The sequence below is a fragment of the Micrasema longulum genome, unplaced genomic scaffold (genome assembly GCF_059751315.1).
Source record: "Micrasema longulum isolate JH-2025_06_02 unplaced genomic scaffold, ASM5975131v1 h1tg002613l, whole genome shotgun sequence".
Lineage (NCBI taxonomy): Eukaryota > Metazoa > Arthropoda > Insecta > Trichoptera > Brachycentridae > Micrasema > Micrasema longulum.
In genome coordinates, this window is record NW_028279748.1 from 26,665 (window position 1) to 166,963 (window position 140,299).

The 140,299-nt window shown below is 33.7% G+C and overlaps 3 protein-coding genes and 1 long non-coding RNA gene across 5 annotated transcripts; 1 reads left to right on the forward strand and 3 right to left on the reverse strand.

The window, feature by feature from the left end:
* Window positions 1-61,140: 61,140 nt before the first annotated feature.
* On the forward strand, window positions 61,141-94,959 carry Traf4 (TNF receptor associated factor 4). Of its 2 annotated transcripts, none has more exons than XM_088240816.1 (5): window positions 61,141-61,581; window positions 88,813-89,079; window positions 90,349-90,666; window positions 91,987-92,247; window positions 92,738-94,959. In XM_088240816.1, exons 1-5 carry the CDS (start codon window positions 61,369-61,371, stop codon window positions 93,089-93,091), a joined length of 1,413 nt encoding a protein of 470 aa, XP_088096942.1. In that variant the 5' UTR covers window positions 61,141-61,368; the 3' UTR covers window positions 93,092-94,959. The 2 variants fall into 2 exon arrangements, with proteins under 2 accessions (XP_088096942.1, XP_088096943.1); XM_088240817.1 differs by lacking the exon at window positions 61,141-61,581 and adding an exon at window positions 87,525-87,962.
* Window positions 66,329-71,361, reverse strand: LOC148271871 (uncharacterized). The gene is made up of 3 exons (XR_015825001.1): window positions 71,095-71,361; window positions 67,426-67,612; window positions 66,329-66,698 (listed from the first exon to the last, which is right to left on the reverse strand). It is a non-coding gene; the product is annotated as an uncharacterized LOC148271871 (long non-coding RNA).
* Window positions 91,209-111,069, reverse strand: Psf2 (DNA replication complex GINS protein PSF2-like protein). The gene is made up of 4 exons (XM_088240818.1): window positions 111,062-111,069; window positions 104,553-104,820; window positions 104,009-104,279; window positions 91,209-101,717 (listed from the first exon to the last, which is right to left on the reverse strand). The coding sequence occupies exons 2-4, from the start codon at window positions 104,801-104,803 to the stop codon at window positions 101,634-101,636; spliced, it is 606 nt and encodes a 201-aa protein (XP_088096944.1). The 5' UTR covers window positions 104,804-104,820; window positions 111,062-111,069; the 3' UTR covers window positions 91,209-101,633.
* Window positions 111,070-114,328: 3,259 nt separating this feature from the next.
* On the reverse strand, window positions 114,329-121,694 carry LOC148271873 (eukaryotic translation initiation factor 4 gamma 3-like). The gene has a single exon (XM_088240819.1). It carries the CDS (start codon window positions 121,190-121,192, stop codon window positions 116,303-116,305), a length of 4,890 nt encoding a protein of 1,629 aa, XP_088096945.1. The 5' UTR covers window positions 121,193-121,694; the 3' UTR covers window positions 114,329-116,302.
* Window positions 121,695-140,299: the final 18,605 nt, after the last annotated feature.

Consider the following 140,299-nt stretch of genomic DNA (forward strand, 5'->3'; position numbering starts at 1 on the left):
TAAGTTGTATGTAAATTAAAATTACACTACTTACTACAGTTTTAGGAATATAGTTATATATCCAGTATTTATTTACAATTCACTTTACCAATCGACAGTTATTTCAAGACTGTAATTTAGTCTTCTTCTCTCAGTGCCCTGTCAGGTATGGTATCCCCATTGTTGGCAATAACTCTGGCGAAGGTCTCTCTGTCCTGTGCTGCCCGGGAAATCTGTTCCACGCTCCTGAAGCCAGTCCAGTTTCGATTATTACGGACCCCGGACGTCTGCCTTCTTCAAGCCTCTCGGTGACTCTCAATCTTGCCCTTCAAAACCAAATAAAGCAAGCGGTACTTTTCTTTACGCATTATATGCCCCAGATACGAAATTTTAGCCACATTTATGGTAATAAAGATATTTCAATTCATTAGTTACATAAACCTTGACAAAGAAGCTTGTTTGCTTTGAAACCAGTCGCTGAAAAATACAAAATTAGTGGTTAAAAACAAAGTTGTTTTATTTATTTTATTTAGTTTTCTATTCGTTCTGCCTCGACTTAATACTTCTGAGTTCGTTATCAGGTCTGCCCAAGATATACATCTCAAAAGTTTCCAGCCTGTCCATAGCGTTCATCTTATATTGTAAATTAATAAAAAATACTATCACCTAATTTATATTTTAATTATTCTTTTGCATTCTTAGTTTAAAATCACTGTAAATTCGAGTTTTTCTAGGACCGTTGTTAATATTTGTATCTTAAATTAATTTTTAAGCTCTGTGCAGAGTAATAATTCTCCTATGATTTATATAGTTCGCAATTGTTAGAACGTATATTTTGACGTAGTATTTCTATTTGATTGTAGTAAATCTACATTCAAAATGATAGTTGTAAAACAATTATTTTGTTCTAATTCAGTTTCTTAATAATTTATTTTTGTTATATTTTCGTATCTACTACTAATTATCTCATATCATACACACGCACCTATTGGGTTTTTTAAATACATTTTTGAAGTTTATTTATTTGTTTTATTTCATGTTTACATATTTATGTTTATTTATTTATTTCGCAGGCTTACGCCTTAGACAAAATATAAAATAATATTAAAAAACAATTACAATGAAACAAAACACCTGTGCACAAGTTAATGTTTTTTAATAATTGTATTTCTGTTGTTTTCTCTAATTGATTCCTGTTAACTCACTTACCTAACCAAAGTAATGTTATACGTTTACCTTCATAAAATAATATTTATTTATTTATTTTAACGCCCTGTAGGCTTTTACATGTTTCACAGACAGAAATGTGTTTTACAAAATACAAAGTGAAAGAAATACAAAAGTAACTAATGTTTTTATTTAATGCAAAAATAAAAACAAATGTAGGCAATAAAAATAATTTATGAAAAAGTATAAATTTAAATAAGTATATGTAAGTTTATATATGTAAAAACTATATTCCTTTTAATTTTTGTATAAAATTGTAAGATTCAATATGTCCATGTATTTATAATTTTCTCAAACTGAACGGTTTGGGTAGGTAGGAAGAAATAGCCTCAGGGCAATATGCCCGCCCTTTTATGTATATATATTGTATATATATATAAAGTGTCAAAATAAATAAATAAATACATTGCCTTACATACAATATATACATATGTATGTTGCTGTGGAGAGAACAAAAGAGATTTTTTTCTGTCCTCCAATATTTAGTCAGAAAAAATAAATACTATGTATCAAATACATTGTTAAATTAATATCTTTAAGTAATTAAATGTAGATAAGACCGTATATGGAAAGACCAAAATAATATATATATATGAAAGTCTTGGTACCTATTTTAATATAATGTAAATTAAATTTAATTGATTTTATGTTCCCTTTTAAATTGATTGTAGCAGAGAGGGAAAAAAATGAGAAGGGAACATAGATGTCTAGGCATTTACAGGGCTTATGACCTGTCATTGGCTGGTTTAAGTGGCCACTTTACACAATGTATAACATTTACCGTTCTGCCCATGTTGAAACATCCTAATTTCCTCAACTCTTCCATCTGTTGACTTTTTTTTTTTTTTTGCGGGTGAGATTCATCCGGCTGAGCCAAATCACCTACTAGGCAACGCCCGAAAACAATTTTATACTTCGTCTTTTACCAGGTAGTTAATTCAACTTATTGAATTTATTGATTTAAATATGAATAACTCCATATGGAGTGAATCCAGCCAGCCTGCAAGCATTTGGACATACTCAAACATTGTTGATGTTCCCTTCGCTAATAATTTCTTCGCCATTGTTGAGATGTTTTATAAATGATAGTAGATTTCTGTTTCCAACGACCGGTTGTGATTTATCTGTATCCCCATTCTTCTTGTGGACCGGTCATCAGAATCCTCAGAAGGGCATTGGATGGGAATATAATGCTCTAGCTTGGTCTAGTTTAGAGCCGTCTCAAACCGAATAACAAAAGGTGCTTTAATTGTACGGGAATTGCTCCATTATTTGACTTAAAATTGGATATCAAAGACTACGAGTTGACGAGGGGTGATCCGGTACAAGCAGTACAGAGTGGGATTAGGGTGGGCAATGAGTAAGTTCAGTGGTTTTTTTATTTGTTAATAGACTATCAAACTAAGCCAAATTTAAAAAGTTGTGTGTCATATTTTCATCGCTATGATTTTTAAATTTTTTGTAATTTTGAAATTACTCTGCCCGTGACGTCACAAGTTGTCATCAGTGATTCGTGCTGACATTTTAAAGAAGAACTCTGCAGCTTTCAAAATACACTAAACGTTAAAAAACATAGTTACCTGGAAACCGGAAATCTACCACAATGCTATATATTTTTTTTCTTATTCAGATAAAATATGTAAGTATGAATATTACAACTAAATACAAATTTTATATAAATTTATTACATGTATTTACATTACGTGTCTCCTTACATAAAAGAAAAAAAATATTGTGTACATAATGAGGAGTGTCATCTTATTATATTTTTTTATTTTATTTTAAATTATTAAATATTTTCATTATAAAATAATATAAATTAAAAAAAATACATAAACGGTGTTTTCAATATAAAAAAAATTTAAGAATGTATCCAAATGAGAATAGTACTAGTTAGTAGTAAGTTCTAACAATTTTTTTTTATATAAATGGCATTTGTAAATAATGGACCAATATCTCAACAGTGACGAAGGAAACAACTATTCGATGGATATCTCGACTGAAAAAGGAATCATTAAGGGTGTGTGCAATTATAAGCATTTTCAGGGCTTGCGACCTGTCATAGGCTGGTTTTTATCACTTTACATACCGTATAACATTCACTATTCTGCATTATGTGATTTCCACACCTGTACATTTTTTAGAAGTTTTTGTATATACGAACAATATTTTGTACATCTAGTCAGAGCAGGCATCACACATTTGATATTTCCCCGTTGGCGTCATCGGTAGACTTTTTCGAAAATATTTTTTTTTGTAGAATCATTCATTTATTAATGCGATAGACCATTCTTTCGAATAATTCTGTCAAGTTTTTATCGCTTTCGTCTCTGCTGAGATATTGATATGTTTGGATGAAATACAAGAGTGTTGATATCTAGTATTAATCTACAAACATATTAACATAGGCACTTGGCATTAGAAATAGTAATTATAGTGTTCGATATTACATGGCAAAATTCAAATACTAAAACTTGCCCACCGCACACCGCACCTGAGGACAAGTGTCCTTAGCGGTGCCCATATTTTACGGAAAAAATAAAAGCTACTCAAAACAGCTCTCTGTAATCTGACAGCTTTAGCATATTTGTGCTAGAAGGTAATCTAGAAGTGCACAATATTCAATTTATTGGATCAAAAAAAATGGTAAGTGAATTCTTCTCTGATAGGATTAAAATTTAAATAATGTGAAACATCACTTATCCATATGTAAATTCATATTTACAAGCATGTTTTTTTTTCGAAAAAAAAAACTTAATACTCAAACAAATTTTCTATTAAGATGATTCGGAAGAGGTAAAGGAGTTCGGCTCTGTTAGAATTCGAGATGGCCTTAACTCACTCAGACTTAACTCAAAGGACAATGGAAAAAATGACGGATAAAAAGGACTCGCTCCAACACGAAAGGACACCAATCCTTCACAGCTGAGTAAATGGGTGTCAGAATGGGACCATTGCTTTGTAAACAGTAAACACGTATTACCAATGTCATGCCGTATAATATTATATTATGAATTATAATCCATACGGTTGGTATACCAACTCAATACAAAATGTTCTAGTTCAACGTCCTTTCTGGGAACAAACCTAAATATTTGAACGCTGAACGATACAAATTAACATACATATTTTGATCTACGATAAGATCTTTCATCTTCCCTTTTTTTACATATATCCGTAGCCTATTGTACAATGTATTGAGCATTGCAAATTTCAGCCTATATTTATATTTAAATACGCAATGACAATATTACCAGTCGTGGGCTTGAGATTCAATCCAGCAACTACTTTTTTTAGCCGGGTTTCTGAAAATTACCATTCATTTAATATTGTGGCAAAAAACACACATGAATAATTTAAATCCCGATTAACCACGTGGCGGAAGTAACGGTTTTTAGTTATTGTTGGAATAATTATAATTAATTTTTAACCGCACCAAGATTCCCTCCCTTGTAAATATTAACTCTTCAATATTTCGTAAATAAAAACAAAAATAATATGTATGTGTCTAATAAATATTCATTCATAAATAATAAAGTAAATTGACTCTATGGCCTATGGCACGGAATGCTCTCCCAGCAGAAGTGCGAAACTGTGAGAGTGAAGTGATGTTTCGGAAAAAAACTCGTTTCCGAAACCCACCTGTTCTCTAAATCCCACCTGTTCCTTAAATCTTTGAATAAATCCGTAGATGTGCTGACAAAATAAATTGTTTTACTAAAAGTTTTACTCGAATTATAAATTTTAGGGCAAATTAAAATAAACATTATAAAATCGCGTTGTAAATTACCCTTGATATCACGAAAATGGCGCTATACAAATTCTTCATATAAAATTTAATAAAAATCTCTTGTTTTAGATATTTTAACAGAATAGATGCTGTAGAGATTATGAATGTCTAGGCGTTTACAGAGCTATGATCTGTCATTGGCGGGGTTTAGTAATAACATGACACACTATCATTCTGCCAATAAGTAGTTTACTTCTATTTTTGTATGCATGCTTTGTTCAATTTCGCAAGAGTGTGGGTATTTCTTAATTTGTAGATTTTGTTATATTTATTTTCTTTGGATCTATGATTAACATAGTCTAATACAATATTTACAACACAGTATTTACATCGATACTTGTACTAATGTAGGATTTAGCTGGTTGTTGAGATTTAGAGCTCCTAGTCCAGTTGGAGATTGACAGAAGACACGAGGCTGGTATTCCAAGGTGTATTTATTGCATTTGCAAGCGCCCTTGAGGTATTACATAACGAAAATGGCGCTACATTAGGTATCCATAATAATAATAATAATAATAATGTCGAATAAAATATAGCACTTGGTTGTGTAGCGCGAGGGTAACGCCGATGAGGTATTGAAGTGACTGCACTGGGATTTCATGCTGAGACTGAGTGACTGCGCTGAATTGACTGGGCTTACTTTTCAGGCTGACTTGCTTGGGCTGACTTGTTTGGCTGACTGACGGTCTCTTTATAGCCCGCGTTTCTTTGTTCTTTATGTCTTCATTGTAGAAACGATGTTAATGTACTGCAGAACGTTACTCTTAAGCTAGGGTTTCCTAGGACAGCGGTGCCCGTATCTTTACGGCCGTAGTGAACGGTGATGCGGTGGACAGCCGTCGCAGAGGTTGCTAGAGAGTGGTTTTATTTTAAAATGGTGTTATCAACACCGTTTTCCTAGGAAACAACTCTCTAGTCACCGTTACGACGGCTGTCCACCGCATCACCGTTCACTACGGCCGTAAAGATACGGGCACCGCTGTCCTAGGAAACCCTAGCTTTAATCTTGCAGAAAATGTTGTATTGTTTTCGTTTTAAAACGATGACTTGTTTCATCAGTCGTTGCTCTATATTGTAGGTGAAATGATTTGGCACGTGTGTGTGTCATCGATCATTGACTATGACCCCACCATAACATTATTTATCACTATTGTACCCTTACATTACTTACGTATATTCACTATTTTTTTATATCTAACCTAGTATTTTTTTTATTTTTTTTTATTTTATTTATTGGGGATATCAACAGTAATACATGTAATACAAATATAACAAATAACATATACAGAGAATAAAACCAATGACAGATATCCACAGAAATACATTAAATACACGTACAATACATACTAGTGTGTTTGTGTGAGTGTAAGTGAGTGAGAGGGTGGGTGTGTGGGTGTTATATTGGAAAGAGGGTGTCAGGTATCGAAAATATAAATATATATATAAAATATTAAGAAATAGAGATAAAATTTAATAAAATAAAATAAAATAAAACTTTATTATTGAAACTATATTGTACATGTATACTCTTTGCATATAATTTTTAATATATTTACACTTTTCTCATTTTGGATTGCTAGTAATTTTCAAACCAACATTAATTCTATGTTTAGAATACCATTATTTATTTAAAATATTATGGGTTTTTTTTGTCAATAGTTTCAAACGCTCAAATACATATTCAAAATATTGTTAAATATCCCGAGACGTAGAAGCCAAATGAACCCAATGCTGTCTGGGTGTCAGTTTACAAATGTAGCCTAATTATGCAAACGAAGAAATTTTGTGCATTTGTACTAATCCTATATTAAAAAAAAAACTTAAAATTTGATTTCACTAAAACTATATATAGCTGAACCAATAAATTAAAGAACAAATAAATCTTTAAGTTAGCAAATGAATAATTTACGTGATAAATAATCGATTCATTAAGAAGGCAAATTACAAAGCTAAATTTAAATACATTTTTGTAGCAACACAATATCACTTCTAATCGGAAATTCCCCAAAAAATTTCTTTTGAACAATGAGTCAAGTATGGTAATACATTATAGTCTCGTGTTAAAATTCCTTCGTATTATGCTTATCGACTCATGTCTCCCATTATGTAATGTAGTAGTTAAGTTAAGTAGGATTATATGTCATAATAAATGTCCCTAATTAATATCGTCGACAGGGTAACTTAAGCTCACCTATGTAAATTTCGTTTAGACATATTTTGGGTATACAGATACAATTGAAGTAAATGCGCTCAGGAAGTATTATAAAAAAGAATATTGAAAACAAACTTACAAAACTGGGTCTTTTCACGTTTTAAATTTATGTATTAAAAAACTGCGATGGTAAAGGTATTATTATTTTTCCTTGCGACGTCGGATAACGCTTAAATTAAGCATATTATTTATTTCTTAAAAACACAACGTATAACGCCCTATTTAAAAAAAAAACGGCACGCATTACGTTACCGCGCCATACTTGTACGCAATGTTTGTTAGAAGCACTCTCGGCGGGCATGACATGTGACGCCAACTGTGAACCGTTTTGTATGTGCTCGTTTTTAAGCTCGAAATTTTAAATTAATCCTTGATTTTTGTACATTGATATCATTAGAATCGTAAAAATCCGCTAAAACTGTTTATTTTCATTTTATATTTTTTTATATATACGTACACATATTTAATGCCAAGGAGTCTATGTGAAGACGCGATACGATATTTATTTATCGTGAATAGTAATTAAGAGTAAGCTGATAGAATTAAGTACAGCGCCCTTGAAGTGATTATTCACGAAAACGGCGCTATAAAAAATGTCAAAATTTATTATTATTATTAGCGCCCTCGAGGTGATTTTTACAAAAATGGCGCTATAAAAATTATCCAACTTTTAACTATTACAATTAGTGTCGCGGATTCTGGATCATAAATTTTCAAGTTCTAACCCCGCTTTACCACAACTTGTTTCCCATTTTTCTAACACAGTTTTTTTTATGATATATACTCGTAAACATATGTATATACATATGTACTAACTACCTATAAACAGAAAATGGCTCAAAATTAAAATATTTAGGTAAATCATGAGAACGCAAATGTTCACAAGTAATCATATTAACAGATAAGAAAGAAACTTTTCAAAAATAAAGCAAAATCTAGTTTAAGCATACGAGAATTCGCATTGAAAAAATAAAAATAAAAACGCGACTGGCATGTGAACATAGAAAAAAAAAGTGCACTGTACAGTCATCCTTAGAACAGGTTATCCTAATGATGAGGAATATTTAGTCAATGTTGAGCTAATATTTTTTCGTTTAGTAAATAGTAAGTTATATAAAAAAAAAATATTGAAAATAATCATAAACAGTTCCAAAATTGAAACATCAATTATTATTTCTACATTTAAAATCTGAATTATTTTACTGAATATATTTCACCCACCAGGAAGCGCCTGGACATAATTAAAAAAATTATAGAATCCCACCTTTATCAAAAAAGGTTTCAGCTCTTTTACGCCACAAAAAATTTACAGATGTAGGAACGATGGGTCTACCTGCAATTGCATTTTTTTAATTAGGAGTTGCTTTATTATTTACCTTGCTTATATTATACAAGGTTTATATTTCAAAAAGTGGATTTTTCTGCAATTAAATATCTTTAAATTTATCTAAACTTTTGGGATCATGAGGAATATACTAATGTGGGCCAATCAGGAACTTCTCAGCATTTGCTCAAGTGGAGAGGAAACCACTTAAAACTCTTCAGGAGAAGCCGGCCTGTTGTCAGTATTTTTGCCAGCATTTTGTTCCCTACTTCGGTTTATTTTACCAATTGCCCGCACCATATTGATCATGTATGATACTACCTCTCGTGTAAGTGTTTTATTACCTATTAAAACTGCAATTGCCTAGATTTTCATTTCCGATTCTTAAAATTGTCTCCAAATCTTATTTACTAAGATTATATTTATTCTGCACATATGTTGCCAAGGCTACCAGATCAATGACAGCTTCATCAAGTAGCTTTTCCTAGTCGAACACGAGCAATTTTTGTTTACATACGTGGACACCACTAAGAATAATTATGTACGTACTTAGACGCAGTGCGCGGTGTGCAGTGCGCAAGCTTTTGGTTGGTCGGTATAAAATCAAATAAAACCATCGGTTGGTTTAAGATGATGGATGATTCATCATCAGAAGTCCAAAGAATGAAAATAATTCATGTACTAAGTAATGCGCATTACGAGCTAAGATTGATTCCACGCATCTAAAGATCTTGGCGGCATATCCATTGGTAAACGATTATGACATTAAACGCATTCCTGCTAACAATCATATTCATAGCTCTATGAAAGACATTCCTAACGCCTTGACAAGGTCGGTTATTGTGTACACCCTATTGAATACGCATTCGATGGTATATTTGGTATTCGGCTTAAAGGTATTATGGAACAATGCACAACGTACTAAATTGACCATCACAGTATTATAAACATAATACTTTGTTAAGGAGATGGATATTTTAACAGAAACGAAGATTTTAGTCAAGTAAATGTGAAGGTAGGCATTTACAGGGCTTATGACGCATTATTGCTACTATTACTACCGTATTTTTCGGCCCGACGCATTTTTTTACTCTGAAAATTCAACCAAAAATTGGGGTGCGTCTTATGGTTCGATACGTCTTATCGTCCGCAAATACGGTAGGTAACCACGCCATTTCTAGGCTAAAAGGATGGACCGCCACACACGCCTATCCTGACTAGAACGAGCCATTTCAGACGAATCATCGTCCAAATCCACGCGACAAGGTAAAATGACAAACAGAGGAGTGATTTTTTAAAATGTTTTTTTTAATTTAATGGCAGACAAACGCACTAACAGTACACCACGAGGCCAACGAATCTCCACTCGATTTCTTTTTGCAATATTGTTGTCTGAGAGTTGCCACTGAAAAAATAAAAATAATTTAATAAAAATCAGTCCACCCTTATTATACCGCGTCGGCGTCGCGTGGTTTTGTACCACCGCGCCCGGTGTGAAATCTACCAATATCTAGATTTAGGGAGTAGGAGCAGTAGGAGACTCTCCAATTACTTCACTGTCAATATCTGACAAGAGACCATTATTGTGTATTTCCCGCGGTTTCGGTTTACTAAACACTCGAATCACAATAATTAATGATCAACACCTCACACTATTTTCCGAAACTGTCATTATATAAATCTCCCTTTTAACTTACTCAGCGTGGGTTCAACGAAGGTCAACAGAAATTACATTCACGACTTTTCAGTAAAAAAATACATTATGTACATTTTTTTTCCTTAAAATTATTTTTTATTTGACCAAAATAACAATACAAATATTTTTTAAAAAATATGGCGTTAAATTAAAACAAAATATTACGCCTGGCAAGCTTTTATGGCGTGTATTTAAATACTGAATACGCGTTATAAAATTGTTTTCTACGGCCGCGAGAGCGTTTGGAATAGCAGCGCAGGAACCCTTGACCAATGACTAAATATTAAAAAGGCAAAATGCTCTCTAACAGCAGGAGTATTTAGGTGTGAAAGATGTCGATCTCCAAAGCGATGATGTTCAGCTGCCTGACCGCTCTTCCGATCGGCATAACCAGAGGCAGGTTAATTCTGGAAACCGGGAGGTAAAACAGTATGTGCTGACTCTGTGGGAGATATCCATCAGGAACATAAAAATTGATACTCTCCAAAATGGCAAAATAAATACTCGAGCATTAAAGGTGGCATGGGTTAACGAAGTTAGTTGTAAACTTTACAACAGTCTACACTCGCTTAAAATTGAATCGGGTTGTGGTCCTGTGGCTAGGATCTCGGACTCACGAAATATAATAGCCTTAAGATGTCCTTCACCTGTTGATGCATTGCCCCTTTTTCAGCTTTCAAAGACAATAGCTAGAGGCGCGATGCAGAAGCCTGGGTGAAGATCTTTGCGCCATCCCATCAGTGATAGGTAATAAAGAACTCACACGAGAGGTATCATACATGATCAATATAGTGCAGACAATTGTTAAAATAGATTAAAGTATGGAAAAAATGCCGAACACTCTTCTAGTGGAACGGAAGGCCTGTTGACAACTGTCAACAGGCCGGCTTCTCCTGAGGAGTTTTAAGTGGTTTGTTCTCCACATGAGCAAATGCTGAGAAGTACCTGATTGGTCCGCATTAGAATATCCTTCCTGATTCCAACAGTTTAGCTAAAATAAAGTAATATAGCAGAAATATCATGTTTTTGAAATAAAAACCTTGTATTTTATAAGCAAGGTTAAATAAATGCAACTCCCATTAAAAAAATATATAAAAAATAGCAACACTGATGATTAAACGTCAAATGATGTATTAAACTGTTTAAAAAACGGAATAAAAACCAATACGATGGTCAATTCAACCTAAGTAACTGTTTTGTGTAATGCTTACGGTCGCAATTATGTTCTAAATTATCTTGTTTGATTTCAAGTGTTCATATTTATTTGACGTTAATTCATCAGTGTATGATATGAGCCAAAATGTAAACGCATGCAAAAAAAATAATCCCAAAATTAATCACTCTAGGCGTAAGAGAAGATTCAAAATACCAGCCCAGGTATACTGCCGTCATAAGAAAGAAGGACGTTTCCACATAAAACAAAAAACGGAGAAAATAAATATTTTGTAACTCGGAGATTGAACAATTCGCCCTGTGATAAATATTACAAAAATTAAGTATATCATTATGCGACAGTATGTATTATGGTTTGCCCTAACGGAATGAATATATTAATTTTAATAAATTTTATGTTACATATTTAAAAATTAACATTTTCATCTTGTTTTTAGTTTAAAAAATACAAGAAAAAATGTTATACTTCAATGAAAAGACGTTTCTAGCTAGAAACGCCATTTTTATTTAGTAATTAGGTAAAAGTCTTTCTTTTTTAGCGTTAATATGTATGGTAAATATGTATAGAATTTTTAAAAAACATGTATCTTTTAAGAAATTTATTAATAAATATTAAAAAAATAAAAATATACCAATTGATTCTACGCAACTAAATAAAATAGACGTTACTGGCCATTTATTGTTTTTTTAAACTAGTAACGCCGACCTAATAATCAATTAACTTCGGAACTACCAGCAGATCTTAAATTTATTTAAAACGAGTAGGTACATTAATTTAAGATGTTTTTAAAAACGGAATAGAAGAAAAAATAAGTATTTTAATCAGTCTTTAATAATTACATAAGTCAGAACAGCCTTTTATATTTAGTAATCTTCAAGAGTTTTTGCAGTTAAGTCTCATTTATTAGTGAAAATAATAGGGTTGTTGTTATTTTAAGAAGATAGATGTATTTTCAGTAGATGCGTATTTTTTCCTTATTCCGAATATGTATTTAACTCATTTTCGAAAAAAATGTTAGATGCGTCCTTTTTTATCATGACGGCAGTATGGTAACAAATAATCAAAATACGCTGGATTTGGTTAACAATGCAGTACCCTTTGCACCACTGTCTGTGGAAAGGGGAATGATAATTATATATATATACATGCGATTCGTTACTGGTTCTATTCCTTAGATCTCGTACTCGAAGAAAAACTACGTAAAAAACGCTCAATTTTTTTTGTACTTCAAATATAAAAGTGTATATAAATCTGGCTTACCTTTTAACGAGTTGTCATTTGGATTTGAGCACTTTTATGATAGGCGGCTGTAGCTTCGAGATTGCCATGTGCAATTTAAACAGATTGAAATAATACCTTATACTGGTACATAATGTTATGGCCAGATAAGGGTGCGACTCGACAGCTGCTCGCTACAAGCTACAACCCCCACCTTGTGCAGCAGGTAGACATATTAATAGAACCATTTGGTCTTACGTTTATTTTTATTATTAATGATGCGTACTCGTATTCATATTAAACTATTTTAATATATTTTCTACTATCAAATGTGTATTAATTTATTTTCAAAATGTTTTTTGTTTAGATGCTTCTTTTTACAAAAATCTTAAGCCCCTTTCTGATACGAGTTTAATCCATTATTTAAGTTGGGAAAAGTCGTTTTTGTTAGTTTGGTAATCGTAAACCTTTCAGAGTATTTTTAAATATTTGTCATGCAAAAATAAAGACAAATATTAACAAATTACAACAGGGATGGAGAATACCTTAAATAAGGGAATATGGAAGTCAAGGCATTTACAGGGCTTATGACCTGTTATTGGCTGGTTTAAATAGCCACTTTACACACTGTGTAACATTCACCATTTTGCCTATGTTTAAACATCCATATTTCTTCAATTCTTACATTTGTTGATTTTAGTGAAGTTTAAGAGGTAAATGCCTTGACTTCCATATTCCCTTATTTAAGGTATTCTCCATCCCTGTTGTAATTTGTTAATCTTAATGAAATCCTGTCTTTTGTCTACGAACGTTTGGACAAACTCAAATATTGTAAAGACAAATATGTTTTAGCGCCTTTAAAAAACCTCTTTCTGAACTGTTTATTATCTAACTTATCAGTATTTAGATCGTAGGCTGCGCCGGTCAAGTTTTTTACGTTATAATTTTGTGTTATTTTATTTATTTATTTGACGGACTTATGCAGTCCATTCTAACAAATTTAATATTATTGTTTCGATATTTTGTAAATATTCTGTAATTTCTATCAATACTTCTCATTAATCTTTTTCTTCTTCCTCCTCCTGAGTGTATGTCCCCGTTTACTTGGGGTCAGCCCTCCAATTCCTCAGTCTACTCGTCGGACTAGGAGATTTGTTTTTTGGTTTGGTTTTTACGGCCGGTTGCCACCTGACGCAAAGACAGTACTAACTCTAAGACTCTTGCTAACTGGGGCTTATAATGCCATTATTGACTACTATTCCTCCGACTCCGCTGTCATCCTCAACACAACTTCCCGCCGACGGCGCTGTCTCCCAACAACCCATAGCCCAAAGTATGTCCGAATTTCCTAAGACAAGTTTGAAGATGTAATTCTCGTTAATAAAAAAATATAAATTATATTGTAAAGTGTCCTTGGCACGGGTTATTCCAGTGAAGACAATATTTTTAAATTAGTATTTTTTACTACTATACTACTACTACTACCATCACGCCATTTCCCCGTAGGGGTAGGCAGAGAGAATGGACCGCCACACACGTCTATCCTGACATACAATCCTAGCCTCTTCCACATTCACACATCTTGTCATACATGCCCTTCGGTTCTGTCTGCTTTTGACATGACCAGACTTAAGATTTTGGTTTATCTGATCATGCCACGTCTTCCTTGGTCGTCCTCGTCTCACGTTGCCGTTTATTTTCGCCATATATACTTGTTTTACCATTCTTTCCTCGTCCATTCGTTCTACGTGACCTAACCATCTCAGAGACCCTTTCTCAATCTTATCAATTATACTTGACTCAGATTTACACTCTCGCCTGATTTCATCATTCGTAACCATGTCATACATTGATTTCCTACACATTTGTCTAAAAGATAGCATTTCAACCAGTTTCAAGGATTTTTTATGTAGATAATATGGAAGTCTAGGCATTTATAAGGATTATGACCTATTGTTTGCAGATTTAAATACATCAAAAACAAAATTGATCATTTTATATAGAAATCATATCTTTGGGTCGCTCCACGATGACCACCTACAGTACACGTGTGCAGACAGTAAATAAAAGAAATTGGTCCCAACCAATGTATGTATTTTACGGATACCTTCTGGCGGGTGGCGGCGGCGCAAGGTGCTACTCTGATCTCTGTACCAGCCATGCGTTGGGTACTATAGACTGCACGCGCCCCTAAGCACCAGATGTTTTCCTCGCTTTCATCCTGTTCCTATCAACCATCATCATCAGCAATCCTCTCCGCTTTGTTACCGGCGCCGATTTTGAATGCCTTAAATCGTATAAAGTATAGGTACCCACTACCATTAACATCTGCCGTTCGAATTCATTCTACATTTTTCCTTTTTTTATATGTATTGATTTTTTCTAAGTATCCGCTGCCGTAGGTAGACAGTAAATACCACAATGAATTTTGACTGAAAAAAATAATTAGTACCCAGTTTAAAAAGTCAAAATTCTGTGATTAAAAAAAAATATATTATGGTTTTTAACATGATACAACAATGTGTAAATTACAAATACAGTCTAAATCTTTGTAAACATAAATATTGGGCTTAATCTTTGAGAGATTATATTAATATTTATTGAGTGATTCATTAAAAAAGGGAATATGAAAGTCTAGGCATCTACAGGGCTTTTTTTTTATTCGATTTTTTTTTCAATGAAAAATAAATATTTTTGTGCTTGTGATTTATCCAAATATTTCATTTTGAGGGCCATTTTCAACGAGTTGTAAATAACTGACTATTAGAAAATGGGAAGAATCAAGTTGGGGTAGAGTGGGATTCAAACCACGGAACTTTGAGCCGTGAGTCCGAGACACTAGTCACGGGACCACAACCCATTTCGTGTCGCCCGGCTACCAGCTCTCCTCCTATTCCAGTGTTCGCTATTGTAAATTCCTTCTGTACAAAATAATAGTATGTAACTGCTTAATAAATAACTTCAATTATAATCCATCTTTCTCATTTAATCTCAAATCAACTCACGCGCACCCATTCTATAAATGTTTTTTTTAAAGAATGTTCTGTGTGTGAAAAATAATCAAAAGTCTGGACGAGTGTTTTCGACACGATGACTACTCTCAGCTTAAAATCCTGACAAGGGAAATAAAGTAGATATAAGTTCATCGTTGTGTAGTGGTTGGTACTTTCGTCTTCCATCCTTGAGGTCCTGGGTTCAATTTCTGGCCACCCTGTCCACCCAGGACGCGAAATATTGGTTGGATGGAACGGCACCTGAAGCGTAAGACTAATATCACCTTACCTTCTAAGTTATAAAAATGATCCAGATATGCTGCAGTTTGAGTACCAATGTGGTTCCCTGTGCACCACTGGGTGAGTGCGGAAATGATGATGATGTTTTTAAAATACGTTTATTACAGAACAATCTGTTCTAAGGACAGTTTAAAAAAAAAAAAAAAAAAACTGTTAACTTTCACCAAGAATTTTCACTAACTTAAATATTTCAAGTGCTTAATAATTTCCATTTATTTTTATTTTAACTTTAACGATTTTTTTTTTCTTACAATTTCACATTTTTATTGTTATTTTATGCTAATTTGTAAATATGTAATATGTTAACATTTCGGCCGATACGATCATATTTTATTTCAAGTCCTCAATAATTTAAAAAAAGGGCCTGTGCCTACAATAATTTAAAAATGGTTTTATTTTACATTTGAAAGTCATCAAAAAAATAATTAAAACGAATAAAAATCTAAACTAATATGTGTTATCTTTCGTATCAGATCGCTTATGCTACACATTCTCATATGACATCCGTACAATATTAGACAAAACACCACCGGGATCCAGTTCTCCGAAGATGTTCCCATACATATCAGAATACATAATATCAACACTAAATTAATGTGAGTTGTGATCAAATTTTCGAAGATGTTCAGTAAAAAAGTGTTTCGAAATAAATTAGTAAATGTATCAGTTACATAGGAAAAATATCTAGTCTTTTAAAATACGTTGCGTCAGCAAAAATTTGAAATACTATGCAAGTAGGTATGTAGATTTTAATGATTTAAGAGGAAACGCAGTCTGACTTTTCATTATACAAACGTATTCGCCTCCCTGGGTTATTTATTTATTTATTTTGTTCATTAACGCCCAAAAGGCATTTACAAAAAATAAAAATGAAATACATGCTAACATACTAAATAATAAACAGAATATACAGAAAAAAAAGTGAAATTAGTTAAAAAGGATATGATAAAAAGTTTTACAAAGTAAAAAAAAAAAACAATAATAACAAAGGTATGCAAGAAAAAACAGTTAGCATATAAACAAAAAATGCAAAGATATAAGCTTATGAAATAAATTCTGTAAGGCAAACAATAAATAAAGTGTTACGGTAAGCAAGAAAGACATTTTTAAGTTAAATTAATAAACAAGCAAGCATATATTATCACGAAAAAATAAGAAATAAAAATATGTATCTATGAAATGCGTATTTGCCAATACTACAGTGCAATTTGATATAATAGTAAAAAATAAAAAACAAGTATAAGGTTATAAAAATAAACAAGTAAGTATTTTTTTTAATTTATGAAATTGAAATTTATGGTACTAATGCAGTTTTTTTGTACTCTATAGATACGTACCATTAGCGTGACTATTGTTTTGGTTATTTATTAGTGTATACACGGCACAAATGCCTTTTATAAACATAATCGTAAATACAATTAACATACAGTGTTCTATTACAAAATTTTGAAATAATATAATAACAATATATCTATACATATTACACAGTCGTTTTATAAATGTTCCATATAATAACTTTGGGATTTTAATACTTAACATACTTAGGTAGAACAATAATAAAAATAAAGATAACGCGGTATATTCGAAATAGCAAAAATCATAAACCATTGATTTGTTGGTATTGTTGCAATGTATATTGAATGCCCTAGGAATAATACTAACCGTCTCCTGATAAGAGCTCAGGGGTTCTCAACCGTTTTTAAAAATAAAATATAAAAAGAAACAAAATAATAAACCTTTTAAAAAATTTAATATTATTTTTTTTTCAAATATGTAAAAATTTAAATTTCAAAAACTTAAAAAAAAAAAAAAAAACAAATATCTAGTACAGTTATAAATATATTTGACATATATTTATTTTTCTTTTTTTATAAATGAACATAAATATTGTTTCTTTTGGGAGCTAAGACCATTTAAAAACCCATAAAAGCGCCTAGTTTTATCTTCTGTCTTCGGATGAACGATATAAAAATATGATAAATAATTTTGAAAAACGGAAAAGGCTCTGACACAAATTTCGTTCGATTCTCTTTCTTAAAAGGAGGTATACAGAATTATCAGTATATACTCGTATATTACCTTATACCCTGGCAGTCGCAGGACGAATTCTAAGATCTTTTAATGAACCTACAAACAGCTATGCGTTGATTTATGCATAAACCAATAATATTTTCAGCCCTTTGCCAGTTTAAACCGAAGTAGAAGTGAAGCGATGTTGCAACTATTATATATCTAAATTTAGTAAATGGGGTCTAGAATTCCAACAGTCCATGCGCTCAGTAGCTGCAAGACTTGCTGTAATCTAACTTCTATTTTAATACATTTGTTTTTTATTCAGTTTTTTTAAATATCACTTAAACTCTAAACTTCATTGTCACACAAAATAAAAATAAAAAATGCTAATAGGGGCTAGATTACTTAATGTCTATGCGCTCTGTAGCTGCAAAACGTACTGTAATCTAGCTCCTTTATATCAGAATTGTAATATATCATAGTTGGAGACGAGAAACTAGAATTCCAATCGTTCACGCGCTCCGTAGCTGCAAGACGTGCTGGGATATTTATTTATTGTATAGCGCCCTTGAGGTGATTTTCACAAAAATAGCGCTATATAAATTATTCAAATATTTATATTTCTAAATTTAGAAATTCCAAACTTAAGTTTCGCTGTTGTTTTGTAAAGATTCGTAGAATTTTGTATTTGTTATATTTTTACCCTAAATAATTTTATTGTAGTCACTGAAAACCAAACTCGGAATCCACGAATAAAACAGTGCGGTGTCTTGAAACTAAACTATTGTACAACGAGACATGTGCAATGTATAATTTTAGCAGGGTTTTAACGAATTTATGTTTTATTAAGTTAGTTTATAAGATTTTAAGAACATAAACATTTAATTTTACATCACGTGTTATTCAACTATTTTAAGGTTTTCTTATATTTATTCGAGTTTAACAACTTGTACAATGTTTAAACCCTTGTACAATGAGTTAATGTCATCTTGTTTCAGTTGCATGACATTATGAAACTGAGAAGATACATTTTAAGAAAATTGGAACATAAACAATTCATGTACGTATCAAATATTTAATACTTAATTTAATATAAATAATATGGATTGACTTCCATACGTCGGCGTCGCGTCGCGCGTCGATCAAACGGATTCATATAATTTTCAGATCGGATGTATGGGATTGAGATTTACAATGTAAACGTAATAGAAGACGTTTTTTTTATAATCAATAAAATAAATTATTTTAAATAAAATAAAACGCTATGGAATATATCCGTCTGGGTTATTTTGGAAAACTTCATCTTTTGGATTTAAAAAAATCTTCGGTTCGTAATTCACTCACTACCTACGATTAACCGTGTTTTAAATTAAATAGGTAGCAAGACCTCAGAATACTCTTAAATATTAAGAAAGGCTTCCACCATGTTGTAAGCTACCAGTAGTCAATTTCACCGAATGCGACAAAAAATGCTAATGACTTTAGGGTGTAAGAATTTATAGAACTTTATGTTGACATTCAAAACAGCGATATTTTTTGGTTCGTAAGATGTTTTTATAGGACATTTAACGCTTAAAATGAATGGCTCTATCTTTGGCGGAAACCTTTTAGCTTTTAGCAATGTTGTTTTTTTAAACACTAATATGTTTTTTTCACAAAATTTTGTTTTTAATTTAGACTGACGTACCTAATCGACCAACGTTATTTGCTTTCCAAAAACTGTAAATTTTGTGTGAATTTTTTTTCATTTTATTTATTTACTTTCCAATGGAAAGTAAACAGAGTAATCTTCAATCGTCCTTAAAGTAAAATTGATTTTTAATACAAAAATGTCTATATTTTAATGATTTACTTTAATTACATATTAATGACGAAGATACCTTTTTTTACAAATATTCACACATTCTTTTGAAAAATCTATTTTACTTTACAGACATTTGAAAACAATTTTGTAAACTTCCCATTTTAATCATGGCCCTGATTCTGAATGGCTATCTGTAAATTTATCGGATTAATCAATTGTATTTTTTAATAAGGATATTGGAATATTCGCGTACACTTTTGCGCGTATTATCCGCAATTATCTGCTGATGATTTTGACTGAAAATTTTTGACAAATAAGTAGGTATTGTATATTTGATAATTTCTGAATATTTTTTTTTTTAATATTTGCATTTACATAAAAAAGTGTTGAAGAAAAATTATTTATCTCTTGACAGTAGTTTTCGAATGTTTAAGACTAAAATTATTGTGCATGGATTGACTAAACGTTGTAAGTTCCTAGGTACAAAAATACCGATCAAAAAATACTGCAAATTGCAAAAGTTAAATTTCTTCAGACGTGTACTAACTTGAATCCTTTGGCGAGGACAAAGGATAACAAGAAGAAGTCTCCGCATTCAGCGGATGTATAAATTATCATGTATATATTTTTGAATGTTTAAAAAACACTTTGTTTTTTGCAAGGTCGACCGCAAGCCTAGTAAAAAATGGCATTGGATCGAAGATTAAATGATATAATATAATACAAACGAATTAGATATTAGTTTATTCAATCAAAATGTATTCGATAATGCTAACTAAAATTTTCAGAAAAATGTTCCCTGTGTTATTTTAAAGAAAGATTTTTCATCCTTCCTGTGCCAGTTCCATGTTTCCCTTCCATACATAAGTGTTGGGACTAAAACTCCGTTGTGCACTGCCAGTTTAGCTTCGATTGACATATTTTTATTAGAAATTACTGTGCTTTGCATATTTCTTTTTAAAAATACCCTTTTCCCCACGACGTAAAAAATACTCAAATAAAAGTTGATTTAGACTTACAAAGAACAAAAAAATGATTTTAATTTTGATAAAAATTACAGTTATTTCCTCGATCAAGTTTTAATTAGTTTAATTTTGATCTACGAACGCTCTCCCCTATGTAGGCATCTTCAAGATTGGTAAACAGGACCTACTTTAATTAGGCAAAAGCGTTCATTGGTCGAAATAAAACAAAATAAACTTAACCAAGGAATTTTATTTATATTTTACAACATGAACTATGGAATTTTATCAAAAAATATCTCCAAAAAACATAAATATGTTTAAAAATATACATTAAATCAGAATGTAAGAATATGAAAACCTGCGTAAAACAGTATTTTTTACTAATTACTATAAAATATATATTATTGTATGTACGTGAAACATTGCAAGGTAAAATAAAATAAAGTAATAATCCATTATGGTATGTTTTTGCATATTAATTAAGTAAAAATAATAAATTAATTACTAACGTATGTAGAATGCATAATTTAATTTTTTATTTTACAGAAATCCTTCCGCTTGTAGATTCAGTAATTTAGACCACAAAAATTAAAGATCTGTAATATTTATCCCCCATCCCCCCATGATCTGCAAACGACTTTCAAGAATTCTCAAATCTATACGTGGAACTATCTATTATCCTGGCTCAAGAATGTTGGTCCGACCTTTATCGAAAATAGCATTGTCCCAAATCTATTGTAGTTTCCATGCTTATGTTCAATGTTCATCCGACTCGCGGTTTCAATCGAAAGTTCGTAAATTCAATGCTCTTGGTTAGATTTGGCTTGAAATAATTCAATTCGGATCCCTTTGAAAATACTTAAAAGCAAAGGATATCCGCTTTAATTCTGAAGGAAGAGCATGTTGAACCTGGAAATCGACATATTGGAAGGGAACAGACGGGATGTAGTTGAAAAAATGTGGATTTTTTGTTAATGTTTTTACACGACGTGATTTTAGTAAGTGAAGCTTCTGTTTTGAAGAACTAACTTCTGGTTATTAATGTTAGTAAATATTACTATTTAACCACTTATCGACTTTTTATGTCTACCGGTTTCGAGACGTACCCGCCTCTGCGTCAGGACACTCACTACACCAACATGCAAATACTAAAAAACACTTTCACTTTTACCTTTACCGTAGTATACATATATTATGTTAACGTATTATTATTGTACTGTTTTCTTAATCGCATTGTTTGTTTTTATAGATAATAGTGGCGGATAAATTTATTAATAAATATTCATTTGCAATCCGTGATTTTTTAACGAATTTCAATTATTTGTAATAGAATATTATGCTCTGTAAGCATTTTGAGTACATTGAAGGTAAGTAAAGGAAAAATGGCGAATTCACAAAGAAAACCTTGTAAACCTGGGCTGGTATTCTGAACGGAATTTCTCGCGAAGAGATCGCTCTGTTAGTGTGTATTTAGTACGTCAATACGCGTTAAACATGCGTTTTCTGCGCGCGCTTTTGCGTTAAGAATACCACCCATGTAGTATGCGCCTGTCTGGCGGATGTTCCCCAAAACGCTGTGCAAAGGGATGTTCCGATCTAAGTGTTAAAATTAAAATAATTTAAAAAATATACATTAATAAAAGATGATTCATTTTTAAAATAACACAAATTATTGTTCGTGCATAGGACAAAATAAATGTATTAATGCCAGCTTCAGTGTGATATATTTTTAGTAACATTCAATTGCCGGGATCCGATCTAATTATAAAATAATGAGTTATTACAGGTAATTATAGTAATTTCAAGTGTAAAGCTAATTTCTTAAAAGTAAAATAATTTCTTACAAAAGTTTTAACTATGCAGTATACCTATGCCAATTTGTCACAATAGACCTGCATGCATGACAAAAGTCACAGTACAGCCATCTTTTAACAATAGATAAGCCTATACAAATATTGTAACCCGTTTTGAGTGAATAAAGTATCAATCAAATTATTCAAAAAAAAATATGTATTACAATATTGATTTTCGAAAAAAACAACACCCAATTGAAAACAGTTATAAAGAATGGTCTTTACTAAATTGAGAACTGTAGACATTGCTAGCAAGCAAGCAAATTATACAAACACTCGTTTACTTATGCAGCATAGTATTGTATTGAAAGGTATAAAGTTGTACGGACAGGTAAGCAATAAGCACTATATAGAATAGGTTCGTACTGGCCGTGTCAAGCACCGCGATCCACGGCGGACGGCATCGGCAGGTCGGTGCAAGTTCAAACAAGATCGTCGTTCGAGGAAATCATATATTATCTCGTATCCCCTTTGCCTCTGTTCTTTATTATCAAACTGTTATAATTTATTTGTTTTATTTCTTCCACACAAAGAGATTATTAGCCGCCTTTTAGCCTGGCCCGAATTCCATCCCGAAATTAATTCAAACATGGCGCAATATTTAGTTATTTAGATACACCTAATACCTTACACAAATATACACAGATGGGTGTTAAGAATATTTTTTTTAAATGTCACCGTCCGGTTCGGTATCGCAGGTTTAAATTCTATCTTTTTTCAGAGAGTGTCTGCTGTCATTTTGTGATTGATTAGGGACAATAATTTATTATATGAATTCTTGCCTATTTTCATTCGCTAAGATGTAAATACATATTATTGAAGGTATTTCCAGTTTAGAATATCATCGGATATGTCGTATTTATGTTATATCGAATTAGAGCACCCATTATCTTTAACTGATAACGGTTACCTAGGCATAATGTATGTAATTTCTTCTTCGGAGGTCTAAAAATAAAATAAAATACAGAGTTTTAAAAATCAGTAAATACATTGTGTGTTTTTCAGTTTAGTTTGCTTGATACATAAAAAAATTACCTCTTTGTGCAATCTATTTATTCAATGGTGTAAATTCAAACTAAATAATTCAGAATACATAGGTATATTGTGGTTAAAAGTCTAAAACATTTATTTGAAATACTGACTTTAACAAATAACACTTACAATACACGCCGTACACGGGTACAAAATAGTGTTTTTTTTTAAATTAAATACCTACTTACATAGAATTAAGATTAATCTAGAAACCGCATACGAGCATCAAACAGAAGGCGACTAAGCTACTCTTAAATGAGTAGTTTTACGTTTGGACCCATTAGTTTCTTTGTAGACGTCGCTCAGTACGCAACTCCTAATTTGAATTCAACTATGCCGTGTTGTGTCCTTTTAAAGTGTAGAAATACTGCTAGGATCTTAAAGGAACAGGATGGGATCACATTTTATGTGTAATTAGCAAATGAATGTGTAAGTAGCAAATACATTACTTAAAAACTGAATTATTTTTTCATCTGTCAGATTGTCGAAGAAATCAAAATGAATGTTTCGTTAGTATTGCCAAGGTAGTAAATTTTTTACTTGACTTTGCTTATCTAATGAGAGAACTAATGAAAATTGGACCTCGGATCAAACGACTCTGTGGTGGGCATTTGACCGACATTATCTTCAAAACATGATATAAAAATATCCGTTTTATGTAAAATAAAATTTGTTTTATATTTTAAGTTCAAAGTTTATTAATTCAATTACTCTCATTAAATGACCCTTTACTTATCTACACTGTTGTGTCAATCAATATTTTCGCGCGCACAATACAATTTTAGAGAAATTAACAGATTGCTTTTTTTAAAACCTTATATTTGTGTTATGATTTATATTTTTTCCCGTCGAGCAACATTACGCGGAGACTTTACGAATACGCGCGGCGAAAGTGGGTCATAGAAGGGGGATTTTTGGACACAGTGCGATGTATTCAAATAAGATTCTACGCTCCTTCTGGACTATTCTTAATTCTATGCCTACATAGTTACCTGCTACTTAAAATCATTACGATTCTCAATTTAATTTCCGTATATACATCCATAATATAGTAGTCGTATATATTTTAAACGGTTTTAATCAGAAATCAGGATACAAAGGTGGCCAAACGAGTAAACCCGAGGTGCATAATTACCTGTAGATACACGTTACCTTTCCTTTGTCCAAAAACTAGCGAACGAGTGCAGAGTGGCTTGATAAATAATCCCACCTCTGCGAAGTGTAGAAAGCCTCGCATTGTAAAATAACCTCGTTCTCGACTCGCCGGCATTATTTTGCGTATATTCTCGTCTCAGAAAAGAGCTTTGTCATTTGAATACGGTCCCCACGACGCGAGTCAAGGTATTTTACTCTATGTGCCTTACACACTTCTTGATACATTCGTTTATTGAGCTTACTTAGCAGTTGAACTGATGTATTATATTATGATTTGTAGGATTCGGTGTTTGCCAATCAGATTTAATTGGAGAATGTTGAATCGTTTGGTGAGCGCCACGTGGGTGGTTCGACTTCAATATACAACAAATGAAGGTTGTAAAATCCAAAATTTCATTGAGTGTTTATTTTATACCTGTTGAGCGCTCAAAGTTAATTTCCTAAACACAAACAAGAACAACTTCACCGTATCTACAGATCTAAATTATGTACTTAGCTCAGTTGAGTAAGTAAATTATGTAAATTTGTACGAAGAAATGACGTGTACGACGCTTATCGTTTATCGTTTATCGTCAAACGTGCACCCAAAAATGCTACTTTTAACTTCAGTATTATCTTGTTTACTTTACATGAATATCGAATTTTGGAAGTATAACGCCTCAGGGATACTTTTTGTGTTTGTACGGTTTGTAGATACTGAAGACTACTAAGCACTTAGGCACCAATAAAGCAACTGATAACTTCAACTATCAACTTAATTAGCAATGATTATGAAACCCAACGTTATGAAGGTAATAACGTTCGTAAGATGTATCTCAATCATTTGAAACTGCTGCGGCTTCCAGGGCCCCGATTACAATGGGAAGTTAATAGAGTTATCTTCGACTGCCTATAAAGAAAAATCGATATTGTGTACGAAAATGAGTATATTTGCGTAAACATTTAAAGCGGCTTCGTCGGTAACTTATAATTGAACATGTTAAGAAGAAAAAAATGTATGCATATTCTGCTTTTCATACAGAATTAATTTAATTTTAATTTGTAGATAAAGTTGAAGATAAATGTCAACTTCCTTTTGTAATCGGGGCCCTGAACTTGTTGAAATGCTTTATTTTTATTGATTTTATGATAAATTTTCTTTAATTTCTTTAAAACATTAACGTTTTATTTTAAGACGTTTTTGATAAATTACAAAAATATTACATCGAAAAAAAAAATAAATTTTGATGAAGTATTGACAATTCGAATTTTTCATGAGAAAATTGCATAATATGTATGTGTATATGTACAAGCAAAAAATATAAAATACATTCATCATTATTTTTCGCACCTAATGGTGCATAGGCCACTGCACTGGTAAACCAACCACAGTATATCTTGATAAAAAAAATTGTTCAACGAAGGTAGATGATCAGTCTTACTTAGCTTTATGTGTCAGTCCAGTAAAACGATTTTAAAAATAAAAATCTCATGTCGACAATGTCGGGAGCAAAAAGTAAAGTTATATTTATATTTTACATCTTGATTGTTTATTGAATTGTTTTGTATTTATTCGGAGTAACCTCTGATGTATCTTTCCTAATGTTTATTTTTATTTTTATTAAACTTTTTGTACATAATGTTATTTGTACATTGGCGGGCTTATTGCCAAATGGCAATTTCTTCCAACCAACCAATAAAATAAAAGTTTTATTTTTATAATTCAAGTTACAGAACATATTCAATAAAAAAAAAGATTAAAAAGTTAAAAATATATAAAAATAGAAATAAACGTATTTCTTTATAAATTACCTTAAATCAAAACTATTACTAAAGAGGAAAAAGGAGAGGAGGAGAGATAAAGGAAGAGAAAGGAGATGTTTCTTTAGACGTGATTTAAACAGAGATAATGTAGTAACATCTTTGATGGTGGATGGGAGATGATTCCACAGTCGAGCCGCATGGACACTATATGAGTTAGAGAAGAAAGAGGAATTGTGTATGGGTATTAAGAGAGTGCCTTGAGAATGAGAACGAAGAGGTAAACCATGAACTGATAAGCGTTGAAGTTTTTCACACAGGTATATAGGAGCGTTAGGACTATGAAGTACATTAAACAGAAGTGAGAGGGAGTGATAGTCTCTCCGCTGTCTAATTTTGAGCCATTTCAGTTGCCTACGATAATCAGAAATGTGGTCATATTTCCTAAGACCAAAAATGTACCTTATGCATGTATTCTGAAGTTTCTCAAGTTTATCGAGTTGCTCACAGCTTAAATCAGTCATGGAAACATCAGCGTAATCTAGAATGGGTAGTAGTAATGCTTGTACAAGAGTGCATTTAGTACTAATGGGTAAGAATTTTTGCAACCTTCTAAGTGAGGGTCTATCAACAACGGAATTGTTTTGGCACGAGTGTGCCGGATTCATATTCTAAAATGAATTAGTAAAAGTGAAAACATCGTTATCTGTCTATAGTTCTATGATTAATTCGAATCAAATCTCTTCTGTCGTATTGTTGTAGGATCATCAGTCAAAAAGTGACTGAAATACTCAAAATGTACACAATAAAAAATAACTCGCACTCTTAATACAGCGTAATTATCCTAAGGATTGTGAAGTATTTCCGTTTGCGACCAGAAACGTCAAAATACATTCAAATATCAATGGCGGTTACTTCGCTGGAGGTCAATCAAAGCTTTACACAACACTAGCGTAGAATTGCCGGTGTAGATCCGATTAGCAAAAACATAGTAATATTATATTGTACAGGTAGGCACTCGTATATGATGTCACCAACCGACAATCTGCAACGGCTTTATCATTCCATCTAAGCAAAAAAAAGCTGCAATAACCACAATTAAAATGACATTATCCAACTTATTTGTTAGTCATTGGTTAGCTGGCACATATTTAGTGTTACTACGGGTAATTAGAACACATTGTTGCGTGAGAGATTAAAATAATTTAATTGATTACTTTGATATTAAACCATACATTACACGTGTAAATTTGTCTTTCCTTTGTTACTTGTTTTTTTTTTGCACTACAACAGGCCAGGATGCCCAATTACAGTGGTGAATTACATCACAGAACACCCAGACTTGAGAAAAATCACAGTTAATTTTTGTGTCCTCACCGGGAATCGAACCCGGAACCTTCCGTGTGTGAGTCAAGCGTCTTAACCACGACACCACGGAGCCCACCATAATTTTATTGTAATGTAATTATTCGATAATAATCAAAACGTGGTATAAAATCTTTTTTGTTTATTTTTAACAGCTTTCTCCTTCAAATCGATATTTTTATTTTACCGATCATCGATCGGCTATGGATTTTAAAGTTAATTAAAATGACTGCTTTTATTGTGATTATAGTTTTTTTTGTAATAATACACTGATGAATGAATGACTATGTCAGTTATAATGATAATTAAAATAATTTAACTTGCGTTTATATTGTAAATAAATATTCAACTGACCAGTAAACAAGAATTAAAATAAATATTAATAGTAATGATCATTCACATTATTTTTATTTTTTTAATTTTTTATTTTATTTATCACAAAGTATTTTACAAGTATAATACGTTGAATTACATTCCCAGGAGTTACAACAACTCAATATGGGACATAAATAATATTAACATTTAGAAAATAACACATATTGAGAACAACAAAGAAACAATGCAAGTTTAGCACCTTTATAACTAAATATAGCACAACAATATATACGCCAAAAACCTTTTCCTACACAAGCAGAATAAATATATAAAAAAAACGCTTTCAAGAATAAAAAAAAGTAGTGAATCCACTAAGGGAGATAAGGTCATTAACATCACATACCATGCAGATGATGCTGCTGCTGATTATAACTTGACTTTTATTTTATTCACTTAATTTAGTTTCTTTTTTGATGTTTGAATTTTATGTTATTATTTTTTTAAATTCCATAAAACATATTACAACAGACATGAAGAACGAGTTACAGAAGGGAATACAGAAGTTTGGGGATCCTCAGGGCTTAGGACCTGTCATTGGCTGGTTTAAGTGGCCACTTTACACACTGTGTAACATTCACCATTCTGCTTATATTTGAACATCTATGTGCCGTGGTTGGACGGTCAACTGTGAAACTGGCGTCGCGGGTTCGATTCCCGCCAGTTACAAGAAAAATATCCAAGAAAGATTTTTTCTCCATTGGTCTGGGTGTTGTGGTGTATTTTTCATTACCTCCTTCCATATCCCCTCTATCCCACCTTCTGACAAGCCTCAAAATAGAGGCTTAGCGGGTTATTCCTTTTTTAAAAAAAAGAGCAAGAACGGTGTTGAGGGAATAAAGGTGTTCAAATATGGGCAGAATGGTAAATGTTACACAATGTGTAAATTAGCCACTTAAACCAGTCAATGACAGGTCATAAGCCCTGTGGATGACTAGACTTCTATATTCCATTCTGTAAAATGTTCTTCATGTCTGGCGTAATATGTTATTAACAGCTCCCTAGGGGGTTGAATCCAGTCCTTGTCTAAAAAATTTGGACAAACTCAAAACATTGTTAATTCTATAAAAAAATTGTAACTTGAATTCTGTGGACAGTGTATGATTACTGGCCCAGTTATATTTTGTTTTGTGTGTTTATGTACCTAAGTGGTGCTGGAAAAAAATAAAAAATAATACTAATACGTCAGCTTTCTTTGTTAGATCTTGTACATACTCACAATAAAACAACAAATGAATAAATAAAAAAAATTAAGTTTTAAACAAAATTGAAAAATTTTACCTTCATTTCTATCAATGATCAAAACATTTAATAGGTACCTAATATTAATCAGTCTAAAGATGCTAGTTAGATGGTGAGAGTGCTAATTAGTCAATATAATAATTAGTGTTTTAACAAGTCATCAACGGCGGTTTTTAAACGGATTAATATCGGAACGACCGTTGGATTTCATTATATTTCAAATGTTTGTTAAAATTAATAAGGAAACCTGTTTGCACATATTGAGTCATGCTTCTGGGTGTGTCGGAGCTTGTAGCTATGGAAATAAATTGTAGAGATCGGAAATCGTTAAATGCGTCACGATTTGGGGTTGCAAAATGAAAAGACCATTCTTGGAGATCTTCCATTATTTTTAATGTAGATCTGCCATTTAAGACATGGTTTCTGTTTTTTTTGGGAGAAACAACATAATATAAAACATTTAGTCGTCGAGTCAGAAGAAACTAATAAAAAAAAACTAACACGTGGAAAGGTGAATATTACTTTTGTGTGTAAAGTGGCCGCTTAAACCAGCTAATGACAGGCCCAGACTAGACTTTGATATTCCACTCTTATAAATTTTCTTCATCTCTGTTGAAATGTATTGATCAGCTTTCTAGGTGGCGAAATTAATTCCTTGTTTGGACAATCTAAAATATTGTTAATTAAAGAAAAGTCAGAAATCGTCAAAAAATAGATCACGAAAAATGCATAAACATGAAGGAAAAAGTATGGATTTGAAAAATATTTTGTTTAAAAGTTTATAAAGCATGCAAAATATCAATGTGTTGAAAAATCACAAATTTCGTGCAAAATACCAATGCGAAGTTTTCAAATAATTTTGTAATTAAATTGAAATTTCACGTAGCGTTTGGTGTGAAATTTAATGCAAACGATTGCTTTTATTTTATTACTTCGTGTCAATTTTAACACTATTTTACAATTTATTATAGTAATCAAGAACAGCATTTTATTGTTTTTTTTAATAAAATTAACGTATTTTTTTTTTTTATAATAAATCATTTTATTGCTCACATCTACTTTTGCTTTTGTTTTCGAATTTCATATAATTGTTGCAATTCGCTTGCAAATTTTGTTTTTAATTTTTTACATGTATTTATGTAAGGGTAATCTGTAATTTTATTGTTGAAATACATTAAACAAATATTTTCATTACAACTATTTTAATGTCGCCCTTATATCAACATAAAGCCTAATTGCATTTATGTCAATATAGGATAACAACACATCAAAACACATCTAGGACCTTTGCACTAAGGCGTAAGAAGCGGTATTGCAAATGATGTACATATATCGCTACAGAAAGGTGTTTTTATGACAACAATAGCTTTGTTTTCTGTATTCGGGTTTCATCATCACAAAGTAGAATTTATTTGTTTATTTATCGATGACCTCGTAAAACAAGATATATTTTTTAATGGATATGACAAAGTAAAACAATAGGATGTGGACAAAAAAATCTAAGTTATTTTTACCGACGCGTGACGCCACGGTCACTATGCCACTGTAGTTATTTATTCAGAATTTTTGTATCTTGTTCTATAATGCAATGAAACAACAATTCAAATCAACCGTAAAAAGAGAAAAACAATAAAACCTTCCTGCAACATTACTTTTTTTAAACAAATAACCTGATGGATTTACGCGCCCTTGAAGATGTACAAGTTATCTATATTAATGATAGTAATAGGTATATTTTTGCATAAAACAATCAATTTGAATTTGATCTCCGCATTTTTTGCATACGGGACAAATTATAATAAAATATTTTTAATACAAGTAGGTACTTTTAGTATTTATTCCTAATTACTGTCTTTCAGTATCGATAGAAAACTATTTAAGTATTTATAATTAATTCACAAAAAAATCTTAATTCTAGAATGGGCTGCGCCATTTTAAATGGAGATTAACCTAAGGGGACACTGCATATTCATGTTAAAATGCTCTAGTGTTAAGTATATACCTAAATATATTCCCCTGCGTATATACCAGAAATTTTTTAATGAATAAATTGAAAGCAATTATTCATATAAAAGTGAACATTAGACTAATATAATCTTAAACATTTGGATTGGAACAAATTTCAAAAAAAGATACAGATGTTGACATTACACCAATAAAACAAATGAACGAAATAGTAGAGGAAAGGTTGATGTTGATTGCCGTGTTTGAAAATGGGAATTAAGTTGTGACAGTTTTGGGAGCAAACCTAAGTCTGCAACATTGCCACGCATGGGGCATGGGTTGACAACCCGTTTCAGCCAAGTATGTGATTTGAACATCTTCGGTCGCAGCTTTTGGCGATCGCTATATACACAGACAGTAAGTTCACAGGATCTCAGTAACCGGTTTCTTGGGATCCTTCATGTAGTAATGATCCAAGAATGATTCACACGCCGCGGTGGACTAGATGGCGATGAGCAACTTCGCTTCCTTTGCATTGGCCAGTCAACAGTCAACACGCGTGATATGAATAAATAATTTACCGTAGTCGTTCCTAGAACTTAATTCATTCAGAGATGAAAGAATAACACTGCATAATGTATTATCGCCTCGATATTCGTCTTGTGTTTCGTGTCTCGTGTAACCCATGACTGTCTCACTTTTATCGCCGACTTGTGATTTTATTTTATAACACCTACTAGTTCATTCACGTTACTTCATTTTTAAACTGAGCCGTAGCTGCTCAAGTTTTTAGAATTGAAAAAATATAACAATTTCTTCATGGCAAAAGTATTGCTTCGTCGACTACGGATGGATAGAGATAACCATCATCATCACTTTTCCCTTTCCGCACCAAATGGTGCGTAGGGCACCGCATTGGTACAACAATCGCAGTGAATCTTGATAATTTTTGTTACATGAAGGTAAGATGACAAGTCTTAGGTTTCAGGTCCAGGGACTATGAAATATTTTAGTGTGAAAACACCCTTTCGAATAAATATTTCATTTCAACCATGTCGGGAATCAAACCCTAGACCTCTTGCATGGTAGGCAGGCGCGCTGACCTTACACCATGACGCCGACAGTTAATTAGCTCACTCGAATGAGGGGTACGTGGGAGGTACAATGTAATAACTTAAACCAGCTAATGAAAGTTCACCTGTAAACTTCTAGGGATCAATATTCCACTAGAAAATATTTCTCCATCTCTGTCATACGTCAATCTAGAAGTAATGTTTGCTTTCTCCGTAAGTCTCTTCCAATGCAATGGTTCTATGGTCCATTTTTCTTTAATTCATCCCTTTGACACGACTGAAGATCGGATTGATATGGAACTTTTCACACGTGTCATCTCCGCACAAAATGTATCTTTGACTGAAATCGACAAAGACTTTGGTATCAGGTTTTTGGATTGATGCCACACGTCTTTCTTATGGTTATCTGTGACAATATGCCCCCGAGATTGATTGATCGTAGTTTTATTAATGATCTAATTCTGAGATAAAACCAATGACTTCTCAATAACAAAGACGTGACATTTGACCAATGCGATCATTCCATATAGATAACGATCCTTACATTCTTGAGATGTTTTAAAACACTGAAGTATGGATGCTTCATTATTCTGAACAATGCGGGTTAGTGCTATTTAAACTCCTGACGTCACTGCGACCAGTGTACAGTGTATTGTGACGGGTCCCCGTCAGTTAGTTTTCGCCCTCCAAGCCCAGGACCACGATTACAATGGGAATTTAAGGACGCCATACTTTCACCATGACGGTATAGTTGGAGATAAATTCACGCGAGTGATTACGAAGATACACTACCGACCCCCCACCTTCAAGTTTAGAGGTAGGTAGATCGATATGTAATGACAGGGTTAGCAGTTCACGGTACTTATTAAAAGTGACAAAAATTTTGTTCCACCGAGCACTTTTTGCTTAAATTACATTTTTCTAATCGCTCTGAGGTGGCCAGTTTTTTTCTTAAAAGCTTATTTAAAATATAAGTGAAAAATAAGTAAATTTTGAAGTCAAATTAAATGCTGACATAACTGTCAGTTTTGAAAACGAACGGCTAGATGCAGAGATAACGTGGCTAGATTCTGCCCTATCAACATATAAGAGAGCATCTAGCCGTAAAAACGTTGTCCTCAATCTATTTTATTATCTTTCTTGAGTGTATCGAGATGTCAAAATAGCCGGCTTTGTAATACCTCGGTAGATTAATACAAACGAAAGTTAAGCATACCGTCTCCAATCGTCAAAAGATATATAAAATTCATGTTCAAGCGAGCATTTTTTGTTTGAATTGGAATTTATTTGAGTTTATAATCGTTTTGAATTAGCCACTGTTTACAACAGAAGCCTATTTAAAATATAAATGAGAACTATTTTAAATTTTAATTATGTTAGGAACGCGGACTAAATTTTCAGGGTCATTCATTGGTTGGATTCTATCATATGACGTCGAGGTGACAAGTCAGTGGAACATACCGAGGTAGATAGAGATAGTAAAGAAGTTAAGTATACCGTGTCGGTATGTGAGAGCTAATGTTCTCATTAGCTAATGTGTCAATCTTTCTACAGTATCAGTGATAAAGGATCTCGGGGTATTTTTTGTTGAAAAATTATCTTTTGTATATCATGTCAATGAAATTTCAAGCAAAGCACTAAAAATGTTGGGCTTTATTTTGAGAAATACAAAAAATTTCAAGTCCATCCGATCATGGAAAATATTATACTGTTCTCTTGTAAGAAGTAATTTAGATTTTAATTCATCAATATGGTCACCCTGCTATAATATTCATGTTTATAATATAGAAAACATTCAACATAAATTTCTACGATATATAAACTACAAACTTCCAATACAAAATGTAAATTATGACTATTTATTAACACTGCTTAACCTAACAACACTTTCTGAAAGAAGAACTATCAATTATCTCATTGTACTGTATAAAATTGTAAACTCTCTTTTTGACGCACCAAAAATACTTGAATTGATTAATTTTAGATTACCTGCTGTCAACACTAGGAGTACTTTATTGTTTCATTGCTTTAGTACTTCTTCCAACCAACAAAACAATTCATTGATACCGAGACTGCTTAGGTTAGGTAACACTTATGGAACGGCTGCAGACATTCTGTCCAATTCTTTACCATTTTTTAAGTCCACAATATCAAGTTTATTTGTAGCTGCTCGTCAAACTATTATTGACAATTCAATTCCATAAATAAAAATAAAAAACTTACTTGTTTATTTTTATTACCTTATACTTGTTTTTTATTTTTTACTATTACATCAAATTGCATAGTAGTATTGGCAAATACGCATTTCATAGATACATATTTTTATTTCTTATTTTTTCGTGATAATATATGCTTGCTTGTTTATTAATTTAACTTAAAAATGTCTTTCTTGCTTACCGTAACAATTTATTTATTGTTTGCTTTACAGAATTTATTTCATAAGCTTAGATCTTTGCATTTTTTGTTTATATGCATACTGTTTTATCTTGCATACCTTTATTATTATTGTTTTTTTTTTTTTTACATTGTAAAACTTTTTATCATATCCTTTTTAACTGATTTCACTTTTTTTTTTCTGTTTATTCTGTGTTTATTATTTAGTATGTTAGCATGTATTTCATTTTTATTTTTTGTAAATGCCTTTTGGGCGTTAATGAACAAAATAAATAAATAATGCTAAATTTGACGCTCCAAGAGATCTGTTAAGTACCGGTCAAGAAAGTACAGCGCTGCTATTCCAAACGCTCTCGCGGTCGTTGAAAACAATTTTATACCGCCTATTTCGCATGTAAATACACGCTATTAAGGCGTTTTCTGCGGCCGCGAGAGCGTTCATAATACCAGCCCAGGTAGCGTTAATATTTTTAGATGAACGAAAATAATCTACATTTTCCCTAATCTGCGCACCCATTGGTGTTATGAGTATGTCATTTAATTGGTAAATAAATTCCAGCTGATTTTGTTATTGACTACATAATCGGGTTGTGGTCCCATGGCTAGTGTAGCGGACTCACGGATCCAAGGTTCAACCCCCCCTCTATCCCAAATTGATTTCTTTCTCTTATACTGAGTTATTTACAACTTATTGTGAAAATGGCACCAAAATTAAATAAATCATAAGTAAATAAAGTTAAATAATGTAAATCATAAGAACGAATATTAATTTCCTTAAAAAATTAAATATTAAAAAAGCCATTACAAAAACAGATTGGTTTTGTGTTATTTTTTTAATAAAGCCAAGAACAGCTTTATTTTGATTAATAAAGAATATTAATATTCATTTAGATTATATCAAAATACATTAAAATTATTGCTATAACGGGTTGTAGTCCTGTGGTAGGTACGTTTTAGACAGAGGTCCGAGGTTCTAATTCCGCTCCTATAATTTATTTCCTATTTTCTGCGATCATTTTGAGACGAATTTATAATTCCTTGAAAACTTAAATATTTGGGTAAATTCAAAACAACCAGTGAAATTAAAATTACCGAAATTAAATTGAAGTTTAGTTTACAAATCATATTCGAATAAATATTAAATTCCGCCATTATATTAATGGCACCATCAATCAAAACTTTTCAATATTGATTATTACGTACGTATTTTTCAATTATTTATATTACAACAATTATTCACTGTTTGTAATTGTGTTTATTTTAAACGATTCAGATATGATAAAATTATTGTTGATCATTATAACAGCATGAAGCTATATTATAAAGATTGTGTTATTATTTTTAATTACTTAAATTACTCGCTGACTAATTGTTTTGTGAGAAAGTATTATGTACGCACACAAATCAAAATTAAAATATAGTTTACTACGCAATAATACAATTTCGTTGAAGTGCTTCAACGAATGACGAAATTAATGCAGGTCAAAATAAAGCGATATGCGTAATACAATGTGACTCAAAACACAACTTAATTTCCTTAAGACATTGTCTTTAACTCTTAACCCTAGAATCCCCAAATAGACGATCTGCTTCTTACCGATAATCGGTGTATAAAAGTGATTTCAAACATGTTTATCACTCGGTGACTAGTTTATTATATTGTATACATACGAGCCAATATAATTTATTTTAAAAAGCCGCCACTAGGGTAAACATTTTCAATGAAATTTGAAACAAAACGTCAGTTGCACGTATTCTGTCAAAAATGTAATTTAGCTAAAGTTCAAAGGGCGATTTCTTTGTTTTTTTTTGTTAAGATTTGAAGTTATAATTGTTTCCGCAACTTTCCATTGGATCTAGAGGTTCACCGGAGATCTGCAAATTTCCACCTAAAAAGAAGGCGTTCCTCTGTTATTAGTGGCGTCCGCCTACTCCCAACCGAAGGAATGTCTCAATCGAGTATAATTTTTTTTCTTTAAATGCTCTTCTTGATGCTTGGCAATGAGAATCTCGCGATGGGAATCTTCCCCTTAAGGGAAGGCTACCTTTCTTTTTTTCCTTCAATCCGTCAGCGCTTAAAGTCTTCTTGGGTTCACTGGACTACGCAGTTTTTATTAAGCCATGGTAAATTTAATAAAAAAATATTTGTTTTCAATATTGTTGACACCTCTACGTGCTGCTGCGGATATCTTATTCAATCTTCTGAACACATTATGTGATCTTGTCCCTTTCCCCCTCTCTATGATTACCGAATGGAGCATCTCGTTACTATCCGTCTCCCTGTTATAGGTCATGTCGGATATACAGATCTGGTGGCTTCAGAAAATAATTTCAAAGCTTTTAAAAAGTTTTGTAATCATTTCGGCGAATTGATCATGTCCAATCAATTGAATCTCAGTCAGTGAAGAATTCACTTCCGTCTTTTCTCAATCCAATAAAGTATATATTATGTACTTCTGGATTACTTTCTTTCAGCGCAATGATGCTAAGGCTACCAGATTACAGAGAGCTCCTTAGGGCAGCTTTTCTCGTTTGACAACGAGCAAATTTTCCTTGTATGAGGGCACCTTCAAGGAGACTTATGTCCTCAGATGCGGTGTGCGGTATGTGATGGCAAGCTGTTTCCGCAACTTTCGTTATTATATAAAAAGATGTTCATGAGAATCGTTATTTCTTGTTTTCCTTACATTTTTTTAAACCATTTATTGCCCGATGTAGCATATTGTCCATATTATCTAAAATGTGAAATTAAAACAGAAAAAAAAACTTTTTTTCCCATTATTTTACCCAAAAAAAAAAACCAAAAAACACATATAAAAATGTGTTTTTAGTTAGAATTAGAAAAACTGAGCATTGATGATTGATTATATTGTACTATTTTTTATTATAATATGATGAACACAAAATATCAAATAAAACATGTGCTAGTGTAAAAACAAATTAATATATTCATAACATTTTATTAACCCATTGTTTTTTTCATATACACATCCCTTTAATCCAATATAAAGAAAAAAAGATAGCACATTTGGTTAAAATATAATATAACATTTTTAAAATCACCCCCTGTAGATTTTAAATGCTTTTGTGTGAGTTTTGTGAACGCGCCAGCTCTTGTCAATCGATCTATAGTACATTATGACGGTTTTCAAGTGGACATCTGCCCTTCTTTCTACTTTCACAATTGGTTTTGTCACAAGTCATAAATATTATCTTTCTGGCGATGATCGGAATTTGTCGAACGAACGATCTACCTACTTATTTATTATGATACAGCACCTTTGTTACAGCAGACGATGGACTTTACCCTAATACCTGACATTAGAGTTTTTGTTCCTGTTTACCTGCGTATTGTTAGCAGATTGTAAACTCGGTTTGGATTACCTTTTCCAAACGTGACAACAATATAAACAAAGAGGTTTTATGCACCGCTGAAGCTCCTTGGCTATCGGTTATCGCGGGCCCTGTACAAATAATGATCGCTATTATCTATTATACTGACTTATAACTTTTAACGGTTTAATAACTGTAATAAAATCATGATGAAAATAGGTTACTATCTCAATAACCATCAATGTTTAATGTGTGCAGTTCTGTTACATACAGTACACCGAGTGAAAATAGACGGGTCTTAAAAAGGCTCTTCAGAATAGGGAAATATCACATACTACGAATACCGATAAAAATACATGAAATGGATTAAGAATAATTAGTTGTATTTTCGAAATCAATACAGATATTGTGGAGAAATGTTTTCATACATGAATTTAAAAAATAACATAAAAAATCCGTCGCTAGAAAAACGCAACATGTTTGGCCTTGAAAGTAGTGACGTCAAGATTCGTGATATTCTTCTGCACAAATTTCAATGGCAGGAACAAATCAATATAAATCGTGACGTATAAGGGGCGCAACCAATGGAATGACCGTTGTTGCGGGAATTCAAAATTACAATATTAAACATTTTTTATGCTTCTAATAATTTGCAAAAAAAACATTTATTACAGTATTTCACAGACCTTTATCACTTTTAAATATTAAAAAAACCTGATATTTCCTTATTAGCGTTCTGTATTGTATATTTTTGATTTTGAAATAATTAAAAATGCATATATTTTAAGAATAATGCGATTAATAAATAAAAAAAGCAGAACAGTCTTTAAAAACATTTGCAAGTAATTTTTCGAATATAATTAATTTACTTTGTTTAATTTGTTATGTTCGACTCTGGAAGTTTTAACGTGTTATACATTCGAATGTTTTGATTTAAATGAGTAGAACTGTCAGTTAATTTAAATAATTCTAAAAAATACCGGCAATTCATATATCGTAGGCATACAAGATAAATTGACCAAGTGACAAAATCAATAATGTTCGGGGAGCCATTTTAGTGTTTTTCTAGAGCTCAATTGCTTCTCAAAGATCATAGTTTTCAATGAGGTGGTTGGTAATTTTACATTATATGAACGGTACTTTCAACTTTAATGTAAAGTATAAACATATTTAAAAAACATTATCACTTTTATAAAATAAAAAAATTAAAAAACTTAGTCAATTTTACCTGTAAAATTTGTCATGAAATTTGGCAGATAATCAATTTTGTTTCGTTCATTGAGGGAGGTAGTATTTTATTTTATTTTATAACTATAAATTATGTTTTTTGGATTTTTTATTACAATAATCCATTTTTTTTTATTTTTGAAGGTTCAATAAACACAGAAATACAAAATAAATGGAAAAGAACAAACGATGAAGAAGTGTCACGTAATAATCTAAAGAATACATTTTATTAATGATTTTTTATAAAAAACCATATCTGTCAAATACAAAACGTATTCTAACTTACTAACTACTGACTACTAACTCTAACTAACTCTTCACTGGTGACATCACCTACAAGTAAAATTGACTAACTGTTACTTGGTCAATTCTTTGGATCTTAAATTTACTAATAAACGTGACTATGTGTGTTGGTCAGTTTTACTTGTCAAAAATCTGTGAGCTTCTATCAAATGGCCACATATTTTACAAATTAAATTCTTTTTAGAATGTCGGATTGACTTGGCATTTTTACCAGTCAAGCATTATGCTAATAAGATGTCAAAAAGTCAATAATCTCAATTTGGTCATTTTTGCAAATGGTCACTTTTACTTGTATAACCACTATATTTGTACTTTATTACTTATTTGTACTTTGCGGGTGATATAAGATACTAAATTATGAGTTAAAGTAGCTTGTCAAAAAAAAAACGAATTTTCACCAAACAATACTTTTTTAGAGACTACAGATTTCAATAAACTTTAGCGTCTATGTAATGTACATAAGTCAGTATTATGTGTAATTTCATTAAAGCGAACAACAGTTTATCTGCTAGGCAAAAATTCGTTTTGCACTCTTGATAAAAGGTCCAAACCAATGCGTTGGGATCTAAAAATGTATAATCTAGGTCTTTTAGTATAATATTATCTTCTTCGTAGCCTTTTTTGGAATTATGAACCTTAAATTATTTTGATAAGTGATAATTACCAATGCCAATCTTTCACAATAATCTTCCGCTAGTAAATTTAATTAAAGTTTGTGGATTTGAAACTGAGCTATGTAAGTGGGTCGAAGGTTAGATTGATGGCCTTATGAGTAGTGAGCGTAATGAATAATTGACCCAATAGCGCTGTCCAGCTTTTATTGCAGGAGCAAGAGTCAATTGGACGAGAACAGGATGTCAGTTAGTCACCGGCCTAAGTCTAAGTCACTAGGGCAGAGCGACCCTAAGGGACTTACTGGCAGATAATATTTATGGATTGCCCCCGGAAAGGTCCGCAGACGAAATCCCACCGAGTTCAACACTTATAACATACAAATGAACGTAGTTATGCAGAAAGCAGCCAGTCCACAATTTTTGAAAAATGCGATATTGATTTTATCGGGTGCAGTAAGGTTGATTTTATGTTCTGCTAAAAACAGCCAGACCGCTTTCATACAAAAAAAACTGTATTAATCACCTTCGGAAAAAGGTATCGATCACAAAAACGGCATTTCTCAATTTGCAGAAAACACCCACAAAATTAGAAAAATCTTAAAGTACTTTAAAAATATTTTAAACTGGTTAAATACATAATAAGATTTTTGTTTGTAACATATAAAAAAAAACTAATGTATTCATTGTTTATTGTTTGTTAAAGTCCAAAACATTCCAACTATTGTGTAATTCACTCTTTTCACAAAATGGCTATTATCTCAGTTTCACTTTTCTATGGATGGCTGCTTTCTGTTATTAATATTTAATACCAAGAACCAGAATCCAGAAAATAAAATCCGTTTTCTAAATATTTATTTATTTGTTATAAACACATGGGAACAAATTAATATGTAAGTGATGTAATTGTAGACGAAGAATTAAAACTTGAAAAAAACTGTAGTAAACACAATACGAGAATATCAGAAAAATATACACAATCTTTTAAAACGAGAAAAGGACAATCGAGACTAATAAACCATGGACTGAAATTATACAATAAACTAACAGACAAAACTAAACAAAAGACTCAGACAACCTTTACAAAAGATGTTAAAAATATTATTATTAGCAGTAGAATGTGAATTTTAAAAGTGAAAATATTTTGTTAAATGCATGTAACCCGTAAGGGTTTATCAATGAAATTTAAATATAAAAAAAAAATTAAAAAAATATATAAAACACAAAAATAAATGTGTCTTCATCGGTATGTCCGGTGCTAATGACACTCATATTGGTCATACAGTGTGTTCATTAAACCCTGTCACATCCGAAACCACGATGATCAGTATGAGCAAGAAGACATATTGGCCCATTAAAATATTTTTTTAGAACGAATAAAATTTAAAAAAATAAAATATCAAAAAAAGCAAATGGTTGCTTACTTCTGCAAGGGAGAAACGAGGAGGGGGAGGGGGGAATCTGATACTGCACCGCACTCCCCTCACTTCTCCCCTGCAGAAGTAAGCAATCATTTGTTTTTTTAATATTTTACTTTAAAAAATTTTCTTTGTTCTAAATTTTTTTTAAATATCCTAATATGTCTTCTTGCCCATACTGATCATTGTGGTTCGGGTGTGACAGGGTTTAAAGAACACCCTGTATACTAGCTTGGTATTAATTTTAATAAGACGTGCTGGGGTATAAATTTATTGCACAGGGCCCCTGAGATTATTAAAAAAAATAGTGCTATTTAAATTATCCAATTAAAATAACAATAATGACTATATTGATGTATATTTTGTACTGTGGGTACAGAAAAAAAAATTGAATGTATGAAAAAATGAGTATATGGACGAAAATACCAATATAATAGAAAAATATAACCTTGACATAGGAAAATTGAAAAAAAACGTATTTTAAAAATGTAGGTATTATTAATAATCGAGTAGAAAAATTTCACTTAAAAAAACGAAGTGCCGCCTTATCAACGCGAGCATCAACGAGACATCTTCCCAAAATACAAATTAACAAAATCTAGAAATCATGCTCGCGCCAAAAATTAATATCGGGTTGTTTGAATTTGTCAGGAACGAGGAGATTCTAAGGAAAACGCAACAGTCTTTGATAAACGTAAATGTGAAAATACGTCACTGGAAGTGGCTGGATCACATACTGCAAATGCCGTCTGAAGTGATTAACCTTACCTCTAAAGCTAGGATTTCCTAGGAAACCACTCTCTAGTCACCGTTACGATGGCTGTCCACCGCATCACCGTTCACTACGGCCGTTAAGATGGGCACCGCTGTCCTAGGAAACCCTAGCTTAACCAGCCCTTGGCCCGCAGGCGTCACGGAAGGCCGTCGATGATTGTCCACCGACCAGGAGAACTGCGGGACGCAAAATTGCCTGAGACTAAGCAAAGGAGCTGGAGCACCACAAGGTTAAATAAGTGGCAGAAATAAGAAGTGTTTTTCTAATGCGTAAATTAACGTAGGCATTACCTTTTCATTTCTATCATGTCCAACCAATTAAATGCCAGTAAGTGAAGAATTCGCTTTCCTCCTTTTCTCAATCCAATGGAATAAATTATGTCCTTCTGGATTGTCTTCTTTCAAGACAAAGATGCCAAAGCTACCAGATTACAGAGAGCTATTTCGGGAAGTTTTTCTCGTTTAATTTTCCCTTGCATTTGGTTCCGCCAAGGAGACATTAGACCTCCGATACGGCGTGCGGTATACTTGTATGGTGGGAGGGTTACCTTTTTAAATTAAATTTTAAAGTCGTGTCTTTCATAAAGTGAAACCACGAATATAAATAGGTGCCTTTTAGTGATTTTATTGTTATCAAAGTAAATTGATTATTTAATACAGAAACGTAATGTCGTCGTGACGATTTCACTTCAACTGATACATGCGACATACAAAACACGAAATGCGTTATTTCATCATATTTGGGTGTACATGATATTACCCTTATGAATTTCAAGTAAAATTATTACTTTTACATGTTTAAACTTTTGATTATTGTGATCGGTAAGAAACTAAGTCCCCCACTATTCGATACGTGGACAATAAAGAAATATATACATATTTTTTTACAATTTTAAATTTTGTGTTCATTTGTAGACATTTGTGTATACGCTAAGCTGTTTAATTTTTTTTCAAAGGTCCTTCGGACAAAAATAATTATAATTTTGTGTCTTTTACCTTTACTGTTTTTGTATAAATACATTCAATCTTATTATAAAATTGACATTAGTATCGAAGATGTGGTGAAACCGGTGATTGATTATTCTGAATTTGTGGATTTATTAAATATCATTCATATTTTGTTTCTATTATAAATTATTACTACACAATAAATATTCATTTTTATAAAAATGCTAACAAACTTGAATGACAAAGTACTCCATTTAAAAAAAGGATGAACATTTTTATTTGCTTAACAGTATTATAATTACCTGTCGTTGACAAATCAAAGGCCCTCTGAGTGCATAGCCTGCCATATTCATAAAGCAAGTTTTTCGTACATAAGTTCCCAAGGCGCCATGATACTTCTCATCAGTATTCTGTCCCCGGTTCGATCCCCGACTTGTGCCCGTCGCTCATTAACACCAATCTCACAATGGTGATAAGATGGACAAAGGACAAAAGGAGGATATGGCACATGGCACACGACAAAGAAGACAGGACTCTAAAATGTAATGGAATATAAATAATAATATTATATCAAATAACAAAACAGTATAAACAATAGATATAGTCACGGAAACGGTCGAGTCGTGCAGTATCCGAAAAATTCAAATTACTTAATAATAACAATATTTTAAGTGTGTACAATTTTTGTTGTTGTTTCAATGAAAGCATGAAGGAAGACAAATTAATAATTATTACCGAAAAACTAAATACCTCGGTAATTGTTAGCTCACCTAAGGATTTTAGGTAAAGGCGAGTATAGGCCGTAATTAGTTCTATGGTTTTCTGTGAGAAAAAAATGAATTATTTGACGAAAATAATACGAAAAATGGATGTAGTAATTAAACAGTGTCTGTTTTTTTCATTTGGTTAATTTGTACTTGTGAAATAATATTTTATTTGTCTTTTAAAATACGTTCTCACAGGCTATTATTAGATCTACGGCAACAGCCTTGGGCATCCCATCAAAGCTCCTTTCAGCAACTTTTTATAAAGTCCGGCACATCCTATTTGGTCCATATTCTGGGTATTCAACACTTTGGTAATGTTTATTTAACAACGTTTTCTGGTTGACTACGGGTAATGACCAACATCACATTTACCTACTCCTCCTCAGAGGCGAGTCTATGTATCTCCTTAATCAATCTTCATCACCACATCACGTTTCTGTCTAACATGTACAATACGAGCTTATCGTATTTTATTTCTCACCTTTATTTACCCCTAATCGAGCAAAGGGCAATGCACGATAAACCAACTTCGGCGTTTATCGATTGGTTCGGCTTCTATCGAGTTCTAAGAGCGAGTTGCATCGCAAGAGTTTCATCGATATACCTACGTTTTCGTCAGAATTTATATGCTTATTTCTTCTTGTAGAATTTTCGTATTATTATCGTTTTTTAATTAAAAATAATGTTCAACAATGTTTTAAGTATGCCCGACTGCTTGCGGACTGGCTGGATTTTCTCCCTAGGGAGTTGTTCATATTTAAATTTGTTGCAACAGAGAGGGAAAACATTTTTGAGAAGGGAATATGGCTGTCATTGCTGGTTTAACGTAGATAGAATGGAGAATGTTGCACAGTGTGTAAATTGGTCACTTAAACTAGCCAATGACAGGTCATAAGCCCTGTAAATGCCTAGACTCCCATAACCCCTTCTCAAAAATGTTTTCCCTCACTGTTTCAACAAATTAAAAAATAATGTTCCCTAACTGGGTTGTGCCGAGGGAAATAGTTCATATTATTTGAAAACTGCCTTAAATACATATTAAACAAAATTTTACTTAACGTTTATCGTACAAAAACAAATTTATATGAACACTTTTTTATCTATGTGACTTGATCCACTCATCCGTGCGCATGCCACCTCCATTATCCACTTCTAGATAACAATTTTATAGTCAGAGTACTTTCTACAATGTAAATGGGTATAAATAAATACAGTCAATTTATGCAATAAATTTTGCCAATTTTTATGAAAACGTAACTATTATTTGATCATCATTATTACAGCCCCTATACGCAACAGATGGTGCATATCGCGCCACATTGGAACACCAAATGCATCGTATCTCGAACATGTGTTACGCGAAATATGTAACTTTTTTCAATGACAGGACTAAAAAAAGCTAAGGAATCATTATTTATGAATATTACTAGTATAAAATAATAATAATAAACGTTGACATTGTCGGCACTGGAATTGAAATTATTATTTTTTTGTTTATTTTTAAGGACGTACTTATTTCAGCTAGAGGCAAATAAATAAAACAAATTTTGAATAGAAATTATGTTGGAAATTTATGAAGCAACTGCATTAAACAATACATGTACTTGAAAATTACAAAACATCGATCATTGTGCATATTATAATTTCAAAATGTTTAAAAGAATGCACAAAAACTTTTATTCCGTGATACAAAAGAGGCTTTTTTAAATATCAAAATACCTACTGTACTTCATAAAAATATGCATTGTATATCAAAATGATCGAGTTTCAAATAATGGACGTATTCTCTTCAATTTCATTGAGTTTAGACATTAACATTTTGAATAAACTAGGTATCACCAACGGCTGTAGATTCTAAAACTATTCAGACGCTTTTTTCGAGGATTTCTGCCATTATTCACTATTCACTACCCCTTTAGGAAAGGATTTTATGTTTAAGGGATGTAATGTAAGAGGATATGAAGTGCTCGCTGTACTATAAGGGTATCAGAACTCAGGACCACCCCTTGACGACAAAAAACTTTAATTTCAATTTCGTTTCCTCCCCTTGCTGTTTGATGCTTGGAATCTAAAATATCAATAAACATTATAATTTCAGATATAAATTTGTTGCAACAGAAAGGGAAAACATTTTCGAGAAGAGAATATGGAAGTCTATGCATTTGTAGGGCTTATGACCTCAAGAAAACCCAGCCTGTCTGAAAACATTTAAACATACTCAAAAAAATATTGAATTACAATTTCTGTTAAAATAAAAATAAAACACCTCTTTTATTAACCATTTATTTAAACTTCATTACCGACTGGTTCTAAAGCTACACAAGCTTCCTTATCAAGGTTAAATTAAGTAATGAATATTATCATGTTTTATGATTTTAACAGTGTCTACAAAATATTAAATCTAAACATATGGAGAGTCAAGTCTTTGTGTTATTCTATTATTCTTAGAGGTGGGGGTCAGTGCTATTCAAGCTCCTGACGTCACTGCGACCTGTGAAGATCTATTGTGACGGGTCCCCGCGAATAGTTCTCGCCCTCTAAGAGTCTATAGAGAGCCTGGCTACTGCCTGGAAGGCGAGAGTTAACATTTTGCTAAATCTCCCCCTCCAAGCCCAAGTCTATAAAGAGCCTGGCTACTGCCTGGAAGGCGAGAGTTAACATTTTGCTAAATCTCCCCCTTTAAGCCCAGATCCGTAAAGTATCGGGCTATTAGGTAGGGGCCAAGCTCTTTAATATTCTCAGGTTAAACCGAGAATGAGGCTCCTTTTATGATATAAAGCATCACACTCACATAGAATGTGTATAGGTGTTTCCTCATCTGCACTGCAGAACCTACATCTAGAAGTTTCGGAAAGGTTCATTCTAACAAGGTGTTTGTTTAATCTGCAGTGCCCTGGGCGGGCTCTAGTGATAACCCTCACTTGATTTCGGCTGAGCTTTATTAGGAGCTTTTATAAGTCTTTGTGTTATGTAGTATTTTGTTTTTGTGAAGGTGTAGGGTGAGGAATGCGAAGGGTTGAAATTAGATCATTTGTATCTGTATTTCTAAAATAAGACAGGAGAGCATTGCAAAAAATTACATTGGTATCGATAGATATTATTATTTTATCTGTGCGACGTCGGATAAATTTTCCACAATGGTTTAAAATACGCATATTTTGAATAAAGAAATGACGTTTTGTGCCCATGGGACAAACGGCACTTGAAAGTATATTCCTCCACACACCCGAAATCTTTTTAAAGACCGTATATCTTCCTATCGGTTTCACTCATAAAAAAAACAATGTTTTTTTTTTCAATAAACGAGTTACTCTTTTAAAAATCTCAATTTTATAAATCGCGATTTTAGTTGAATTTGACTCTACTACTTTCATTGTGGGTTTGGCAAATTATATGGAGAGTCTTCGTCGGATATTGTCATTCATTCTCATGACCATATTGCAAAAACGAATGGTAGCAAAAACTGTATTTACTTGTATCACAATAGCCTATGTCCATTATAGTAATTTTATAAATTGAATAACGTCAGATTATACTATTCACTATTTTGACCGCAGACGACATGTATTACGTTACCGCGCTATACTTGTACGCGATGTTTCATAGCACAATGGGTGGGCACGTTGTGTGACGTCAAAGCGACGTGACGCCAACTGCGAGCCATTTAGTATTACTTGTTTATAAACCAGAAAATTATGAATGAAAACTGTTTTTTCATATAGTCAAATAATTAGAATCTTAAAAATCCGCTCTAAACCTTTAATACATTTTTAACGACATTTCCGATTCGTAAAAAATACCCATTTGTGAATTGACTTATTTTTAAATCATTAAATAATAATTATCAGTTATAAGATACCTGTAAGAGTATGAAGCGGCTTATTTGTCAAAAGTTTTTATTTGTTATTTTTTATGTGTTACGCATTTTTTTCTTTTTTATATTATTTTATATACTTGCAAAACACAAAAGCCAGACTCTTTTTTGGCAAATTCTACCTTTAGTGTTCTATTTTTTATTTATTTTATGTATTGTTTTCATGCCAATAAAGGTTTACCAATCAAAAATAATCAAACATGTGCAAATTTTAATTTAAGAGTGACTTGTGAAAATTTGAGTGAATATTTAATTACAATAAATGCCCACCTAAAATATTATAATATACATACACATCTAATTAAATCTTTCCGCTTTATGAACCCATCCGCGTTACGAGGGGTTTATTGAGGGTTGCATTACTGTTTCTAGTTGACTTTACGGACCATAAAAATAATCTCTGTATGAACTCTTTCAAGATGTGATTTTAAAATGTCGTTAAAACATTTAGGTGACAAAAACGCGACTTATTAAAGTTACTTCGAGTCGATGAAATAAATAAGGCAATCAAGAAGAGTCCCACCTGCCGCAAATTGGCAAACCAAACGGTTAGTTCTAGTAGGTACCAACTTAATTAATTCAACGATCAAATGTTTTATAATTTAAACCATAATCAATATCATGTTGTTTTTTTAATTAATGATTTGTTCGAATTCGTAAACTAACTTAAAAACGTAATATTATTTCATATTTATAAACGTCATTTTATTCGTACACAAAATCTAATATATTGCATGTTTATCTAGTACCTACCGGCCCCTTAAATGTGCTTAACGGCTATAAATTGATTATGATGAAGGAACAATCAGCAATCAGCACAGGACTTCATTGTTATATCCGTTTGACGTTTCGCATAATAGGTTATAAGCATTATGAAAAAAGGCAAGAAACTTAATAAACAGTGAATAATTAGCTCTTCTGAACATTTCTCAGTCAATAATCAGTATCTTTGTGTTTGTAGATGAATGGTTGCGTTTATCCTTTCTGCATTATATACGTACATCATCTCTTCACGCTTCCTTCCCCGACCTTAGTAAATAACCATTCCACCCTCGCGTCCGCGTCCCTCGCACGTGAAGGGAAGTGAGAATGCAGCGAGAGGCACGCGACAAGCTGTGGATAGGATGTCTGTGTCTGTGTCTGCACTTGAGACTGCACAATACAGAATATACCCCTATCTTTATGTATATAATTCCTCTGTACGTGTGATGTCACCGAACTCCTCCTAAACGGCTTAATCGATTTACATGCGGTTTTCAGATAAATATAGATCTTTGCTCTGCGCGTGTTCGTAGATATTAAAATCTTCTATCTAATGTGTAAAAATAAGTTAGGAGCATAAATGTTTTATTCATCGATCTACCAGGGTTGCATTCGAGGAGAATGCGTTTACAAAAAAAATGGAAAGATGTTGTTTTTTTGTGCAATAAAAAAGTTTGTTTTTGAATGTTTATAAACAACATTTGCTTTTTATGGATTTCAATCAGATTCTTTTCTTAAATTCCTTATAATTTCTTCCCAATTATTATCTTTTCACTGGATGTTAAATAATATTAAATTCAATATATTTTTGCAAATCGTATCCCTACATAAGTACACCACTCTGTTGGTAAAAAGACCGTAGTTTGACGTTTGTAAAAAGAATTTGAAAAAATATTTATTTTATGTTTTGGAATTCAACCATAAACAAGTACCTACTTAAATTCAATATTGGAATATTATCAATTTTTAATTTTTGAATTTAATCACAAACAATTATCTAGGTAACTACTTATCAATGAAAAGTATTTTTCCAAGCTAATAGCAGGCAAGTTAACGTTCGGGCAGGACAACGTCTGTCGGGTCCGCTAGTTACCTATAAATATTAGGCTACTAACAAAAATCTAACTAAAGCCATCCATTATATATTATAATCATCATACTACACTAGACTTATAAATATACATAAATACGTAGTGTTTAAAACTGTCTTAACATTTTGCCATTTCTCTCTCTATATTAAGCCTTATTTGTATATTCTATCATGTAAAAAAGAAGTATATTCTTAACTGTCCTCGGCACGGGTAACCCCAGTGAGGTCACATTGTTTTTATTATTTATTGTTGTTTATAATGTAAAAAAATAAATAAATATACTCGTTCAACTTACAACACGAATCATCTCACACTCGTACATTATAACACTTTGCAATATCTAGCTTCAAGATTTATTCTGATGTAAGTACTAGTTTATACAGTTACTGTAAGTACAGCGCCTATCAAATTTCCACGATATCAGCTTTCGGGCCTCGTGTAACCGGCCCACCAGGCCTCGTTTTATTGGCCCTACGGGCCTCAATTGATCAACCCTTCGGCCCTCACGATTTATTTTTTATTGTTCAGAGCAATCTAAATGTAATAAATAAGAACCCGTCACTCAAAATAATGCTACCAAAACCATACAAAAAACAGACATATTAAATATCTATGAAAAAAGTTCGGTTAGTAAGCGATTGAAGTTGAATAGTGAAGAGTCTGTAATTTAAAATAATAACAGTCGACTGTTGGTGACTGTTACGTGCTAGTAAATTCGGCTCATTGGGTCTCATCTGATCGGCCCTACAGGCCTTAATCAATTTGTCTTCTTGGCCTTATTAAATCGGGCCTACGGGACTCGGTTGACCGGCTTAAGGGTATCTGTTAATTAGGATCTCGGATGCGCTATATAAATTAGCCGTAATAATAATGGATTCGGTGAACGCGCATTTGTGACCACAGGCCCTATGGCATGAAACGCTGTTTCGGCAGAAGGGCGAAACTGTGAGAGTGAAGTGATGTTTCGGAAAAAACTCAAAACCCATCTGTCCTCTAAATCATTTGAGTAAATCAGTAGCATGCGACGGCAAAATGAACTGTTTTACTTAAATTTTAAGCAAAAAATCAATCAATCAATCCGCGTAAAGCGCCATTGAGAAAATATCGCCATATAAGTTGTTCATAATCATAATGGTATCGTTGTTGCGCCGGCAATATCCATTAAGTGACATTAAAAAAAAAATGGAGACAATTTAAACAATGTTGTTTACAATATTTTGAGTTTGTCCAAATTTTTGTAGATAAGGACTGGATTCAACTCCCTGGGGAGCTGTTTATATTAACATATTACAACAAAGATGAAGAACATTTAAGAAAAGGTAATATAGAAGTCTAGGCATCTACAGGGCTTATGACCTGTCAATGGCTGGTTTAAGTGGCCACTTTACACACTGTGTAACATTCACCATTCTGCCTATATTTGAACATCTATATTCCTAAAGGTTTCAGCTCTTTAACTTCACAAACATCAACAGATGAAAGAATTGAAGGAATATAGATGTTCAAATATAGGCAGAATGGTGAATGTTACATAGTGTGTAAAGTGGCCACTTAAACCAGCCATTGACAGGTCATAAGCCCTGTAGATGCCTAGACTTCTATATTACCTTTTCTTAAATGTTCTTCATCTCTGTTGTAAAATGTTAATGTTGTTTAGTTTTCTTACTGTTTCCTTTTTGTGCCGTTGCATCATATACGCTCAATGTACCTATTACTAGGTATTATTTTTTTGTTGTAAACTTTTAAAAATAATTTTTAAGTTGCTAGAATTGCACGCGTCCATGCTGTTTGTAGCTGCAAGACTTTTGGTGATATCAACTTATGTACATATTATGTAAATTAATTTAACATAAAATTATTTCTAACTTCAACTTCAGATGTCAACAGGGTCTAGATTTTCAACCGCCAATGTGCTCTGTAGCTGCAGGACATGTAATATAGTTTTTATTTGTAAACTATTGTTTATTGATTAAAACTCTTCTCAGTCATTTTTTTTTGTTTGTCGTGAAAATTTTCTAAACGTCCGTGCGCTTTGTAGCTGAAAAACATGTTGTAACCTAGCTCCTATAAAATGTTCAAAAGTTAACATAATCGGAAATGAGAAACTAGGATCCCAAACGTCTACGGGCTCTGCAGTAGCAAGACGTATTGGGATGTTTACTGTACAGCGCCCTTGGGGTGGATTTTCTCATGAATGGCGCTATCTCAATTATACTAACTAACTAACTAACTAACCATCACGCCATTTCCCCGGAGGGGTAGGCAGAGAGGATAGAACGCCACACCACTCTGTCCTGGCACACTTCCTTTGCTTCCTTCACATTCATACATCTTCTCATGCACGCACGTCGATTATTCCGACTTTTCTAAATAAAATTAAAATAAATATACCTTTCGTTAATTGATTTTTTTTCATATTTTTTTGTCGATAACAAAAGTAAAAATACTTAATTTTATTGTGAACAAATATTTAAGTTTATTTTGTTGAAAGTTTGGTAATCTTAAATATAAATAAAAAACACTTTTAAAAAATAAAAATCACTTAACGGCAAGCGCAACGATTGTATGTAATAATAAAAAAAATACTAATTATAGGTACCGGGCACACATTGAAAAATAAAATATATATCACGAGCATAAAATAGAATATGCAATGTTCGTAAAACATTTAAATTTATTGCAACAGGGAGGAAAAACATTTTTGAGAAGGGAATTTTCAATGGGAATTCCTTATGGAAGTCTAGGCATTTACAGGGCTTATGACCTATCATTGGCTGGTTTAAGTGGCCGATTTACACACTGTGTAACATTCATGTTTTCCTTCTTTGTTGCAACTTATTTAGATCTAAATATCTCCCTAGGGAGGAACGCCAGCCTGCCTACAAACATTTGGACATACTCAAAACATTGATCGTAAAACATTTTTATTTTCTGGAAAAGGCGTTTTATATTGACAAACTGAATGCAAATAAAAGCATTACATTTTTTTTGCAGGTAAACCCCAAAAATACTTTCATAACCTAAAATATAAAGTATTGATTTATTTAAAACTTCAAGTACAAAGAATAAGTACTTTGGCTGACTTATTGCTAAAAGCAAGATCTTCCAGCCAACCAAAAAACAGACTGGTCAAAAGAAGAGATTGGTCAAAATTTTGTACTAAAAACCATAAATATATATCAAAAGATACATACATAAGTTAAAATAAAAATAAACAAATAATATATGATAATGTTTTAGGCGTTTCTCTAAGGTGGCTAGAGAAGGTGCATTTTTTTGAAGAGGTAACTCATTCCAAAGTCTAGCAGCTTGGACGAAAAAGGAATAGCTGAAAAATGATGTGCCATGTCGAGGAATGGAAAGTGTTCTCTCCTGAGAAGTATTCACTGTCCAATTAATTTTTACTGAGAATTTCACGATCATTCAAAGGTATTATAATAAAATATTGATGTGCATAATATACTCGTGCATTATTCATTGCACAAATCTATAAAAACAAACTTCCACAAATATGACCATTAGGTATTATGAACTCGGGTCTACAATGCCTTAATATTGGTGTTGGCGAACTTACTTTAAGTGTGTTTTATTCTCTGTCACGTGCACACCAATACACACAACACTTCACATTCCTATGTCGGTCGGGTGGTCGGGTGTGTTTGGATCTTCACTTCTCCAGCTGCTGTTCGTACGAAGGGGATGTATAGCTTGACATTGCAGATGTTGGCTAGGTCGGCATTGCATTGTCTCGTGCGGTAGGCGTTCTGTTTCCTGCCCTTATTCCATGCTGCAGCCATTTGTGAGTTCGTTTCGTGGATTAAAAGTTTGAGTAAGAATAACAATAATAGCCAATTCATGTAGTTTCCAGCACGTTTCCAGTCGTTTTATGATACACCACCTCAAGAGCGCTTTTCAAAGTTCTTATTTATTTAAAGAACATTGTAATTATTCTACAACTTTTTTCAACGTTGACAATTTAACTTATAATCAAATTTATAATATTTACATTAGAAAACCCCTAATTAAAACGTACAAAAAATGGGGCTTATGAGATCATGGGAATATGTACATTAAAAAACAGGTCGTAGATCTCATTAATATTTTACGTAGATACCTACAGGAAAAGTTAAAAAAAACATAGGAAAATTTATGAGATTACTTATAGTAATAGTAAACACACAACAATAATTCAAATATAATAAAAAACAAAACCATTCAACATAGAATTAGGTCGCGATTACAAACGTTATCTTCATCGGTACATATTCTTGACAGTATAAAAAATCATTATACAGGGTGCTCTTTAAACCCTGTTACATCCGAAACCACGATGATCAGTATGAGCAAGAAGACATAAAATAATCATGTAGTATATAGTATGAAATTATAGAATAATTAAAACTAAAAAAATTAGTGAACATATAATACAAAAAACAAAAAAGTAAAAATGAAACATAACATCTCTAAATAAAAGATAACAATAACCATGAGAAAATTTTATGTTCTTAATATAAATATAACACTGTAAAATTGAGAATAACTTGATAATATTCTTTTTTTAAATACAACATTAGTACTCAAAAAATTATAAGTTTTTTGAGCAATAAATAAAAAAAAAAAAAAACTTAAATTAACTAAATAATACCTTTATTTGGTTAAATCATCATCAGTTGGTTGGAAGAAGTTATGCGAATAGTTATGCAAATATAAGGATAAATCCACCAATGTGCCATTAAAATTATGTCTAACATGCTAAAATAAAGAAATAAAAAATCACGCATTCCAGGAAACAAAGTTAAATTTAATAATATATTTTATATTTTTAATAATATATTTACTATCTCAAATAAAATATAATGGGCTGTGGATAATCGGTTATTTGGACGATTCGCCCCTGATGTCTACCCCCTGATAGGCCTACATTCTTCGCAGACTGAGACTCTGTAAATAATGGCTAATAGCAGATGTTCAAATACTTTGTATTCCACCCCCTTTGTATATCACTAACACTTTCAATATGAATTGATCTAAGTAGAACCTATTTTTAAATGCGACATCATTTTGTGATAGAAAATAAATTTAAAAGCTGCGTAAAAATAATAAATAAAACAAATATAATACCATGTCATTTATTCTGGATAATTAATGAAGCGCATTTTTGTGAAAATCACCTCAAGGGCGCCGTACAATAAGTACCACAACACACCTTGCAGCTACAGAGCGCATTGGCGGCTGAGATTCTGATTATTATTATTATTATAGATAACTTATATAGCGCCATTTTCGTAATAAATACCTCAAGGGCGCTTTACAAAGTGATTATATAAAGATATAAATTTAATTTTAACTTTTTAATTTAGGAAAAATAATATAGGTACTTTGTCATCACATGCTAAGAATTAATTCAAATGATTTAGAGAACAAGTGGGTTTTAAGTTTCTTCCGAAACATCACTTCACTCTCACAGTTTCGGACCTCTGCTGGGAGAGCATTCCATGCCGTAGGGCCTGCGACCGCAAATGCGCGTTCGCCGAATTTAGTGCGCTGTTTGCGTAGAGGTATAATAACTTTTCCTTTCGACGTAAATGTAGCTGATCTAAGCGTAAGACGTCTGTCAGCTAGTTTATCTGGAATGCAGAGTTCCCTTAGATATTCTGAAGCAGAGTTGTGCAGTGACTTATACATAAGCCAACAGAGTTTGTATTCCACCCTCTGTGGAAAACGTAGCCAGTGTAATTCCCGAAGTAGTGGAGTGATATGACTATGTGATATTCCCTATATAAGCTAGATTATAATAAGTCTTGCAGCCATGGAGGAATCTACCTCCCAATTACATTTTACAAAACATGAAATGAAAAAAAAAAATTAGACATTAAAATAATGCAACTTCGTTTTTAATCACTTATTTTTTATTTTTACCCACCGGTTTCGAAGCTATACAAGCTTCCATTTCAAGGTATACTTTACGAATGCATATAGAGGTATTAGAAGGAAACTTAGAAATCAATATTATTTTATTTTTTTTAATTTCACCATAACTGACCGGAGGCCCAATAACAGTGGTGAATTACAGCACAGAACACCCAGACTTCAGAGAAAAATCACATTCAATTTTTGTTTTCTCACCGAAAATCGCACCCAGAACCTTCCGTGAGTGAGTCAAGCGTCTTCACCGCTACACCATGGAGGAGTTACCGAGATATTTGTGAAAAACTTTGAAAAAAGAATTCTGAGATTTATAATAATTATGCTTCTCCAACTCAATGGAGAATGCTGAAAGTTGTGGTGTCAAGTAGTATAAAAGAAGTCTGTTTTTTAAGATTTAGAGACGGTTTTAAATTACGCTATTATTTTGGTAGATAGATTTTTATGTATACTTTATTTTGGCATCATTAGCTAATTTTTCGTTTTTTGGCGGAGATTTTTAAGTTTGCTTCTAATACCCTCATATTCTTCTACTATAGAATGCAAAGATAGAGCGATGTGGCGTTCTATCCTCTCTGCCTACCCATACGGGGTAGCGGCGTGATGGTTTGTTTGTTTGTTTTTATTACTACTAAATATTAAATATAACCATTTGGAGGTAATAAATCATGGAAAGTATACCTTGAAAAGGAAGCTTATGTAACATCGAAACCGATCGAAAAAAACAAGTGGTTAAAAACAAAATGGTTTTATTTTCATATAAATTATAATTCTGAATAACCACAAAGAATTTTTTTGTAAAAAAACAATCGTTTATAGAAAGAATCTAGAATCTATCACGTTCTGGAGCTGCAATGCTAGTTTTACTATATTCCGACACCAAGAGTGGCCACTTAAACTAGCCAATGACAGGTCATAAGCCCTGTGGAAGCCTAGACTTCTACATTCCCTTCTCTAAAATGTTCGTCGTCTCTGTTGTAATGTATAAATATTAATGAAAACTACAAGTTTAAAAAAAATAAAATATTACAACAACAACAACAAACAATTACGCCGTTTACCCGTAAGGGTAGACGGAGAGGTGGAACGACATATCACGCTATCTTTGCATACATACCTCCCTTCCTCTACATTCATACATCTTCTCATGCACGCACGCCGATTATTCCTACTCTTGACATGTCCACACATTCAAGTATTTAATGGACTTGATCGTGCCATGTCTTTCTCGGTCTTCCTTGTTTTCCGTATCCATCAACATTCGCATCGTAGATCATTTTAGCCGTTCTTTCGCTGTCCATTCGCTCTGCATCTCCAAACCAATGCAGCACCCCTTTCTTGATTCTGTCGATAATGCGCGACTCAGCCTTACACAGTTCACGGATCTCGACATTTAATCGATATATTTTCATAAATGACACATGTTTTTTTATTCTAATACAAATATACTTTTATACATCTAGTAAATGTTATAACTGTAACTCTTCCAAATTGATTTATTTATACTTTTACATTGTTTGTATTCTTTTTTTAAATAGAATAATGTTCCCTCACTGGGGTGGGGTGTCCGGTGCCGAGGGAAACATTTTACAAAATGTGAAACATGCCTAAGATTAGCTATTTGACAAAGTTAACATAACAATAACAATAAAAAAAAACGTAATTAATCCAATAAACCTAATTATAACTAACATAATAAACAATAAAAAACAAAAATATTTAGAAAAAATATAACCAATTAATACGACCAATTAAAAAAAATTTCATAAACAGTGCTTACATTTTACCTATTTGGCTTGATCCACTCATCGATCCGTATGCAACCCACCTCCACTATCCATTTCAGAACTTACTAATTGTCCTTATGGATAATGGAAGTAGATTGTAAACTTTAACCGAGTAGTAGGTCAATCCTCTTTGACCGAAGGTTGTATTTATTTTTTTATTTTTTTGCAGCTAATGAACTAATATTTTATGTACTGTCCACAGACGCTATCCACGTGAAATGTGGATTTAAGGATTGAAATTATTCAACCATATTCTTGACTCGTATAAAATCGTTCATCCGTCACATCTTTATTAATTATTAAATGAACGATTAATTAAAAACTGTAATAATGAAGCACTGAATCCCTCTTTATATTCAAAGTTCCATAGATCAATGAACTCGTACGCTACGGGTTAACTCTTTTATTTTTTGCAAGTCCGCACACACTTCTTCAACACTACGGTAATTAGGTACTCAACACTGCGTTTATTGTTATTAATTCAACCTCTGGATTCCTGAAATGTATGAATGTTCTTGTTATTTATTCAAAATTTCAAAATTTGCTATTGTGGCCAAAAATTAGTTTGATATCACGCCACCTTCAGGAAGTGTTTTCAAAGTTGGATTGTGTCTACGGGAAGAGACCATTGCAGGAGACTACTTTCTACTACTACCATCACGCCATTTCCCCGTAGGGGTAGGCAGAGAGAATGGACAGCCACACACGTCTACCCTGCATATATTTCTAGCTTCTTCCACATTCATACATATTCATACATATTGTCATACTTTCCCTTCGGTTCTGCCTGCTTTTGACTGACCAGACTTAAGATTTTGGTTTATTTAATTTTGTCACGTTTTCCTTGATAGTCCTCGTATTACGTTACCTTTCATTTTCGCCATATCATCTGACTAACTTGCAAAACTCCAATCTCCAAAAATACAATTTTTACAGGAGGGTGAAAAAATAGTATAATTTCAAAATATTCAAGAGATTGGAGTTTTGCAAGTTAGTCAGACGAAATATAAATACTTGTTTCATCATTATTTCGTCATCCATTCGTTCTACATGACCAAATCATCTCAGAGACCCTTTCTTAATCTTATCAATTATACTTGACTCAGATTTACACTCTCGCCTGATTTCATCATTCGTAATTCAAACCTCACACAGTGCGGTATGTGGTGGGCAAGTTATACTTCTTTTACCCTTAAAGCAGCCGATCAGCCGCAGCCAAAAATGTATTGATGGCTTAGTTCTCTCACAGTTTACATAAAAAAAACCTAATTATTATTATTATTACAACTTGATTTTATCAACAACGTCACATCTCCTTGAGTTGCAACGACGGATGGTTGGATTTTAAGGTCTTCATGGAGGAAATGCATCAAACAGTTATTGTTAACAACGTGGGTAGGTAGGGACATTTCCGAGGGTTGGGGGGGGAGGGTAAACAGCCGGACACAGCTGCTTCAGAAAGTTTTACAAGGTTGCAAAACATGTTATTCTATATTGTTAATATCTCAGAGTAATAATTTGCTCCGCTTAAAGACAAGTCCTTTAGCTCTAATGCAAAGAACAAAAGCGGTCTAAATTTTTGGTTTGTTTTTTAGTTTAACAACAAAAGTGTAACAGACGGTTTTGGTTTGCGCTTGCAATTCTCGACCTGAGTACCCATGGCCCGTTGTTAAGCAGTAAACTAAAAAAAGAAGTGAAAAGTTGCATTCATAATTCTTCTTTGTGTAGCACTGATTAAAAACACCGTACATATATTTTTTTTGTAATTTATATATGTTATCCTAAAAATATTAATAATTTAAAATAAAATAAACAAATTATTGTAAGGCGTCTCTCCCCATTATGTACACGAGAATAGTTTTTTTATTTTACGTAATGGGAAACGTTAATGTAAATATATGTATTTAATTAATGTAAAAATTGTATTTAGTAGAAATGTTGTATTTATATTTGCTATCTAAATAAATAAAAAACTGTTGATAACTTCGTGGTTGATAATCAAATAATAGTTTTTGTCCGTATGGACGGCTCTATTAGGTAGAGAAATATTAATATGTAAATAAATCCATATCCTTGTAATTTTCTCAAACTGAACGGTTTGGGTAGGCAGGAAGAAAATGCCATAAGGCAATATGCCCACCCTTATATGTATATACATTGTATATGCATATAAAGTGTAAAATAAAAAATAAATAATATTATTTCTTTAAGGATAAACATTAAAAAAAATTGTAGCAAAAATTTGTACATAACCACATAGGTACCTACCGACTTTGCTGTCTACGGGCTCAGAACACTAATTACACTTACATGCAAACCCCACTGTACACCTTCACCACAGTGGTTGCACAGAAATATAAAACGAACATGCTGATAGGACACATAATATTAGAAGCTAACACCAACGTGCTCTGATTACCTATATCAAAACATATAAAAATATATATAATTAGTGCAAGTTGGCGTTAGCTTCTAATAGCATGTATCCTATCAGCATGTTGGTTTTTTTGTAGCATTGTGTATTTTTTTTATGTAACTACTAGTTGGTTTTGCATGGTAGTCTAATTTGTGTCCTGGCGAAGAGACGGGTACGTCTCTAAACTGATAGACATGTAAGTGGTTAAGTATATACAAATATTGGTAACATTTATTTTATGTTATAATATTATTTGATGTTAATTAATATCAAACGCCCGAATGGCTTTTTTACGATTCTCCAGCGTAGGTATTAGATACTTACTAATTTAATCTAGTTACGCATACATTACTATTTGTTTATCGCCATTTAGCTTTTTTTTTTTTTTAAATCAGTGTGTAATACGTGTATATGTAGGTAAGTTTTTAACAAGGTTCCTTTGTTTATTTTTGTAAATATGACATTTGTCAAACAACATACGCATGCATGAACGAATGTAAAGGCTTCGTCATTTATTACGTTGTGACTTTAAGTAGGTAGATACTTACTCAAGTTAAAAATAAAATTATATTATTAAGCTAGCCATGCATTGATCTCTCGACCCTCGAGGGTTCCTAATTTAAAATGTTACAAAAGCACTAATACCATCGCACGCGTGTTTAGTTTATTGTTACAGCCACTCGCAGGCTGTCCTCTGTATATTATTGTACCTCCGTACTGCAGCCTGCAGCTCAGCTGGCAGGACCAGAACACGTGCATATTGCATACTCCTCTTCAGGAAGTTCCTCCCTTCCCCCAAATCCGTGTACTACCGCCTCCTTTCTGAACCGAGGCTCGTGAAAATTACTGCAGTGCCTTCGAGAAAAGGAAACGCTTCCAATTTCCAATAATTTAGTAATCAGTCGATGGTATAAACTTTGCGAGGAAGTGCCGCCGTCCTTGCGGTGAAAGTAACTGAACGCGGACCGACCCGTTCTGAAAGCTCGCAACCGGTTGAGTTTGAACGCAACAGTCTTGTTTCTTATTTTCAATCCCAGTCATTCTCTCGCGGGGTGTTGTCGCGTACGGTTGCGCTCTGCTGTTGTCCGCTCCATCATTTCCTAACAGCTGATCGCGCGTCACAACACACCGGAACGTTCGAGTGTATTGAATTTTAAACGGATAATGTGGAAACTGTGAAACAAGTGTTTGAAAATCAAAACTTCGTACGATTTAGATTTAAAGCGTTGAATTTTCTTTTATCAAAGTGAATCGAAAGGGCAACAAGATGGTGCGAAGCTTGTCGCAGTGGACAAAGACTTTGAGTTTTCCGTCGAGATTGTCTCCGAACAGGAGCTCGAAGGAGAGCGTCATCAACATGCAGCCAGTGGCGGGGCTAGGAGCCTCGCCTACCCCTAGTTCAGGGTCCATCCCCCGCCAGTCCTGCTCTCCAGACCAGAAGAGCGTTTCTCCCATCCCCATCACAGAAATCAGCCAAATCGTAAGAACTCACTTTAACTTCCATAGCCATTTTCTTTAAAACACTGGTCCCATCTTCATTGTACCCTTGTACCCTAGTAGGTACTGAAGATGTATTGTAAAATAGTTATATATTTTGCCTTTACTCGCCTCGTTCGTGATTTTGAATGATAATACGGCATTCTTACTTAGGTATGAAAATAATGTATTTTTTCGCGTGCTCCGGCGCGGTTTTCAATTAATTTATTTTGGTTTGATTGTCATTAATTTTTAAGCGTTCTGTACCTCGAATTTATATTTCCTTTTATTGAAGCCTTTGAAGCTTTTTATGGCCAGATTTAACAAGTTTACTTTACTTTAAATACCTGTCTGTTATTCTTCGACGCCACTCGGTTTTTATTTTGGCAGGTGGCGCCCGTAGCCCATCATAATGAAACTTTAATAAATTTTTAAAGTATATTTCAATGGCATCCTTTTCCTACCGTACAACCGGGACCGGTTCACTAATGGTCAAATGAAAGAACAATATTGACTCTACGATGAGCGCACTCAGACCCAGTGAGGATTTTCAATATGGGGTCATGAAAATTATGTCAATTCAAGTGGACTTGAAAACTAGTTTGATTATTATTATAAGCAGGTTAGTGAATTAAAAGTAGGTTTCAACGTATACATAATACACATAGGTAATTCTAATTTTAAAATATATTACACAAATAAGTCCATTAGAATGGTAGCGAATTGCTAGAAAAGTCAAAATACTTAAAACCATAAAAAGTGTAAGTAGTATTATGCATCAAAACTATCTACCGTTGAAAAAAAGTGGAACAAACGTTGTTCATATGAAACCTAGAATTTCCGCGGTCGCGGCCCGTTGATTTTAAAAGTGGATAAGTAACGATATTAGCATTATTGATGTATCCAGTCAGAATTTTGCGACACACTTGTGATTCGTGTCTCCTTTAGTAATTTGTTTTGCATCCTGCTTCGTATCGTTATTAATTATTACACTAAACAGTGAAACTTGCATCTCAAATATTTCCTATTTTGCCTCCTCACAGCTTGTCCGAAGTAACGAATAACGAAACATCTCGAATTCTTTAAATATAGATCTAGTATATTATGTAAACAAACTGACGCTAACCAGCGCGTGAATACGGATAGATATTTATAAAAATAAACCTGACTGAACGTCGACTGAAGAGAGTTTTCCTAAGATCCAATATTATTATCCGAACTCTAGGCCAATAATAAAAAGGGACGTACAATGTACATACATCTTACTCGCACCAAACATTATCAGTTTTAATTACTTTTATTTTGATTTATATCGGGTCAATGCTCCTCTCAGCAAGCCACCGAGGAAGTAAACATGTTGTGCATCATTAGTTGCTAACTATTGAGTATTTTAATATTCAATTATGTGCATTATCTACATTTCTGGCTTAAACGATGACCATGGAGTCGACGTTTAAAAGTGAAAAACACACTTTAAACAGAGGCAGTTCATTAATTTTAAATGAAAATAAAGTGAAATGCTTGTCACTAATTAGGATAATTGCCAGCTGCTCGGGAGCTACCCGATTATTAGTTCCCAACAAAACAGGGTTGTTAGATACTCCTGGATTTCTATTATCTCATTCGAGCACGGTCATTGCTTTTAGTTTAACCATTCAGGTATCTCTCAATATTGTCACTAATGCCTTTTGGTGTTGCATAACGCAAGGCAGGTAGTTAAAGAGAGATGTATATTATTGTAAATGGATAGTTTACTATTCAAAGTCTTTGAAACCAGAAGAATACAATGTTTATTTATTCAATGACAGTGCCGTTTGCGAAGTCTTTGATATTATAGTACCTGCACTCACTACCTCTACGTCTTCTACCTACTAACGTGCTTGTAACAGTAATAAATAATGACTTGTAAATATAAATAATAATGGCTTATAAATATTATTTAATCTGATCTATATAAATTATTTAAAGTTCATACAAAATAAATTATATTACGCAAATTTATTTTTAAAAATATAAACGAATTTAAGATGAATAAGTCACTCAGGGCCGCGATTATGAACGGCTATCTTCATCGGTATACACTGAGACGGTATGAACTAATATCGAAATTTATTTATTTATTTGTAAGAAAATTGTAAACATATTCTATTTTTCATACAGAAAACTTAATTTTACTTTGTAGATAAAATTGAAGATAAATTTTAACTTCCCATCAGAATACGTACCCAGATACCAAAATAATATCAATATTCCTAAATTCCACACAAATCGTGCTAAAAATAGGTTTGTTTTCAAAGGAATAAAAAATGTTATAATCTTCCCAATGATCTAAAAACTATTAAATCTAATATGTCATTAATAAATTCAAAGTAAATTCAAATAAATTTTTTGAACCCGAGTGAAAACCGCATTCGGTTTTAATTAGTTTTACTGTATTATTATTTTCTGATTGTATCTTTATTTCGTATGATTTATTCTTTTTTTCTCATGCATATTCGAAATGACATAACTTCAAATTACTAAATAACTATAACAGATCACTCTCCAAGCACAAGAGCTAGTCTCTTTTTCGGAAAGTCACAGTTATAAAATCTCAATATATAAAAGTAGATTATAATAGAAAAAAACACGTATGTAACAATATTAACTATCTCATAAGATACTTTTCTAAACATTCCATATCTCTCTTAATTAGACAGTCGATTGCTTCAATTGCCGCTGTAATTTTTACTACCAACCAGCTAATCATTATTTGGAAAATTTGCACAAATTGCATTCAGATTTAGTTCTGGTCCAACGAAGATAAAATAAACAAGCTCAATGCCGAAACAGTCACATCAATAATTATAACATAATACGTGGAACTGTATGACCGGCACAGGTTTACTAGTTAAGTGCAGGCGTGAGGCGCGATATAACATGAGGTTTTACTCGGAATAATGATTACGTCAGCTAAATGCTATGTAGCAAGCAGGGTGAGAGACAACTTCTCCGAACCAACCCCACTTTCTAATTTATCACTATGGGGAACTGCGGGAGTGACGTCATCGTCCTGCTAAATCCCCCTTCGTAGCCGTTATTCCTCCGAGTGTGGAGTGTGCCGGACTCGTGAGAAATGCAAAGATAAACCTTTTCATATACATACATTAAATAAATAAGGGTGCGGATGGAAGTGCTGCGGGGGTGGCTTAATGCTAGCGCTGGATGGCGCCAGAACAGTCGATCAATAGTTTACTATGGCACTCCTCGAATTCACTAATTGCGCCCATTATTTCCACAACGGCTATTATCTAATTAAACGCGAGAAGTTGTAATTATTGAAAATAGTTTTGGGTACCTAAATTAGACTAAATATCTCCGGACTATGAAATTTTATTTATCCTTAATTACGAGCAGAATAATTTTCATTATTGTGTCGTCGTATACGTCTATATTTAAATAATATGTGTATTATTGCGCAATTATTAATCTGATCACATCAACATTACACGAAGTTAGTACATCGTGCCGAGCACTCTGTTCTGTTCGAAGGAATTAAGTTATTGCGCAAGCAATAAATGTCACGACGAGTAAATGAATAATATTGAATATTCGCATGTGTTTGGGTTACATTTTGCATATTTGCGACGGAGAAGATAGGCAAAAAATCGCGTTACAGTATTATTATTATTCGCTTCTTACCAATCTGCAGTGTTATGTATCACTCTTGAATGGATTTTCTAAACAGCATTCATCTCGAGAAAGTCGCAAGTAATGTGTTGTGTTATAGTGTAAGGTATTATATTTTCTCTTCCCGAAGCGTGGGATTCGATGAATTACGCTCGGTTCGTTTTCTGCCTTCTACCTAACTTCGCGTTGCATACATTCGGCGAACCGCTGCAAACTCGTGACCGATGCACTTTGCATAACGGTTATACATTCCCGGCGTTGCGGGTTGCAATGTGGCTGCGATTAGCAGTTCTCTGTTCTCTGCTGGGTGTGTGAAGGTCGGACCCGGCAGTTCTAGCCCCGGCGGCAAGGCAATGCCGGGCGCTATCTGCTGTCTGCTGTCTGCTGCGCGACCCGCTTGTACGCGAGAGAAAGCTTCGTACAACACCTGTCCGAAATTCCGACACTATAAAATACTTTTCGCACCACTTTGACGAATCGTACAATGGTTCTTAATCTTACAATATAAAGAGGCATTGTATACAGAAAATAATATCCGCGATTGCAAATAAGATAACGTTTTGGAGAGTAATTATTTGCGTTCTAAACCAAATTCGATTATTTTATCACGAGACCTACTTTTACTTTACAATTTACATAGATGCAGCGAGGTAATTTCAGAGTACATTAAAATGTAATGTTGCCGCTGTAAATAACGAAATATGGAGCCTGGCTTTAATTGGTAGGTATCCAAAAAATATTTTAACTTTATGCTATTAGCTTTTTTACAGTCAATTCTCCGTTCTATTACTTTGCCTTTCGAATATTATTTTTAATTTGATATGGATTTATCAAATTTAAAATAGCATCTGGATTACTTAGTACCAAAATTATGACTGTCAATGGGTTATCTGTCTTATTAATGTATCAAAATAATATGTGTATGCATAATATAACCTTACCTAGTTATTATGTTTACATAATATAATGCGACAGATGATGTGAGGAACATCCGTTTAGTATTAAATAAACGAAACCGATTTGAAATAAATGTTTAATCTAAAAATAATGAAACAGATTACGAAGATACCTAGTTAACGTAACCTCTTCTCGCTGACGAATAATCCTCTCAGCTCTTAGGTGGTTGCCCCAGGGACAAGTTAATGCGCTGTATTTAGTAAACTAATGGAATATTGTTATGTCCTATCATTGATTCCAACGAGAACTACTGAAGAAGGCTTTATATGTAAAAGTTTGCTCCAACGGTCACTGGATGCGTTGTATATTTTCTAGAATTATTTTTCAATGTCGTTGCCCAATGATCGTGTCATCAGAGGTCAAGAGTCTGAAAATATTCTCACGAACAGTTTCTTTCAATTCCCTCCTATTTGATGTATTGTCGGGCGGCTAACTTGATTATTCACAGTCTTTTACATTATCTTTAGTCACTTAATCGCCGCACCGCAAACAAATCTGTGGAATTTCAAAAAGTAGATCAGTATCGAAAGTTCATGCGGAGGTGTATTCATTTATTTATGTTTTTTCCTGAAAGGCGAATCGAATTCCCGTAAATATACTGAAATATATTGGAAAGCGATTTGACTATACGGCATTTTTTTCTACCGAGTTCTTCGCTGCTTGTCCAGTTGTTGCCACATTTAATATCTCTTCTACATCGTTCCGCTCGGTGCGTTGGAGTAATTTCGTGTTTAGCATATCAACGGAATTTTTACTAACGACTTTAGAGTTTATTTTCTAAAGGTTATTCTACTCTACCCCTGTTGGAAAATAATTATTATCAATTAACGTTCAAGTTTTCAAAGACACATTTTCAATGCCTCCGGTTTGACGCATTATGTTCCAAACATTACGTAGGCTTGTTATAGCTTCAAATGTGTACACTCAGCGATTTGTAATAAAAGTATAGCTAATAAATTGTGTAGGAGTGATAAGTATTTATTCGTATCAGATTAGTAAGGTAAGAATTTTAATTTGCGTTTTTAATACAGCAATTTATTATCGTTTACAAACCGTGTGAAACCGTTTCATAGAATCCGTTTTCTGGTATTAAATTCCAGTCGCAGTAAACTAAATGGTAGTTTTGTTCCTGTTGTCGTTTTATACATTAGTATATTATGAAAGCTTGGGGTATACCCGTATACGTTCTAGAGAACGGATGAAAATTTATTGAAGCACTCACCGTTCTAACTTATTGACATATTTTATTATTCCCACTTTATGTAGGTACTTGATTATTTTACATTTGATATTTTGGTATAAATTCATCGATAAAAAATCATAGTCAAGACTGCACAGCGTGGATTTTCCTGTCTCAAAGATGCCTGATTAGACGAAAGCGCTCACCCTCAACGTCGGTCAAGAAACAACTACAATTTAAAAGAATCAAATTATTTTATTTCACTTTGGTTTAATTTGGGACTCATACCTACTGATTGGATTAATAAAGATTTCTAAGGAAATTAAAATAACAATTGAACAGGTTTACATGACAAACATCGGGGTCGACTTATACACCATTGTTTCATAAATACAATTAGTTTTAAGACCTTGATAAAATGTATCTTGATTGATTTGTTTATGTTACTCTTCTTATCAATAGCATTATTTCCAAAGCAATAAACAATCTGTAACAATAAATGTCTCGGGTGTTTCCTGTTGGTTTTACAAGAAATGTTATAACAGTATCTACTATCTACTATATATCATTTATCGTTCTTCGTATTTATTCACTAGAAATTAACTGTAAATATATCTTATCTTTATTTCATTTGTTAGTACAGTACACAAATAACCGTTCTAATTGTCTACTACATTTGGAGATGTTTTGGTTCTCTCACACTTCTTGGTCTGATTGTTTCGCTCTCGTTGCATGATAATCTTTCGACCTCAAACATTGCACCTATTATTACACATTACCTGTTATTGCCGTGCACTTAATACCAGCGTCTTCGGGCATATATAATTACCAGAGTTTAACTAGCCAGGTGCGTAAGCGTTCGTTAGTAATACTCGTGATCTAAGTATTAAGACCAGCGTCCATTGCATCGGTTCAGACTGGAAAACAAACGAAACAAACTATGCCGTGAATTACGATACAAACGGTTTTTTGCCCCGAGCCAAATGGAGCACCTATTGACCTCGGGGTTATTAAATAATATCACCTACTCAGTCCAATTAACTAGACGCAACTCGTATCCTTGTTAATTGCGTATATATTTGATCTGACTGAAGATTATTTATCTTCGTACCCGATGCATTTGAAAATCTAGCACTCTTTAGTTTCAGTTGTACCTTAAAATTATTAGAATTATTTATGAGACTCGTATTTGTATCTCAATTGCCTAAAATTGGTTCACTTTTAATATTGTTCCGTGCCTTGTCCATGTCCAATTAAGTTTTATTTGTAAACACGTAAACACAGTATTTTTATTTACTCTAATACTTCTTGCCCGCTCTCCTAATTCGATTATAATCGTTTCACAGGCTGCATCACATCACACCTTTCTGAAGTCACACCTCAGCGATCAATCCTATTATCTTGATAACTGGTATCTAAAGTTGGGAGGTACTCGGTACTATTCCCGGGTGGAAGATTTACCATGCAGCATGTTTAGGTGTATCCATGTAAACACAACACTTACATCTCTAGCATCATTGTAGGATCTTCCTAAATTACCCCCGACTGTTCGGGTCGGTCGGTCTGAAGTAGCCGCGGGCGAGGGATCTCCCTATCTTCGAGCCCATCTGATCCATACAGACATGTTATTGTAATTAATTACCCCTGTTATTACGAGCACTTCACTTTGAGAGGTCTAATTCAAACTTCTAAACTTAAATACATTAATTTCTACCGTCTATTGTTACTATAATATTATTTTCCTGTTCCCTCACTGACCGTTGAACCCCAAACTATTGATGTCCTTATGTTTGTGCATGGCGTTTTGAAATAAATAAATATTTTACTCCTTCGTTTACCAAATACCCATATTACATCGTTATATTTAATCGTTTTTCTAACCTCCAATGTTTTAACCCGATTTTAAAACAACCGTTTTTTTAAATAAATTGCGCAAACATTTTAACACGCACAAATGAAATCTCTTATGTTACCATAATAATACCCTGGCAAATACGAACATCGTAATTATAGGATTTGAGTTGTTGCTTTCTGTCAAATGTTTCCCAGGATATCAAAAAGGTTACTTCTGAATATTAAATAAATCCTTTTCCACAATAATTACGGACATCAATCCATTTGCCAAATCAAATTAAATATATTATTTTAGTAGTTTTTAGTTTGGGATAGACGGTAGCCATTTTAGAGTTGTATCTCGTATTGACTTTTGTGGTTTTTGTGTTTGATTTTATTGCTTAAAATGTTTTTTTTTGCTCATAGCATATTTACAATATCTGTGATGATTAAATAACGCTTTATTTCAATTTATTTAAATGCGGTTTGAAAACCGACTAGACATTTTACTAATCAATTATAGAAGTAGTTTTCAAATAATATGCTAAATGTACGTAAAGTATACTTTAAATAATATATGTAGGTGTACGTGTGCCTACATATTTCGCGGTGAATTTCATTATCAATGCAACTTTAATACAACCGATACAAAAAATAATTAGTATTATTGTATTTCTTTTGATAAAATTTCACAAATTTTTTATTCGAGTTTGTAAGATCGGTAATTAGTTACGGTTGGGCGGATCGTATCCTCTGTATTCTGTAGACAGCGGGTCCATAATAAAAATAATAAATTATGCTGATTTTGGGATACTCTGAGGTTTGGGGTCTTGCTAATGGTTTCCTGTGTCTGACCGTCAGACTTTTGACCAAGACCCGTGCCCGTGAGACCAGAAAGGATATGCCACTGATTTGATGGGAATCAAAAACATGCTGTCCATTTCAGCGACAGCCAACCGTCGGTTTTTAAATTATTTATTTCGTGAAATTGTAATAATTTGCGATTGAGATAATTTTAACGTTTATCAAAATGATTGTTATGCTTTATTTCTGTACTCGACTGATAATCAACATTTGGTTGAAAGCTATAATGCTCTACTACCATCAAAACAGTCGCTACAATACAATGTCTGTTCTGAAGTGGATCTGGTATCCACATGGTACTGGTTACACATGTCATGATGTCAATGTCTTAAAAAACATTACATTACATTAAAATAAATTACTTAACATTGCACCTCTCCCTCAAACATTCATTCACACACGCACACATTCCACATACACACCCTTGAATACAAGTGATTTTTTTTAATCGGCCCTAGTATTATTAATATATTGTTACTTACTTTTATGTAGTAGCTGTAAAAATCCCGAATAAAATAAAATAACCAGTGAAAGGTGTTTTTTACCTTTTTTTTCGTAAAAAAATCGAAAAACCCGCAAAGCCTCTTTTTTAGAAACTTGTCACCAGGTGGGCAAGATAAGTTGTGGAAGGAAGTTATGAAAATACACCAGAATACACAGATTAATTTAGAAAAAAAGATCTTGCGGAAATCGAGCCTGCGACGCCAGTTTCACAGTTGGCTGTCTAACGAACTGCGCCATGGACCCCACCCTAAACTGTTTTACATTTTGGCATCGTTATTGCGAAATTGATTAAGTTTTTTAATGTTGTGTACCCCTGTATTAAGTTTTTTAGCCTAAAGCTTGAATCCTCGTCCAGTTTACTCCCGTCGCGTCGTTGATAATTTATTTAAAAACATTTTCCCATCTCTAAAGAAATCTCTGACTCATGCGAATTGTTAATCTTTTATGGCTCAATTTTGTGTATCGTATATTTTTATGTCTAAGTCCATGTTCACCCTGCACATTACTTACTTGTGTCTGATTCATGTTTTGACTATACCGTTCCAAATTCCAAATGAAATGTGAACCTTGTTCTTTTATATTCTTATGTCGTTTGATCTTTGGTCAATAGTCGATACTATTTATGTTCGTTATTGTTTATTTTATTTATCATTTCACAATGTTTTATTACAACACTATCATTAAAACGGAAACCACAGAAATATCAAATCTTGCTATTAAGCAATATTTTATCTTGACAACACAATAAAGCGTTCAATTTTTCTACCACCGTCAAATTCCTCGTTCGAGGTTCCAAAGTTCTATTTTTATCAATAATAAAAGTATGTAAGTAAGGTACTATTGTACTATAATAAAATTAAAATATTTTATACTTTATCATTGCGGGTTCCTCATAATTTATTCGTCGTATTTGACCAACCGATTGTTGCTATCAAAGGTCATCATAAAAGCTCTTTATTATTATGGACATAAAATTACGTGTAAAATTTATGAATTAGATACCCTATTAGGTACCTAATATTTGTTTTAATTTTGTTCTTATATTGCCTATTATAAATTCAACAGCACCATTAATAAATTGTTGTATTCATTTTTAAATTGTTGACAAATATGTCGACCCTTGAAAATTTATTATGGTACAGTAATCCTACCTATATAATAATTTTACGTTTAAAACATTACTTGTTTATGAGTACGTTTTTAATGCGTTTTCTTATAATATGTGTTTTTATCACGTTATATACTATAGTAGAATGAATGTAGATATAATAAAAAGATGTAAGAAGATAATCTCCTGAGAGATGCAGAGAAAAGGTCTCCTGGACGAGCTCAGTATCACGCAACGTCCCCGTTTACCATAATGATGGTCATTGTTAATCCTCCAATTTTAACCGGTTTAGCCGATTAGATGGCTTCGTTGTTATCTCTTGGGTACCTCTTCGTAGGCAAGGCAAGATCATGCTTTCCTCCGCTACTCTTGGAGGGGTATATTATCTCTCGCGACTTATATCAATTTAACTGTCATACCTGCGTGAGATTTCTCGATCTATTCTAGGGGCACGTTGATCAGATAGAATTTACCTCAAAGTAACTTTACCAAAAACATGTATTACGAGTACCTAATAAATAAACTTTAAAAACATGCCTCGATGAACAAAAACACGTGCATAATATTTAGAATGTTTTAATTCACTTTTCACAGAATAAGAGTTCGTCGATTCCGACGATATTCATCAGATTTATTTGCTTGCGTGACAAATCGTCTGATGGTGAGTGGAAAAATATCCCTGGTTCTCATGAAAAATATATTCAATGGATTACAATATTTGATTTCGTTTTTCTCACCGAACTCAATGTTTTATTTGACAGCATTCAAGGTTACTTCTCTGCATCGAATCGGCGCGCATTTCAATGCAAGAAAGTTATCCACAAAAACATAAATTAAGAAATTTATTGCACCTTTTTCAAAGTAGCAAACAACTGTTTAATAAATTTTAATTTTGTAGCGCATTTTCTTCAATTTAACAAGCAAAACGCTTAACGTGAGACCACTTAAATTTGATTGAAGCACCACTGACTTTTTCTTATTTTTATGAGATGCATCAAATTTCAAATTATACCTACCCATACCCATTGAATGTATAAATATGTTATTTTGGAAACAAATAGAGGTAATAGAAAGCAATTAATGATTCAATCTGAGTAATTGTTCTTTTTAAAATATTAGAAAATTTATCACTCCTTTCGTTTGTTTTTGTTGCCAAAAAGAGTACCCGATCAATTAGAGCGATCTATCATTTGAAACCATTGACATTAAAAATTGGTGCTTATTCTTCGTGTATTTTTCTTTCTGCAGACTTCCAATAGCTGACGGGACACCTTACACCTGTCCTCAGTCAGGTGTTTGCGGAGAAGTATTCGTAATTAGTTGTTCAGTTCGTAGTACGCGGCCCGTGGGCGCTGGCGGGGACAGGTGGACGCCCGCGCCTAACACGGAGACCCGCAAGGCGCGACCTTTGGGCCATTATCACCAAACGACTTTTCTGCCTGTTCTATCGTACGCTTTTACAGGAGCACAGGAAATTCGTAAATATATCAAATATATAGCAACCTGATTTTAAAAAATTGTAAACAATTGTAAGACTCCCGTCTTTATTGCCATTTAAAAATATATTTTAACACTGCTAGGTAGCAGAATTTTAAAAATATTCGGTTTTGGTTTGGTACGTAATATATATATTTTTTAAATCGCTTAATGTTGTGCAGTCGTTCCATTGTATGTAATATCGTAAGTTAAATTTACCATCATCATTCCCTTTTCTGCACCCGGTGGTGCAAAGGGCACTGTATTTGTAAACCGAATGCAGCGTAGTAAGATCATCTATTACATGAAGGTGAGGTGATCAGTCTTGCGCCTCAGGTGCCAGTCCAAGAACAATGAAATATTGCAGTTTGAAAAACCTTTTAAATCAATATATTTTACGCCCATCCTGTTGGGAATCGAACCCAGGACATCAAAAATGGTAGACGAACGCGCCAATCACCACACAGCGAGGCGGACTTATCTCCACTCGATTTCCTTATTTAGGGTTTTTACTTGAGAGCTGCTCTATTTTACACGCAGAACTGTATTATTAATCCGCCTGGACAGAGAATTTTGATTTAGAATGATGTTTTTGTCCCCGCAGTGTCTGCTTGGCGTCTGTCCTGTAGTTCCCGTTCTGTCAACCATCTATATAATATCTAGCAAACGATTGATTACTTTACCGCATGCCGTCAAGCTAAATAGTCGAGTGCAAACCGCCGTGGCTGCAACATCAAATATTTACAAGTATTGTGGTTTTAATCGCATAGCTGTTCCGCATTTCTATGAGTATCGACAAGTATGACGAATATTTGGTCTGTCGAAGAATGCAGTTCGCCTACAACTTAACAGATCAATTCAAGTATTATCGTCATTAATAACATAGATTTAGATTGTGAATGATGCAGTCTAGACGACTTATAATCGGTAATGAGAATTATATTGTCAACGATTGTCACGAAGAACAGGTTCATACGGGAATGAGCCCAAATTATAAGTTATATTTTTTTACTCTTGATGTAGTAAAACATTCATTCAAAAACTTTTTTGTATGTAATTTTCTAGCGCAAACTCTTAAACATATCGTTGAAAATGTACATAGAAGGCGAGCAAGATTTATTATTTTTGTGGATGGCCTGTAGACATCGACAAGACATATTTTATTAGTAATTTAATAAAGGTAATGTTACAACTTTTTTACTAATGGAATGCACCAATATGCTGTAAATATAATATAATGTTTGGTTCATAGTGCAAATTACAGATTTTATTCAATTTCACATAAATTTTAACTGTTCCTTTTAATTTGTGGTTGCAAAATAAAATGGGGTAATACTATATCACGTAATGAGGAACTTCAGCCCTACGGGAAATTGGATACAAAAAATGTTTTCTTACGCGGGGTAAAAATTAGAGCATTAAATTGTACTACAAAGTTTCTTGAAAATGTACAGAAAAAATAATAAAAAATACTTTGATAAAAACGCACTACTTTAAATGACGTCACTGGTTCATGTGAATCAACCTATGATCTGAGAGCTATGGAAGATTTCCGGTCTGCTTGTCGCTTCTGGACCAATAGGAAGAACTGAATGAGAATAAGCGGAAATGAACCTCTGACGTTACACGCGGAGTTATTTCAGAAATACAAAACTTTGAAAAATCGTAGCGCCGATAATACCATACATAAAAATTTAAAAAAAATTGTTTTGACTTAGTTTAACAGCCTTTTAACAAATAAAATTTTTTAAAAAAAACACTGAACTTCCTCATTAAAAATTAATATTAATAAATATTTACGTTTATATACATTAATAAATTTGATGTCTAGTTGTCTAGACATCTATAATTCTCTCTTATAAAATACTGTCATCCTACAGATTTTTACATTTTATTACTGAAATACACGTAAATGAAAAGCACTTAAACCTTAAAATAAATAATCGGACATAAAGTAGAAGCATCGCTAATAAACGTAATATAAAATGAGTTAATCATATTTAAATTGGTAATATATTTTCATCAAACTCTAATCTAACGCCTGGAACTCCCCCTCACGAGATGTGGTCGTCGATTGCAAAAATGTCACCACTTCGCTATGTGACTGGTATTGCGGAATGTCAAATATTTTGGGCAATCAATGTTCGACATTTTATATGAGATAATCCCATATATGGCGAAGTTGCATTCAACAAGTACCCGTCTGTAGTCGGCCATTATCATACAAGCATTAATATTTAGCGTCTGTACGCGGCGTGGGAGGAACCACTAACACGGCCCGATATCCGACTATAAAGCAAAGTGAAATGATTTTTTTGTCGGAGTTATCAAAACTTACTCAAAACTGTATATCGAGCCATTCGTTAATTACGGCGTGGTCGGCAAAATGTGACATGCATTTCACAAAGCACTTTAAGGACAAAGTTATTAGGTTATGTGAAACACGCCCACGTCGTGTGCTGCGCGAATTTCATCGGTAAATCATTTTATTAAATACTTTATGGGACGATTAAAAAATAATATAAACGCGACCTCGAAACATATTTTTTCAACTCGCGAAGTTTACTGTAAAATTGGTCGTAAAATAATCATTACAAATGCTAACGATTTGTCTCGCTGAAGTTTGGATTCGCGTTTTCTACGGCCCGTTTTGCCTCGCAAATCACCGAGTCGCCGAATTTATTTCTATGCGTGGTAATGTTTTTGTGGCGATAAGCTTCCAGGCATTAACAAAGCGCCGAGAGCGCTCGGGATGAAACATGAAGGCAGATCGTGAGAACGGGCGCGCTCCCAGACGGGCAGGCTCTTCTCGCCTCCTTGTGCCTTGCGCCTCGGGCCCGCGGGCCGTATTTACAACACGGGCACGGTTAGGTGTGCTCCCGCTGCTAGATGTATTACCCACATCTCGCCTCTCCAGCCTCCAGCCACAGCCCCTTGACCAGTTCAGACATATCATTTATCGGATGCACACGGTGAACTCTCTGCGTCCATTGATCATACTATTCTACATTTGATCAACTGCTGGATTGGCACGGAACCACGAGATCAGTAATTATTTATTACAAGCTATTAAACCTCACACCAGCTCATACTAAGAGTATGACATTGAGGGGAGATCCTTAAGCCTACCATCCACCCGCAGCTGTTATAGAGTCTTGGGGGACTCTCTGTCAGCTGCGCTTAGAGGAAAGTTATTATAAATATTCCTAAGGAATACAAACTCTGCAGATTAAGGAGGGGGGAGGAGGACGTATAGACAGAGGCCAACACGTCCCCCCCCCTCAGGATCCCCTCAATGCCTCTGTTTTTTTTTATTAAAAAAAAAATATGTTAACAAACAATTTACATAAATAAACGTATCCAAATATTCAAAAACATTTTCTTAAAACTATAGTAACATAACTTACACAAAACATAAGTAAAAACACGGATATTTATAATAAGAGAACGACTTTGGATAAAGGAGGACTCCCTCGGTGGTCAGAGGCAGAGGATCCGAATACCACCCCCGTAAGGGGAGGACAAAACAAAAGAACGTGTGCGTTCCGCTCGGAAGGAAGCACAGTCCCAACTGAATGAGCATCCCACAGGAACAGTTGCCTGACTAAGAGTATGACAATCAATCAGCACGTTTCAACCTATATATACGCACATACGCATTTTGCCAATATTTATAGAAACAGACAAACAAACAAACCATCACGCCGTTTCCCTCTAGGGGTAGGTTGAGAGAATATCACCCTATTTATGCATACAAACCTCGCTTCCTCTATATTCATACATCTTGTAGTAGTTCGTTGAAAATGTTAGGATTCGTTCTGCGTACTGCCAGGGTTTTTGGTAATACACGAGTACTGATAATTTTTTAACTCGTTGGTGTTAAGTAGACTCGAGAGTGGCTCGATGATTTGGGGACTGTGTGAGTTGAAGTACTCTCTTATGGTGGAGAGGGTTCAGAAGAAATTTCTTCGGTTTCTCGACATGAGGGAGTGCGGATATTATCCATGGCTTTATCCCACTGACTTCCTCCAGGGTATGCTCGGTTACAGCAGTTTGAAGACCAGAAGGAATGTGTATTTAACTACGCATTTCTTTCGATTGTTGCGCGGTATTATTTTATTTAGCATCAAGTTTTATGTTCCGGATAATTACCTTAGACAGCGTCAGCATAGACTGTTTCACATTCCAATATACAGGACCAACCTGCCAATGGTTATGCCTGTTGGAAGGGCTATCTCTATGTTGCACAATAATACTTTCGACATTGTCATTTTTCACGTCTCTGAGGGAGTTTTTCGTTACAAGATTCTCTTACTTATTTAACATACATATATGTATATTATGTATACCTATGTGTTATTTTTATAAATACCTAATTTTACCTTTTTGTTTTCATTTTTCCTAAATGTATGAATTAAGATATTCCATTTTGTAATGTGCACAAATAAAATAAATAAAATTGAAATTGAAAATCTTCTCATACACGCGCGCCGATTATTCCGACTTTTGACATGTCCATCTTCAAGTATTAGATGGATCTGATTGTACCATGTCTTTCTCGGTCTTCCTCGGTTTCTGCACCCATCAATATTCGCATCGCAAATCCTTTTTGCCGTTCTTTCGTTGTCCATTCGCTCTACACTAACGCAGCAGTCCCCTCTCGATTTTGACGATAGTGCTAGTCTCATCCTTACATAATGCATTTGATTACCATATCCTAAACTTGTTCTCTATCAACGTCGCGTCGGCGTCTTTGGTATTAACTGTTGTAGTTTTACATTCTAAGAACAAAAACAGTACCTAAATTAGTTTTTATTACTCAATAATTAATTGGAGAGCTTGAGATATTATTTTGTACAGTTTTTATCCCTAAAGTTTCGACATCAGCGGAACGTAATTGTAATTAGTAAAAGGCGCTTCGAGGTAAAAACAAGCTGTTTAACAAAAACGTTCCCGCACAGGTAGGTACAACTTATAGGCTGCCATAAAACCGGGTAAAGTTGTGCTATAAAAAAAAATAAGAGATAATATTGCCGGTTCTATTGTTCCGGTTTCGTGTAACGTCTGGCTGGTAGTATTGCACCATTTTATTGTAGGGCCGGTGGAAAACTCATTTCATTTTGTTATTCATTCATTTTAGCGAAGTTTGCGCACTTTTCGTGATGTCAGATAATATTCAAACAATGCCATTTTTCACCGGCAATTAAGCTTAAAAGCTTGTTATTACAAAATACGACATACTTGAGCTGTAGTGGATTTATGTCATAAGCAAATAACGGTTTTTATGAAATTTATTAAAATATATTTGTCACCCACCAACTGGCGAATGCTCTCCCACAATAAATCATTAATGAATGTCATTAATTCGCCCGCTTAAATGTTATTTTTAATCAATATATATACCTATGTAGTTCTTTTTCTACGCACAAATACTTATTCTCACAAAATAGCGCTAAGTATTTAGATTAACTACCTAATCATTATTATGCTAAAAGAAAATAAGTGCATCGTGATCAAGTATTATAAATACGTAAATGATTATTACCAACGTATTATATTTCCTCATTTCAAACATTATTTATTTCAGTTTACTTTCTCACCTTATTACTCTCTCCACTTTTACTCGATACTAATACACACTTGGAGGAACATTCAAGAATTCACATTCAAGTTGTATGAGTCCAGAATTTTGTTTATCTAACATCAACTTAATTTTCACACAAAACTGACCGTTCACCATATCGTTCACACATCGAAACAGTTATATATGTTACTATTTGAAAAACAATTTTAGTCGCTGTATTTTCTAAAAGTTTGGCATGTTTGTTAAAACTTTATTTAAAAAATGATAAATTTTACTGTGGATACTTGGATACTCTGCTATCTTGCTGAGGATTATTATAAAAGGTTTGTCGGACCACTGCGTGTTTGTTTCATGAAAGGTGCTTTGGAGAACTAACTTTGTATTGAGTTTAAAGAATGCTAAGATTTGTACTCTTAACTAGAAAAGTGAACGCATGTGTATGTAGGTATATACATACGTTTGCAATCGCTGCAATAAAAATTCCCGCTCCAATTAATGTTCCGTGCGGTTTAATCTGAATAGCTTTTCACCAACTCAACTGCGCTACTGAAAGCAGATGGCAAACGGAGAATCGAGAACAAGCTGAATACTTCGTTTGTTATTTTAAATTTCATATTATTTTCTTTATCCTTTTCAATTTGAAGCGCCATAATAGTTGTACCTAACCTTTTTTTGTATATATAGCACCTAAAGGTACCAAACTTCAAAGTTCTTCATCAATCGTATTAATAAGTAAGTCTTTTAATAAAAAGTACGTAGGTACTTTTGTGTTTAGACAAAAAATCTTGAAAAATCTACAGGTCTTGAATAATAAAAAATCTCCCACACAAAGTTGATGCTAAGTCTTTTCGAAAATAAAACAGAATTCATGTCCCTCTTCATCGTACACACGTGCAAAAGCTTAACTAATTTAGATGGTAATATCTGGTTCGAGCTAAAGATAGCGCACACGGTAGGTACACGTATAGCTCGGTATTCGGTAAATATTTGCCGTGAAATGACCGCTCGTTCAGCGTAGCGCGTATAACAGTAGTAAAATTAGTTAACCAACAGCGGAGTCAGAACCGTTTATATCGGGATTCATCGTTCTAAAGTCAGAAGTATAACTCTATGTGTGGTGCTCTCCCGCGCGGGAATATTTATAACCCAACTCCCGACGAGAGAGTAGGTATAATCCCGACATTTTCGCCGAGCGGCAAGCGCACAACGTATTATCGACAAGTTCATATCATCAGACTGAGTACCGGGAATCGGGAATAACAGCCCCCACTAGAGAATGGGTAGCCGATGACAATATCGTAAAGGAAATCGCCGTAGATAGCCGGACCGTAAAAACATCAGCGGGGTGCACAATGTAGGTGGACAAATAAACCTCCCGCATTGCAGAAATGCATCGGGTGTACCAAACTGTACCTCCGGTGCGCCCTTTGTCGGAGCCACAACATGTCGGTATAACTTGGGAGACGCCTCAGAAAATAAACAATACGCGAATTCTTTTTGTAACGCAACACCCGTACTAAACAACGTGAGCGTGAGAAATGTGGATGACAGGGAGAACAGCAAACTCCAGAGCAATTAGAGAGATGTTCACGAAGATTTATGACAACTCCGAAGCGTCACATCACACTCATTTAAAACATTTTCCCTTAAACCATAAACGCTTCGTTTTAGAAGTTTCTTTGTTCTCGTTTTACTCAAAATGTGCGACTATCTGTACAAAGCAGTAATTGAATCATCGGTCACGAGATAATTTTTAGCTTATATTGGAATTGGAACCAATCGGAAGCACAAAAGAAACGTTTACGGACCTACATTAAATATTTTTTTGTACATGTGTCTTTACAAAGCTTTTAGACTATTATTATTGACGGCACAATGTCTACATGTCATGTCTGTACCTATTTTAAACATATCACTTTTTGGTTATGTTCTGCAAACTACATACATATTTGATATTGTAATTTCATAAAACGAAATTTATAAAATATTCCAAAATGCGCATACTCTGCACGTAGGTATAGGTACTTTAAATTTGAAATTCCCGAAGCTTTTTAACTTCATTTGCGGACAGTAAGTGAATTCATAAATAATAAAGTGTAGTTAGTAGGTAGTGTTAAGTCCGTGAAAGGAAATACCCAAGACGTGGTGCCGCAAGAGCTTCGCGTTCCGGTCGTGCCCGCGTGCATCCGTGGTCCGTGCCGACCTGTGCCTGCGGCTAGCGGCCAGGGCCGCGATTACAAACGCCATCTTCATCGGTACATATCGACACGTTATAAAGTAAAATCGATATTTATGAACAAGAATGTGTATATTTGTATGAAAGTTTAAAGTATCTTGGTCGGTAACCGGTAAATTGAACATGTTTAGAAAAAAATGTGTAAATTATATTTTTCATACAGAAAACTTAATTTTACTTTGTAGATAAAATTTAAGATAAATTTTATCTACAAAGTAAAATTGAGTTTTCTGTATGAAAAGCAGAATATGCGTACACTTTTTTTCTAAACATGTTCAATTATAGGTTACCGGCGAAGATACTTTAAATGTTCATGCAAATATACGCATTTTCGTACACAAATATCGTTTTTTTTTACAGACAGTCGAAGATAAATTTGTTAACTTCCCATTGTAATCGGGGCCCACGGCTGCGATTATGAACGGCTAACTGTATCGGTATATACTAAGACTATATAAACTAATATCGATATTTAGGTAAGTGTGAATATTTGTATCAAAATTCAAAGTATCTGTGTCGGTATCCGGTAGTCAAACATGTTAAGAAAAAAAAATGTGAACATATTCTATTTTTCATACAGAAAACTTAATTTTACTTTGTAGATAAAATTGAAGGTAAATTTGATCTTCCCATCATAATCGAGGCCCAGGGCTAGTTGTTCTACCGGCGCGGCGGCAATTATGATGATATAACAGATAATACACTTCGTTAGTAACTGAATTATGTTCATACAGTCTTTTATAGCTAATTTCTGTCGGTAGGCACTATAATAGGCTTCTGGTTTTAATGGCCAAAATATTAGGGTAATAAATACCTACGAACCTATTTTGAAAAATATTCGCACACACCGCTTACCCGCACGCTCTTGATTATCAATATTATCTATTATCTAACCAGTAGACATATATTTTTTTATCAAAAATTGCAAATCGATTCCTAAATTCGATTTTTAGCGAGAAATTTGAGTTCCTTGATATGTTTATATATCTTGATTCCTCAGTGTTAACACTGTTAACCCATCGATGCAATCGAAATCATCGCGCCTTGTTGCTTGATCAAATTCTAGCGCATCGTTGGTGTTGTTAACATCCGGCAGTCAGGCTTTGGGCATCTGTTTATATAACTTCGTCACTTGCACCCGAGTATAAAACACAACACTTGATTTATAATCAAAAACGGCCATATGGCAAGATGACGAAATAAGACATAGATTGAAGTCGTGATCGAGAGCCCAGAGGCAAATGATTATAAAGTGAGAATGAGCTTTTCGTCCGGCACTAAAATAACGATCAGGTATACATAGTATCCCTGTCATGTTTACAAACTATCAACGGCAGTACAACAATCTGACTCGTGAAACTAAATATATTTGGTATTGTGAGACGCTATGAAGTTAGTGGTACTGGTAGTCGGTAGCCCGCGATCGCCTACCGCCGCACAGTGTTTTGAGCCATACAAGCTACAAGATAAAAAGTCACTTTTGAATTCTTAAACGATGACGTCATGGGGGCATTACCAGATAGTTAGTGTGACGATTGTAAGCCTAACTGGGGTGATTAATGCTTAGGGTGATTCATACCAGAATATGAAAGTCGGATAATTGGTTTTTGAAAGCCTAATTACATTTATTTGCATTTTGGCGTCCGACGTGTAAAGGTTGTTTATCAAGTTTAAAGTTTTTTATTTCGATTTAAAAAAAAATGGAAGCTTTTTTGGAAGGTATGTTGTATGGTTTTTTTTCTAATATTTTAATGTATTTCATTCAGGTATTTAAAAAAACAATAATTTAACTTATGTATTTTTCAGTAGTTAAAAAAATATCAATTTCTAACTTCTCGAGAATTTATCTCGGAGAGTATATCAAAGTAGCAAAATATTATTTTTATTTTTCAATAGACCAATTTATTGTCAATTCATTACAGTTTCGATATTTTACCGCACGAAGTTGCATCTATCTTATTTTGTTATTTTACGGGTACCAGATACGAGATTTCCAGGCAAGAATTGTACGTGATGTGGAAGAGTTTGACGAAGAAAGAAAGGCTTCAAGGAGTGTTAAATATTATTGTTAGTAAATTTGAAGTCGGTGAACTCGGTGCAAGTGGTGAAAAACTGTTAAAAAATCAAATTAAGCTTATTTGTTTAAATATAAGCAGAAAATGGACCGAATCTGGCTGTAAACTAGATAGATTTGTTAATAAAAAATTTGAATGGCTCGACGGTAGTGAAAATATTTTGATATATGAAAACTTTCGACAAAGTCCTTCAGTAGACATGAATGAACCATCTACGTCTACTGGAAGGCCCGCAAAGGATTTTGGGGCATGCAGTGATCAGTGCAAAAGGACAAAAGTGCGTGATTTAGTGAGTACGAAGACATCTGAAGAACTTTCGTTTGCCACGCAGGTATCTATTCGAGCATCAGGAAAACGCACAGTTGCCGATCTCCTAAAGAAAATTTTGAAAGCTACTCCCAATGAAGTAGCAAAAATACGTAGGGAACGTCAACAAGTAAACAAACAGCGGGCATTGATAATTGAGGAAGCGCTAAGTTAATACGTTGACTGTAAATTATCTTCGCATTCCTACAAAGTTATGCGTAAAAGTGCCATAAAAACCGACCACAAAATATATCCGGCATTTTATAGTTTAAGAAAAACAAAAAAAGCATGTTGCCTGAGCGAGGAATTTGTCAAAATAACGGAAACTAGTGCAGAAATCCAGCTACAAGTGATTTTAAATCATACGGTGGAACGATTGCTAAATGTAGAATCAGAAGTCTTAAAAGAAAGAGTTCCTTCAGGTTCTGTACTGACTCTTATATGCAAGTGGGGTGGAGATGGAAGCTCGGGACATAATAATTATAAACAGAAATTTCACACAGAGCATGCAATAGATGAATTTTTATTTATTATGTCATTCGTTCCAATACAACTAAGGCTTAATGATGACCCTAATATAGTAATTTGGCAAAATTTAAGCCCTTCCTCAACCTCTTATTGTCGTCCTATTAAATTTATTTTCGCCGAAGAAACTGATATTCTTACTAAGTCTGAAATCGAAAAACTTCAAGATGCAATTGAAAAACTTGAAAATTTTAATGTTAATATTGGAGGTGTAGTATTGTCCATAAAATTTAAAATGCTTTTAATAATGGTAGATGGTAAAATTTGCAACGTTTTGGCTGAAAATAAGTCAACCATGTCCTGTTATATTTGTGGCGCCAAACCCAGTGAAATGAACTCTATTAGTATTAATAGAGTTTCTCGACAAGAATTTTATTCCTTTGGCTTATCTACATTACATGCTCTTTTTATATTTCTCAAAATACATCTATTTGAAAATCACTTATAACAAATGTTTTATTTAAAAACCTTTAAGTTTTATCATCATCATACCATATCCGCTCCCTATGTGGAGCATATGGATTCCATAATCTGCCTCCGGCCAAGCGATCGACCTCCCGTACATCCTCCCAAGTTAAGTCCACGTACCGCAACTCTGACGCAAACTGCCCACAAATTGTCAACAGTGGACGACCAGGACGCCGAGAACCTGATGCTTTGTAACATAGGCAAGCATGGTTAAGGCTCTCGGAAGGCATACGTAGTACATGGCCTTGCCAGCCAAAACGCCTTGGATGACAGTAGATACCAAGGGTTGCTGTGTCCGTTGCCTCACTTCTGTGTTCCTTACAATGTCAAACTTTTAAGTTTATTTAAACCCTTTCAGTTGTCATGTTTAACATAATAAAATCAGCTGTAAAATGGTTATTCTGACAAAACAAGTGAAGACAGATTAGTTCTCTCGGGTGAAATCTTTATTTTATGCCTAAGTATCTAATATAATTTTCAATGATTTATTTTATAGGTTGACCGATTTATCAGTCAATAGAATTAAAGTAATAATTTCAATTATTTATGATCCTTAAATACATTATTGGATGCAGATATCAATTTCCAGAAAATTTATTTCGTTTATGAAATAACAAAATGTGACATATTTTTTTTAAAACGAATTATTATTACATATTTAATAAAAAAAACCTCTTTTTAGGATTAAATGAATCGCATACGTGAGTTAAAAGTACATTCAGAATTTTTAGTTTCTAGCTTGTATGAAACGAAACACTGTGCGCCGTGGCTCGGATAGGGCTTGTTGGTTATCTGATGGTTATGGTTCTTTATCTGATGGTGCTCGGGACTCGGGATCCAGATACAATTCTGGTGTTCCGATACGCACAATGTAATCAAGTGGCGGTAGTCGGGAATTAGTGAACACTCTTAACGTTTAAAACTGTTAGTTTAGTAGGTGTAATATCCGCAACCGTCACGTACCTACTTTGTTTTAACCGAGCTGAAGAACTACCACCAAAATATTTCATCATTTGATTAGTAAAGATAAAGGCGTTCTCCTACACAGTCCGAACAGTGGAATTACGATATTATTATGCTCTTGAAGCGATAAACAATCGAGTTTGATTTATTTGCCCATTGAACACTCGCAATATTTAACACTTCTTAAGAAGTAATATTTGGATAATTGTATATAGCCTCCCACACTACCGATTGCCGCATTAAAGGCTCTATGTGTTTTGAAATACTAAATTTTCAGGCCATATAGAGTTCTCGCAATAGAGACGCGTGGGTGAGCCAGTTTATAAGTTCTTATTTTTTCAAATTAACATTAACAACTTTTAATTTCAGGTGCCGTATGGTAATTTAATAGAGGAGAAGTTGTTAATAGCCGCGGTGGCTGTACTTTGTTTTATTTAAAGAGGATCTTTTGGTTTAACAAGACGTAGTTAGGCCCACACCAGTAGTATTAAGTGTTTCGGATAAAAATGTGCTTTTGTCTTGTCTGAGATAATATTTTCTGAATCGATAGAAACTCGACTCCTAGGCATTTCGAAGTTTGTTTATTAAGTGAAAATTTGTTCATTTTGTATAATAATAAAAACATAGTGTGTCATTCGAGATATCAAAATTGTTGACGTTATTGAGTATCTTATTCACCTTTCAGCGTGTTTATTTTCAGAATACGTCGTGATTCGAACGAGTGAGTACAAACTACAAATTGTGTAGAATGTTGTAAGAAGATAATATACTGTACCATAGTGTATGTCTATAGGAAGATAGAGACGGGCGCGAGCGGCGGGTTTAATGACACTTTAATAAAATACATAATGAGCTCAAAACACTGCCGCGGTCTGCAGGAACACAACACAACACAGAACTGAGTATTTCTTATCTCTAGTTAGAGTGGTTTGTACGGAATCTAGCGCTGGCTCTGGTTTCTGGCTACAGTAGGTAAACACTACTCCATGTTGTGTAAACACGAACCACTGACGAGTTCGTCAGAATAAGGTTTAACCGTGTATCGTTATCCAGAGCACTTAGATAAGACTGCAATAATAATATGACGGAACACGTGTGAACATTGAACATTCCCGAAAGTCAAACACTGAACATCCTTATTCTCGAATTGACGCACTGGGACCTGGGACGGATATTGTTGTATTCTCTAACCACAAAGAATACCGGATTACCGGTATATCGGAGCAAAAAGTTTATTGAGGACAAATTAATGTAATAAATACGATGGGTAAATTCATACCGACTTTTCATTAGAAATTTTGAAAAACCTGTGTATTCATTTTCTAATGCCTACATACTCATAGGTACTCAGAAAGTACTTAATTGAAATAAAAGTTGTTAGTTTTTTACGGGCGTTCGGAAGCTAAGCTGAGCTTCAGGGCTAACGTATCGGAAATAATGTGCGTTTAGTATAGGGTTGCCATATTTTGCTAGGGTCTCGTCGGGACGTTGTAGAGTGGGAATGTACTAACAAAAAATGCAATTGTATAATGATTTTTCAGAAATAAAATATAAATGTTTTTCTCACATTTTATGTGGTGATTCTTGTGGAAGAAGCATCTCTGGCCATATTTTTTCTATGACTTAATATTAACGTAATACTGCAATATTGATTCTTCAGTCCCTGGCAGCAGACAACCTTTTTTTATCGTTACTTTTTACTAGGCCAACATCAATGATATTACTTTTCCCTCTATGGTTTTATAAGCAAGAATGGAAATTAATTACTCGCTCAATTTCAAAAATTGACAAAATTAAAACAATATTCTTTCCCAGAACCAATCGACTTCCATTCTATCGCGGCAAGTTCAGCTTCTATGAAGTTCTTGAGATACATCACTTGCTGAAACCGTTTGCCACCTTATTTTCATATTCGTTGTCAGTACGGCCGCGGAAGATTTTCGTTGATTTACAGCTTTGCACTGTGTAAGTTTAAATCGGGACATTATAGGTTTTATCGAGACGTCGGGACAGAGGGCTCAATAACGGTGACAGTCCCGATATATCGGGACGGATGGCAGCCCTAGTTTGGTACCACCCCACTGCCCATTTTATAATAAAATTAGTCCTTAAAATACGTTGCAACCGATTATTATTTGTCCAACTTTCTGATTCCCGATAACAAGACGGCATTCCGAGGCCGGTCTTCTGCTTTGTTCTCTTATCTCGGGTTGTGGGTTGTGGCAGAGATACGATATGGCAGTCGGAGGATGCAGTACTGGGACTGGGGTACTCCGTATCCAGCGCGAGCAGGAAACAGTTATATGGTGGAACTTGTAACACAAGCGCCGTCGGTCCGCTACACTTGGCTCCGGATAAAAAACCCCGCTGTTATTTTTGCGGTTTCCGCTTAGCCGACACCATTTGGCCGACGTCAGCGATAAAGGACTCTCGGAACTAGATATCCTCACTTGAACGTAATGTCACGATATTATATCTCATATCGACAGTCGGATCTCACCCTCCGTGCCGCTGACAAGTCCGCCGGAGAACAGTAACATGTTAAACTATTTATTCGGGAGTAAACGCAAGTCGCAGAAACGAAAGACGATCAGGTCGAGTCATGTCCCCGAAGTCAGTGACGAGTTCACCGCATGTGTAAGGATATTACCTAATGTTCCTAACTATATCATATTATTTCATAGACATGCCCATCTCGTGGTGTAGTGGTTAGCGCGTTTAGCTACCATGCACGAATATTCCGACAAGGTTGACATCATGTATTCGTTAATTTTGGACCGGATGTATAAGTGTGATAATCTTACCTTCGTGTAACAAGTGATCGTGACGTGATACGCTGCAGATGATGTAAACTACGATGGCCAACTATCCTATATTTTGCAAGACGTCCCGTTTTTCAGCCTTCATGTTGACAGTGTCCTTTATTTTAATATGAAAACCATACATGCGGTGTCCCATATTTTTACCATAAATTCTGTAATTTTATATCATAACTGTAAAATGGACTCATGTAGTTTGTTAAGAATACTTTTTTTGGAACAACAGTTTTTTTTATTTCTTTTAATTTCATTAATGTTTTAAAAAACATATTCGATGATTAACTAAAGGGTATTTTTCCGCAACGAATCGGATCTTCGGAACGAGCATTTGCCCAAAGGAACGGATTTTAACTTTAGGCATAATAATTATTATCATTCTGAATTGTCAAACCCTTCGCATATTATTGTTATTCTTAGAAAAAATATTTTTTATCGCGTAAAAGCGTCATATCTTATATGGCGCTTTACAAAGTGATTCTTTAGATGAATAAATTTGTAATTTAAGTTAAACAGTTTATTTTGTTAACACATGCTACTGATTTAGTAAAATGATTTTAAGTGTTTTCCGAAACATAACTCTTTCACCAAATTTAGTTCGCTGTTTGGTTAGAGATATACATAATAGATAATTGCGCATTGAGAATTTACGATGCCCATCTTATCCCCAGATCTACCCCGACCCGGAGTCCGAGAAGGCCATCATGGGCTCCGTGGTGTACTGTATCCACCACAAGGAGGGCTGCAAGTGGTCGGACGAGTTGCGCAAGCTCAAGGCGCACCTGAACACGTGCAAGCACGACGCCGTGCCGTGCGCCAGCCACTGCGGGGCCATGATCCCCCGAGTGCTGATGCAGGACCACCTGCGCTACACGTGCCCGCAGCGGAGGGCCAACTGTGAGTTCTGCGCCAAGGAGTTCTCTGGGCACATGCTGGAGGTGACTATCTCATTTAAATTTCATCTTTTTTTTTTCTGTAGAAGATAAATTTTCGATTTACGTTGTTTTATTTTTTATCTTGTTTTGGTTACATTTATGATCACCCACTATATATATATATATATTCTTAAGTTTAAACTTTATTCAAGTAGAAAATGACTATTCTTTAATTTTGATTATATAATTTTTTTTAAATATTTTAAATTATTTTATCTAGTTTTTTCTTTTCGATCTTCTTAATGATATGTTTTATTTTTCAAAGCATCAAAAACAAAATAATACATGTTAATTATTTTTAATGTGTACAATATTATGTCTGTACTCATTTGATTTGATTCTCAATAATTAAAACTAATCTCTGAGCACCCGGTGACAAACGATTATTTAATTGTTTATCGGGACAAAATATGTTTTAATCATTAACAAATTACAACAGGGATGGTTCTCCCTTAAATAAGGGAATATGGAAGTCTAACAAACGATTATTTAATTGTTTATCGGGACAAAATATGTTTTAATCATTAACAAATTACAACAGGGATGGTTCTCCCTTAAATAAGGGAATATGGAAGTCTAGGCATTTACAGGGCTTATGACCTGTCATTGGCTGGTTTAAGTGGCCACTTTACACACTGTGTAACATTCACCATTTTGCCTATGTTTGAACATCCAAATTTCTTTAATTCTTGCCTAGTATGTGAAATAATTAAGTCAGATGAATCTCTTCACAGCAATAAAGGTTTCAGCTCTTTAACTTCACTAAAATCAACAAATGGAAGAATATTGTTTACAAACTATGGATTGGCGAGGCAATTTTTCCTCCACTGAATTTCTGTTTTTAATTTTTTTTTTGGTTTTTGAAACCAACACAGTCATAGTTATAAACAATACATTCCAGAATAACTACATATAAAAAACAAAACGGACAGTTCGCTAGGGGTGAAAGGAAGTGGGATGGGAAAATAGGGAAGGAAGAGAAGATATATATATATGCATACACAAATGCACATGCGTACATATATGTAATTAAAAATAAAATAATGAAAACGAATAAATAAAATGAAAAAAAAAGAAACTAAAAATTTTGCTCTTGTGACGTCTCTTCCGAATTTCGTCGGAAATGTTCGACTAGAATTCTGGTTATATTTCACAGGCAGATTTCATATGCATTTGCATTCTTCATCCGTCTGGACACATGCTGATTTTTTATAAATAACTTTTAAAACACCATAGAAGGGAATACCTAATAAGTTGGATAATTTTGAACAGAACCACTCGGGAAACTGCGGATACGAGCCGACCTTCTGCGAAAACAAGTGCGGCGTGAAGATCCAGCGCCGCCTGCTGACGCAACACAAGGGCGCAGAGTGCGTCAAGCGGCTCGTGGGGTGTCGCCACTGCGGGAAGGAGTTCGTGGCCGACACGCTAGGCACGCACCACGCGGCTTGCGCACGCGCGCCCGTGGCGTGCCCGCACCGCTGCGAGGCGCCGCCTCTGGCGCGCGAGGAGCTCGACGCGCACCTGCGCGACCTCTGCACGGCGCTCGTCATCCCCTGCACGTACAAGGACGCGGGCTGCAGGTTTAAGGTGAGAAGACTCGAATTGTGTCAACATCGAGCAAATCTAACTTATGATTATCTTTGCACTGGAACATCTCGTTACATGGGAGATACGTTCCACACAGTACCGTGTAAAAAAAGTATACTAAACCAAAACATTGCTAGAAAAGTTTCCTTGTATAAAAATAAATTTGGGATTTTAAAAAAATGTTTACTATTTATTGTTCCTCATTTAAAAAAAATATATATACCGTGACATCACAATATGTAAAAAAATCGTAACAAAGATTATTCACTATCGCTATCATAAAATATATTCTACGCCAATAAGGTAAAAAGGTGATGTGGGACATTCCAATAACGAATACAATAATTTTATTACTGTGTATGGAAGTGAAATATGGAACTGGCAGAGGAAGGATGAAAGCCGAGTGAATGCGGTCAAAATGCGATATCTTAGACGAATGCGTGGGAAATCAATGTATGACAGAGTTACGAATTATGAAATCAGGCGAGAGTGTAAATCTGAGTCAGGGTATAATTGATAAGATTAAGAAAGGTCACTGAGATGGTTTGGACATGTAGAACGAATGGATGACGAAAGGATGGTAAAACAGGTATAAATAGCAAGAATGAACAGTAACGTGGCATAAGGGTGACCGAGGAAGACGTGGCATGAGGAGACAAACCGAAATCTTAAGCCTGGTCATGTCAAAAGCAGGCAGATATATGAATGTGGAAGAAGCTAGAAATGTATGCCAGGATATACGTGCGGCAGTCCGTCCTCTCTGCCTACCCCTACGGAGAAATGGCATGATTGTAGTAGCGATATTAGTTAAATGAACGTTCAATTTTTTATTTTACTATTGGGCCGTGTTATTTTGAAAAACATATTTGTAAAACGAAGTTCCAGAGTACACATACCTATAGGGAAAAAAATGTGGTATATTTTTTTAATTTGTCTATAAAATTATTACTAATTCTAAAATAACCACAGAATTTTGAAAAAAAAAATTAAAGTCAACTTGAACATAAACATAACACAAGAGAAAAATCAGACTCCCATTTAGAATAATAACAATCACATAATTCGATTTAACTGTAGTAAAAAAGAAATAGGAAAAACATTTATGAAGATAAAAAATTAATTTCAACTCAATCAAGACATAAGAATATTTTTATGTGTGCACTAAAATTTTAAGATTTAAAATAAATAAATAAAAACTGGACAAAGCCAAAATTAATAAACGAACTTTACTGTAAAAATCACACTTTTTCCCTTGTATTACAAAACATTTTAGTTTGTAAATATTCCTTTTTTCAATAATTGAATGTCATTTGCGTACAGGGTTCCCGCTCGGCATTGGAGCGCCACCTGGAGGAGAGCTGCGCAGCGCACCTTACACTCGTGGCAGCCTTGGCGGCGCGGCAGCAGCAGCAGCTGGGGTCCCTCAAGGCCTCGCTGGCTCGCCTGTCCCTCAACTATTCGGGCACGCTCATCTGGAAGGTGGCGGACTGGGCGGCCAAGATGCACGAAGCCAAATCCAAGGACGGCACCGAACTCATCTCACCACCCTTCTACACCAGCCAGTACGGCTACAAGCTCCAGGTAAATAGCCTCAATTCAGTATTTATTTTATCAAGTCGTGATAAGCTTTCAATTACGAGGCATATCCAGAAAGCATGTTCTGTTAGTATTTCTTTCCATCGCACCGGTGCGATCGCAGTTTCGCACATGCAGAGTACTTACCCTGATCTGGTGAAAAGGAATTGACACCATTATGAGTCAGCTAAGTGTTGTGTACGTTTCGTGGTGCTTGTTTGAAATGCCCGGTATAGTTGAAAACCTCGCCACTTGTGAGATAAGGTAAAGGATAAAATAAAATAAAAGACTTCTATGTAAATAACATCTATGGATAAAATAAATGATTACATTATTATATTTTTATTTCCCTTATTTGTTATTGGGATTTTTTCACCTTGCAGGATTGAGATCTACTTTCAGTACCCCTTTTGTATATTTTAATTAATTCATCAAAGAAGCATTTGAACACTTAATTACTTTTTTTTTCATTAATTATTGTTTCTTTTTTTCACAGGCTTCTGTATTCCTGAATGGTAATGGAGCAGGGGAAGCTAGTCACGTATCAGTCTACATCAAAATTTTACCCGGAGAGTACGACGCACTTCTGCGCTGGCCATTCTCTCACTCCGTCTCCTTCACCCTGTTTGACCAGACCTCCTGCCCCGAGAAGGCCTGCAATATTGTAGAAAGCTTCATCCCTGACCCCTCATGGAAAAATTTCCAACGGCCCAGCAAGGAACCGGATACCCTCGGCTTCGGATTCCCGAGGTTTGTCTCTCACGAGATGATCAAGAAACGCCACTTTGTGAAGGACGATGTCATGTTCCTTCGAGTCAAAGTAGATCCCAGCAAAATAGTAGCAGTCTAGAAAATATTTCGCTTTAGAGAGAGGTTTGAGAGGAGTTTTATTTTTTATTATTCTGTTTTTTTTTTGTTTTTTAAAAAGAAATATTAGCATTCTTATCAGAATAAAATTAAAATTATCATTAACCCAAATATTTTAACTTTGGTGGCCATTTTCAACGAGTCGTAAATAACTCACTATTAGAAAATGGAGATCAAGTTGGAGTAGAGTGGGGTTCGAACCTCGGACCTCTGATCCGCGAGTCCGCAACACTAGCCACGGTACCACAATCTGATTAAAAATTGGTTTTTAAATGTTGTGATGAAATTAAATTTGCTCTCATAAATTCAAGTACTTAATTAAAAAGTATCTTAGTCGAGTTTGTGCTTTATAACAGTTTAGAAGTCTATTTCATTTTTATGAAATTACATACACTCATTATAACGCAGGGTTTCATAACTAGGTTACTTCAAAATCGGCATTTGTGAGTTAGCCACTAAAAACACATACTTTTATCCTGCTACATGAATGCAACAAATAGACCTTTAAAATCATCATAATGTAATAATTGTAATGAATCACTTCTTGCCTATGTAGCATTCATGGAGGAAGATAAAAATATGTTTTTAGTGGGTAAATAAAAATGCTGATTTTGAAGTTACCTAGTTGTATTAATTACCCACCCTATGATATTACGTCAAACAAATTTCAAACCATGAATTTCAATTAAAGCCTTTTAATTCTGAATTATGTATATTACATAATATTTCTGTAAGAATGTTAAACCCAGAAGCGATTTATTGAAATCGTTATTATTAGCTTGTTTATTTTTGTACGATTAAAGGTTCACACAAATATACATAATTTGTCAGTGAAAATTAATAATATTTATTAACATAGTTTATTGAGATCTCTTACTTTAGTTAATGTTCGTTCATTGTGTAATATATTCTGCAGTAAGACTGCTTATTTGTGGAGAAGGTTTAATACCATTTGTAAATACTAAACAATCATAATGATAGTGAATGTACATATCGATTTATTAATTTACTTATAAATAGTTAAGATTGTTTGAGATACATTCGAGCGAAACGGTAATCATGTTTTATTATTTAGATAAATATCTTATTTTACATGTCAAGTGAGACGAGAACTGATAGTTATAGATTTACAAGTCAGCATTAAATATTAATTATATATGTAGTTTGCTAAAAAATTATAAATGAATTGATAATAAGATCTTTTGGTATAAAAGCATACCTAAAAGATCTTCATTGGAGTCATTACATTACATAATTTATTCAATGTATTGTTTTGCAAACTAGAACAGATGAAGCTTGTCCCGAAAAGTTTATTTTGTAACATTTATTTTTTGTTTCTAAATGAACACCAAAATTTATGCCACGTCACGAAGAAAATAATTTTAATCTGTACATATTTTGTATTTCTTCATTCATTCAAGATTTTGACTTGTTAATCTACAATTCTTTATAATATATTAGAGATAATAACTAGTTCAGTTCTCTGACATAATGGCCGCATATTGGAATGGTATTTTTATATCAGACAAGTTAATATATTAGCTGGAGATAAACCAAAGGTTGTTTAGAATACTTTGCACAAAAACTTGTATAATTCCCTCTGCAAAGTACTTCATAATCAGTCATAATAATATATAGTAGGATAGTGAACAAGGCGGTGTCTATTAAATACCATCTGTGTACGATATTTAGTTCTAAAATATGTTTGTATTTCCAGTTTTATTCTTGTAAACATGAGAATAACCGTGTGCAAAATGCAATCTTGTTTAAGACATTCATGTGTATATTATTTCGAATTAAGACTATTTTGTATCCCAAACAAATAAATAACAAATTAAACATTTATATTAACATATGTCTTTTATTTATTTTTTAAAAACAGCATTTATTGCCAATTAATATAGTTTATATGCCAATGTCCATATAAAATATGTACATGCTAAATAAATAAACAATTTGAAAAATTAAACATTTATTAGGCTTACAATTACATACTATAATAAAATAAATAAATATATTACATGTATTTTACAGGGATTCTGAGTAGAAATCTTACATTTTGTAAATTTTCACAACAGGTACAACTTTCAATTATAAAACTAATATGGGCATGCGCATCACATTAAAAATACGCATTAACCCACTGCACCACTAATAAAGATGACATAATTTGTTCATACAACACACTATTTAATTTAGACACATTGTTTTATTACAAAAACATTAAGACTAAATTAATATTTTGTAATAAATTGTGATTATTACATTTTATTATGAAATCAGTGGCCGAAATAAACTTATTTATGTCATTTTTATGAATTCAGTTATTGTCATTCAGTTTTATTGTAAAAAAAATCACTTCAAAGACAAATCGGCGAATCGCCGGTCAAGGTCAATTTGTCACTGACACACAAAGCCGGCGATCCGCCGGCTTTATGTTGCAATGGGTTAAGCTAGGGTTTCCTAGGACAGCGGTGCCCGTATCTTAACGGCCGTAGTGAACGGTGATGCGGTAGACAGCCGTCGTAGTGGTGACTAGAGAGTGGTTTTATTTTTTAACGGTGTTATCAACACCATTTTTATAGGAAACCACTCTCTAGTCACCGTTACGACGGCTGTCAACCGCATTAATGTTCACTACGGCCGTTAAAATACGGGCACCGCTGTCCTAGGAAACCCGAGCTTTAAGCACACAAATATTCTGATTCAGAAAATGAAGCAATTATTGAGTCAGATTTAAAAAATATAATTTCAGTAGAACTTCGTTTATCCGAACTCCAGTGATCTGGATTGTCACATATTCGGACCGTTATCAAGAAATTAAAAAGTGGAAAAGGCAATGCTTGCACATCGATGGGCGACGGTTTCGTGAGCTCTGTGACATGATCCCTGATGTCAGTAAAACCACCATTGATAAGGTTTTGACAGAATATTTGGAATACCACAAGGTCTGCGCAAGGTAGGTCCCAAAAATGCTCACCGAAGATCACAAACAATATCGGGTTGAAGCAGCCCGCGAATTTCTTGTGTGCTACATCGATGGCAAGGAATTTTTTGACTCAATTGTGACTTAGGACGTGACCTGGGTACACTACACGACGCTAGAGAAAAAGGAACAAGGTGTCATACAGATTTGCGGAAGCTGCGAAAGTTTAAACAAAAATTGTCTACCGGCAAAGTGATGGCGAGCGCATTTTGGGACAGGGAGGGGTTATTGTTGCGCGAGTTTATGCCTATCGGCACAACAATAAATGCCGGTCGCTATTGTCAGACTTTGAAGAACCTTCTCTGTACAACTAAAAACAAAAGAAGGGGCATGTTGATGAAGGGAGTGTTTTTGCCTCATGATAACGCTTGTCACGCCGCCCACGCAACAACCGCTTTCATTGCCAGATTTGGATTCAGCCCAGACATAGCCCCAAATGACTATCATCTTAGATTAGAATATTGCAACAATTATATCTACTGTCAAAAAGGCTTCTTTGTTCTGCTCTGTGAAAAATATTAATTAAATATAATTTGGTCAATTTCTTAATTGGTGTAATACATTAATTTGTGGAGAATTTAAATATTAATAAGTGACATATCGTCGTTCGGCATGCAACACCGCGAATTCAACATTTTATTAAAGTGATTTTTTGATACCATTCGATTCGTTATCTTTTTCTCCATAAATGTGCATACCCAGAATGTCAAATATTTTTATTAATTGTCATTTTTAAGGGCAAAATGTAACACCGCGTATGTTGTCTGCACTGCAACCCCGCGAATGTGTCATGGCGGCCATAGTGTATTCACAGATTATATAGTACAAGAGTGTATTTTTGACAGCACACCGAACGTACGCCTCACGTGAGCAGTTTTTCAATTGTAAATTGTGTTTAGGTCTCCAATTTAACAGTAATTAAAAATAAATAGTAATTATGATGAGTGAATTAATGAATGTGCAATTATTTGGCTTTAAAAAAATGACACAACCGCGAATGTGAACGTAACAATTACAATACCCGAATAAAAATTATTTCTGAATTAAAAACCAATAAAATAAACATACAGGTATTTAAAAAGCAAAAAAAAAAATTTTATTAATTACTTATGTAAATAACAACTTTATTCGCTCTCCTGAACATTTTGTTTCATATCGCTTACGCGGTGTTGCATGCCGAACGACGATATAGTGTTTGCTTTTGAGAAGGTTTTTTTATTGTTTTCTTCGAAAAAGTGTATTGCAATAATTTTTTTTTAATCAATTCATATAAATAAAAATAAAGCTAAGGAAGTTAAGGAGATAAACAAGGTGTCTTCATGTATTCAATGTAAAGTGGATTTAATCGGTGAAGCAAACAAAGCTACGTGTGATGGGTGTAAAAGTTATGTTTGTGGTACATATTAGTAGTGGATTGACAGCTACGGAAGTTAAATGCCTCCAACTCAAAAGCAGAGTTCTGCAATTCCATTTCACAGACTGGAAGGAGGGAATACCCATACTCATTAAATGTTAAAAGACCTGCAAGAGGAAGTTTCGACACTCAAAAACAATCACAGTAGTAACAACGTTAATGATGTGATAGCAGAGCTAGAAGAACGGAAAAGACAATCTCGAAATATCATAATGTTTGATGTGCATGAATCTAACGCTAGGAAAACGGAACTGAAGACCAACTCGGACAAACGCCTCGGAAAACGGGTAGGTACATCTACTAAACTGCGTCCAAAGCGTCCCGAGGATGCCCAATATATCTTGAAATATGACATAAAACCAAAAAAGCAAAGTCCATTAAAGGAGACCAAACGCCGATGGAACATGAACATATACTAAAATTAAGAAAGGAATTGTGTGAGCAGACGGAGAGAGGAGAATCCAATTATAATTACAATAAAATATTTTTTTGGCACACCGAAGATTATCAGTGTAAATGAAACCACCAGAATCGCCCCAAAAAACCAGAACCAATGAAAATTATTTCCAATATTCGCATCCTTTATACAAACCTAGCATCACTCATGGCCAAACTCAATTTACTGATAGAACAAATAAATAAAATCAAGCCATCAATCATTATTACAACCGAATCATGGTTAAATCCTAACATTACAGATTCGATAGTTCATATTCCCGGCTATAACATTTTTAGAAATGATCGAACTAACAGGAAAGGTGGTGGGACAGCTATATAAGCCAACAATATATTAAATGGAGAACAATTACAAATAAAACTGAGCACCAAGTACAAGTAATTCTCACCATGAAGCACTATGGTTGGACCTCAGCATTGGACCTTTTAACTTTCATTACTACAATAATACTTCTGTCAAAACATTAGTGATTCGAATACGCAAAACGGTATTATCTAAGTTAAAAGTGAATTTCAGAAAGTGTGTTAATACAAAGCCCTGCATTGAGTTTCTACGCTTAATAAAAGTGGTTAAAGTGAGTTTGATCTAAATATTGTGGTCAACTTGACGTGACGCGGCAACTGTCTTTAGACATTTTCGACTTTACAGGCTGATACTTTGATAAGTACACGATAGATGGCCAAAATGTTTGTATTAAAATATTCCCTGCACATTTGTTGGTAAATAACATCTCTGGATGATTCCAAGAATCATATTTGTTTATATTATAAAAGATTTCCATTCCCGCTCGGCGGTGACCTCGTCCGGTATATCGCGTGTCCTATTACCTTATCTTTATGTACCTTGTGTTATTTTTGTACTGATCAATTAAAATAATTTTATTTATAATTATAACAACTTTTAATAATAACTACTACATTAATAATAAGTGCGTATCGTGTTTATAAAAATAATATTTTAGGCTGTAATTCAATACAATAAATCTTATATACCTAAATAATAATAAAATCTCAATTTGTCTAACCGATTTTCAAGTGATGACCAGATTGAAAACACTTTGCTAGATTCTGATTCAGATTTTGAAGTAAGTAACGATGAATCCTTTCATGTTAAAGACGATTATCAATATGAAAGCGATGCCCCTGAGATTGCCACTCCAACCGACATGTTTTTATCAACTACCGACGTTCAAACATTAGCTCAACCGTCCACATCTAGTGGTACTGCTGCTATAGATGACTGTTCTTCAACTCCGACCGAGATTCAATCTGTACCTGGCTGGACATTTGGTACTTTTGTTCCCTTTATCCATGAATTTGATGTCTTTTTCTCAGGTATTACTCAATTTTCTAATTTAATCGAAGCAGATTTTTTTTGCATTTCCTAAATCATGACATAATGTCAAAAATGTCTATAGAAACTAATAAATATCATTCACTATAGAAAAAACAGCACCATCACAAAAATCTCGCCTACAAAGATGGAATGAAACCAGTACAGTTGAAATGTACGTATTTATAACTGTGACGATGTTGATGACAAGGAATCGTCATTTAACGATTGACGCATCAAGCATTTTTGGTCAAATTATGCCTTGAGATCACTTAATATCACTTTAAAAAAATGAAAACCCTAAAGCTGCTGTCAAGTTATTACTCGATAAACTAGATTGTAGCGATCTTACGATTTTATAAATATCTATACAAACCCCGCAAAGAAAATTGTCACCGTTCAACACTAAGGAAGCTAAAGAAAGGGTGATGAGCCAAAAGAAAATTAAAGGAAATATTACCCCAAAATATTTAAGCCTTTCAGACTCCGACGGGAAAATATATCTAAATGAAAAATTAACGACCTATACCACCTGGGTGGAATGAATTTCAGAACCGACGAGAAAATTTAAGATATTAAGATAAGAAAGTATTATCAAGTAATCTGTGGAAAACACATGTATTATTCATTTTATATTTTTTATATTTATTTATCATAAATTTACTTGTAAGATTGTTGTATTAAAAAAAGTTTGAAAAATCATTTGTTTTTATTTTTTGTGTAAGACTTTATTTTTTATAATTTAATAACCAACAAAAAACTATACCTTCTTTGGGGTTAATTAAAAACTAACACATATAACTAGGTTTGATGAAAAAATATATGGAATATTTGAATTTAGAATTTAAATATATAATTGCAAGAGCCCATTTATGTTCAAACTAGATTGGTACGGTCCATTCAAATATTCAATAAATCTTTGCTTATATGCATGAGTGACCAAACATTTTCAAATAAACTATATTTGTATGACAAATGAAATTTGAAATAAAATTCATTCAAAAGCACTGCAAACATGTTTAATAACTAATCTGTCAGAGGACATAAAAACGAAATCGCTAATGAAATTGAAGGCCAAAAAGTGCACTCAAGAAATGTTTCCAGGATGAGAAAAAAAAAAAAAAAAATCTTTTTATATCCATGTTTTAATATTGTTTTTTAGTTTTTAATTTTTGTACATCTAACTAACACATTATATTGTTATATTTTAAATTGTAAAAGGCACTTGTGCTGTATAATAAATAAATAAAAATAAAAGTACATATATTATATCTGATGGTGATTACTTTGAAGGAGGCATTAATATTGAGGAATAAATTATTCTTAAAATGTTATGTTTTCTTCTCAATAATGATTACCATGCTGTGCGATTTGGAGTATGCAAACGATGCGTTTCTTCTTAAAAAGTCTGTTGGTGATTTTTAGGAAATTGTTGAGAAACTGCAGAAAAACTCCATGTCTGGGTCTTAATATTAATACCAAAAAGATTCAGATTATGGGCAACAAATCCTGTCCCGAGTCTGATCAGCCTCTCTATAATAATGAACAGAGGATCGAGAAAGTTGACAGCTACATAACTGAGGATGGAAGCACAGCACAGAGAGCTCGCAACCCGCCCAGGAATTGCTGGAGCAACTTTTAACATGATGCGTGCTGTCTGGAACTCTAGTCTATACTCGGTCAAAACGAAATGCCGATTATTCAACTCTTATATAATGCCAGTACTCCTATACGGGTACGAATCTTGGCATCTTAGCAAAGTGCAGAACACCAAACTTCTGAGTTTTGGTAGTAAGTGCTTAAGGAGAGTATTAGGCATAAGGTGGTTCAATTTTATAACTAACATTGAAGACCTGGCTTGGACACGTGCTACGCATGCCTCAGGAGAACCTTAACCCAAGCCGCCTGTTTTTTAAACCTGCGAGCTCACGCCGTCCTGGAAGGCAATCGATGATGATCTTTCGACTTTATTCGGCGGAACTAAGGGGCGCTGGATTAACGTGGGAGGAGGCAAGAGTGCTGGCTGGCTATAGGGTGTCCTGGAGGCAACTGGTGATGTACACATGCTCCACTTAGAAGCGGATGTGGAAAAGAAGAAGAATGATAACCTTATATTTGTTTTACAGATGATCATGATAAGCTACATTTGGTGTATCGGTGTAGTACCACGATGATTAGTAATTTATCAGTATTGACTGTTTAAAAAATTAATGTCCTGTAAAACGGTTGTAGATTCACAACCCTTGGACCTGACGAAGTGCATAACATTCTTTACAGTTTGTAAATATGATATGCAAACTGCAGAATCCAATTCCTGGTTTCCGTATCCCGGATCTTCACTGCGAGCTGAAGGACATGTTTGGGTTGCTGAACGACATGGAGCTGTTGACTCCTGATGATGGAATTGATGTCTGCACTGTCTGAAAAACAGAAAAATCGGAAACATTTTACGGAGATTTTTAACATTATAATTTAAATATTTTTATGTTTGAAAAATAATATTTGAACTTTAAAGTTCTTGTGATGGGATAGCTAAGAGGCATGCAGGGATTCTGGGTTCGTTTCCCGGTTGAAAAACCGCAAAATCCTGATGAGATTTTTCTAATGCCTCGGTAAGTATTCTGTGCTGTAATTCACCACTCCTATTAGGCCTCTTGGCCTGTTGTGATGCACAATTTTAAAATCTGATGTCATGACAAACCAAATTTTTCACACTTTTCAAAATAAATATTCAGTACATTATCGAAACGTCATTTTGTCAACATCGTCAAACCCTTATCCGCATCTGATAGTGCAATGGGCACTATGAAATACAAAACCACCTTATAAACAAATGTTTCATGTCGATCCTCCCGGGAATCGAACCAAGGACAAAGTGAAATGCGCGAGTTTGTGTATATTTTATTATTATCGGGATGTAAATACAATGTGTTAAAGATTAATTTTCAGTTTGTAAAAAGAGTTTTCAATTATTGTTTCAGTGGCTAAATATATTTTTATTTAATTTGGAGAAAAAAATCTAGTTTGATTTGACGGACTCAAAATGGATGGAGAATATGAATGTATGATATATACAATGTATAAAGATTTGCGGTCGCAGGCCCTACGGCATGGGATGCTCTCCCAGCAGAGGTCCGAAACTGTGAGAGTGAAGTGATGTTTCGGAAGAAACTTAAAACCCATTTGTTCTCTAAATCATTTGAATAAATTCTTAGCATGTTGTGACAAAGTACATTATTTTTCTTAAATTAAAAAGTTAAAATTAAATTTATATCTTTATATAATCACTTTGTAAAGCGCCTTTGAGGTATTATATTACGAAAATGGCGCTACATAAGTTATCCATAATTATTATTATTATTAAAGATATAATGTATGAATTATACAATGATGAATGTATGTGGCAAGTGACAACCCTACCATTTTATGAAAATTTTAATTGCAATTTTCTGAGACAATGGTGTCTTAAATGACACATAGTGTAAAGTTTATATTTGAAGCACTAACTTTGTTATTAACCACTAATTTTTGATTATTTTTTTTTACACCGAAAGGTTTCAAAGCAAACAAGCTTCTTCATCAAGGTTTACGTAACTAATGAATTAATTCCTATTTTATTTTTATCATGTTCACTAAATACTACACATGGACCCAATAAATTAAGTCTTTTTTTCCTTACAAGGGTGGTAATTTGATATCAATATTTTCGAAGCTAGACAGGAGAGGACTAAAAGAAATATTGTTTATTTGGTTATTAATTATTTGTTTCTTATTATGAATCACTTTTTTAATTTCTAAGTAGCCTAATTTTAATATTTTATTTTCAACATGAAGTACTTTTAATCCAGTGTCTTTATTAAAGTTATGATTATTTCATATCAGATGATTTGCAAATTCAGAAAAATGATTATTATTTAAACATCTTAAGTGTTCTTTTACTCTAATATTAAAGTTTTTTTTAGTTTTTCCAATGTAGATTGAATTGCAATCATTACAATTTAATTGGTATATCCTAGATTTAATATATTTATGGACTTTGTCTCTATACTTTTTTAACAATGTTCCTATATTATTAGTTGTGTAGAAAGCCGGTTTAATGTTTGATGGTAGGGAATTAGATAATTGTTTTGAAAAAATGTCATTTATAAAAAGAATCCGCCTCCATAGTTTAGGTGGGTTTGCTTTATTTACTGTGGGAGTAGAATATAAATATTTATTTATAAGTTTGCGTTTTTGTTTTAATATTTTATCCTTGTAAGGAAAAAAAGACTTGATATATTCGGTCCACGTGTAGTATTTAGTGAACATGATAAAAATAAAATAGGAACTAATTTATTATTTGCGTAAACCTTGACGAAGAAGCTTGTTTGCTTTGAAACCGGTCGGTGGAAAAAATAAATAAAAAATTAGTGGTTAAAAACAAATTTGTTTTATTTATTTTATTTTATGACACATAGTGTATTTATTAGGTAAATTTTTATGCATCTTTTTTGTCATTTGTGTTTTCAAAATATTTATTTTAGGTGTTATCTTTTCTAAAAGTTGCCTAAAATTTCTTGACCCGCTGAAAACTCCCGTAGCAATACTTAGCAGCACAAAACAGGTTAAATCTCTAATTTTTTTCTTGTGTTTTGACCACACAGCACAGGAAGATGCGGATTTTTTAAATACAGTTAGGGAAGGGTTAATTATACATCACTGGATAGTGTACCTTTTGTAATCTGTAAAGTTGATCCATAGCATACGGAAGTAACGGCTTGGCAGAGTTTATTTCCATCAAGGTGAGGTGATCCAGTCTACCATAGCTTCCTCCGGACTTCATGAGTGCATCCATTGATGTCCTTAACTTTGACATTCGAATGTCCCAAATATCCTTGACAGCAGTGCGAATCTCGTCTGAATGGGGAATATCTTCAGCAGCCACACACAACAACAATTTCGCTTCTACCATGTAGTGTTCGTTCGGCATTTTTGTGAAGAACCTAACAATAAAACCCCAACATGGAAATAAATACTTTATGGGGTGAAATGCCGTCCTTGTCTGAAAACATTTGGACCAGAAAGGTCATGATGTCACACAGTCAGAGAGGAATTTTACTTAATTATTAATTAAAAAGGGACAGATTATTAGCCCTATAGATGTTTCCCTTCTATAAAATGTTATCTATCTCATTACAGTACAAACTGTGTTGAATTCTTCAGAAGTTGAAATGTCTAATCAATGTTTTTGAAATTCAAAATGAAAGGTATCTTACCTTGAACGTTTTTCTTCCTCTTTTATTTCATTCAAAATATCCAAATCCATCCAATCTGGCGGCACAATCCTACATTTTTGTTTGTTTTTAAACATCACAGCCAGCCAAATAGGCGTAGAAACCGGCAAACCGGCGACAAAAGGCCCCAGTTCACCAGAAATGAGAAATATCTTGTCATAGCTGAAGTTTGGAATAATCTTCACGTGTTTATTTTCGGCCAAAAATTCTATTTCATCCGGTTCCATTTTCATACGGTTCCGATCAGTTGCTATTTAATAAACATTTGATTGTTACATTAGTCAGAGAAAAAATATATAACAAGAATGAAGATGAATTCATTCACGCAGACACAAACCATAAGTAAATGCAAAACCAATATTGAAAACTGCAATTTAACTGATTTTAAAAAACAACTAAAATGTCTTAAATTCAAAGTGATTCTAGGACAGAGAGCGCGAACAAAACAAAAAACGGAAGAAAAAAAAACAAATGAAAAGCCAATCAGAACTAAGAACTAAGAACGCCACAGGCAAAACCACAGATTTCAAATTCAAAACGTCAAAAGTGAAATCACAGACTACAGACATGAAATGCGAGAAGGCAGGAAAAAGATTTGGTCATGCAGATTCCACGGATTAAAGATTTGATAGGGACCAGAGACAAACTTCTATAAACTAAAAAATCTGCGAAATAAAACGGTAGGTACTAATGTAAAAAATAAATCAAATGGACAAACATCGATTATTATAAATTTATTTTTGTTCAACCAAGTGGAAAGTGTAAAAATCAATTTCATATATTAAACATTGATTCATTATACTTTAGTACAGTAAATTATTTAATAAGCAATAGTTGGAAGGGCTCTTAACGCTTATTTTTGACCCCTAAATGTTTTACAAAAAAAATAGAAAAATTCTATGTATACTACTCTTCTCAACTACCAAACTTTTCAAACAGAAAGTTTAATTTTTTGAGATTGGAGGATATTTACGGAAAGTGTTGTATGCTTCAGGTGCATAAGGAAAGCTTCCAATAGGATCTTATTACAAAAAGGATTCCTCGCTCTAACAGATAATAAAAACTACTACGGCCAAACATCACTATACTTATATAGGAAAAAAAATTTTCAATCATTTACCATAAAATCTACAGGAAGAAATAAATTATGAAAAATCAGATAATTAACTTTAACATAAAATTAAATACACATGTGTATATTTATGAATTTTGTTTTTTTTTAAGTGTTATGTTTTCTTAATTTTAAAATTATTTAAATTACTTATTTATTTATTGAATTTCGTTTCTTCTTTAGATTATTTTGCATACTTGCCAAACATGAGAGCCAGACCTTTTTTTTGGCAAGTTCAACCTTAAGTGTTCTATTCATTATTTTATGTTCTGTTTTCTTGCTAATAAAGTTTTACCAATTAAACAATGTGTAAATTGTTTTTGTGTTTGTTATTTTTTTATGAAAAATATTACTACACACTAGAGAAGGGCATTTTGTTTTTTTTTATAAGATTAGCTGTAACAGTTACCATTTCACAAATTAAGCTGTTTCATGAAGACATTTTTAAAAAAACAGTTTAGTGCAGTTCATTTTATTTACTTCTGCCCCTGGTCATTTTGTTTTTGTTTTTTTGAAAGTATTTATTTATTTTCTTGAAACTGTTTTAAAATGGCAGTTACATTTTTTTACAGCCTCTACTGTACACAACGTTAAGTGGAAAAAGAAAAAGGAGAAAAGCAAGGAAAATTAATAAACTATTGTTTTATGAATATTTCAGAAATGACTGTGATAAATTTTAGACATTTTCATTCTTGTTTTATTGATTTATACTTTTTATAAAATATAAAACAAAAAATAATGTGTCTTACTGGGAGACAATAAAATGAACTAAACTTTAAATTTGTGAACTAAATCATTTTTCAACAATGTTTGATTATGTCCAAATGCTTGCAGACTGGCTGGATTTCCTCCCTAGGGAGTTGTTCATATTTAAATTTATTTCAACAGAGAGGGAAAAATTTTTGAGAAGGGAATATGGAAGTCTAGGCATTTACAGGGCTTATGACCTGTCATTGGCTGGTTTAAGTTGAAACCTTTATCACGTGGGTGAGATTCATCCGGCTGAACCAAATCACCTACTAGGCAACGCCTGAAAACAATTTTTCAATTTTTATACTTCTTCTTTTACAGCAGCTCTTTTACTTCACAAAAGTCAACAGATGGAAGAGTTGAGGTAATGTGGATGTTCAAACATAGGCAGAATGGTGAATGTTACACAGTGTGTAAAGTGGCCACTTAAACCAGCCAATGACAGGTCATAAGCCCTGTAAATGCCTAGACTTCCATATTCCCTTCTCAAAATTTTTTCCCTCTCTGTTGAAATAAATTTAAATAATTTTTCTTTTCGAATTTATTCCAACTCACTTTATCGCTTATTTTATTTAAATGGGTCAAACAAACCATCAAGCCATTCCTCCGTAGGGATAGGTAGAGATGATAGAACGCCACATCACTCTGTCTTTACACACATACCTAACTTTCTCTACATTCATACAATTTCTCATACACGCGCGCTGATTATTCCAATTATGGTGACCGGTCTATACCGGTGTTTTTAGTGTGTTTAGCCTATGCTACAACTGATTCGTTTGAGATTACGAGAAAAACAGCCAGAATACGAACAAAGGCATGACACAAAGTTATTCTTCTGCATGATAACGCTCGACCTCATGTCGCAAAAGTCGTAAAAAAAATATTTGGAATTGCTGAAGTGGGATATTTTACCGCACCTGCCGTATTCGCTGGACATTGCTCATTCTGACTACTGCTGTTGTTCTGATGGATGCAGCATAATTTGGCAGGTCACCGGTTCACTTTTTTTGCAGAAATCGGAAATTGGCTCCTAACTTGGATTGCCTCAAAAGACGAGACATTTTTTTGAGATGAAATCCGAAAATTGCCTGAGAGGTGGGAAAAAGTAATAGCCAGAGATGGACAATACTTTGATTAATCTGTTCATTAATTTTGTTCCGAAATATATGCATTTTTGTCCATAAAAAACGAACCGAACTAATTAGTCATGAACTTTTAAATTATGATTTATTATTAAAAATGTTAAATTTGTTAAAACTTAGCGATAGAAGAAAAAATATTATTTACCTATGAAATTTATTCAAAATTGTAAATTCAATATGGGAATGCCCAGAACTGTTATCTCTGATCAACTTCAGGGTGCCTGGAAGAATTACTAGACAGATGCCACCGTTTTGTAGCAACAATTCACGGACAGTGTATACTTGTAATGCAGTATTAAACAGACTTCATGAACTCGGCAATAGTTATTCCCACGTATCAGATATATTTAGTGTAGGGTATTGTTCCTATGGAAAAAACCTTTTTAAGTTTTTCAAAGATGGTGAATGGTAATTAAACTTTTAGTATAATTATTATATGATACAGTACCTTATGATTACAATTTTACCGTATTTATTAGTAAAAAAATACTATAACTAGATAGCTTCAAAATCAGCATTTTTGAGTTGCCCACTAAAAACACATATTTGCATCTTCCTCTACAAATAGGCAAGTCGCGATTCATTAAAATCACATTACATGGTCATATTATGATGATTTGAATGTATGATTGTAGCATTCATGGAGGATTAAAAAGTTTTTTTTTAGTTGGTAACTTACAAATAGCCGCATTTGCCTATGATGTCCAAGGCCCTAGGTTCAATTCTTTTTCAGAATTTTTACCTAGAAGTAGCTTCCGAATTAAAAACACCCGTCTAGGATTCTGACTATATTTCATGCATGGAACTGTTTCTCATTTACCGCTCTAATTTTTTTGCCTCCTCTTTTACATTAGTAATAGCTGCTCGATTGAGGAATAATATACCCACTAATATCAGACTTCATTATTCTCATTGAAATCACAATTAAAATGTCATTATATGAATATTTGTGTTTTTCTTTTCCAGTTTTACCAATATTTCGTTTATATTTACTATGTATCTTTTCAAATTAAACTGTTTGGGTAGGGAATACTCTTCTCACCTCACTCACTGCATGGGCTATCTCTTCGTTCTAATAACGAGATAACCTTTTCAATACTCATTCACCGCTCTAATTGTTTTGCCTCCTTTTTTACAGTAGTAGCTGCTAATCTACCCACTATTGTTAAAAACCTCCCTTCTTTATTCACGTTTAAATAATGATTGAAACATCGCTATCTGAATAATTGAGTTTTTCTTAATCCTCCTTCTTCCCTTCCCACTTTCACTCCCCTTTTTCTTCATAGTATAGTGTAGATATTTGGTTAATTTCTATTTCAAAAAAAAAATATCCATGTTCTGTTTTATAATTAAAATATTCTAATACACCTACAATATGTTCATTTACTTATTTACTAAAATCAAACGATTTGAGTATATGCCTGCCCTTATATGTACATAAAGTGTTTAAATAAATAGGAATTGATTTGTGTATCATGTAAATAATGTGTTAAAATAAATAAACATACTGTATTTGTCATTCCGTCTGGACACAGTAAAAATAAATAAATAAAACTGTCCTTTAAAACTCAACAGATTCTAAATAAACATTAAAAATCAGTTTAGCATACAGTGCAGATATGTGGGAGTTTGTCACAGCCACTCAAATATTTATAACTTGTTGAAACAAGTGTTCATAATAAAACTATGAAACACCCAGAAAAATTACAGATGTATGTAAGTACTTGTATTTTTTTTGTTAAATGGAATCCCAGGAAAATATTACATTTTTCAGCTTTTCATATGTATTGTGATGTAGACATTTAGTAAAAAAAAATCCTTTTTTTAACCCATTTTTCAAATGCAGGTTGTAAAAACATTATTTTTATTGGTATTAGTCACTGTACACATATAGTATTTTGTGTTAGGAAATATCTAAATAATATATTCATTTATCACTCTAATGCATTTAATAGTTGATAGTCCAATTAATTAATTATTACTTTTGATAAATGCTTGCTTAGCAAAACATTTAAAATGTTACAATTTAGATTGAACCATTATATATTATAATTTGTAGGTACATTGTAAAATGGAGTTACTTTACTATTTGTTTTTATTTAATTAATGGATGTGTTGTTTTTATAAATATTACTTTACCCATTTACACATTTTACCCATTTAATCTTATAAAATTACAAAATGGGGAGCCGGGTGCTTGTAATTTTTAAGATGATAAATACCTTAATGTTTTTACTATTTGATTGCAGTGATTACCCGAATGAGGAGAATACACAAACATTTATTTATTTATTTTTATTTAATTTTTAAACATTATTTTGAGTAAGTCAAAATTTTGGAAGACAAAAACTGGATTTAAACTTCTAGGGAGTTATTAAGAATGTTATATTACAACAGAGATGGAGAACATTCTACAGATGGGAATATTGAAGTCTAGGCACTTGCAGAGCTTATGGCCTGTCGTTGGCCAGTTTACATAGTCAATTTACGCACTGTGTAACATTCACTATTCTGCCTGTTTAAACATTCATATTTTTTTTATTTATTCATTTAAAGATACCTACATATTACAACAAAAAAACCTATCTCTAATTCTGAGGCCAAAATCCTTGTGTTGAGTTGGGATACAACATTATAGAAAGTGGAAATATGCATTTTATTAAGGAATACTAAAAATATAAATTATTACATAAACATAAATTTTGATAAACATCTGGACAACGCACTTAATAGTATATAAATCTATGCAATGTCTCTCAGCAGTTTCCTGCAATGATCTCTACCCTTAAACAAAATCCAAACTTGTACACTTCTCCTGAAAATGGCTTTCGTTTTTGAGAATTTAATATATTCATCCAGGACATTGCATACTCTTAGGGCCACAAAAGAGAAATTTCTCCGAGCGAAAGTTGTACGTGTTTTTGGAATGAAATAATTCAACTGATAATTAAGTGTGTAACCACTAGTGTTCTAAATACCATCAGGTTGCTGGAACAAGTTGGTAACTTACATTTCACTTTACTATAGATATTGCACTTTTAAAGTTAAAAGGTAATCCCAAATCAACAATTAAAATAAAACCACAAGCAGAGTAATTAATTTAAACTTATTATAAAATGTTATTTTTGTTTTTATTAAATATTACATATTTTATGAAGAGATCTCCTTAAAAAAAAATCTAGCTACCAATTTGTCCCAGAAACCCGACAAATGTATGGTTGAATAATATTAAGATTTTAAGTACTTTTAATTATTTGAAGAGTGAGTCACTCGGATAATGCAAATGGTCTAGTTGTTACCAGTTCAAGGGCAGTCTTTATATCTAGTATACTAACAAAAACCATCTGGTTTTCATAAATCTAAATATCAAATGTACAAAATGGTACTAAGTACGCAGCGATCAAATATTTGGTCAAACCTTATTGATTATAAGTAATTAGGCGATTCTAAATAAATATTATGTCAAGATAAATTTGATAACTCACATTTTGCTATCCAAAGTTAAATATGTTTAAGTTATGACTGATATATCACTGGGTGATTACTACAATTAGGTAACTTCTAAATCAGCATTTGTGAGTTGCCCACTAAAAAAACACCCTTTTATCCTCCTCCGTAAATGCTACAATCATGCATTTAAATTTTAATGAATCGCGACTTGACTATTAGTAGCATTTATGGAGGAAGATACAAATATAATACAGAGACAGTCTGCATTACGTGATAGGTTAAACAGCAAGTAAAGTAATGCAGACTGCAATTGTCAAATAAATAAATGCATATGTGTTTTTAGTGGTCATCTCAAAAATGCTTATATTAAAACTACCTAGTTGTAATTACCCACGACATTAAACTACTAACCATGCAGAATTAATAAAACAAAAACATATTACTATGTGTTGGTATATTGAAATATGAGTTTGTCATGAAATATGGTTATTCTCAGGTAAAAATACTGAAAAGGAAAATTGAGTGGAGATAAGTTCGCTCGTAGCGCAGTGGTTGACACATTTGTATTGCTTGAAGCCTGGTTAAATTCCTAGCAAGATCAATATAAAATGCAAAATTTTAAAGGTAGTTCGCTGTCCCTGGACTTCTGAAATGTGAGACTGATCACCTTACGTTACATTTGGTATACCAGTGCAGTGTTCTATGCAATACTGGGTGCGAATAGACAGATAACGGGGAGTTTAATAGTACCTACTTACTACAGTTTAGATACCATTTACTTTTATTTTATCACGAGTGTTCCCTTGGCAGGGGAACATAAATGATGATTTCCAGTGGGGAAAAATTATTATTGTAATAAAAAAGTTTTAAAAATATGCGCTGTTTGTAATAATTACAGAAGAAAATAATTTGTTTTTCAAATGCAATACTATTCTACTTTTACACTAAACTTTTATAAAGCAATTATAGTAAAAAGACTTTTATACTAATTTACCTCTCTAAGGCCGGGTTGTTTGATCATTAGTAAAAGGCCGTTTAAACATGGATAATACAATATTGTTTTGTCCCAGAACTCGACCGTTGTCCATGTGTAAAGAGTGATCTCTAGGACAAAACATTGTTCCGAGATATTGTCATGGAGATAGATGAGAAGGCTATCTCAGCCGAACAATGATTACCCCCACCACCGTGCGCGGCCGCATTGTCCTCGTGAACGCGCACGGACAGGACCTTATGACAATAGAGATTTGCTCGACGCGTACATGTTGCTCCTGCATATTTTTTCTGATGAAAATAGAGACTATTTATCATTTAGTTCTTTCTTTAACAATTCTAATACATCTTAGTATAAAATAAAAAGTATTTTTTGTGAACTCGCTCGTAATAAATATCATCGAGTATTCATTTTTGCAGAGCTCACGTGTGATCTGCAGCCGAATTTTTGTATTGTCCCAGCATTCTGTCCTGCGCAATTGAGGCTGTTCACGGATTTGGGACAAGAGAATATTGTCATATTTATTGTGTTGTCATATCTATTATTGTCATAGTAAAAGTATCCAGTAATAGTAAAAAATTTGAAAAAGTATTTATTTCTTCATAGAAAAAAAATTGTTTTTAAAATTGTTATAACATTCGATTTTTAACTATAACTAATGATCAAACAACCCGGCCTTAAACACCTCTGTTTTATCAATATGCAGTAGATCAGTAACATACAGCATCGGATCTAACGGGATCTAGTATCCCGCCACTTACTGAAAAGGCCCGTCCCTTTTCACACATTTGTAAATTTATGTGAGTATATTATTCTCCCCTTCCTAGTAGGCAAGTGTTTGATTCTTTGTGCCAACTGAACCTATGGTAGGTCCAGCTTTGGTGGTATACAACTGATTAGTATCACACAAAAAGTAAGGAAAAAGAAATGTATGCAATCATAGCGCCCTTGAGGTGATTTTCACAAAAATGGCACTATATAAATTATCCAAACATTATTATTATTATAGGTATATATTGCGAGGCAATTACTACAACCAGGTAACTTCAAAATGAGCATTTGTGATTTACTCACTAAAAGCACATTTTTTTATCCTTCTCCATAAATTTATTTATTTGTTCTTTTACTATTTATGTATTACTTTTTTACATTAACGATAATGTTCTGTGCCGAAGGAGACATTTCATATCATTTTTAAACAAGCCTTATTAAACATAATCAAATCATAAAATACATATTAAACACATAAAACTTACAAATAAAAACACAAAAAAAAACATCTTTCTACCTATTTGTCCTGATCCACTCATCAATCCATGCGCATCCCACCCCCATTATAAATTTGCTAATGGCGATTTTATAGTGACAGTATTTACTAATTATCCTTATGGACAATGGAAGTAGGTTGTACACTAATGGAGAAGTAGACCAATCCTCTGACCGAAAGTTGTGTTAATTTTCGATTGCTTTTGCAGCATCAGGATGGAATTTCTAGTAACTCTAGTAATTGTGTTTGGTGTCATGGGGAGGTATTGAATAATTTTTGTATGCATACATTAGTTAAACTTTTGCATAAATTTGTTTCATAGTCATACCATAAAGTTTTTTGTGTATGTCGAGGGAGCTCATACTGACAGGGACTTTCAGGATAAATTTTATGCTACAAATAGACAAACCATACATATAAATCATCATAATATGATAGTGATAAATCACTACTCGCTGTAGCATTTATGGAGGAAGGTACAAATATGTGTTTTTAATGGGTAACTCTAAAATGCTGGTTTTATAGTTGTGGTAATTACTTTGATTTGTCTAAATAACATAAATAGTTTAGATTAAACTTGTTCATGTAATTTACATTTGTAGGCTAAGTACAGAATATACCAGTTTTCTCAAAACTGACAACTGAATGCAATCGATTTGATCAACTGATAATTTTTTTTTAAATGCGTGTAAATGTTTCCACATACATTCCAAAAATTGCAAAATATACCGTATTATAAGCGGAATAGTGTATTTTACGTGGTGGATGAAGTGCTCAGAAGTGCAGTTGCAGAAGTGCTAAATTAAATCAGGGGTGGTATTCTGAAAGCAAGAGTGACAGAGAACACATATTTACGTACTAAATACACGCTAACAGAGTGATCTCTTCGCGCGCCATTCCGTTTAGAATACAAGCCCAGTTAATAATAGATCACAAGCCCTGTATTTAAATCCCGGGACTTGCATATTCCATTCGCAGTTAGGATATCAACCTACCAAATAATACAACGGGGTAAGGGATGTAATAGAGAAAACAACAAAAGCGATTTTCCTTGGTGTTTATTGAATAAATTATACATTGCATTTTAATAAAAAATGAAAATGAACCCATCTATAATCTAATATAACAATTTATTTTGCAGAAATATATATTTATGTTTACATACTATTTTTTTTTATTCTAATGTATGTAGTAATTATGAATGTATATCCAAAAAGACTATCCACTTTTTGAATATATTTTTTATATAAATTATCTACGAATTTTAACTAGACTTAATTCAAATTCACATTTAACAGAAAATTTCCTGTAGTAATAATAAATGTGACACTAATTTATCATTATAAAAACTTAGAAACAGACGTCGTTTTTCCAATTATTTCACCATTGAAATTATTTACAAATATTAGAAGTTCAGTTAACAGTTCGCCCCGAAGGAGCCTAAGGAGGGCTGAACGTGACGGCACCAGGACCGAGAGAAGAGAATTAGAATAATCTATTCAGCACACCGTACACCCTTTTCATGTTTTATTACAAAATAAACACACCAAGAAGTATCGAACAAGCAAAACAAAGAGAAATATTGACCAGCAGAATCTTATTCCAAACATTATAGTATTAAAGTCATGTGGTCATATTTATATACATGACAGGTTACGAAATAGTATATTTCTAAATATTTGCATAAAGCATTCTGTTTTCAGATCTCAACAGACCTTTATATCGAGGAGCCATACAATTCATCGAGAGCTGGACTCGCATAGAAAAATAATACATTTAATTTAGTCAAATAACATATTTCTTAGAAAACAACTTCAGCATTATTTTCATGTAATCTAAAATAATAGTTTCTTAGGTGCACAAGATGGTAGTGGTCCACCAATGTACATAATATATTTAACATGTTCCATGTACTAACACCATTTAATATTCAATTACCACAAGTCTATTTGGATTCCAGTTGCACAGGTAAAAAAATCTTATCATAATAAAGAATAATCCTCATCTTAATTTTTAGAACATTAGTATTTGAACATTGTGATAAGTAGAAGAATAAAACATGTTCACACATTCAGTTAGCCAAAAGCAAGTGTCTTCAGTAGTATAACGTCAAAGCAACATGTTTAGGTAATCAACATAAAAACTATTTTATACAAGTTCACAATGTTTGAGTCCGATGCAGTCTATTAACCATACAATATTATCATATTTTAACAACAATTTTACAGTACAAGAAAAAATCACATGTATATTATGTGAAATACTTTTTATTGAATGAAACAAAAAGAATACGCAATTTTGCTTGAAAATAATAATTGTCACACCGCACATCAGTACAGTATTATTTTGTGTTTTCTCAACAATACTTAGAGAGTATCTTACGGAGTATTAAACAATAAAGCAATTTTGTCATACTACTTATATATTTACAAAGACTTTGCTTATGGAATGAAATTTATTTATCATAATATATAAATAAGTTTTAATCTATTTAAAAATCATCACAGGAATTATTACAATACATTTGTAAAGCTTCTCGAAGGTTCAATACAACTTTACACACTGCATATATAACATTACTGAATTTTCCAAGCAATTATTCCAGGCTTGTCCTTCTCACAGGGAGATATACAAATTGGAGCAAAGAAGTCACAATATTCGCAGTAGCGTTTTAATTTACATTTCCAAATTTATTCTACCCACATTGGAGGTACAATTATTGACATAGATAGGCCCAGAAATGGTAACTGATAATGAAAAACATTACTCAGAAATGAAATATTTAGACAGTAGCGCCAGTGATTGTAGCATAGTGATTGTACTGGAAGAATATCAGAGACAGTTGAAGCAGAGAACATGATTTAGGGATTATTAATAGTGAGATATGTGATGTCTCAACATTGGGCTAGCTTTTTGCTACTCATTCTGTAGGTGGTTTCATTTCTAAAACAATTAATTTCTCATTTCATGCAACTTTGTTTCTAATTGTATCATATACAATAAACCTTTAGCGGGTCAGTACTCATCTTCTAACACAGACGCAGTTTCATCGGAAGACTCATCGAAAGACTTGATCAAAGTAAAGAAAGAGGTTAGAGTCTTCAAAATAACTCCCTTACCTTCCTGTTGATGGGCATCTGTATTCGTTTCCCATGTCAAGAAGCCATTTAAGGTGATAATCTCTCCGTACTCCCATAAAAAGTCAAACACCTTCAGCGTGATGCCCTGTGGGTATTCCAACTTACAAATAAGGTGCTGGATAGCAAACAAGCACTCGGACTCTTGCTTCGCTTTGCCACCCACGTAAGCAGTGAGCAAGGGGTAGTACGCGGAGAGTCGCTGCGGTGACTCGATGGGATCATATCTAGGTTTGTCTAAGCCATGGGTACACAGGGCATAAACGTGTATAGCCTCAGTGATTGCTCTGATGAACCAGCCATCCTCTACAGCATCCCCAATTCGTCGGTCTATCCATTCTTTGATGGAGTCTCGGCTTTCATTATTTTGCATTTTTAGCAACATTTGCGCGCAAGCATCTTCAGGATTTGTGATCATCCCCCCCCCACTCTGCATCCATTTCAATGGAAACTCTTCCAAGAATTGTTCTACTCTCTCTTCAGACATCCAATCTGAGAGTTCTATATTGGATTTTTCCCATAATGCCTTGATAAAACTTTCCGACTCTTTGAGTTTTTCTAGGAATATAGCAGTCAAGAATTCGAAACCTTTCTCGAGTTCAATTACTTTAGTAAAAGCTAAGTGAATATCTTTTAAAGTTAAATCACTCTTTTTCATATGAGCCCATATAAATGCACTAAGCACTTTCCATATGGTTTTGTCTCCTTTTACAAAATAGCTAGATGATTGATCCATAGTTTGCTTAACAACCGAAAGGAACTCCTCACTGGATATGCTATCATCGTCAACCAAACGGCCTGTGACATCACCTAGTATTTGCATGTTCTCTCGTTTATTATGTTCTAAGCCCCAGAGAAGTAATTCTTTTACCACGAGTGGCATTTCATCTTTGGTGAAATTGGACTGAATTTTATCTAATATTCCATAAGGACTATCTACATGCGCCATAACATCTTTCACTTTAGTGGCAATTGACTCCTGGGATGAACTAGAAGGTTGGTCTTCAGTATCAGACTTGAATGTCGATCGTTCAATGGAAGCTCCTTTTGATCTGTAACTCACTTTTTTACTGGAAGTATCTTCTGGAACAGCCGCCCGGTCCTGATCTGAATATTGATTATCCAAAACGAGGTACATATTTGATGTCTCTGTTGCAGGTTTCCTATTGTTAGTTGAGGCACTGCTACCAGCTTTGTGACTAGAGGGCCAATTTTCTGACTTATTGGTTTTAGTAATAGTTGAGCCTTTACCCCATGGAAACTGGGTCGAGGGTTGGAGAGATGTCTGTGTGATGGGAGTAGCTGCGAGCTGTTGTAACCGACTAAGCTTGCCGGAGTCTACCACAAATGAGGTTTGCTTGGCACGTGTGTTTCTAGAAGAAGCCGTGGACCATCCGTCATCTGTAACACTCTTGGAGCCCCCACGTTTGTTCATGTTATTAGGCCGGTCATCTTTCCTCGACATATTTGTGGGAGAGGAAAAGTTTGAGTACATTGCGTTTTTCTGTTCCATCTCAACCTCTAGTTTAATTTGGTCCATTGTTTTAGGGTTGGCGTTAGCCGCCAGTTGCCGAGGTACCCAATGGTTGTGCCGTAGATCAATGACATCTTGTAGCATAAATCGAATTCTGCTACTGACATTATTGTCTTTAGTCTCAAAAATTTTTCTCATGCTATTAAAATAGGTTTGTAAATCTACATCTGACTTCTTTTCTAAATCTTTGCCAATAGTAGTAAGTAATTTACACAAACACTCGAGTGTTTCTTCCTCAATTTTATTCAAAAGACGATTCATACAAAATAAAATAATGTTGCTAGTTATGATACTTTGTTTAAAAAGTTCCCCTATAAATCTTACATTACCGACTGAACGACGTCTTACTTTGCGCTCTTCTTCTTCTAATAATAAAACTAATTCTTTCTTCTTCTCCGGATCAGTACACTTTTCAATCTCTAACTTACGTTCTTTTGTAGTATCGTCTTCTTTTTCAAATTCTGACTGGCACCGACCAATAATCAAGGAACGGAAGTTCACTGGTTTCTCATCTTTAGAGTCACAAACATTAATCTGTTCTAATTCTTTACACATCAAAGCATAGGCTACAGAAAAGTTTGGTTCGTCTATTGCCTTTTCAAACACAAGGTCAATAACCCCGATCAATCTTTCCTTAGTATCTATTTTTAGTTGACGAACCTTGGAAATAAGAGTGTCAAATTTTTGAGGGGTAAGTTTATTTAATACGCTACGGAAAGTTTTGTATAACTCTAATGTCGCTACCTCTTCATCTTCGAGCTTTGATGATCTCATACGAGCTGGTTTCCAGGCATTTTGTGTTTCATTAAGTTTCACATCTGATTTCAATGATAAATTTACATGAATGATGTTCGACCTGCTGTTTAGTCCTGAACCAGGAGTGCTGATTCCCTTGGAATTCGGTTTCCCATGCTGAGATTTTCGGTTTGGAGTTGCATTATGTACTGCACTTCTAGCAAATCCAGGTAATAATAGATCATTCTGTTTCATCATCGGAAGACTGCGAGATACATCTGATGGATTGCGAGGTTGTCTCAAAGCATCGGCTACTATTTCCATCTGATTTATATTTTCGGGTTTCTTCTTTGAATTAGGATCATATCGTAACATAAGAAGAAACTCCGGATCATAACATTTCTTTCCGGAGGTGTTGAGTGGTGACCACTGATCTTCTCTGTAACTATAGCGTAAAAGAGGGGTGGATTTCTCCTTATCGGTAGGTACTTTTTCATTTTCTGAACCATCTGATTTTTCCATGGATTCAGTTACTTCCCCAGAATTTTCAGCATTAGGATTGGCTTGTTCAGCATTAACTTCGTTGTCCTGAGGAGTTGGTTCACTTTCTACTGAAGGTTCTACAGTCTCCTGTTCTTTCACTTTTTCTTTTTCATCCTTATCATCATCACTTTTCTCAGTACCAGGTGTCTCATTAAAAATAATTTCAAGTTTGTTTGATGTAAATATTTCATTTTCACACACATCCAATTTTTCAACAACTTCTTTCTCTGGTTCCTCACTTGGCACGAGTGACATTTGTGGCTCCTTTGACAACTCTATGGGATTGGAACTAGACTCCGAGACTTCTTTGTTTGCATTACTTATTTCATTGGGAACTAAAGATATTTCAAGAGGCGGAGGGTTTTCTAAAACTGTCTCCACGTCGGGCGGCTGTCCGGACTCCACTTTATTGTGAACCGGTTGACGTTCAGAATGACGAGGCTTTGACTTTTTAGTTTCTTGTTTCGATTTACTGTGTGTAGAATTATTTAACGTTTCACATACGGTTGTTTCTTGATCAGTGGAACTTACATCAAAAACTGGAAGCTGAGCCAAAACATTATCTCTAATATCAAGATTAACCATTCCAAATTGAAGTTTTTCAACATTATCAATAATTTTTGGAGAATGGATTTCATTTTCTTTGTTATCTACAAGAGATGGTACTTCTGTTTGTTTTTCGTCAGGTTTCTTTATGAATTCTTCGATAAGGGGTGTAAATGGAGCGATTACCGGACTTGGAAAGTCTTTGGGCAATGAATCTTTGGGCGGAAGAATTTCATCAACTACGGGTTCAGGCTGTATTTGCTGTTTATTAGCCTTTTGAACTTTAATAGCGTGTATCTTCTTAGATTCCGATGTAACGTTATCTATAACTTTTTGCTGCTTGATTATGTGACTTTGTTTAGGTACAATTTCTGGACTATTAGAAATAGCTGAAACTACGGGAGTTTCAGCAAGTTCATTAACTTGGTTGTGTTTAAGATATTTTTCTTCAATTAGATCCAATTCGCACTTGATTTCAGCTGCAATGTCATCATACATTTGCGGCGCAACAACATTATTTTCTCGGATTTGAGATATGTGATTGTCATTTTCAATTTCGCATTTATCATTGGCAATAGTCTCATCAACATCTTTCGCGGCACCGGAGACTCTCCTGTTAAATTCTTCGACAATGGCCAAAGTATTCTTATCCGGTGGAGGGGGAGCGCGATCTCCAGCCTCGCTGCTGGCATCATCTTCGTAAATCTCATCAGTCACGTCCTTCCCGGATTCGGGGTCCACGATGGGCAAGGCGTGCGTGCGGCGCTTCTTTTCGCCGGTAGGGGGCGCGTGCTGCATGGGCGGGTAACGGTTCGGCACCAGCATGGGGTTCTGCGGCGGTTGCTGCGAGGGCGGCTGCGAGGGCGGGCGCGCCACGGGCGGGCCGGCGGGCGCGCTGTACATGTAGGGCTGCTGGCCCTGGTAGGAGCTGAAGTAGTGCGGCTGCTGCATCATGCCGGGCTGCGGGAAGTAGGGCGCGCGCGGCGCCGGCTGCTGCGGGTAGGCGGCGGGGGGCAGCCCGTGCTGCAGGTGCGACGGCAGGTACACGGGCGCCACGCTGAACACCACCTGCTGGGGCTGCGAGGGCGCGGGCCACGCGCCCTGCTGGCGGTGGTGCGCGGGCCGCGGCAGCTGCTGCGGCGGCCCGCGGTACGGGTAACCCTGCGGCCGCGCGCCGGGCTGGCCGTAGCTCATGGGCTGCTTCGGGTCCTGCTGCGGCGGCGTGGGCGGCTGCGGCAGCCCGGGCCCCCCGCGCTGCAGATGGGCGGCCGCCCCGGCGCCCCCGCCGTACGAGCCGCCCGGGGGCACGGAGAACCCATCGGTCCGTTGAGGGGTGTGAGGTCTCGCTACACAAGCGTATCTCGTAGATTGACCCGGCGCCAACTGCACCTGTTTCCCGTTGCCACTCATGTTTTTAACACCATAGGTATTAAAACACACTTCGCTTCACCTCTCCTCCAATTAAAAATTATTATCAAATGTTAGACATGTATGACATGTCAATTGGAATACGGCATTATAAAAACTATAAAACACAGTTTCTATCGCGACACTATCACTCGCGTGTCTTTAATTTACTTTCTCAATGAATTTTTGGTAGTTTTCGCGACGAAAACTTGCTATTTGAGAAATATGAAAATCGACTCTTCGCAAATGGAACACGTTCTATATTTTACGGAGCAAGCTGTCAGCGTTTAAGGTTATGTCTAATTCCGTGGTGCGTGGTGTTTTTCGATAATATATTTTGCGTGTTTATGTCACTTAACCACTAACCGTTAGTATGAAGACAAAATTTATTTTATTTTGATTAGATAATGACGTCCACAATTGTTTAAATACGTCGAAGACACCCCATCACAATCAACAAATATTATCGACACGTGTAGGAATCTAAATTATCGATATTTCATTTACGCATGCGTGCCCCGCGAATATGGCTGTATAATTCAGATTTTAGCAGCCAGTACGCAATGAAATGGCTGAATAATGCTCGGGCAATAATCACATTCCCGTTAATTTTCATCTTTTCGAGTTCGTTTGCATTAAAATTAATAAAAAAAATAATATGATAGGAATAAGGAAAGAAATTATTTTATTTGCAAAAACCGAATAACAATGAAACCCTTTTTATGACTTTAGTAAATTAATTAGTAGTTACTTATTATATTTATATAACATGCATTATGCATATTATGTTTATATATAATTTCAAATTTGGTGTTGCTGACAATTATTATTTATTTACACTACAATATGATTTTTCATTATTATTGTTTTGTTATTTTTTTTACAAGTGGAATTATACGAAATGGCTTTTCATAGATACGCTTTTTTCTTCCATTTTATTTACTTAGAAATGTATATAAAACTATAATTGGCATATAATTTGGTTTATTTATAAATAAAACCCATTGAGATATATTTTATGTATACACTGGATGCAACACTAAGCGGCTTAAGTGCCCGACGTGTGTTCCATTAATATCTTGTAATTTATTAAGTAAAATATCCGACTTGTGGTGTTTTTACGTTTCGTTAACGTCGGTAAAGGGAGAAACCTAAGAGTAATAACACGCCACTGACTAATAAAGTCTCCCATACGGAGAAACACCCTTATATGATTATTAACCATGATGTTAGCTACATATTACAGCAATACAGTGGCCATGGGTACTTGGGTCGAGAATTACAAGTACAAACCGAAAACGTCCGTTACACGTTTGTTGTTAAAGTAAAAACCAATGTAAAAGCCGAACCAAAAATGTGGAACATCTTTGTTTATTATTACAACAACAATACATGGCCCAATAACCTAAAAAAATATTTCAAGTACCTACCTATAATATAATGAATAATTTAAGAGATGAACAAAAACTTGCGAACTTTAAATCCAACTTCACTATTTTTTAAATAAACTAATTTATCATTTATTCTGTTGCAAAACTGAATTAAAAAAAAAAATATATTAACTCAACATTAATATGGGTTTTCGTAAATATGGCTACTTAACAGCGGGTTAAATTGCCAGCTCTACTTGGGCGAGTATAAAATTTCGCTTAACCCCTTGAGTCAGCTATTTTGTTTGGCTGTTCAGACATGTAGGTAAATATATTAGTGTTAGTATAATTATGGTGCGCGCGTTTGTCTACCATGCAAGAGGTCTCAGGTTCAATTCCTTAAATGGTTGACATTATGACTGAAAAACAATTGAATGCCACGCAGAAAGCTCAGAATAGGGGAGTAAAAACAAAATTGAGATGTGGCAGATAAAAAATAATATTTAACATATTGAACATGCTTTTGGTAAGCAAAAAGTGATTTCATTACTTTTGTGTTAATATTTAAAAATAAAGCATTGCCCGAATACATGTTTTGTGATGTTCAGCGTAATAACGAAATTTTTCACTATCCTACCAGGGGAGGAGAAGGTTTCAGATTCCCCAAAACAAGAATCCAGGCAACTCAAAATAATCTATATCATAAAGGACTTAATAAGATGTTTAATGAGTTGCCCAAAGAGATTAGAGATACTGGGTCTATCGCATCGTTTCGTGGGGTGACGATGATTTTGGCTAAAAACAAATATCCATATAGGTATAGAGTGTCATCGGAAAGCGTCTGGATTTTATAACAAAGTTTTGTTTTTGAAATTATTTTTGAATATACAGGGTGTTCACTAAACCTTGTCACATCCGAAACCACGATGATCAGTGAGCAAGAAGACATATTGGCACATTTGAATAAATTTTTAGAACGAGTAAAATTTTAAAAAATCAAATGGTTGCTTACTTCTGCAGGGGAGAAACGAGGAGGGGGGGAGTCTGATGTCTAGTGTCGGGTACGCCTGTACGTCGCGCGCCGCGCGCCGCGTCCCCCACGCCAGCCTCAGTCCGAGCACTGAGATACTTTGTATAAGCAAAGTAATATTTTACGTTTATCCGCACTATTCAATTAAAATATTAACAATTGGAATTTTAACCAAGAAATTTATAGCAGATATTGAGAAAAAAATACAGAACAAAATATTATAGTCGAGGTATTTTAATGTTCGATGTGCTCTTTCCAAAATTATATGCACGTCAGATAGGTATCGTTCTATATTATTTTGCTTATACAAAGTTTCTCAGTGCTCGGACTGAGGCGGGCGAGGTGGGCGCGGCGCGCGGCGTGCAACGTACGGGCGTTCCAGACACCAGACATCAGACTCCCCCTCCTCGTTTCTCCCCTGCAGAAGTGAGCAACCATTCGATTTCTTTAAATATTTTATTTAAAAAAAAAATATTCGTTCTAAAAATTTATTTACATGTGCCAATATGTCTTCTTGTTCATACTGATCATCGTGGTTTCGGATGTGTCAGGGTTTAGTGAACACCGGTATATGAATTATTCCGGCAGCCGAATAACCGGTTACCGGTATATACAGCCGTGGTGAAGTTAAGTGTGAGTTAAGACGCTTAACTCACACATGGAAGGTTCCGGGTTCGGTTCCTGGTGAGGACAAAAAAGTAAATGTGATTAAAGCTACTTTTTCTGCCATTTTTATTAAAAATTACACCACAAACCAAATACTTCCTTTTTTCTGTTTTCTCAGGAAGCTATTTTTCTTGCCTGTCTTTTAGTATTTTATTTATTTTTAATTATACCACTATTGCCATCTAGCGGCCGACCTGTGAAACGCTAAACCAAAATATTCGAATCATTACGATCTCAAATAAACTCGCTCACGAAACTTTTTGCTTCGGCAGTACCTACATATACTAAAAAAAAATTCAAGCACAGGACAGGCGTAATCAATCATTTCTAGAGTAATAATATATTGATTACCTGTCTCACTAGGTAACCCCGTATAGAGGCAGAAATTTATATATTTTTAAATTTATTTTAACACACTATATTTTAAATGAAATTTTCGAGTAGGTAGTAGTACTCCGATAGGTCCATAATACATCTTTTTATTTTTTGATTCCTTGAACTTCTGCAGCAACCCGTCGAAGGCTCTCGGTCCTACGAACTGGTGGCTTCGCTGTCCGTACGCCGCGCCACCGGCACCATTAGGAATACCCAGCTCTTTACTCGAAGACCTAGTTTTCGTTTGCGCGTTAATATGCTTTGTTTTGTCTTTTAGGATGTGAAACAGAGTGACTTATAAAAAGGTTTTTCTTATACTCATTACGTTGAACCTTACTACTTCTTCTGTGGGTGTACCGATGGGCATTGCTTTGGCTATTGCTGGGTTTATGATGCCTCTTTTTATTTTAAGTACGAATATAAGTTTCTTCAGTCTATTTGTTATGTGTACTATAGGTTAATTTCAATATAAAAGGGAATGATCAGGTAGGCTTCATCACATATTTTAAATCAAACAAGTAGTTAAAAAAACACAATTTATTTCCTTAAATTTGCTTCATAATAAATAAATAATATTAGTTCTTCCAGGTTATATCTAGGAATATTGTTTTTTTTTTATTTTACAGGCACCCAATGGGTAATTTATATTATTTAGTACTGTACATGGGTGTTTATATGTAGGTAGATAATTTTATAACATCTTATAAAAGGTACCTACATTAAAAAAATATATTTATTCTGTTTTTCTTTTATATTCTGAATATGTTAATCAATATACCCAATACATTTTTTATGTTATATTCCTAATTTTATTTAGATGATGATAGTTTTGCCTATCGGGACTTACCTTTGGAATTTTATTTTGTTTTTGTGACAAAATCAGTAAAAAAAACATATTAAAGGTCGTTTTGGATATCGATAAGCTTTGTATAACTTTTATGGATGACTTTTAACAATAACATTCATCTAAAAAGATTTCAAAAAAAACATATTACGAGTATGAACAATATCGCCATACGTGTTACATTTCTTATCCAACTAATAAATAATAAAGTAAAATAATTATATCTTTACATTACTTTACACTTACGTGTATTTAAAGAGATAAATTTTCATTGTATTTGGCACATCTTTACTATTTCCCTTTGTTTTATTGTATTTTATTTACACTTTTGTACGCCTAAACGACTCTTCGAAAACATAATAAATTTAGATTTGAATATATCAGAAAAAGCATGAAAATTTAGAACAAAAAGACCGTATTAAAAAATCAATATCATTACATGCCTAATTACCATTCCTTTTATGCACAAACGGAATTGTACGAAGCTCTAGCTTAAATATTATTACTATCTAAATATATTTATAATTCCGTATCAAGATATGTAGGCATACTACACGAGGCATTCCCATCATTCTATATTTCTCTTCATCTGAAAAGTAAAAAAACAAACAATTACAAACTAAAGTGTCTTTAAACTCGTTTGCCGTTTTTCAATTAATATTAAACTTAAGTACTAAATAACCGATTTTTTCGAAAATAATATTTAAATGCTGATTTGATTTATTTATCACAAGATCTTCGTCAGCTATTTTCTTTTCTGTCTGTGGAAGTTATGCATTTTTGTTGAGCATTGCCATTTCTATGTAAATCTAAATACTGAAAAACATCAGAGCTGCTTCTTCCCAAAAAAGCGTGTCTTGTTTTGCTCGTGTAGCCGTTCATCGTGTTTCTCTTTTGTATTTTATACGCAGTTTTGTTGAAAAGGAAATCACCAACAATCTTAAGGGGGCTGAGCCTCAGGCTCTTTGTGGGACTTCGCTCGGCGGAATTTGCGGAACCCGCGCTGTTCCGTTCCATTCTGCTTTGCTTTACTTTGGGAAGTTCGGAAATATTGAGATACTTTGGAGACCTCTTAAGATCTCCGTTCTCAGAACTGTCGAGGCAAAATATAGTTGGCGTAGTCGTCGAGTATGATAAAATCGGGGTATCTATCCGGTTCGAATCGCTACTTGAGTGCATTTTTATTTTGATCTCTTTAGAAGGTTTTAAGACACAGTCGAAACTTTCGACTGACTCATTCGGGCTTTCAGATACACGGTCCGTTTCGAATGGTAACTCGGTAAGGTAATTTTCGTCACTAAAATCGTACTGGGTAACAGAGAGATACTGCATCGGAGATGGTAAAAAAACATCGTCGTCCGGATCATACTCAGTGGTGAAGGCTAATTGTTTGGATCTGGACTCCCCGTCGCGAGATATGACCGCGATGCCATCTTGGGAAACGTCTTTCTCAGACACAGAGGGAACTTCGGTGATTTTCCACATCTCTCTCCGCTGTGTCGAGCAAAGCTGCGGTTCTGGTGATGCGGGTTTAGAAGCGTTTTGCCTTAGCCAGACGGGAGAATCCACATATATTTTGGCTTGACCATGCATCGTACTAGAGCGCCTTTCCGCGCAAGATTGATTGCGCAGAGTATGAGAGACGATCGACGGTTTGTAATAGTTATCTCCCGGGTGCGCTATCTCTTTCAACCCGAACATCTTGTATATGAGGCTTTTGAGAGCTGCTCGGAAATCTCTCAAGTGGTACGCGTACAGTAGGGGATTTACGGCCGAGTTGAGGTGGGAGAGAATGATGCAGAAGTCTGTCCAGGTGGCGTCGATGTGGCACTTCGGGCAGAAGGCCTTGACGCAGTTTATGGTGTAAAGAGGGATCCAGCATATCATGAAAAATAGAACGATTATTGCTAGGTTCTGCGTGGCTTTGACCTCCCTCTTGCGGGCAGCCCCTAAGACCCTGAGCATAGTACCGCCGCCCCCTCCACCGGTCCGCCCAGCTGAGGAGTCCTCGCCCTTCCGGCTCCTCTTGCTACTCCCACCCTCCGGATTCATAGTCACTATCTGTTTGAGCTGTAACAACAAAATATCCACATTTGAATTATGGAATTTAAGGAATTCTTAAAAGGAAAAAGGTGCACCAAAAAGTGGATTTGTATTTGATATACAAATTCACGTAATTATGTATAACTGTTGCTACTCGCATATTTTAAAACTCTATTATTTGAGTTCATTGAAAGCGCACCTCAGTGCGTACTTATTTGGTGAACAACCTATGATGGGAAACGCCTTAGAATTAGAAGCGTAAAATTGTGATAATAAGTTTTCCATAAAAAACCATCCACCTATTATTATTATTATTATAACAGGATAATGTGTATGTAAGGGTGTTTATGTATATGTGTGTGTATATATGTAGGAATATTTATGTGGGTATGTGTAAGTGTATGTGTACATATATGTATAAATATATATATATGTATATATGCATGTATATGAGTGTATGTGCGTGTATGTATGTGTGTATGTGTATGAATGTTTATAAGGGTCACACGTGTGTGTGTATGTATATGGCAATATATATAAATAAACATATTATATGTTAGTCTGCCTTAGCACGGGTCTTCTCCTACTCGGCATTACTTTATAATATTTATTTTAAAAAATAAAAAATAAAATAAAAATATATAAATAAATAAATTTTATAATATTTATTTAAATAAATAAAAATAAAATTTAAAAAAAATGTTTAAAAAAAATTATACACCGCCATTTTTTTAAAAATCACCTCAAGGGCGCTGTACAATAAATAAACATCCCAGCACGTCTTGCAGCTACAATGCGCATGGACTATTGGGATTCTAATTTCTCGTTTCTGATTATGATCTATTTCAATTATAACAGATATGCGCTAGATTATAGTACGTCTTGCAGCTACAGAGCGCATGAACGGTAAGTAATCTAGAACCCATTTTTATTATGTTTTAATTTGACAATGAAGTTTGGTGTTCCAATGATTTTTTTTAAAAACTAATTTTTAAAAATAGGAGTTAGATTATAACAAGTCTTTCAGCTACTGAGGGCACGGACTGTTGAAATTCTTGACTCCATTTACAAAATTGAAGTATTTTATGGTTGATAACATGTACATATTATCAATCGTCTTGCAGCTACAAAGCGCATGGACGAGTGGAATTCTAGCAACCTAAAATTGTATCAATTATTTTAAATCCCAACTCCAACACAGGGCTCTTGGCCTCATAGAGTTTGGGATACATTATTATTATTTTTTTAAAAATAGTATGTATGTATTTGTATTAATAAAATAAAATAAAAAAAATAAAAAAAATGAAATTAATTTACAAAAAATAGGCATTGAGCAAAGTAGATAATTTATCAAATTTTCATGCTAAAAAGTAAACCAAAAAAAGCACCGTTTTAACATTATGGTTAGCAAAATGAAGAAAGATATCTGAAAGGTAGCTTTTGTAGATTATAGGTATCATGGTTACTGCTGGACAGAGGCTAACAGGCTGCTCGCTGATTCCTGGAAAATGGTAAATGCACATATGTGCCGTTACCGAGGGATGGTGCGTATTGTTCCAATGACTTGGTGTCCATTTTGGTCTGAATTGTTTCGTTTTATGATAGGTACGCAACATTCCCGTTCAATTGACCTTTTTACCTTAATATTAGACAAATGCGTGTGTGAGAGTGCTATGAGGACATGTTCCTTAAATCATCATCAAAATTCTTAGCATAGTATCCATTAGCAATATGTTTTTTCCTAAATTCAATGAAAATTAATTCAAAATAACTGTACGAAAGTTATGCTATATGATTTCGTTTTATTGTTAGAACAGATCTTTGGGTACACTTAATAAAATATTTATTTTAGAAAAATATTGTAAATTGAAAATAATAGGGAAATATCACATACTACGAATACCGATAAAAATATATAAAATGGATTCAGAATAATTAATTGTAATTTCAAAATCAATATGGATATTGTGGAGAAATGTTTTTATGTATAAAAAAATAGTCAAAAAATAATTCTTTTATTTTAGCACTTTGTGCCTTTTAGATATTAGGTGAAAAATACATAATTAAATAAACATCATCATCAGTGGCGCTATAGCCCGTTGTGGGCCCTGGCCTCCTCCAGAATTTGTCTTCAGTCGTCCCTGCACCCTGCGGCTCTTCTCCAGTTGGTCAGGCCAATCATTTTAATGTCACTTTCCACATTATCCAGCGATCTTAATTTTGGTCTGCCTCTGCTTTGTCTGCCTTCCGGAGTGGTATAAAGAATCTTTTTTGGGGTACGGTTATCATTCGTTCTGTGCACATGGCCCAACCATTGTAATTTTCTTATTTCGATGAATTGTGCAATGTTGCGTTCGCCATACAGTGCCTCTAATTCATGATTAAACCGTTTCCTCTACACTAAGTTTTAGTTGACAGCACCAAATATCTTCCTTAATATTTTTCTTTTAAGTACTAATACCATGTTTCCATCCCCTTTGGTCATAACCCAGCATTCGGCACCATATGCAATGACCGGTCTGAGGAGAGTTTTGTAAATAATGGTCTTAGTTTTTCTAGTGAGCGATTTGGATCCCAGATGTTTAAATAAGCCATAATAACATATGTTTGCTGCCGATATCCGTGCTCTAATCTTAGTCATTTCTGTACCTAAATATTTGAAGGAGATGACATTTCTATGTGGTGTGACCCAACGTCAATTGCCTGTTGAACATAGTTTATTTGTGACTTTCTTGCTAACATGTATTTAGTCTTAGATGTATTTATTTTAAGACCCGTGTGACTTGCAGCCATTTCTAGCTTTAAATAAACATACAGGTAAGTAAAATTAAGTTATAAGTAAACTATAGCAATTAGAAAATAAATGTTAACGTAAAATCAATTTACAAAATAATAGAGCACCATGTACAAATAGGCAATTACCTGCTTGACTACCACCCTGTAGATGTGGGCGTAGAAGGCAGCCATCAGGAGTGAAGGGGTGATGATGGTTGCGAAGTACAGGAAGACCAGGAAGTTGTAGTCCATGACTTGCACGAAGAAACAGGAGAGGTTATCTGAAGAGCCAGAGTGCCAGCCAAATAGGGGCAAGAACCCAACGCACGTCCCCGCCGCCCAGCACATGCTGATGATAACTGAAAAAGAAAGAAATATCTTGAGAAAAATTATTATTTATTTGGGAGAACTAACAAACCGACTTATTTTTACGTAGGGAGAGGCATTAAGGGGATCAAAAAGTTCATCATCCGTCCCAAGGGTGCTATTCTGAACCGCTCTCACCGAGAAAACAATAATACGGCCGCGAGAGCGTTTGGAATACCACCCCAACTGTTATAAACTCCTGTAAGGTGGGACTCTGTCTGCTGCGCGTAAATAAAAAAGAATTTAATTAAAATTATGAAGATTAATGAGAAAGGAAGAGCACTTAGGGACAGAGGCCAACACGTTCAATATGTGCCCTTACAAAATAAAACAAAACAAGTAAAGTACGATAAGGCAGAGTGAAAAGAACGCCAAACCAGGAAACTCCTTCATCAGGAGACTCCTTCATTTTATTTTACCCTTTTTAAACGGATCGTACGATCTGTTTAAAATGCACTTAACTCGACCTTTCAAGTTATGTGAAAGCAAAATGATCTTATAGGCCACGCGTAGGTAAATTCAGCTCTTCGTTGTGTTAAGTTCGGCTCCCAATATCTCTTGATTAAAAAAATATTTTTTCTTTCCCCATTATACTTGAATGTGAATTCAGAATTCCAAAATACTATATCAAAGAAAGCTACTAGCGATTATTTTCCATTTTCAGTACGAAATAATATAGTTGTGAATTCTTATGCTCCTCGACGAAGTTTGTAAAATCAAAACATCGTTTGTAGCTAACGAGCATTTGATAGAATTGGTGCGAACGGCTGCAACAAATTTTAGAAATTTAGCGAAAACCATAAAACAAAATTTTTATCATATCGTCGTTGTACAGATAAAACCCTCTAAATAACAAAATTTGAGAAAATAATTGAGCTCTCACTTTTCGGTGATAAGTAGCTAGTACACATTACATCTAATAACTTATTATATACTTCTAAAAATGATTAATTGTGTCTGTCATGTACAGGCCCGTTTCACACGTATCGCGCCAATCCACTCGGTCCTGTAAAATTAGGGTGGACGGACACATATTTATTGGTTTCCTTTTTGGTTGTATTTATTTAGTTTCTACTCGCGAGTGAAAATGTTGCTAAAACAAATCGAGTGGAGATTAGTCGGCCTCATGGTGTACTGTTTCGTGTTTTAACCTGCTTGATAAATAAAAATATTTAAAAAATAATCATAAACGAATCCACCCTTTGTTATTTCACGGTGTCGTGCGATGTTCAACATGCCACCTATAGTAATACACATGCGTCCTAAATCGTATTGTAAAGCGCCGTCTCTCTCATAACAGTACTGGTTTGTAAAGCGCTGTCTCTCTCATCACCGGACTGGTGGAATACACATGCGTCCTAAATCTTTTTGTAAAGCGCTGTCTCTCTCATCACCGGGCTGGTGCGAACATAAGTAACGCGCTATCAAATCATTTTAGGTTATGTTTATCCGCAAACTGTGGCCACATTTAAACATAACAATTTAGATTTTATAATGATGATAAAAGGAATGTTTGCTGAATAAATTATTCGTGGTCTATATTTTCACTATGTGATCCATATAGGGTTGATTTTTCCTAGGTCCCGATTACAATGGGAAGTCAACATTTATATTTAATTTTATCTATAGAGTAAAATTAAGTTTTCTGTATGATAAATAGAATGTTCAATTGTAGGTTACCGACAATTATAGGTAATTTAAATGTTCATCCAAATAATATACTAATTTTCGTACGTCGGTGCATCAACGCGTTCTGTGTCTTTGTCTTCTAACGAAATGGCAGCCTTACTTCATTTTTATTTCTAGTTTCGTATCCGTGTTCACATTGATTAGAAGAAACATTTTTAGTCTCTTTTGAGGAATAACCATTAATTATTTTGTGAACAAAAAACATTGTATTAAAATATATCAGTTGACGTATTGTCATAATGTTTGTTTGTTTCAGCATCAACTTTATCCTTGTGTATATATTATTTCTCAAAATTACAAATATAATTATACTCGTATTATCCTGCACGAATCTGGACTTACATATCTTCTGATTAATCCCATAAAAGAAGCCTTCCGTGCTATCTTATTCGTCACATATCTCGTATTCTGGGAAAAACTCGGTCTAGAATCTATAATAATCCCCAAATATTTAATCTCTTTCACCTCCTTTAATATTTTTTCTTCATCCATCACTATTGTTGGTGAAAGGGATTTTTTAATTTCTTATGTTCATGAACTTAGTTTTATTTGTATTTAGCTTAAGTTTATTCTTCTTCAACCATACTTCGATATTTTTAAGGTTGAATTTTAGTTGATTTATTATAGATTCATAATTTTCTCCTGCAATATTCTCATTGCAATCGGAACCCTGGGCCTCAATTATGAACGGCCATCTTCATCGGTTTAAATATACTGAGACCGTATAAACTAATATTTATATTTATGTACGAAAGTGTGTATATTTATATGAAAATTCAAAGTATCTTTGTCGATAACCGGTAATTGAACATGTTTAGAAAAAAAAATGTTAGAACAGAAAACTTAATTTTACTTTTAGATAAAATTTGAGATAAATTTTAACTTGCCATCAGAGTATTTAAACTGTTGTAAGCAAGAATACCATGGAAAATTTATGAAATACCACGAAAAAACCCTTTTCACCACTTGCACGGTCCCCAAATCATCGAGCCACTCTCAAGTCTCCTTCGCAACACCGAGTTGTAAAGAACTAATAAATAAAACATTTTGTATTTTTAGGCCGAGCCCGAGTTTAATATTAATAAAAACACATGTGTAGGTTTATATTTACACCTGATGATAAGTAACTCTGAATACCCGAAGCTTGTTATATTCTCATTAATATTAATCTCGCGTGTGGCGTCAAAATAGCGTTTTATATCAAGGATAAGAATTTCACGAAACAAGATCTGTGATCTAGACCCATATTCTAGGCAAGAGATTTACCGAAGTCTTAGTTTATTTGCGTCTGGACGAAATGAAGAATACAGCGTTGTGTGTGAAATAAAATCAGAGCACAGAAAGAGAGTTTTTGACTCAATGGCTACGGAAAACCCCGAAAAAATAAATTGATTTGTTATTAAGGATTAGGTAGCGTAAAGGTATGAGCGCTGGGTTAGAATTTTTCGCTGAAGTAAATGGGGATTATAAAGCCATATCAGTTGGCTATGATAAGTTGTAGAAAAGACATAAAAAAACAAGAATAGAAAGAGGTCGCCAATGATAATCACACATATAAACCCAGACACGACTCAGACGCTCAGACCCCTTATATATTTTCTGTTTTTCAGAGGTTATGTTGTAGATACTCATATCAACTGTTAAATTTATCGTAAGGTCAATAATGACGTTTTAAAATTATCACGATTAGATAAAAACATGTTCATATTTACATCCATTAACTTATCGTATTATAATGACCGAATATTGATTGCTCTTGGAGTGTACAACGGTACAAGATCGTATGCAAGATCTTCTGCACTTTTTTATACAGTAATTCTTTTTTTCAAATCTTGGGTAATTTTCTCAGAGTAATAATGCACCAAGCTATAAAGGAGCTTAAACGTAGAAAAAAACATTCTATGACTATTGGGTATTAAGTTAGCTACAGTTCGCAGCAAAACAATCAACAACAGTTCGTTTTAAACAATTATTTTTTTATACTTACGCACCCACACACTCACCCTCTCCCTCATTCATTCCCACACGCACATGTATCCTCTCCCTCATTCATTCACGCATACACACATTCACATACACATGAATACATACGTCACACAAATACAATTACGAAACTTCTTTTCTTATATATTATGTGTCATTATATTTACAGTGGATTTTTTTAATTGGCTTTAGCATTGTTAATATTTTTCTACTTATTTTGTTTATGTAATAGCTGTAAAAATCAAAAAAAAATAAAAAAAATAAAACAATGGGCCGTACTCAGGTCGAGAATTGTCAAATGGATATTAATTTGAATTGTAAATACTTTTAAATATGTACCTGTGTATTTATTATTGCAGGGTTGTTCCAATTTATTTTTCTATAATTCGCCTATATTTATTTTATAAAACTAAAAATACATGTGTGTGTAATTTATTTATTTATTTATTCATTTTATTCACATTATACTTATGTTACATTTATTGAGACGTAAATCCCAGCTCCATGGAACCAAAGTCCGGTGTTGAGTTTGTTTGTCCGTCACATCTTCGAAACAGCGAGTCGTAGCGGCCTGCATTTTGGACATGTTATTTAAGATGCGATTTCAAGGTTAACGTTGCTATTTTCGAGTAAAATTTGAATCAACCTCTACTTGATAAAGACTCAAACTTTATATGGATACCTAGTGCGGCCCCAACATATTGCCCTTAATCAACTGTCATTACCAACAGTAAACATACATTAATTCACAAATTTATCCCCTAAATTGCGAAAAAATAGTATCTGAAATAAATATGTTGATATAAGGAAAGTTTTTAAGCAACATAATACACTTGTCGGGACAATAAGTTCCAAAAATCATGGGAAAATTTTCGGAATCAATTACCCGTGAAAACTGACTCCTTTAACACCTCTGAAGCTCCAACTGCTGCAACCAAACATACTGCAATTCACTATGGTCGATTTTTATTTATTATAAGTTATTTACAAACAAAGCCAAGCACACTGACAAAAGCATCCAACAGAACCGCTATGTGTTTATTGTCAAACAAAACAAAATGGTTGCTTTTTTTATATATTTTTTTTCTTTTATTAGGGCCTTCTACCAAAACTTGATAACATCGGCCAAAAACAAGTTACATTAATAAACATACGAAAAACATAAACAGAAAGGAATAACAATATAAATACAAACAATAGACAACAAAAATATAAGTACAAGAATAACATCAAAATATCCATTGTAATAATAAACACATATCTAAACCAACATAAATTGAAATAGGCACTAACAGAAAAACCCACCAAAACCTGATAGTGCCTATTTAACAGAAAAGAGAAACTTACAGTAAAATTAGAAGGAAGATATAACTTAATAACTAGAAAAATTACCACAAAATATACAAAATATTAACAAACATAATCTTATATTAATGATTAATTATAACTTTTGAAATTAAAATTAAAAATTAAACGCCGGAAGTAATAATGACGTTAAACTATTTTACATAAACCTAAAAATGTTAGATAAATTTATTGTAAAAAAATAAATAATTAATTTAAACACAATTATTCCAATGACACAATTATTACAAATCATAATTAGGAACAGTTTGAACTTAAAAAAATATAAACAGAATTGATCAATAAACAATTTGTACAAGAAAAAATTGAGATAAATGAATTGGAAAGGTTATAAAAAACATAAGTAAAATATCCAACAAACCAACATCGCTTGCGTTCTATGAAACATAGTGACAGGGCTTCTCTCTATATTACGCATTATTACTCTGAGGTTATTTTACTATCTGTTTTACACGGGACAGTTTCTTATTTAATTGGTAATTTTTCTCGTGTTTTTTACGCCCGTTAAATATATATTTTGTAATATATATGTCAAATCAATCAAATTTAAATATCCCCTTCTCTAAAATAATAGCAAAATAAAAAACCCAATTCTAAGGTTTAACCTTGTAAAAATCACCATGCTTAACGTATTCAGAAAATTTGTTATTTTTAGATTTAAAAGCTGAGAATTCGATTAACCCTTTCATCCCGGGTGTTCTTTTAAATACAGGTACAACAGTCGATTCAGATAAACTGGTCATTGTTAACGACGACGCATCATTAATTGAATTATTAACGATGGCGTTTAACGTTATAAATATTCCATAAAGTCGGTTGCACAATTTACAAATTTTTTGGCATTTAATAAATTAGCATTTCGCTATTTGTATTGCAGAAAATTACAAAAATTGTTTATTTAGCAGTGTTTTTCTAATAAAAATTCCTTACAGGTTGCAAGTACATCAAACTTACGGAATTTTCTAAATACAGCTTATGCTTCGTATTTATCTCCAGAAATACCATTAACATATTAATTAAAAACGTAGTTCTTCACTGCGATATTTCGTGTTGCAGGACTAGCACCTGAAGCGTAAGGCTGATCACCTTACTTTCATGTAACAGATTATCAATATACGCTGCATTTAGTGTACTCATGTAGCGCCTATGCACCATTAGGTGCGGTCGGATGATGATAATGATATTTTCCTGGACATACGTATTTGTGCATAAAATGTGAAAAATTTAGCACGTTTTGAGCTTGCCCTGATTACAAAGTATAGCTACAAACCGGGGTTTTTTTTAAAATTGCCTTTGTTTTCTATGTTCTATCATAATTATTTGAAGGGTGCACGGCAAAAAAATCATGAATTTTACAGGAGAGCAAAAAGGAACTGTAAAAACCTTATTTGTACACTGGGTTTATATATTTAATAAAATATATGTTCAATCGATGTAAAATACATTTTTAAACACAATAGGGAACTAAGACTTTTTTTCAAAGATTTTTGTTGTTAGCACAAAAAATATTTAATAATTTCTAATTCCCGCGAAATCGGTTAATTTCATTGACCACGCCCCTAAAACGTCACCATTCGATCAAACTTTGAACTTTGTTACCGTTTAAATTTAAAAATTCGTAGAACATCCTCACGAATCTTGACGTCATAATTATCAAGGCCAAGCGTGTCGCGTTTTTGTAGACATATTTTTTAACAATTCTATTTTAAAAGTTATGTGTAAAAACATTTGTCTCCAATATCCTCATTGATTTTTAAAACACAATTCATTTTTCTAACTATATTTTACACGTTTTTATCGGTATTCGTAGTATGGGGTATTATTATAAATTTAAAGTAACATTGATGTCGTTTTGTTTCCAGATGCCCATAATGGTATGTATAAGATAGTTAAGTTTGCTTTCTACTTATCCTCGGTACAACTAGTTTTTTTTCTTTTTGCGGAATAAATTGTTTTATTTTCTTGAACATAAAGTTGAGTTTTGTTAGTTGTTTTCTTTGATTTTGAATACGGTTGTGCCATTTTATTTATACGTCGAGTATGAGTCCATGAACAAATATTTACCAATTAAAAGGTACACAATATTTTTTACAATTGTTTATCCGAAAGGTTTTTACTCGTTTTCATTTTACATGTTGGCATTTTTGTTTCGATTATAAACGTCACTCCTGGCCGGCGGTCGAAGGACGACTAAATAATAAGCGTTGGGCATAACTGAGCGTTAGCTCATGAGTTAAGTGTCATCATTTTCAAAGGGTCAGGGCATGTCTACGCATTGATATGTCAATGGCAGCGAGCCTATTTTTTAATAACTGGAATCCTAAAGTAAGTTTCTATTTTTTTCTGTTTATGCTGGTAGTTGTTAGTCGACATTTTTTACTATTTTTTTTATTGTTATATATTTTTTTGTTTTTTCTTACAATATACATAAGAGGGAAAACAGAGTATTAAAAAAATTAGGATAATTACATAGCAATGAAATACATATTAACAGTAAAAATAGTAAACTAAAAATCCCACAAAAGCATGGCCTGTTCATGGGTATACAAGAAATGGTTCTGAATTTTTGCGCATATAATAAATAAACAGGTATAATATTTTGAAAATATTCTGTTAAAGATTAGAAGGTTTTTTATCTTATAGCCATTAAAAAAGGAAATAAAAAATATTAAAAAAACATAAAAATATTCCTTATTATTAAAGGGCAACAAAATATATCATAGAAAAAAAGAGTTAATATCTTTGGTTTGAATCCAGGAAAGTGCGTGTTATTTAAAAGAAGAAACATTTTGAAAGTTTGGGATCAATAAAATATTATCAGTAAAAAAATAATTAAAAATATTTGGACCTATAAAATATGCATTAAACAAAAAGTAAATTTTTAGTTTGACGTCCCAAATGATATTTAAGGCAATTTTGAAATATATTATAATAAATAACACGTATTTCATGAATTCTGTTGATTTATAATCAATTTAAGACCCAGTTCAAATATTTCTAGGTATAACTGATAATAAAAATACCGAAAATTTTCAAATTATCATTTTAGTAAATACCAACGCTTTATGAATCCATGGGAATTTATTGAGGTCTGAAAGGGTTAAAAGTTTCACAATAATTATTATGTTTCGCCGTATTGGAGAAAAACGTGAACAAGGTTTTCCAGGTATATAGAGTGATATGAGAGAAGGCCTTCTGCAAAATTATTCAAGGCGTGCTGGGAAAATCGGCTTGGTCGCGCATAATAATTATATCCCTTTGTTTAAGTGGCTATATATTACCAGGTCCCACTTGAAATGGGGAACCGCGGCCTACCCGCATCTACCAGCCATTATTTTTTACGTGCTTTTAACACGACGCGTAGGTACTTAAGTAAGAATTTAAGCGAATCTATTTTTAATATTATTTTTTTAATAAAACATGTGTACAAATGACTACGTAAGTATTAGGTGTTAACATAAGTTGCGTCCTCTTTTCTTCCAAATAAAGAAAACGAGAGGACACCAAAAAATATTACAACAAATTAGTCTATAATGTATTCTCCTTCATTATTTTATAAACAATTAGTCAATAATTCATGGCGTCTTCACTGTACACTGCGCAAATATCGCAGGCGGCTTTGACAACTTTATTCTCTTATGATAGATAAAATCCAAAAGAAGTTTCTGAGATATCTAGATAACATCGAATGTTAAGGATCTGGGCGTTAGATTTGTGAGCACTCTGACATTTCATGAACACAGAGAAAATCAGTGGTAATGCATTGAAGATGTTAGGATTCGTTCTGCGTACTGCCAGGGTTTTCGAAAATACCCGCGTACTGAGAACTCTTTACAAGTCCTTGGTGCGAAGTAGACTCGAAAGTGGCACGATGATTTGGGGGCCACATGGACTGAAGAACTCTCTTATGATAGAGAAAATCCAAAATAAGTTTCTGAAATATCTCTACATGAGAGAGTGCGGATATTATTATCCTTGGCTCTACCCGACCGAGTTTCTCCAGGATGGCTACAACAGTTTAGAGACTAGAAGGAATGTGTATTTGACTACACATTTTTATCGATTGTTGCGCGGTATGATCGATAATTCTGAGATTATGATGAGCATTGGTTTGTATGTTCCTGATAATTACCTAGGACAGCGTCAGCACATATTGTTTAATATTTCAATATACAGGACCAAACTGCTTATGGTTATGGCTGTTGGAAAGGCTACCGCTATGCTGAACAACGTCGCTCTGGATATTGATCTGTTTCATGTATCCGAAGGGGTTTTCCGGAGCAGGATTCTTCTACTACTTTGACATAAGTCTCTTTCATTTATTTTTTTCTTTTTTATAATACTCGAATGTACGCATTGAATATATTTTTGTAATGTATATGTTATATTAAAAATAAATAAATTGAATTGAATTGAATTCCCTCGATTGAAAGCGAACAGAAAGAGGTGTCGAAAATGCTCTTTCATCAATTACACAGTGTGTAAAGTGGCCACTTAAACCAGCCATTGGCAGGTCATAAGCCCTGTTGAAGCCTAGACTTCTATATTACCTTCTCTTAAATGTTCTTCATCTTTGTTGTAATATGTTAATATAAACAGCTCCA

Coding starts and splice junctions, on each gene's coding strand:
- LOC148271873 (XM_088240819.1), bottom strand. CDS start 121,192: ATGAGTGGCAACGGGAAACAGGTGCAGTTGGCGCCGGGTCAATCTACG.
- Traf4 (XM_088240816.1), top strand. CDS start 61,369: ATGGTGCGAAGCTTGTCGCAGTGGACAAAGACTTTGAGTTTTCCGTCG. Junction 61,582..88,812: donor TCACAGAAATCAGCCAAATC/GTAAGAACTCAC, acceptor TCTTATCCCCAG/ATCTACCCCGACCCGGAGTC. Junction 92,248..92,737: donor AGTACGGCTACAAGCTCCAG/GTAAATAGCCTC, acceptor TTTTTTTCACAG/GCTTCTGTATTCCTGAATGG.
- Psf2 (XM_088240818.1), bottom strand. CDS start 104,803: ATGAAAATGGAACCGGATGAAATAGAATTTTTGGCCGAAAATAAACAC. Junction 104,280..104,552: donor GAGGAAGAAAAACGTTCAAG/GTAAGATACCTT, acceptor TTTTATTGTTAG/GTTCTTCACAAAAATGCCGA. Junction 101,718..104,008: donor AACTTTACAGATTACAAAAG/GTACACTATCCA, acceptor TCTGTTTTTCAG/ACAGTGCAGACATCAATTCC.